Raw genomic sequence first — 142,190 nt, 5'->3', positions numbered from 1 at the left:
CTGTGGCTTTCTCTGACACACAGCCAAAACGATGTGAAAAACCAGGAGGAAAAGCAGTTCTTGATTTACATTCCACATCATAGATTGACCTGCACCTAGACTTGAACCATTTTGAACTCTATAGGCCATCTTCCAGGGGTTCCCCTCCCACACCCCACATTTAGCTCCATGTCCTGCCAAAGTCCAGCTGGGATTAACCTTCTCCCCAGGAGCCTTCCAAAAGCCCACACTCCAAATTCACCTTCCCTCCCCAGGTCTTGGTAGCCCTTTGAACCTCTCTCAGATACCTTATCACTACTCTCCAGATAAATGGTTATTCACGTATCGATTTCTTTCCACTTGACTAGAGATCAAGGACTTTGGCTTCTTTAATTACATACACAGGATAGGTGTCAGGGCCACTACTCAAAATATGTAGCCATCCACAGGAATGTCCTGGCTAAAGAGAAGCCTTGGCCACTGAATTAATCATTCTTCCCTGTCATGTAGCAGAAATACAATAGGCCCTTGATCAATTTTAAGAAATAATTTATGTACAACTCAATAGCAAAAAATTCAAACAATCCCCCTAAAAAAATGGGAAGAGGATCTGAATAGATACTTTTCCAAAAACATACAGATGACCAACAAGTCCATGGAAAGATGCTCCACATCACTAATCATCAGGGAAATGCAAATCAAATCTATAGTGAGATATTGCCTCACACCTGTCAGAATGGGGATGTGAGGATGGAGATATTAGACTTATCAAAAAGACAGGAAATAACAAGTGTTGGCAAGGATGCGGAGAAAAGGGACCCTTGTGCCCTGGTGGTGGGAGAGAAAACTGGTGTAGCCACGATGAAAAATAGGATGGAGTTTCCTCAAAAATTAAAAATAGAACTGTCGTGTGATCCAGCAATTCCACTTCTGGGTATTTATGGTAAGGAAACAAAAAACACAGAATTGGAAAGATATCTACACTCCCATGTTCATTGCAGACTATTTACTGTCACCAAGACATGGACATGACCTAAATGTCCATCAGTGAATGAATGGATGAAGAGAATGTGGTCTCGATACACAACGGAATATTATTCAGGCATCGGAAAGAAATACTGCCTTGTGACGACATGGGTGGAACTTGAGAGCGTTACTCTAAGTGAAATAAGACAGAGAAAGACAAATATTATGTAATCTCACTTAGATGTGCAATCTGAAAAAAAGACCCCAACACTCATAGATACAGAGAGCAGATTGGTGGTTGCCAGAGGTGAGGTGGGGGTGGGGGGTGGGTGAAATGGGTAGAGGTGGTCAAACGGTACAAAGTTAGGAGGAAAAAGAGAATTTGTGAATTGGATTAAATTCTTGACTTTGTCCAGGGTTGTCTTAAATGTATATATCTATTTAGCCTACTTTATTTCCCCTTTTAGCAAGTTCTCTTCGGTTCCCTCCCTTCTAGGAAAAGCAGATCTTCCGTGCATGATTCCTTCATTTGTTCAAGAAATATCTATGGGCAGGGGTGCCTGGGTGGCTCAGTCCATTGAGCTTCTGACTCTTGATTTCAGCTCAGGTCATGATCTAGGGTGGTGGGATCAAGCCTGCATCAGGCTCTGTGCTCAGTGGGGAGTCTGCTTGGAATTTTCTCTCCCTCTGCTCCTACCCCCTCAAATAAATAAATAAATCTTAAAATATATATATATATATATATATATATATTTATTTATATATGGGCATCTACTGGGGCTCTAGCACTTTCTAGAGGATGGGGATATACTGGCGAGCAAAAACATGCAACATCTTTGCTTTCAAGGAACTTGGAGCCAGACTACACTAGTAAAAACAACAAGAGATGGAAAGCAGTCACAAAATTCACAGTGACCCGAAGGACGAGCAGGGCTCTGCTGAGGGCAGTGGTGGAGATCTAGATGAAGGCTGCCTGGCTGGTACCGCAGCTGAAATCTAAGGGGGACAAGGATTTGTCGCTGGAAAGTCAGAGGGCAGCATTTCCGGCAGGGGGAGGATGATAACTGAAGATCTTCAGGTCAGAAGGAGCTGATCTGCTTGGAGGAAGTTAAGAGAAGGCCCTGGAGTCAGGGTCCAGGAATCAGGGAGAAGCATAAGAGGAGCAGCAGAGGCAGCGATCCCTGGAGGCTGCGAGATTGTCAGCAAGTCTCGGAAGCTCCTGGAAATCAAGCTTTCTTTAAATGCTTATGAATAGGCACTTGCCACCATGTTTATGACCTTCCTCATTCCTTGGCTTCCATAGAAGCAACTGACAACTGTCATTTCTCCTGATCTGAGCCCAGATCTCATTCAGAAGCTGCCCTAGGCTCTTGAAAATCTGCCCAGGAATTCCAAGGAAGCATGCAAGTCCCCGCTGGAAACCGGCCTGAGGTTTACTGTGGTGACACCAGGCCCCCAGCACTCACCTGGCTCTGGGTACAACACCCCCAGGGGAACGGGAAGTCAGGGGCTGGCAAACCTCCCAGTTCCTTCTTTCTCCATATGAGGAGGGAAGTCCAATGTCTTTCCATCCTGCAGGGTCTGCCTCCCAGGCTGTGGTGTTCTGGGCTCTTCTTTTTTTTCTTTTTTTTTTTCTTTTTATTTATTCATTTGACAGAGAGAGAGCACAAGCAGGGGGAGTGGCAAGCAGAAGGAGAAGCAGGTTTCCCGCTGAGCAGGGAGCCTGATACGGTGCTGGATCCAGGACCCTGGGATCATGACCTGAGCCAAAGGCAGATGCTTAACCAACTAAGCCACCCAGGCATTCCATCCCGGGCTCTTCTCAGAGTAAGGTCGGAATCCAGTGAGGCCCTAAGAGCCCAGGGCTCCTCCACACAGAGCCTATTCCCAGAGAGCATCTCTCCCCGCTCCTGCTTTGTTCTGGATGTCCTGCCTCTCTGCCCCATGGTCTCCACCCACAGCTTCCTCTGGTCTAACCCTGAATCTCCTCCCAGGCTCTCAGAGCCCCATCTCTCTGGTGGGTGATCGTCTGTTGGGCCCACAGTTTTTCCTCTAGACTCCACAGGACTTCACAGGATGGGAAGAGACACCCTGATGGCCAACAGCACCCCAGGAACTGCTATGTTCTTACACGTAGAGCCTTATTGAAACTTGCAGTCTCCTTAGCCCCAATTTTCGGAGAGGGAAACTGAGGCTAGGAGAGGCGGAGTGAGCTGTTCAGGGCTGGGTGGACAGTATACACTGACTCCGTGAGTTGGCCCTGAATAATAAGGCTTCTCCTTGCTGCCTGAGTATCGACCTTCTTCAGTATTTCTGGTGATGGTGGTTCAATGTGTCATATGTACTAAGCCAGGCCCTGTCCCAATCCCTCAGGACACAGGGATGAATAAGGCATGATCACAGCCTCTATGGAGAGGCCATGGAGCAGACTGGGTCAGAGTTTATGCTTTGGAGTCACGGAGATGCAGGTTCCAGCCCTCGTCATAGGACACTGCGGCTATGTGTGATTGAGCAAGTAATGAACCTCTCTGTTCCTCAATTTCAAGTCCACAGCTGGGGCGGGAACTGCACCCACCTCCCCTCTCCTACAGGGTCTTAGCAGGACTAACCGACAAACCATTAACAAGGAGCTCCTGGGTGTCCCTGCCTGGAGGCCAAAGAGTGAACCTGAACTTCGCCCTCCATCTGGCAGTACAGGTACCCCCCCATCCCTCACTGCAGTGGTATCAGAAAAAGCCAAGCAAAACACATGGTGTAAACGAGATCCAGAGCCTCCATCACATAATACAAAAATGCCCAGGGTTTAACCCAAAGTCCCTCACGCCAAGAACCAGGAAGAACCAAGAAGCTCTCAAACCGATTGAGAGAAGGTTATCCGTCGATTCCAATGCCATGGACACAGAGGTTTTAAAATTATCTGAAAAATCTTAGGGCTGAAATCTTAAATACACTTCAGTGAGCAACTACGAACACACTTGAAACAAATGAAAAAAAAAAATAGAAAGCCTCATCAAAGAAACAGAAAAATCTCAGCCAAAAGAAAAAAAAGAGGGAAGATAGAAAAGGAGAAGCCAATGAAACTTTTAGAACTGAAAACACAATATCAATGGAATAAAAAGCCCAGTAAATGGGCTCAGTAGAACTGAATATAATCCTATTTCCAGGGGCAGTCCTCCCTGCCCCTGCATGCACCAAGGGCTCATGGAAGTCTGGGCGCTGGGATGGCCATCTCTGTACCCCGAGGGCTCAGCGGAGGGGCTTGCTTAAGTGGTGGTGGGCTCTGATTTTGGCTGAGACTCTTGAGGGGCAGAGGAAGTCCTCAAGGGAATGAGAAATCTCCCCCTGGGTCTACCCTATCTTTCTCATACTCAAGGGCAGCACAGCCCCATCTCCCTGGGATGGCACCATGGTTTCCAGTTCAATCCAGCTGCCCAGGGATGCCATTGGGAAGCAGATATATCTCATTTTCCCTTAGTGGTCTCTCTTCCAGGAGATCGAGCCCTCAGGGTTGGTAGAGCCATTGGAGAACAAGTCCAGCCCCACATTTTCCTTCTAGGAAAACTAAGACACAAGGAAGAAGAACTCAGCCAAGGACCCATTCAAGGGAGTGGCTGAGTTAGAATGTAATCTAGACCTTCCAGTAAATCTCGCCACCAACTCACAAAGGGCTTTGCATTCTAAGTCAGGATTTCTAGTGTGCTTAGGAGAGCAAGCAAGGGAAGGAAAGCAGCTGCTTTGCTGTCCCGCCTTCATTCAACAAATAGTTACCAAGCACCATATTGTCATTGGAATTTATACTGCTGATGCCCTATAACAAACTGCCCCCAAACCAGGGGCTCAAAACAGCGAGCATTCATGATCACTCGTTAGCTGATGGGTCCCTGGGTAGTGGCAATCATCTGGTCAGGCGTCCGCTGAACTCGACTGGGCTTTCTGGCAGATTGGCTGGAGGCTGGCTGGTATTCCAAGGCCCCCCTCCTATGTCCGCTCATTGGCTTGCTGGTGTGATTGGGCCACAAGACTTTTTGCAGCAGGCTGGCCCAGGTTCTGAGAGAACAGGTGGAAGGGGTCGAGGCCTCTGAGCCCCGGTGGCAAACGCCACAGCATCACTTCTTCCACATTCCATTTGCCATAGCGCGTCATCAGGCGGCCCAGAGGCCAGGAGGGAGAAATGGACTCCAGGTCTTGATGGCAGAGCTGCAAAATCCCAGCGTAAGGGGCTTGGATACAGAACGTCTGGACAACTTGGACCATTATTGCTGTTTCCCTTGGGGCTGTTCTGAAATATTCTGCTTCTCTTTCCTCCTCGTTCTTCAGGGCTGTGTGAGCCGCTTGGGTCAATGACAGGAAGTGAGGTGTGTCCCTTCTGGGTGAACATTTTAAACTCCGATGTGTGGTTGCCCACATTCCCTTCTTTCTGCTGTGGAAAGCAGAAAGTCAAGGTCGGCACTCCTACCAGCCTGAACTCTGGGGATGGTTGTCACAGCAGCAGAACATAATTTATACTGACTGACACAGGCCTCTGCTACGTACCACAGACTACTCACTGGGTATAGATTGGTGCCCTTGGTGAACTTCGTCTTGTGAGGGCAAAACACAACATGCAAGTGAACTCACAGACAAGTGTATACAGAGGCTCACGTGCTCAGGACGCGCACTGTGAAGGAAAACACTAGGACTGAAGAGAGAATGGAAAATGATGAGGTTGGGAAGAGGGCAGTCACTGTAGACCACGTGGTTAAAGGAAAGCCTCTCTGGAAAGGAAACATTTCAGCCAAGACATGGAGTGCGAACCAAAGGCAGCATGGGAGTGAACAAGCAGGGCGTTTCAGGGGAGGGTCACAGGTGAGAGGGCAGAGGAGGGAAGGGGTTTGGCTGGAGGGAGTGGAAAGAGGCCCAGGTGGCAGGAGGGAAGTAGCCTGGGGAGCGTGGCGGGGGGGGGGGGCTGAAGATGAAGAGGGGTGGAAGACCAGCCTGCGAGGCCCCCAGAGCTGGTGGGGAGGAGCAGAGCATTGGTTTGAGGCATCTGTGAGCCCCCAGTGTGTGTGTGGGACTGGGGGACTGAGCGCTTTGAGAAGCTCCCTATTTCCCCCTAAGGGCTGGTCACAGCCCTTATCTCTTGGGTGTAAGCTCTGAGACCCCAGAGCTCAGGTCAGGCCTTTCAGCTGCCACCACAAAAGGGAAGTGTGACTTCCCTGCAGTATTTTTAACAACATAACCAACAGTCCTCTCCTCCTACATGGTAAGGCCCTGGGTCAGGTCGGGGCAGTCATCAGGCACCTCCCTGAGCCCCTGGCCCAGCCCTAGCACTGGGGGACTGGGGGCAAGGAGTGGCCAGGACTTTGGAGCAACTGCTCCACTCACCCACTGCCAGGTTGGCTGGAGGGACACAGATGTCCTTGGAAGAGACCTCAGGCCAGCCCAGGCCAGACCTCCTAGAACCATGGTGGCATCCTCCCCAAAAGACTGTGAGCGAGGTGGTGTGGTGCCCATGAAGACATAGGCCAGCAAGGCTCAGGCCTACGATGGGGCTGTGGAGACTCATGTTCCCTCCACCCACCCCAGCCTCCATTTCTGCCCTTGTGACAACTACTGATTGGTGACAAAGGCCTGGCCCTGGGTGTAGGGAGAGTGCTTTGTCTCCTGGATGCTGGGTGCATGGGGGCAGGGAGAGGTGGGAGAAGCACAGAGGGAGCCAAAGTGGGGCCCACCTTCACAGGCCTTTCTTCTCGGTTCTGTGTACACACCACACACATGTCACACACACACGCATACCACACACACACATGCCACACACACCACATACACACACATCACACACACCGCATATCCCACTATCTCTGTCTTTCTCACACACACACACCCCTCCTCTTTGACTTCGGGGTTGCAGCAGGGGAAGTGGGGATTATCGGGGCACCTGCAAGGGGGGCTGCAGGGAGGGAGAGGGAGGTTTCTTACATCTGGTTCCTTTATCCTCCAAGATATTTGATGGTCTGTTTTTAACAACCTTACTGATGAGGGCTCTGCGTTCGTTTCCTAGGGCTGCCGTACCAGGTTTCACAAACCCAGTGGCTTAAAGCAAGTGTGTTCTCTCCTAGCTCTGGAGGCTGGCGTGTAATGCCGAGTATGGGCAGGATCGGTTCCTCCTGGAGGCTCCTTGGGAGAATCTGTGCACGCCTCTCACTAGCCTCCTGGGACTGCTGGCACCCCCCCACCCACGCATTCCTTGGCTTGTGGACACACCAGTGTGTGGCCCTGTCTTCATGCGCCTCTTCCCATATCTCTCTGTGTTTCAAACCTCCCTCTTCTAAGAACATCCAACATTAGATTTAGCGCTCCATTTGTCATCTAGAAATCCTTAATTACACCTACGAAGACCCACCTCTAAACAAGGTCCCATTCCCAGGTTCTGGGTGGATTGATCTCTTCTTGGTGTAGGCAACACCATTGAACCCACCACAGGGTCTCTGGCCGTCCCTGACCCCTCGAGGGAGTCTTTGAACATGGCCCAGACTTCAGCTCGCGTCTCTGACTGACCACCTCCCTTCTGACAGGAGCAGAACAATCCAGTCTCCCTTCACAGGTTCCCAGGAGACACCAAGCAGAAGGGACAGAGGGCCCTCTGCAAACTTGTCAGGGATGATGGTGTTCTCTTATGCCTCCTCCCCTTGGGTGATGGGGTCCTCCAACTGGAGGATAGAGGGGTCTTAGTTGCAGCTGCCCCCTGGGAACAGAAGAAGAAACTGAGGCCCAAGCACAGTTAGCTCAAGTCATGTGGGGAGCCATTGACCAAGCTGGAAGCCTGGCCAGGGGCTTGGATTCTAGATTTTTGCCTCACCAAGGAGAGGACCCAGAAGTGAGAAAGGAGTTGCCTGGTTTAAGAAACTGAGAGGAGGTCAGTGTGGCTCGCGTACCACGGGCACTGAGGGAGTTTGCAGGCATGCAGGGGAAGGGCCTCAATAGGGAAACATGTCTGTACCCAGTGGGAAAGGAGGAGCCCCTGTTCCAAGACAGGCTTCCTGCCCTGGGATCTGCCCCGGTGCTGACCCTGCCCACCTTCCTGGATCAGAGCCTGCTTTGGGTGGAGATGCCAGGACTCATGCTAAGGCTCAAAGAGTGATGGGGAGGGTCGAGGCTGACCTCTTCAGAGAACAGCCTTCTTTACGGGAGGACTCAGACGGTGCCACCTGTAGGGTACCCATGAAACCCCTTCTGTCCCTTTCCTCCAACAGCCAAGGCAGCCGGATTCAGAAAAGGGACCCTGCTTGCCTGAAGTCACACCGCCTGGAGTGGCCTCCAGGTGCCCTGGGCTTCTTGAGCACGTGTTCAGCCTCCCCCTGGAATCCTCCCAGCCCCAAAGTTCTCCTTTTACAGATGCGCAAGGTGGCGCTGCCCACGGAATGTTTCTTTGTCCGATTGGGAACAAAACAATAAAACAACATGTTATGTAAACTCTTGTTTTGCTCACAAGCTGAGGTCTCCCGGGTCAGAGTTTGCTGGGTCCCTCGGAGCTGCTGATTCTGGGCATGAAGTTCCTGTTTGGACCTTGAGGTCAGCGAAAGCTGAAGAAGAGGAGAAACGTGTTCCTTCTCTGGGTCCGGGTTGGAATGAGGGCGTTTTCCTCCAGCCCCTGGGGAGGAGTCCTTGGCTCGTGATCCTTGATTCCAAAGCTACTTCTGTTCCAAGAGTCCCTTCAGCGGGCAGGTCATAGGTGCTCTGCAGTCCGGCAGGATTTGTACCAGAGTACGCTCTTCCCTGCTGTGTGACCTCAGGCAGGTTGCTTGACCTCTCCCCGCTCTGGGTCTACAGCATGCTCGGCCCAGGGAGGTGCGGGAATGAAGTCCCATCCTGCCTTCCAAGAGAGCTCGCTCCTCCTTCCACTCTGACCACAAGGCAGTCCTTTCCCAGAGCTACAAACAGGAACTGAGCCGGCCAGAGGAGCTGTTGAAAAGAACTCTCAGGCCGAGAGGGTGTGTCTGTTCAATTTGGTTCTCTGTCCCCAGGGCTCTGGGAAAAGTTCCAGGCCTGAGCAAGTTTATCAGATCCCTTTCTTTACCCACCCAACCTTGAATTTCATGGAAAACAAAATAGAGAAGGAAAAAAAAAAAAAAACCAAAGTCGCCTACCGCTAGATTCAATTATTGCATGGAATTTCGAGTCTGCTGAAGCTGGGTTTCTGCGCTTGACCACCTACTAAGTGGGTGTTCTTGGGCGAGATATTTTAACCTCTCTGAGCCTCAGTTCCCTTGCTTCCTGTGTGTAAAATGGGTACGGTAACGAGGCCTCTCTGGTATGGTTAAGGAGGGGCGGTCAATCCTGGAGAACGGTCCTTGGCAGGGGCCCCATGGTCACAATGTGACAGGGATAGTGGCCCTTTCTTACGCTCAACTTCACACCCTGGCAAAGACGTCCACATTCCTCATCCTGGAAACTGGCCATGTGAGATTTTCAATGGCCAAAGGGACTTTGCAGCTGTGATGAAGTTAAGAATCTCGAAATGGACCAATATAATCACAGGAGTCTTTAAGAGAAGGACACAGGGGATCCGTCAGGTGGAAGGAGGTGACATGACCAGGGAAGCAGAGGGAAATAAGGCAGCAAGTCATGGGGCCATGAGCCAAGGAATGTGGGCGGCCCCTGGAAGCTGGAAGAGGCAGAGATCAGATTTTTCCCCTGGAAACTCCAGAAGAAACATAGCTGTGCCGACACCTGGGTTTTCGACTTCTGACCTGCAGAGCTCTAGGACAACGAACGTGAATTGCCTCAAGACACCGAGTTTGAGGCAAGCTGCGATAGCCGCCACAGGACATTGGCACAAGCCTTGAGGAGAGGTCCATACTGAGCCCCTGGAGCTCCCTGGCTTCGGACCTTGTCCTGACTCTGCTCCTCCAGGCTCCTTGTCTATTCTGTGAGCTTCCTGAGAGTCCGTACTGCCCATGCTCTCGGCAACCTGCCTGACTCGCCAGTGGAACGTGCTCTCTGCCACGTGTGGAGCTGTTTACTTCACTGTGGCTGTTCCTTTGGCTGTTTATTCCCCACTTTGGTTGGCAGTTCTGATTCATAATAGCTGATAAAACATGTGCAGATGATGGCCTGTTCGGACTTGTCACAAATGCTCTGCTAGACGTAGCACAAGCGAGGTTTCAGGTGACTTGAGTTGCCTTTCAGAAAATGTTAAGGAAAATCACAGAGAACGACGAGCAGGCATGGTGGGTCTGGAATCTCCGCGCCGCCTGGGAGGGTTGACTTCCAGTTGGACGAGTTCTGAGAGCGGGTGGATCTCAGGGCCCACCCCAATGTAGGACATGTGTGTTGAAGGGAGCAAAGCAGCGACTGTGTGTGGGGGACACACGGAGCCCACGCAAAGGCCACTCCCTCCAGCTCTGATGTCATTTTTGCTGCCGTGCTCTGATGGAACTTTGGATGCTCAAGGACCAAGCCTCTCAAAGCATCTCCGTTACCTATTTAATTCCGTACCTTTCCCATTAGACGGTGAGCTCCTGGAGGTCACGGGCAGGTCCACCCTCCTCTGTAGTCCTCAGCTCCTGGCGCGAGCCACGGGCCCGGCACACAGTCGGTACCCCCAACGACATCTGCCAAATGCAGCTTTTCCTTCTCTGGCTTCCTCTCCCGAAGTCGGCAGGGCCAATCCTCTGCATCTCCAGCGCTTCCCATATACCTCAAATGATTAGGAAGGCCCAGAGGAAAAAAGCACTGTCTGAGGTCAAGTTCCAGTGCAACCCATGGCTCGACCTTCAGGACACCTCTCCAGCTGGCTTGTCGCAGCTGTGGGGTGGGGTGATACCACCTTCGCGGGCTGGACGGGCCTGTCTCCTCCAGGAGCAGCTCTCCATGGAAGGATCTCTTGGTGTTGATCGTACCCACAGCACCCAACACTGGGACCTGCACGGAGTCACTGTCGTGAGTGTCTGTTGCTTGAACTTGGCAGGGTATCTGTTTGTTCTCTTTCCCCACTATCTTTATTCCCTACCCACACCCTTCTCCCTTGGTCTTCGTTGTCCCCCTCTTGAGAAGCAGGAGAGATCTGTCAGAAAAGCAGGGCTGAGCATTGATCCACTCCTGCTGTATACCCTTGAAGAAGGATTTTGGTTGACTTCAGCCTAAAGACCCAGCTCTTAAGCATGGCTGGCAGGGCCCTTCCTGCTCGGGCCCTGCCCCTTACCCCCGTGGGCCCCTATGTTCGCCTTGCTCCTGCCACCTGGAATGCCACCTTGGGACATTTAGGTGTCTGTGCCTTTCCTTCCACCGTCCCCCACTCCCCTGCCTGCCATGCCAGCCCGTGCAGGTGCGGAGAGCAGTGGTTATGGTGTGAGCTCTGACAGAGTCGTAATCCCAGTTCTCCCACCTCCTAATCGTGTGACCATGGGCACATGGCCCAACCTCTCTGGGCCTCTGTTTTCTTCATTGGTCTGGTGGGAAAATCATATGTCTCCTTCTGAAGCACAGTGGGTGATTTAATGAATTGTTGCAGGTAGAGCTTAGAACAGTGCTCAGTAGAGACGTGACATGATATGAGTACTATCGCAGGGGTGGCCTGGCTGGCTCAGTCGGCAGAGCACATGATCTTGATCTCAGAGTCAGGAGTTTGAGTCCCTCATTGGGCTTCGGGCTTAATAAAAAACACATGAAAAAATGTTTAATATCACTTGGCATCAGGGAAATGCAAATCAAACCACAATGAGATACCATGTCACATCAGTCAGAATGGCTAAAATTAACAACTCAGGACAACAGATGTTGGTGAGGATGCTGAGAAAGGGGAACCCTCTTACACTGTGGGTGGGAATGCAAACTGGTGCAGCCACTCTGGAAAATGGTATGGGGGTTCCTTAAAAAGTTAAAAATAGAGATACCCTACGACCCAGCAACTGCACTATGGGTATTCAGCCAAAGGATAAAACATAATGATCCAAAGGGGCACCTGCACCCCAATGTTTATAGCAACAATGTCCACAATAGCCAAACTATGGGAAGAGCCTAGATGTCCATCGACAGATGAATGGATAAAGAAGATGTGATCTATATATATACAGTGGAATATTACTCAGCCATCAAAAAAGAATGAAATCTTGCCATTTGCAATAATGTGGACGGAACTAGAGGGTATTGTGCTAAGTGAAATAAGTCAGTCAGAGAAAGACAAATGCTGTATGATTTCACTCATATGTGGAATTTAAGAAACAAAACAGATGAACATAGGGGAAAGGAAGGAAAAATAAAATAAGCTAAAAACAGAGAGGGAGGCAAATGTAGGAGACTCTTAGCTCTAGGAAACAAACTGAGGGTTGCTGGAGGGTGGGGGATGGGCTAGATGGGGGATGGGCATGAAGGAGGGCACGTGATGTACTGAGCACTGGGTGTTATATACGACTGATGAGTCACTGACCTCTACCTCTGAGACTAATGAATAAAAAACTAATAATAAAATAAAATTTTTAAAAATACACCAAAAAAATCAACTCATAGCCTCAAAAAAAATAGTACCATCTCATTTCTTTAGCTCAGAGGATCTTTTCTGGTATTTCAAATCTCACTCCAATGTTAATCCTCCCACAGATCCGTCTTTGAAATCTCCTACTCCTTTTGTGTGGCTCTTTCTTCTTCAATTCTGTCCGTGTTTGCTTCAAATATTTAGGGACTCTGGTGTTGGCTGCATCAACATTTACAACTGTTATCTCTTCCTGGTGAATTAATCCACTTGTCATCAGTTTTGACTTAAAGTCTCTTTTGTCTGATACTAGTGTGGCCAATCCAGCTCCCCCTTGGTTTCCCATTTGCACAGAATTATCTTTTTCCTTCCTTTCGTTATCAGGCTACTATGCGTCCTCGCATCAAAAGTGAGTCTCTGGGGCCCCTGGGTGGCTCAGTCGGTTCAGTGTCTGCCTTGGGCTCAGTTCATGATCCCAGGGTCCTGGAATTGATCCCCTGTTGGGCTCCCTACTTCTCCCTCTCCGTCTGCCTTCCCCCGCCCCCTCTTGTGCTCTCTGGCTCTCTCTCCCTGTCAAATAAATAAATAAAATCTGAAAAAATAAAGTAAGTCTTGTAGGCAGCATGTCCTTGGAAACTGTTTGTTTCCTCGCTTGTTTATATATTCAGCAAATCTGTGTCTTTTAATGTTGGAGTTCAGTCCATCCTAGGCCCGATTTGACTAGTCCCCTCCGCAGGAAGTGTTGGTGCCTCCTCTTTGGTCCTGGGAGCCTGGACCTCCCCAGCATGGCATTCGACTGCTCACATTCACTTGGACCTCAATATTTCACTGATGTCTACAGGCTCTCAGAGAACAGGGATTTTGCTCTTCCCTGTCACCTGCACAATGTCTTTAGCGAGCATTACATACATCTTGTTGAGTGAATAATATGGCTGAGAAGAGTAATAGCTAACATCTATGGAACACTTAAACTGAACCAGGTGCTGTGTTAAGCTCTTTACTCATGTTCTTTTAAATAAACCATGAGGTAGGGACTATGCTTATCAGCATTTTGCAGATGGGAGAACCCAGAGGAGTAAAGAGAAATTTCAGACTCCCCCACATGGAAATAGCAGACCAGGCTTCAAGCCCTGGTTGGCCAGTTCCAAGCTGGGGTAATTACCCACTGTACTCCTGCATCAGTTAGCCTTAGGTCTTGCTGCATGTCCTAGAAAGCCCCAAGTGACAGCGGCCTAAATAGGAGGGAAGTTATCTCTCTCTCATAAAAGAACCCCTGAGGCCAGCAGCCCGGGCCAGCAGGGCAGTAAAGAAGTCTCTCCAGAAACCCAGGGCTCTGATTTCTCTGCTTCATCCTCCTCACACAGCTTCAATCTCAAGGTCTCATGGCCCAAAAGGGCTGCTGCAGATGCAGCCATAGCACCACCCAAATTCTAAGTCACCAGCAGAAGGAGGTGGGTCAGAAGAAGGAAATTTTAGGTGGGTCAGAAGAAGACAATTCTCTCTTTAAGGCAATTTTCTGGAAGTGTCACGCATGTTTTTCATTGCTGTATAATATATTACTACAAAGTTAGCGGCTTGAAACACTGTGCCTCTGTCACATCACAGTTTCTGTGGGTGAGGAGGCTAGGCATGGCTTAGCTGGGTTCTCTACTTCAGGGTCTCATGACCCCTCCATCCAGGTATTGGCTACCTTTTCATCACAGGCCCAACTGGGGAACAACCCACTTCCAAGCTAAGGGGACTTTGTTGAGAGAATTCCAATCCTTTGGCTGTAGGATTGAGGGCATCTGTTTCTTTCTGGCTTCCCTCAGCTCCTAGAAGCCACCTGCAGTCTCTTGTCTCATGGGCTTCCTTAACTGTCCTATTTACTTCATCAAACAAGCAAGGAAAAGACTCCCTCATAAGACAGACATTAGCATCTTCCGTATGTAAATACATGCATGTGTACATGTGATCCCACACACGTGATCAAGGACATCCTATGACCTTTGCTGCATTCTCCATGTCTAGAAGCAAGTCAGAGTTTTGCCTTCCTCCAGGGGAAGGGATCACACACAGATGTGAATGTCAGGATGCAAGGGCTGTGGATGCCACCATGACACTGTGTCAACGACATCCCATATGACACTCATACTAGCCTCCCACGGGCTAAAACCTGGTCCCATAGTCACCACAGTGCAAAGGAACCCAGGAATGTAGTTTCTTAACTGCTTAGCAATGTGTCCATTTACAGACGGGGGTTCTAGACCCAAAAGGATGGATATTAGCAGCAAGAAGTCATTTCTAGCCTCTTCCCATTATTCATAAGAGAACGTGTGAAAGAAATTGTCAATAGTGCATCGTTTCCTTTCCCTCAGCATGCTTTGTCCCTAATATCATTAATTTAAATTTTTTGAAAGATTTTATTTATTTGAGAGAGAGAGAGAGAGAGCATGAGTGGGGGGAGAGGCAGTGGCAGAGGGAGCAGCAGGCTCTCCGCTGAGCAGGGAGCCCAATGCAGGGCTTGATCCCGGGACCCTGGGATCATGACCTGAGCTGAAGGCAGACGCTTAACCGACGGAGCCACCCAGGCGTCCCTTTAATAATATTGATTAAAAAAAAAAAAAAACCTAAAACGGATCAGTGTGATGTCCCTTGCTCCAGGTAAGTTTTCAGGGGGACGTGGCCATGCATTTCTCGCTTTTCTCCCACTCTGCTTTGTTTCAGTTCTATCCATCATGATGCTCTTCTTTCTTGAGAGTCCATGGGAGGGGTGGAACCCTAAGGAAATAGTCTGCAACAATAGCTCCCGGTACAAGGAGAGGCAGCAGAGAGTTCGCTAGAATGCAAATATTTGATACAACCCTGATGGCCTGCTATTACGAGCTGAGCGGACAAGATAACAATAAACCACATGTCGGGCTGATAGGCAGCCATAAAAGTCATGTTTGCAAATGTTTATTTAACTAGGAAAAAAAAAAGCTCAGGATATGTTAGGTTTCAGAAAAGCAGGATGGATAACTATATACATAAAACGATGACTTCCATCATTTAAAAATTACGGGTCCTAAAAACAATCTGAACGGTAACTACAAAAATGTTGACGATATTTGTCCTCAGGTGATGGGATTTCAGGTGTCATTCATTTCCTTCTCTCCACATTTTTGTATTTTCCAGACATTATTTGATGGGAAAGTGTTGCTTCTAGAGTCATGAAAAGGGAAGAGAAGTGCATATATCTGTCGCATTGGCAGGAGACACCACTTTACCCAGGTTGAATTGCCTGGATGGGGTGTGGTTGGGGGGCGGCCGGTCTTCTGGTTTCCCTGCTCGAGTTGAAAAGGAACATCCTTCCCTGAAAACCTCCAGTAGTGGAGGGGGTGGGACTCTGAGCCCCTTAGACCAGAGTTCATCTCCCACAGCCCCCGTGACAATCAGGAGTAGAAGAGGTGGCCGGGGGGTTGGCGCAGGGCCCTATGCATCCTGCAGAGCCAATGTGGTTTCACCCACTGGCAGCCATGTCCCGAATCCGACTGCACCCCTGTCACGGGTGGGTGCTGTCTGTGCTCACCCACTGTCTCTCTGTGACCAATGGCTTCTTTTCCTGGGACCCGTGGCCGCCCCCCCAACCCCCAAGTGGGAGCAGGCTCAACCTGTGTGTGGAGCAGGCCGGGGAGGACCCCGGGAGTTCCAGAAGCTTCCCCTCTAACCGTGGCAGCTGCTGGGTGATGTCCCACTCTCTGCCTCCCCCCCCCCCCCCCGTGAGACGGTGCTGGTCACTCTCTGCAGTCTCTCAGGGAACCCCCTTTGGAGCGAGCCCCACGTGCCCATCATGGCAGACTGCTCACGGATGTACCTGATATCCACCCCCTTCTCTGCCCCATTCCCTGGGGCTTCCTGAGATCCCTTCCCCAATAAAGTACCTGCACTAGATGAGTTACAGTCTGATTCTGGAAAACTCAACGGCTCTGCTCTGGCAATTTGAACATCCTCTGCTCCTCTTCCGTCCTACCCCAGGGGCCCAGCACAGGCAACCATCTCGTCCCACTCCCTATTGTCCCACGTCTCTGGCCTGCCCTCGTGTCTCTGGCTCCCAACACGAGCACCCACATTTCCCCCATGGCCCTAATTTTTGCGCAAAGACGCACCTGCATTGTCTTCTCCAGTTTTGCAAAATTGGCGGCCATTATACCGGCTTCTCTGCTCCAGCCGTTTCCCCGAGGTCAGACATTCTCACTTTGCGTCAGAGGCTCTGAGATGCTGCCCTCCACCCCTTACCTGCCCCCCACCCCTCACCTGCCCCCATGCACTCCCTCTTCCTTTGAGCCAGGTCATGAGGACGGGTGCTTGCAAGGAGTTTGCTAGAAACATTCAAGGACATAACAGATGGACGAGCCAAGCGCAGGGCTTGGCTAGTTGCCCACTAGTTGGACTGAGTCCTGCTGCTTACTTAGGACCTGGGACCAGGAGGGGCGTCCAGGGAGGCAGCCCATCCCCCCTTCTGTGTGGAGGATTACGACCCACGATACATTCACAGAAATCATACCATTGGATGGATTCTCAATGGCCCCCAAATGGGGTCATGTTTAACTCAACAGACAGCCAACAATCAACTTGGGGTGCTCCATGATACAGTAACCATTTTGCTGACAATAACAATAAAGACAACAGTAAACATAACAGTTCTTTCTTGACCTTCTCATGGCTTTCCATCTCCCTCAAAGGAAAAGCCAGAAGCCAGTGGCTACAAAGTGATGTGTGCTGGCGGCGTTCTTTTCTTTCTGGTCCTATCTTCTCCCCTCTTTCCTGGCTCTAGCAGTGAAACATAAGGTCACATAGGGGAGAGAGAAAGGAGGAAGACAAACAGAAGACAGCCAGCATACTGTAATTAGGATTTCTGAGAAAGAAAACAGAAAAATGGGAGAAAAATTATTCACATATGTATTAGAGAAACTTTCCTACAATAAATATGCAGATTTAATGGGCAAAGTCCCCCCACCCCACCCCCTGCCCTGCCCAGCCAACATACACAAAGCCTGCAAAATAATCCATGCCAAGATATAGTTCCTGAACTTTCTTGATAAGGAAAGGACCTTGGAGACATTCAGGTAGAAAAAGCAATTAAGCATAACAGGGACAAAGACTAGGCTGACTCTCGATTTTTCTCCAGCACTTTTAATTGCTAGAAACAATGGCAATGAAATTTTGAAGGAAGGAAGGGAGGCCCAAACATGTGAATTCCAGCCAAGCCGACTTTCAGATAGGAAGGCAACAGACAGACATTTGCAGCCAAGCAAGAAATCAGGAACCACCGTGTCCATGAGCGCGCCGTGGGGAAAGAAAATGAGAACGAGAGAAAACCCAGCTGGTAGGAGTTCCTGTCATCCGAGAGGTACGCTGGGAGATGGACAAGCTGGTATGAACAGGCCGATGGTGAACATTGAGTCCCTTTCAATGTTAGAGTAATTCAAAACAAACGCGAGAGTCACGGTTCTGAAATAGAATGTAAGTTGCAGGAAACTCACTGTTGAAAACTAGTAAGTGTGATCGCCGGCTGGTGACAATGGAGGGATGCTGGAAACATACATATGGGCACAAACATCCTTTTCATCATTACTCACTCATCGTTCCTTTATTCAACAAATATTAGTCGTGCACACTTACTATGTGTCAGACCCTGTTCTAGTTTCTGGAGATAAAACACGGAACAAGGCAAAATTGAGGCCCTTGTGCACCTCACGTTTTGCTGGGCATTGGGACAATAATTCTGCTACTCGCTGAGTTTGGGGTCCTGTTCTGGATCCCTTGGGGAGCTGCAGAACCCGCCGGGCTTGTTCCTGCTTTTAAGTGTCCTCTCTGCCTGGAATGCTTGTCCTGCCCTTCTATTTTGCTTTGTTGACGCCTACTCCATTTTAAATACTCAGTGTAAGCATTGCCTCTTCCAGGAAGTCCTCCAGGATCTCACACTCTGGTTGGATTTGGTTGGATTAGGTTTCCGTCTAATGTACCCCCTTCAGCCACCTCTCCTTCCCCCTGCGAACTTTTGCAATCTTGATACTTATCACATTTATTGTAGTTGGCTTTTATTCAACCGCCGATTCTTCTAGAAGCTGAGCTATTCAAGGCGCGGGTAATGTTTTTTATGTCTTTGCATTCCGAACACAGGACTGGGCAGAAAAATAGGTACTAAATACATTTAATGGATGAGTGGATACATTGTTGGCTGGCTGGCTGGATGGAAGGATGGTGGTTGGTAAGCTGGTCCCCCTTGTGCAGTTATCACCCTCCACAGCCCACACTATACCTTATGATTGTAAACTACAAGCCTAACCATGTCACATGTTCTAGATCTTTCACCTTCTTTCCATGGTCTGCTCAGTAAAGTCCAAGCTCTTCACTGTGACGTGTATGCCCTCTATGATCTAGTGTCTTCCTTCTTTAGGCTCAAGGCACCTCTCCAGCCACTTCAGCCCCTGACTCAACACAGATTAGATGGAAGCACCTACAGGCTCTGAGCTAGAATTATAGCAAAGCCCTTGACATGGCCTCTTCTCAGTTTTATGCATTTGCTGACCCTGCTCCCTCTGCGTGGGATTTATTTCTCCCCAGATCTTTTCTCCTCCCATGGCCCTCCCTTCCCTGTATAACGTTACATCTTTACAACTCACACTCTTTAATTTGGTTATGTGTTTACCTACGGGTCCCCTGCACCAGCCTGTGAGTTCCTGGAGAAAATTGTCCTAAATCTTATTCAGAGCAGAGTTAGATCCTATGCCTGACAAAGAATAGGTAGGTTCTCAATAAATATGTCTGAAAGTAAAATCGTGGGATAGGCAGAATAATGCCCTCTCAAGAGGTCCATACCCTAATCCCCACAGCCTGTGACTATGTGACTTCGCCTGGCAAAAGAGACTTCACAGATGCAATTAAGTTAAGGATTTTGAGATAAAGAGATTATCGTGGGTTATCTGGGTAGGACCAAGGTAATCACAAGGGTCCTGAATAGCTCGGAGAGGGAGGCACCCCGACCAGACGACACGTGAGGATGGGAACAGCGGTCAGAGGGCTGAGGTTGGGGGCTCTGAAGACGGAGGAAGGGCCACCAGCCAGGGAAAGCAGGCGGCAGCCTCCAGAAGGAACCCAGCCCTGCTGTTAGCCCATTGAGTCCCACTTAGGACTTTGGACCCCCAGGACTGGAAGACCCTAAGTTTCTTGTTTTTTAAAGATTTTATTTATTGGAGAGAAAGGGAAAGCCCAGAGGGAGAGCGAGAGGGAGAAACAGACTCCCTGACGTGGAACTCGATCCCAGGACCCTGTGATCATGACCTGAGCCGAAGGCAGCCGCTTCACCGACTGAGCCACCCAGGCGCCCTGTAAGATCCTGAGTTTTAAGGCACCGACTTCCCGGTCATTTGTTACACTAACTTCCCTGCCAGTAGGACCCCAGTGTAAAAGTAGAGAGTAGAGGCTAGCACCTCTGAGGGAGGGTTCCCTGTCTGTCTCCTCTGTGCTCAGCCTGCCACGTCTGCTGTCTCATGGAGCGCCCGCGGGCTGAGAGAGCGAGAAGTGACTGTCGCGTGAGCAGCGAGTGGCAGTCTGGCTCGGAGCCCCAGGCTGTCGCTGCTCTGCTTGGATAACAGGGTGCAAGGGACCTTCATCTCTGTGATCCAGAGATGCTCTGGTTAACTGGTTCAGAGTCAGTTCTGAGGGAGAATCTAAAATGATTCTAGGTCCTTCCTAATCTAGACCCTAGAGGCAGGAACTTCTCCTCGCCCCTCGCCTTCTCCACTTCGTATTTTCTTCCCTCGGAGGAAGCCAGCAGCCTGGAGCCGTGGCCACCTGTCCTTGCTGGGAGCCAAGTGACCCTGCAGACAGGTTGGGTCAGGCCGCACCCTCATCCCTGCCTTGCCCCCCCTTCCCCCCCACAGTCCTGGCCTCCCACGGAGGAGGGGAGGCTTTAGGGTGCCAAGGTAGCCTCGGGCACTGGCCAGGTGGGCTGTGGCTTTTCCCAGAAATCTTCACACTGTGCCAACCTTCTCCTGGAATTCGGGCTGCCCACTGTGCCAGACAAAGCTGTGGTTCTGCTGCTCTGATCGGCCTCCGCGAGAGCAACAGCCCCTGGGCCTCGGGGTGGGAGTGGGCTGGCGGGGAGCACCTGCCAACACCCTCTCCAGAGCCGGTGCTGGAGACCTGTGTCCTCAGCGCCCGGGAGCACAGTGGGCCAAGAGAAAGTGCGAAGGGCTCACGAACACATGGGAAGTGGGCTCTCCCAGCCCCAGCAATCAAAGAAACACACTTTGGTTACCCACTGAATTCGCAATGTTCAAAATGCTATTACCCACGGCTCTTGAATGTCCTGGAACACATTTCCTAGAAAGCAATTTAGTATGGATTTATTATATATTATTTTTCAAATGTATTTATTATGTAACACTTGCGTATTATTTTGAAAGCTTCTTACTCTCTGACCTACTAACTCCACATCTGGGGAATCATAATAAAAAGGGAAGCAAAACCAAAATAAGCATCTGGATAATGATTTATGTAGAAGAATCATCATCGCCGTGTGATTTATAAGAATAAAGAAAGGAACAAAAGAAATGCCAAAAATTAGGGGATCTGCTCCCTAAATCTTGGTAATCTCGGTATGCTGAATAATGAAGATTTTTATAGGACTTTATTTTTATTTATTTATTTTTAGAGAAAAAGACCTCATGAGCGGGGGGTGGGGCAGGCAGAAGGAGAGGGGGAGAGAGAGAATCTTAAGCAGGCTCCACCCCCAGCACGAGCCCGATGCGGGACTTGATCTCACCACCCCAAGATCGCGACCTGAGCTGGAATCAAGAGTCAGACATTTACCTAACTGAGCCACCGAGGCCCCCTGTTTTTTATAGGACTTTAATAAGCATGAGAAATTTTTCTGATAGGCTTACACGAAAATAAAAAACAAATGTGTACATACGGTGTAATTCAGTATGGATACACGTGTAGCTATGCACACACGCACACACACGCACACATTTTTACACGACTGCACTGGAATGATAAGCTTGGTTATCTCTGTGCTTGGGTTATGGCTTTTATTTTCTTTCTTTCTTACAATTATCTGTGATTTCCAAAATAACATTATATAAAGTTTCTGCTACTTTTTTTTTAATTAATATTATTTTTTTATATAAACTCCACACCCAGTGTGGAGCCCAACACAGGGCTTGAACTCACGATCCTGAGATCAAGACCTGAGCTGAGACCAAGAGTCAGATGTCTAACCGACTGAGCCACGCAGTGAGCCCAAGTTAATGCTACTTTTGTTAGTAAGTTAACCCGTCTCATTCGTTCCCGACATCCACCAAACACCTGCTGTGCGGCGAGCACGAATGGAGTCAGCAGCTAGGCAGAGGGGAAGCCCTAGCGTGAACCCGTTCGAGAAGCTCTCGGGTCTTTGGAGGAGGCGGCAGCTGCAGCGGGCCTAGTGACCCGGAACCTTTAATGAACATCTTTTCTGATAAAAAGAAACAGTCTGCCCGTGAGCTCTGCCAACAGCGGCCCATTAAGCAACTGGGCCTGGGGTGGGCCAGCTGACCTCACCTTGGAATAGGCCTCAAAGGTGCCTTCCCAGGAAGGACTCCAGGCCTCTCGGGTGGGCCTTCATATTTTTGGAAACAAAACCAATCAACAACAGGCAGAAGCATTTTCTGCCTCCACTGTTCAAGGGTCTGGTCCTGACTTTCAGAAACCCAGATCTGATCTCACAAGGCTCCGTCACAGACCCCTCCCTCGCCTACCTGGGCAGCTCTGGGTGTCCCAGCACCCGGCCCTCCTCCAGTCCCCCTTCCTGCAGTGTAGACGGCTCCCTTTTCCTGGAAGGCCTGGCCCTGCCTATGGGACGTTGAGAGCAGGGTGTAGGAGCCAGAGACCTGAGTATGAATCCAGCTTCACCACTTGCAAGCTGTTCGACCTTTGAGCAAATTGCTGACCCCTTTAAAGCTCAGTTTCCTTGTCTGAAAAGTGGGCATAATCCAGTGCTTCTTTCAAGGAGAGGCATCTGTGAGCACTCATCGATTTGAGTAAGTATTTCCCAAGTGCTTACCGTGTGGGGGCCAGCAAGACACAGAAGAGGCCGTGCCCATAAACCACACGCGACAAAAGAAGAAATAAGGCCCTGATTCGTGGCCCTTGCCAGTGTCCGTGGTGTCAATAATCCCACCGTCATCGATTCCAAGCTATCAACAGTTGAGCGGCTTGGCAAGACTCCTGCATATTTAACCAGCGGCTCTCAGGATCTTACAACCTTCTTCCCACCATTCGTCCCCAGAGGACAAACTTGGTCCCAGTCTTCATGGGCTCCTGGTTTCATGGGAAGAAACCAAGAGCACTTTGTGTAATTACTGAATAGCTATCCGTCCTACCTCCGGACTAGTGGCTTTGTGGTGGCGGGAGCAACTGTTTACTTTGGAGAAAATTCTTCCTCACCGTGTTATCCTCAGTCCAGGCAGATAGTAGGTAACTAATAACATGTGTTAGATGAATGAATAAATGTCTTGAATAAAGAACAAAATGTGTGAAATTGAACTAAATGCAGAGATAGAGAGGAATGGGGAACGAGTCTTTCCATAGGCAGCCTCTCTGGGGAAGAGATACCTAGAAATTAAAAGAAACAATACATTTAAAGGGTGTAGCACAGTGCCCACTGTACAGAAAGTACTCAATACATGGTACCCAATGTGCCCTTTCTTTGTTCTTTGCGACCAAGTATCATGAATACCCCAGCTCAAATGGCGCCACTTCCTGTCACAGTCACCTCTGACTTCCTGCCCTCTACTTCTGCCCTCTGTGGAGCCCGCCTCAGTGGACCTGCCACAGCTTTCTGGAGGAGTCTTTCTCTCACCCTCGGCCCTGGAGGCTGAGCTGAGACCATTGCACATTTCCTTATCCATGCTCTGGAATGTTTCAGCATGGAGCATTGGGTCTTCTCTCCATCAGAGGTGGCCCCGGGAGCCTGCGGACACTGTGGAAGCCTGCGGACACTGTGTGGAAGCCTACAGGGTTAGAATTGGCTCGTGGGAGGTCACAGGCCTGTTCTGGGCACAGCCCTGTTTATGAAGACTTGGCTAGATTCCTGGCCATCACCTTGGGGAAATCTCCACCAGCCTTGGGGATTCAGTTTTCTAATAGGTAGGAGAATTTAGGCCCAAGAGCATCTGTGCCTCCTTCCAGCCCTAACATGTTATGATGGTATCAGTACACACTCTCCTAAATGTCTTTGAAGTCTTCACGCTCTCTGGACCTCAAGACCAAGCTGTACCTCGCTCGTGGCCACAAAAAGAGCCTCCAGCAAGAACACACAGTCTAGACCCCTTTGTCCTAGTAGAAGACAGGCTTGAGGAAGAGGGATGTCCTCCTGACCCTATCACCTCTCTTGCTTTTCTCCCTGTCGCTCTCCATCTCCCCGATGGTCAGCCCCCCTAGAGCACTGCCCGCTCCAAGTGTCTCCCAGCACATCTCAAGCCGATGAGCATGCCCAGATATGCCAATCTTTTTTTTTTTTTTTTTAGATTTATTTCTTTATTTTAGAGAATGAGCACGAGCAGGAAGGGCAGAGGGAGAGGGAGAGAGAATCCAAAGCAGACTCCATGTTGAGTGTGGAGCCGAGGTGGGGCTTGATCCCAGGACCCTGAGGTCATGACCTGGACCGAAGTCAGATGCTTCAGGGACTGAGCCCCCCAGGCGCTCCTGACGTCAATCTTTTCTCACTACCCCTTGTGTAGAAGTCCTATCTCTGTTGGAACACGGCTAGCCATGGGGAGCTCCCTACCTTGCAGAATGAGGCTTCCTGTGGTCGGGGAGCATTGAGAGCATGGGGTGAGGCCACGGAGCTGGAGAGCAGAGCGGGGAGCCAATCTCTACCGAACACTTTCTCTGTGCCAGCCACACGGTCACAGCTTTCTAGAAAAATCATCTCCTGACTTGGGGCGGCATGGCTAATTATTCTCCTCTTAGGCACAAGGAAACTGATGCTCTGGGACACTGAGCCACTTGGATGAGGACACGCAGGTGGTTGGTGAACCAGCCACCACCGAGGTGACAGTCCCTGGGCCATGTCCACCTTGAATGTGCCCCTCTCCCACCCTGCACACCTGTCTTAGAGGCTCTGGGCCTCTGGGAACCCTGAGGGCAAACTCATGCCACTTTTGTTGTCCCGAGACTCCCATTTATGAGGTACTTCTTAGGCACCCCGAGTTCTCTCGACTGCTCTCCTTCCTTTGTATCATAGACCCCTCACTCATCCCAGGCTGCAGAGTTAATGGTTAAGAAGCATTTGTTGAATGGACAAAGGCACGTCCCCTGCAGATGCAGACCGAGAGGCTCCAAGAGGCTGGGTGTCCCACAGTGGGTAAGGAGAGCTGGTCCCTGAAACCCAGGCCAGCTGGCTCAGGGCTCAAGCCTGTCTCCACAGGAGGCGACCTGTTCTCAACCGTGTGGGATTTGCCCCCAGCCCGAGGTCCCTGGGGAGACTGGGCCAATCAGCTGTGTTTGGAAAAGGCAGGTGTGGAGGCCTCGGGACCCCGGTTACTCATTACCTTTTATTAAACGCTGATATCACCAACCCTGTAAACAGGCCAAGGGGTGCTAAGTCACCAAAAGGCCAAGCCAGACAAACAAGCACCTTACTGATTAACCAGCCCTGCTGTCCCCGCCTACCAGCTGCTCTGCCATCCAGGGGAGGCCGAAACCACCACCGCGGCCAAAGGGGCCGAGGCTCAAGGGCTGGACTTGTTTTCAGGCCCAGCGGTGAGGAATCTTGAGAACCAGCAGGCCAAGGGCCCCTTGACTTTGGTGCCAGCTCCTAGGGCTTCCAAAAGTCCCCGCTGTGGGTGTTTTCCCGGGAAGGCACCCCTTGAGTTCTGCTTCCTCTGACCCCAGGAGACCCCCCTGTGGGGAAACTGGCTTTCCTCCTGCCCTGCCCCTGAGCGCTTGGGGGCTTGGCTGTCTCCCCTCCCACTGGACCCAGGGCCTCAGCCACCACCTCTTCCCTGGCATTTGAGCTGGATCCGAGACAGGGACACGACTGGGCAACGTCCTCTGGTGTGCCTACGATAAGCCCACAAGTCTTCCTGGCTTCACAGTTTTCATGCATCCTATGTGCAGAGAACAGAAAAAGGGGAGGAATCTGACCATTGAAAGGAGCCAACAACCACTGAATAGTTCTGGAATCCCTGAGAGCCCCCACGGCTCTGTCTTAGCTGACGCGTGTATGCATTCCCTGCGGCTGCCCTAACCAACGGCCACACTTGGGGGCTTAACACAACATGAATGTGTTGTCTTATCGTTTGGGGGGTCAGGAGTCTGAAATGGGTCTCTGGGCTAAAATCAAGGTGTCAGCAGGACTCCCTTCCTTCCGGGGGGCTCCAGGGGAGAATGCATTTGCCTGCTGTCCCCAGCTTCCAGAGGCTGCCCGCTACGGCTTGGCTCAGGGCCCCGCATCACTGTGGTGTCACATCTGTGTCTGGGACTCCGCCTCTCCTCCATTCCTCCTATACGTGCCCTCGTGACTTCATTGGGCCCACCCAGGTCATGCAAGATGATCTTCCCATCTCAAGATTATGAACTTCGTCATATCTGCAAAATCCCCTTTCCACGTAAGCTAACATGGTCCCGGTTTCCGTTAGGACATGGGCATCTCCGGGGAGGAGGCCATTCTTCCACTGAGCATGGTGGGTTTGGGCCTTCTTTGCAATGATCGCTGACAGACACTATGTCCTAAGGTCCCCAAGCTTCCTTGCCACGGACTCACAGGCACAGGCATTCTGACCTTGTCCTTCCGTAGGGCTGTCCGTGAGAGCGACAAGGAGCACCTGTGGCTGCCTCCTCAGCCTTGGATCCTGACTGAGCTTTGGCTTCTACGGCCCACCATGACTCCTCTCTCGGCCTTGGGTTTGGAACTAGACTTGGCTATGCCAAGGTCACGAGGGACCTTGGAAAAACTAGTGCTGCCTTTGACCCTCCATTTCCCCTTGCACAAAAGGGTCAATGCCATCTCCTCCCCAAAGCTATCATGAGGACGGGTTGAAGTGGTAAACTGTAACTCAGATAACTCAAACACCCATAAAGGCTTCCTTGCCCTTTGGAATGAGGGTAAGATCTCTGGAAAATGCAGCCCAGTCCGGCACGCCCCGGCTTATGTCCACCAGGGGCTTCGGCAGTACGTCCCGCTGAGAGCGGGTGCCTTCCCAATGCCTGCGGACACTGCACGGTCCAGCCCTGGCCACCTGTCACCCTCGCCCCAGGGTGTCCACACCGGCCGCTCCAGTTCCCTGAACACACCAACCAGACCCGCCTTCTGGAACATGCCCTTGCTTTCCTTTCTGTGCAGAGGACACGTCCCCAGCAGTGTGGACCCAGCAGTGTGGACCCTCTTGCCCTTTAGATCTTAGTTCAGGTCCCATCTCTTCAGACAGGCCTGACCCACCCACACAGTATGATCGGTTCCCCACTTACTCCCTGTCACCGTCACTGTATGGCACGTCTTTCCTTCATCCCATTTGGCTGGGCACCCAGCCGACCGCACCTGCCCGCTTCCTTGCCCTGGGGTGTGGCCATGGGACTGTGCCCTTGATTATGGCATGGGCAGGGGTGATGTGCTCTGTTTGCAGGGCTGGCTTATAAGAATCTCCCCCATGGTCCTCTCTGCTCCCCCATCCCTGTCTGTAAGGCCGGTGGGTCCTGGTCAATGGGGAGGCCCGTCGCATTATAGTAGAGGTTATGCCGCGAATCAGGGAAGACGTGATAAATACCCAAGCTGGATTTCTCTGCAAGTAAGAAATGTACTTCTAGTGTGTGAGGTGCTGAGATTTGGGGGTTGTCGGCCAAGGCTGACATTTGTATTTGTGTTTACTGTCCATCTCGCTAAAATGCCAACTCCGCGAGGCAGAGCCCCGGGCTGTCTGGGTCCCTGTTGTTGTCACCTCGGCTCCTGGCGCCATCTCTGGCACAAGGTAGGTGGACGACCAAAGCCTGTCGAACGAAGGACTAGATGAGTGAATAAATAAAATTGGCCTGACTCCCCTTCCTACACTCAGAAAAATCCAAAGCCCACCCCGAGTTTTTGCAAATTCCCAGGCCCTTGGACTCCAGGGCTCAAGAGTCGTGGCATTTTGCCACCCTTTCTGCTGGGTTCCTTATGTCTAGGTGTCTTCATTCCATCTTACTCGCATTAGGACGGGTCGCACGTGGAACCCCATCCCCTTCTGTGTGCCCGTGGGAGACAGCACGCACACAGGTGTGCACGCACGCGCCGGCCCGAGGCCTTGACTGAGGTCTGCGGAGGGCAGAGGAGGGCATTCACCCCACAGCCGTGCACACAGCTTCATAGGAAGTCAACAACTCGGTTTCAATCTCTAGTTCCCCCCAACACACACACACACATGTCCATCCAGGCATTTCCACTGCCATTTCAGCCCCACGTCGTTCCAGCCGCCTGTGAGTTCCCTGGTTTCTGTTTCCTCTTCCTCCTTTTCTCTGTCTGCTTGCAGCACACTGTCCTTTTTTCCACGGTTGCGACAATATCTCCCATTGCACACTCTTCTACTCTGCGACCTCGCCACCCTCCCAGAGAAGAACTGGGTCCCCACCTCCTGACTCTGGGCAGTCCCCTAACTGCGTCCCCCAGAGAGAAACGAGGGAGTAGTACTCATTTCAGAGCCCAGGGCATCAAAGGCAAAGTGGCTTCTGCCTCTCCCAGGGGGACCCTTGGCTTCTGGAAGCCTGGGCTGACGTGTGAGAAGTCCGGCTCTCTAGAGACCACCATCCCATGCAGAAACCCAGACCATATAGTGAAGCCATGTTCGAGACTCTGGTGGCCGAGCCCCAGCTGAGGCTGTCTCGGCCACCAAGCTGGCCAGTGCAGATGTCTTTGGATGTTTCTAGCTCCCTGATGTTGTGACATTCTGCTGGGTGTTCCCAGCTGAGGCCCAGGCATCGTGGATCACACCCAAGCCACCCTGGCTGGGCACCGACCCCATGTCCAAATTCCCGACTCATTGAATCTCTGAGCATAAAATTGGGGGTTTCCACCACCAGGTTTGGGGGTGCTTTGCTATCCAGTAACGTAGAAACTGGAACAGCTCTTTCCTGCTGTCTCAGAGGCAAAAAAAAAAAAAAAAAAATTCCCCTGATTTTCTTAAGCCTGGCAAGCCAACCATCTCTTTTGTTGCTTGTTTCTGCCCTCGGGGTCTCAGATTCCACCCCAAGTGGCTTGTTAAGGTATTTTTTCTAAACAAAACTTCTCTCTGAGAGGTGTTCAGATGCCAGCAATTAAGATAGCAAAGCGTTTTATCTCTGCCAAGTGTCTGAGCGCTTGGCCCATACACAGGCTCAATTAATGTTGGTTTGAAATTCTGTATTCTTTTTTGAACTCCCGGGGAGCTGGAAGGTGAATAAAAGGCTGGGGTAAGGGAGTAACTTTTGGATTCCAGAAATAGGCGTTTGGCTCAGGCTGGCCCCGGCATTTGTGTGAAGCAGGCTCCAGCAACAAAGAGCCCTTATCGGGAAGTTTAAGAGAGACGATTAAGGCAGAGAAGCAGGTACAATGGTGTCTGAAGCGTTGAGAAGACTTATATGTAGGGTTGCCAGATAAAAGACAGGAAGGCTAGCTAAATTTGCATTTCAGATAAGCAATGAATTTTTTTTTCCTGTTAAATATGTCCCATGCATATTTGGGAATACTTATTCTTAAAGAAAGGATACGTCGTTTATCTGAAATAAAAATTGAACTGGACATTCTGCATTTTTATGGACTCGTCCTGGGGCTCTTTGAGGCATACTGGAGCTTAGCAACAGAGAAAGCAGCCATTTCTAGGGTGGGGAACAAGGGAGGAGGGGCTGATACCAGGGTCAGGGGGCTGAGGCTGCCCCCTGGAGCTGGCACCCTGTCAGAGACTGCCAGGCTGCGGCCGGGACCCAGGAGGGGCAGAGGGAGAAACGACCTCGCTCCCTCCTTTCTCCTGCTCTCTCTCCCCGGCCAGGGCCTCCCATGGCTGGACCCAGCCCACAGCATGGGCCAAGGAGCCTGGGCAATGTAGTTTGCAGGCTCAGCCCTCAGGGACAGAGTAGACAAGGGTCCTGTGTCCGCACTACCCATTTCATCATGCTTATCAAAAATATATCAGACTTCTTCAACCATTTCTTGAGCCCTCACAGTGTTAGTGCGTCATATTAAGCAATTCATAGGCATTTTGTCATTCAATCCCTAACCAAACTATGAGGAAAGCATGATTCTTTTCTACATTTTACCAGTGAGGACATTGAGCCTCAGAGAGATTGAGAAACGTGCCGCATGCAGCGCAGGAAGTATGTGTCAGGCTCAGGACTTTCCTACAGCAGCAGAGGGTGCTTCCGCCCTCTGGGCAGGTAGAGAGAAGGGTGGGAGTCAGAGAACGGGGTGGGGGGGACAGCATCCATTCATCCAGACTGTTGGGTCTGGAAGGGGCGCCACCTTGATCCACGTCCACATGCTTTGGCGAAGGCCTGAAATGTCTTCTCATTCCCGCTCTTCCTGAAGGCATCAAATCCATTTGCTCTTTCCTTCCAACACCCCACATATACATGTTGGCAGCCACGCCGGGGAGTAAACAGCGGAATATAATCATTAAGAGCCTGAGCCCTGTGACCAGGTGGCCAGTTCCAATCCTGGCTCTGGCATTGATTAGCTGTGTAACTTTGGACAAGTTACTGAATCTCTGTGCCTGTTATTCTTCATTTATACAAGGGGGCTGATGAAGATGATGATCTCCGTGCTGATGATGGTGATGGCAGTGATGGCAGTGATCGTGATGGCGGTGATCGTGATGGCGGTGATGGTGATGGCGGTGTCTACAGAACAGTCATGCAGACTGTCCACTGGTCTAGCCTGCTTCTATGTGTAACGGGCCAGCAGCGTCCCTGCCCATGAATGTGAAGGTCCAGTGAATTCATCCATGGGAAACACTGGTACAGTGCCTGGCCCATTGTCTGCACCTGATAAATGTAGGCTGTTATTATATGTGTTCCAGAATCAGCTAAGCACAGGACCGTGTGCTAAGCTCTGAGGGTACAAAGTTGAAAGTCTCTGTGTACCAAGCGACAGGGAGGTGAAAGGGATAGGGAAGCACGGCATTTTAGGAGGAGTTGGTCTTATAGAGAACACAGGAAGGGCATCAGAGGTGGGGTGAGCCAGGACAAAGGCATGGGGGAGAGCAGACCCACGTGTGGGGGCCATGGTGAGATGTGGGGGACAGGAGAGCATATGCGGAGGGAAAGAGGGAAGAAGGGGTAACTCAAGACACAAAAGGCAGGAGAGGTTGGCCCGAGCCCGATACCGTGGGTCTAACTAGCAACTCTGGCTGTCGGGGTTGGCAGAGAAAACTTCAAAGTCAGGGGTCGTTTGTGCAGAGCAGACGTGCAGAGCTCTCGCAGTGGCCAGGACAGGCGGGCGGGAGCTCGCTCGAGAGAATCGCCCTCCTCAAAGAGAAGCCTGTCTTAGCCCAGGATCACCAACCCCGTCCTGCCTCCGCCACCCCCGCCACCCAGCCATCACTTTGTGGCGCCCCGGCTGGCACACCTGGTAACAAGGCTTCCCACGCACCCCCACCTACAGAACTCCTTGCCCCAGGTCAGTTTTGTATTTGAACAGAGACCGTCCAAGCCTCATGAAAGACAGCTGTGCTCTTTGTTGTGGGGCCTTGGATAAGTCACTGCACCTTCCTAGAGGGAAGCTGGCAGCCTCGGCTCTCCGCTCTGTGCGGGAGCCGTAAGCAGCACATAGCATGGGGGGCGCAGCTGCAGGAGGGGAAAGCAGATTGGGCACAGTGCACACAATTTCCGGGCAGGCCTGAACTCTAGTGCAGAGTGTCCGCCGTTCCAGGCTGGTCCTCCTTCCCCCTCCACGTGGGGCCCTGGTCCCAAACTCTGCTGACCTGAGTCCTTGGCCTTGGGAGGGTCTGCGCCCTCCATCCCACCTGAGGCCACACGCTCCAAGCCTCGTAGAGGATTGGAGCAGGAAAGGCTTTGGGGATCAGGTCACCTAGACTCCTTATTTTATTTCATTTATTTATTTATTTTTTAAAAGATTTTATTTATTTATTTGACAGAGAGAGACAGCGAGAGAGGGAACACAAGCAGGGGGAGTGGGAGAGGGAGAAGCAGGCTTCCCGCCGAGCAGGGAGCCCAATGCGGGGCTCGATCCCAGGACTCCAGGATCATGACCTGAGCCGAAGGCAGACGCTCAACGACTGAGCCACCCAGGCGCCCCAAGACTTCTTATTTTAAAGATGAAAAATTGGAGGTCAGAGAAGGGACAGGGCGGTCCTAGGGCTTTCTAGGGGGTTGGGAATGAGGCGGGGGGGGGGTCTCTGATCTGACCTGGGCCCCTGCCCTCCACATTCTGCATCAACACTTCCCTTCACCCTGCTGCCCATCCAGCCAGCATTTTTTAAAGCGATGCCTTTTTCCACTCAGCCCATGTGATCAAGCACCTGCTCGCTGCAGGGACCTCACTGGATACGGAAAACACAAGAACTCACCCACGTCTGATCAAGAGCTCCCCATGGAAAGAGGTAGACAGAAAGGCGAAGGAATCATTCTGATAGAGTAAGTGTGCCAGCTGTCCTGGGGGCTCTGGAAGCCTGATGAGCCATGGGATGCGGGGTGCAAGGGGGAAAGGGGTGATTCATCCTCCAGCCAAGGCTGAGAAGGAAGCAGATGGCCTTCCAGTGGTCCAGAGGGGTGCTCCGTCCCAGTCCGGCCAGCGAGCATAACAGCAAGAGAGGAGACAATCCATGTGTGGTCAGAGCCGGAGGTTGGAGGTAGAGACGGGAGCAGGGACTCGGTTTTCCAGGGAGTCAGGCCCAGGGAGGAGTGTGACCAGAGGCATCACCTGCCCAGCCCTGCTGTTTCTGACACTCCCACTCAGCCATGCGTACGTGCCGTGGACCAGGACACAGCCAATGCCTCACAGCACTGAGCCGGAGAGGCCGTGCACGCATTTGCCATCTTTAATAGGAAAGTTTAGCTGGTAAAGGGAAGCCATGTTTATGCAACAGGAAGCCTGATTTCCAGGACGTGCAGTGCAATCACAGCCCTATTTCTGGAACAATTCTACAGGTTCCAATTTCTTTAGAAAGCTCCAGTGAAAGCCCGCAGGCCAGCAGACAATGGAAGGGTTCAGCTTTTCTCTCTCATTGTTCTTGGTCCTTCTATCCCAAAGGGGGTGCGGGGAATGTGTAACCCGCACCCTTGAGTTCAGGACTTCCAGAAGAATCCCCACCCATCGGACACAGGGTTGGACAGCTGCCCAGGGCCCAGGCTCACAGGGGGCTCATGCCTCTTTGACCTCTGGCCATGGGCCCAAAGATACAGACACCGGCCCCTAGATCTTGCCAAAGCAGGACAGTCTGATCTTTCCACTGCTGCTAAGACCCCCAGAGACTTTGAGCGAGTCATCTATTCACCCTGAGCCCTGGTTTCCACATCCATAAAAGGGGATTATTATTAATACATATTCTGCCACCTCGTAGGGCTCATCTTATCAAATGAGAAGATACAAGGGGAAAAATTTATGTATTAGTATTTTAATTTTTTAAAAAATTCAGGTGAAATCCATTAAGAAATAATCAGCATTTTAAGATGTACTACCCAGTGGCATTCAGTACTTTTACTGTTCCACAACCACCACTTCTCTGTCATTCCAGAACCTTTGTATCAACCCACATTCTAACCCGGTGCCCATGAAGCAGTCACTCCCAGGGCCCCCACGGCGCCCGCCTGCCCTGGCCACCACTGCTCTGCTTTCTGTCTCTATGGATTCACAAATTCTGACTGTGTCACATAAATAGAATCCCATAATTTGTGGCCTGTTGTGGCTTTGTTTACTTCACACGATGTTTAAATATGAGGTGCACCCAGATTGCGACAAGTATCAGCACCTCATTCCTTCTCATGGCTGAAGAATATTCCATCGTATGGATACACCATCTATCCACTCTTCCGTCGAGAGACACCGAGGTGGCTTGGACCTTTCGGCCCTTGTGAATAGTGCGGCTAAGAACATTCACGTCCATGTGTCTGAACGCCTGTTTTTGATTATTTTGGATATATACCCAAGAGTAGGATTCCTGGGCCATGTGGCAATTCCGTGGAATTTTCTGAGGCGCCACCAAGGTTTACTGCATGGCACTCCCGTTTCCACCTGAAGGGAGCAAGCATTCCAGTTCCTCCACATCTTCGGCCGCGTTTGTCATTTTATATCTTTTTGATCACAGCCACCGAGTGGGTGTGAAGTCAAAGCCCGTCAAAGTCATGACGCAATGTTGAGCGTTCTTTCATGAGCGTGTTGTCCGTTCATATAACTTCTTTGGAGAAATATCTGTTCAAATCCTTTGATCCTTTTTAAATGGATAATCGGGTTGTTTACCTTTTTGTTGTTGAGTGGTAGGAGTTCTTTATATATTCTGGAAATGATCAGGTAGATGATTTGGAAATAATTTCTTCCATTAGTATTAGTTAAAAAAAAGAAATACTTTAAAGGAAAAATGTTATGCATTGGTAGGTTTAACATTGCCTCATCTGCCTTTCTCCTTGCCTCCCCCTTTTTTCCTCCTTATGTTTATTCTTCCTCCCCTTCCCCTTTCCCTCCTCTTCCTTCCCCTCCCCTCCTAATTCTTCTCCCTCCACTTCCCCTCCTCCTCTTCCTCCTCCTCTTCCTCCTTCTCTTCCTCCTCCTCCTTCTCTTCCTCCTTCTCCTTCTTCTCTCTCTCTCTCTCTCTCTCCCCCTCTCTCTTTCTCTCCCTCTTCCCCCACCTCTCTCCACAGAGAAAGAGAAATGACTTTACACTCCAGCAAGAGATTCCAGTCATAACTTTCAGAAGTTTTCAACTCCTTCGGGATGCCTGGATGGTTTGCAGAGGGAGCACTGCACACTCTTCATTTGTGGAATCCTGGAGCTGGTCATCCTCAAGTGATCCTTGCCTCCCACCCACTTGGAGGACCCTGAGCCTGGGAGTGCAGCGAAGCCCTGACCGAGTCTCAGCCAGGAGCGAGCCCCAGTAGTGGAAACCCGGGCCTTACCATCACAGAGCCCTTTCATTCAAACCACTCAGTTTCTCACACATGCACTGTGGGGATGCAGGGTGGTCCCCGTCACGAGGGGCTCCCTGTCCGGCTGGGAGACAGTGGTGGGCCTGTGGGCAGAGCTGGGGAGTTCAGAGGGACACTGGGCTGGGCCCCGTGGCCCCAGTCCCGCCCCGTCTGTGTCTGACTCACTGGGTGTTGTGTCTGAGCCAGATATTTCACTTGTCAGCTCGAGTTTGCTCGCCTGTTCCTGGCTGGGTGCTGCTCAAGGCGAGCAAGCTTGGGAAGTACCTTATACAATACACATTTTATGTCAACCGCCACACCGAGTGTTCCTTTGGTGACGGCACTTTAGATTTCCCTACTCACCCTGGTCTGCACCCTTCAGTGCTCTGCACTTTCCCCAGGATAAAGCCCGATGCCCCCCAGATTCCCAAGAGAACAGGATCCTACCTCCCTGCCTCAGTGTCACGAGCACCTTCTGCTTTGGGATTGTGCCATGCCCTCTCTCACCTCAGGGCCTTTGCACATGCTTTTCCCTCTGCCCGGTACCCCCTCTCACCCCTTCCTTCCTTGGGTCACTATCCATACCCCTCACATCTCAGCCGAGTGGCCTCTTCCTCTGGGAAGTCTCCCTTGACCTCCCTAGATAAGCTCAGGCCCTGTGCTCCGCGGAACTCTGGGCTTCTGTAGCCACATGTTCCACTGTCTTCTGATGGCTGGTTTGACCATCTCCACCAGAAAAACAAGACGCTTACATCAGGGAAGCAAAGGAACGTCCTTCCACCGCTGTCACAGTGCTCTATACTCAACAGACGTGGATGGATGAGTAAGTATCGTCCCTACCCCCAGGCTGTCCTGGGACATCTGTACCCCCAGGCAGGGGTCAGACCGAGCTGTAATGCACATGGGGCCAGTTGGTATGTGCAGAGTCTGGCCCTCTTCTCATCTGATGACCCTAGAGCCCTCCCGCCCATCCTCGGTGCTCCCGCTGGCATGCCCTGGCCTGCTCAGTCTGTCACATGGGGCCAGGGTCAGGAATCCCCCGGACGCTGCCTGCCCCTCCCCTGGCCAGGCCAGGCCACAAAGGAAGCACGTAGCCCATCTCCTCTGCCCACTCTGTTATGTGGATTCAGTGTGTGCTAACCTCAATGGCCATCCCTCGGTCCTGGATTTCCAGGTCCCATTGTACGTGGGACTCATACACACACATGCCCATTTTACAGGTTAAGAAGCATTGGTTCCCAGAAATCAGGTTTTCCCCCAGCTCACAAAGCTAATGAGTCACGGAGAAGGGCCACAGCGGGAAGCCAGCAAAATTCCAAGATCCTGGAGGTCCGACGGCGCTGCAGGCCAGCAACGTCGTGTGCAGCGAGCGTACAGAAAACGTTCAGCCACTCCACGCTCGCTTGGGGGTTTCGACCTTTTCCAGCCGGGCCGAGGCTCTTCCTCCTGACCCAGTTCTCTTGGCTGAGTGAAGAGATATCCGTCTCCTTATCTGGAGGGTGGTGGAATGGATACTTAATGCCAAGTGTTTTTTTAAGTTCTGACCTTAGACATGGGTGTGTGTGTTTTCTCCTGTGGTTTTCATCTGCTTTCTGGGGCTCAACCAAACCCTGCGGGGAAAGAGCTCGGGCGGCAGGTGGGTCCGTTGCGCCCTCTGGTGGCCACCATCGCTAGGCAGCCTGGTCCGCGCTCTTGGTGGAGGTCAGAATATGAACCTTTTTGACAGCTTGGGCTTCCGAGGGCAGGACCTGTTCTACCACCTGGAACCAGCTCACGGGGGCTCATCTCCAAAGCTCTTCAGTCTGCAGCAAAGCTGACCGTCCCCTGGCCCCATGCTCTTGTGGGAAACGGAGGTTTCTCACTCTCAGCCAGGACTCAGGAACTCAGTACCTTGCTTTTTAAAGTCCTAGGTACACCCTCCCTCGATGGCACGTCACTCCACCTCCTAGAGGTTCAGCTTCCTCATTAAATTCTCCTCTAGTTGGGGACTGTGCGTCTTGGCAGGATCGTTGCAGGATTAAATGAGATTAATGCAGGCAAAGCACTTGGCCCACGTGCGAAAGGAAACCATGGTCATTTTTAACAATCTCCCACTGTTCCTGGTGCTGCCACTGTCCGGTGACATGCCTGTCCCCCTTGGACTGTGTGTGGTCTTCTAAGGGCAGAGACCTTGTCTTGCCCAGCCCCAGCCGCCCGGGGTCCTTGGTGAGTATTTATCAAATGAAATGTATCTAAACATAGGTATATTCGTTGTCCCCACTATCCCATCAGGCAGACAGACTAGGGATCAATCCCACCCGCTTCACAGACAAGCCCCATGTCGGGATCCAGCTCTTGGACTCTCGGGGTGCGTGGGGGCCGTGATGCAACCAAGCCCTCTTCATGGGGGCCTCGACGGGGAAGAAAGCTTCCAGCAATCTACAGATTACACCCACCAGAGCTCCCTGTTTTGGAGAAAGGTTCGGGAAAGCCAGCCTAAAGGTTATACAACGTGGAGGGGGAGGAATTCTCAGAAGTCAGGAGCGGCCCCAAGAAGGTGAAGCCCGACGCCTCCGGCTCCGCAGACACCCTCAGGGCACCCAGCTTTCGCAGCAACAGTTCATACAATCGGTAAGCACTCCTGGAAGGCTTGAGTAAAGATGCTCTCAGTTGATAGCCATCACAGCCCTTGGCTCCGGTCTTCTGTGCTCCAGGAAGTGTACCAGGCACACGCAGGGAGCTCCCCGGCCCTGCCAAGAGGCAGGCTCGCTGCCCGGACCTGTGAGGCATGCCTGGGGGTCCTGAGGCCCCACCTGCCATCCCAGCCTCTGGCTGCTTTTGTCCTGCTCCCAGCAGCAGCAGCCGGGGTGAGGACCACGTCCCTAGGGGCCCACACTGATGTTTGTGGACTTTACTCCTCCACCGTTCTCCCCAAACCTTTCTCTTGTTGCACCTGCCATCTGGTTACACCGATGTCCCTTTGTCTGTGCCCTGGGAGCCACCATCTTGCTGCCTACGTTCCCTCATTCCTGGCGGTCTTGGCAAATTTGTCAAGGGTGTTTCTATCCAGTTTGTGCGTTTATCCCAGTGACTTTCATGTCCCTGTGGAGCTCATGCATAGAACCTGCCCTTCTGGGCCCGGACATCTACTCTCCCCCCACTTCCTCCCTTCACCTTCTGGCTCGCCATCACCTGCAACTGTTCCATCCTGAAGGCCACTCAGACACCTCATGCCTCATTTCTCCCCAAAGTCATCTAGGCCTTGGCCGTGGGGCACCACATAGCCCCGTGGCCCTGTGGCCTCTCTGCTCTCTCCTCTGAGCCTCCTTGTCCTGTTCCTCCCCCTGAGACTGTCCCTATTCCCCTCCAGCAGTTTCCCATCCAGACCCACAGCCTCCACGGTCTATCACCTGGCAAGGTCCCAGTCTCTGTGTCCAGCTGGTGGGGGTCTCAGGGCCACAATCCCGCCTTTCTGCGATGAGCTCTGAATTAACAAAGAGACTGAATCAGGAGCCTCTTGCTACCTGTACTTCGGGTCAGGCTGAATTGGAGGACGCGGCTTAGAATTGCAGCAAAAGACCCAATTTGCCCTTGCTTATCTCATTCAGTTGAACTGACTTGTCTCTCCCTGGATGTGGCCTCCCGTCTGCAACAGGCAGGTCAGCCTGGAGTGGGCCCCTTGGAGACCCAGAGACGGGAGACGCTGGGGAGCACTGCGCTTCCCGGAGCCAATAGGGCGGCAGCTTCCTGACCTGCCTTGTCGCCGTGTTTACAGGGCGCTGGAGGAGGGGGTGGTGGTGGATGGGGGCAGTTTCTGTTGTCTCTTCTTACAAGGGCACTAAGCTCATCCTGGGGCCCTACCTTCACGACCTGCTCTAGACCTGACCACCCCTCAAAGGCTCCCCTCCAAGTAGCATCAACACATGAATTAGGGTTAGGGCTTCAACATATGAAGCTAGGGGACATGATTCAGTCCATAGCAGTGAGCTGGAGTCAAACACAGCTGGTCTCTGACTCATTCCATGGGCTCAAACAATGTTAGGTGTGGCCAGCATTTCTGAGAAGCAGGTTACCTGGGATTCACCCATCCTGTGAGGACCCAGTATTTCAGCTGAAGATGACCAAGAGGGCTTGACCTTGTTCTACGGGGCTCCAGGGCATGGGCAGGTCCAGGGAGCAGAGCGACAGGGGCACATAAAGACATCAGCATATCCTACAGATGGATATTGTGAAGTAGGGGGTGTCAGACCCTGAGCCCCGCAGGTGCCTCTACTTGGTAGGTGTTGAGTCCATGAACGAAGGAGAAGCAGAAACAGAGGCAGGTCCTTCCCCAGCAGGTGCAGAGGGACCCTTGAATCAGTCGGGGGCATTCCCTTGCCAGACCCCTAGAGCACAGGTGTCCTGGACCTCGCACAACCTCTCCGCTTAGGAGGAGACGGGACTCTGAATATAGAGAACGTTTCATTTTGCGACATGACCTGTAGGGAATCCTGGTGTGAATAAATCACCTGCCTAAGGCATGCCTGGGGACAGTGGGGAGGTCCTGGGACACCCTCCCCCTTGCTGGGTGACACTGTGGTCTCACAGGACAGGCATGCAGTCACGGACACAGGGGCAAAGTGACTTTTGAGGCAGACCTCTAAATACTGCGGGTGATGAACAATAATGATCATAAAGGAAGGAAAAGGAAAAAAAAAAGAAGTAGCACATGTGGAAAACATTCACGATCGTCGAATCTGGAGAAGAGCCCGTGGGGTTCATCACTCTCAATCCGTGCACATATTAAAAAACCCTCATGTTTTAAAACAAGAAGCAATTAGAACACTTCTTCCCAGGAACTTCTTTTTGATTCCATTAGCTCTTTGCTGAACACTCAGGTGTGTGTTCGGAGCAGCCTGAAGGGTGCACCTGGGACGACCTTCCTAGGGTTCCCACAACCAAATCCTGGAGGACCTGCATTTGTGGGAGGCGTGGAGGGTGGTGCTCAGCAAGGGGGGCTCCAGCTTTTGGCCCCTGCATCTGGGCAGGTGCCAGAGGGTCCTAAAGAAATATCTTTGGGCCCTCGGGTCTCTCTGCGGAGGGCCCTGGCTAATTCCTTTTCCTTCGCAGGCTCCTTCCTGCCTGAGACAGGGTGGATCCCCGCCCACCCGCCTGAGCATTCCCAGTGGGGTCTGCTTGCATGTGTCGCCACCTAGTGGCCACTTTCACACATTGCAGCTGTAATGCCCGCTCCCCCTAGAGGGAACTTAGGAAAGCGGGGTCTCTAATGGAGGGGGGATGGGGGGGCTGTGTGAACAATATCTGAGAGCAGGGTACTGATAGGGTGAGGATAACGAAGCGATGGGGAAAAAAGGAAAGGGAATGCTAAGAGTAGAGGAAACCACTTGGAAAGCAATCCGAAGTGACTCGAGGTTCCCCCAGCAGTGGGGGCAGGCACTGGGGAAGAGATGCAAGAAAGAAGGGGAGGGGGCAAAAGAAATCAGCCTGGGTGCCGCGGCGGGCCTCACAGTTTTGCTGGCATGTCCTTCTCCACGCACGAGTTGGATTTAATAAGAGCTAACATCCACTGGAGCCTTCCTGGGCACCAGGAGCTTGTCTTAGCCTGTGGTGTGCGTTAACTCATTTAATCCTCAAGCATGTCTCTAAGGGAGGTACCCCATCACCCTGACTATCCGCAAAGAGCTCAGGCACAGAGAGGTTAAGGAACTTGCTTAAACTCACACAGCTAATAAGGAGGAATGTAGGTGGCCTGACTCCTGGTACCTGTGTTCCTCTCTGCACCCCTCTGCTCTGCGGGCTGCCTTCAGAGTGTCACCGCAGACCAACTTCCCCGATGAACCTGGCTAGATGTCCTCTTGGGAGGCAGCAGAGTGACAGGGAGCCCCAGATCTGCAGAGGGAAGGCATGCTTTGAACTCCCCCTCTGCCCTGAGCTGGCTTTAATTCTGCGCCCGTTTGCACACACGGAAGCCTGGCCGGCCCCGCAGGGCTGCTTTGAGAACTCAAGATCATGTCTAGGGAGGCGTCGTGCAAAGTGTGACCCACCACACAGATCAGGAGATACACATTTTACATCACAGAACCCCAATCCTGGATTTCTGGATCTATTCCCAAGGGATTTGTGCCAACTTTGCAGCAAACGTGGATCATCCACAGGTGTACCCATTTATCGGGGAAAAGATGAACCCTAACTCAGCCCACGTGGGGTCCTGGCCAAGGCTGCTTCATTCAGCAAATGCTTGGAGCCGCTGGCACAGATCTTCTCCGGCGGGTCTCTTGAGTTGCTTTTATTCTTTTTTTTTTTTTTTTTTTTAGAGATTATTTTATTTGAGATAGAGTGAGTATGAGCCTGGGGGGGGGGGGTAAAGGGAGAGGGAGAAGCAGACGTTCCGCTGAGCAGGGAGCCCGACACAGGGCTCGATCCCAGGACCCCAGGATCATGACCTAAGCCAAAGGCAGACGTTTCACCGACTAAGCCCCCCAGGCGCCCACGTTGCTTTTATCCTTGATCTCACACCCCCTCTGACAGCCGGTACCCGCACGTCCCATTTGGCAGAGGGGACAGCCGAGATTCAGAGAGGTTAGGGGACTCCTTGCAGTCACACAGCAGCGAGAAGCACTGTGGCATTTGTGAGGCTCACGCTCTGACCCTCTGGGCACTTGGTCGGGGAGGGGGGGGGACACTAACCCGGGAGCCCCCCAGCACGTGAGCCCCTGAGGCTTGTCTTAGGCCTGGGACTAACCCCTAACTAGAAGCCGTGAGGGGCAGCAGGAAGGCACGGTCCTCGCAGAGAGACGACACCCATCCCCAAACGGTAAAATAGCTTTGTTTTAATTTGCTTTGATTGGATCATTGGAAATCTTCCACAATAAATAAAACCGAGCAGAGGCTGAGGAAGGCAGACTCTTGCTAACTTCATTCAAAATGCATCCAGAGGAGCGCTCAGCCACTGCACAAACACGGGAGCAAGGCAAGAGGGACAAGAAAGCAAAATTTAAAACACCAACAACGAACCAAACATGATTGCAAAGAACAAAAAGTGCTCGGGAAACTTTGGCTTTGACGGGAATCGGGTGAGGTGAGGGTGCGTCCCTCCCCCGGGGTGGGCCCTCCTGGGCCCTCCTGACACGGTTGCAGGCTAAAGCCGGGGTCCGGCTCAGGGCCGTCGGCAGGTGGGCACCCATGGCAGTCCTGTCCTTTGCGAGAAGCCGAGCAGTGGGGTCAAGTTCAACACCAGGGCTGAGAGGAAAGCGGACTCTCTCTCAAAACCCGTCAGCCCAGACCACAGGGGAGGATGACCAGCCAGTGGCCTGTGGGCACGTTTCCTTCCAACCAGATGTCCCTGATGGACACGATGATGACCCTGAGCTCTCTGGAGGGGCAAGGGCAGTGGCTCGTCCCCAGTGGCATGTGGCCCGCGGCCTGCCATCTTTGGGCTTGCGCTCCCCTGCAGAAAGCGTTTTTGGTCATACCCAGGCCAGGGATGGTGAGTTCTTTTCTGCTTTCCATTCTTCTTTGTGTTCAGGCTGCCTTGAAGAGAATTGTTAGAGCAAACATCACAGTTCTAAATATTCCCTGTGACTCCACTCCACCCAGGACCCAGAGGCCCAGTCCTCTGGCCCCCAGCACTTGCAAGAATCGCCCTCCCCACCTTCTTGTCTGGCTTCCCCATTTTCAGTCCTGTTTTCTTGAATCTGAATTCTCCCACTAAGCCCAGGCCCTTAAAAGCATCGCTTTCTTTTCTGCCCGATGGTTCTGGAAGGCAGACACTACAAACCCGTCCTGCTCTCTGCCGTACCAGGTGGGTGACGCAGGGGCGGGGCGGGGCGGGGGGTGGGGGGCATGTGGAACCAGGTGTTGATTTTGCCGAGGTAACTCCAGCTCCAGAAAAATCAGTCTCCTGGCTCCATGGGGTTCGGGAGGGTGCTGAGATCTCTCTCCCTCCCTGGCTCCAGTCTTTCTGGCTTCAGGCTCAGCACTGATGGCAGGCGGGGACACCTCTGATCCCCCCGCCCGGGGCCAGGACTGGTCCAAGGAGCTCTGTGCCTGAGGGGCAGGCAGAAGCCTGGGCTGGGAGCCCAGCGATGGGGCGGACACTCGAGAGCCTCCTCTGGGGGTGTGGGGGGGGGATTCTCGTTATCCTGTCCACAACAGGCCAAATGCTCTGTGGACAATGCTCTTGTCTGAGTCTCAGGCACCCTTACCCCAGGTAAGCCCATCAGTGCACTCAGTCCCAGCCACCATGATCGGCGCTCTTTGGTGAGGACTCCTTGGCTAAGCCAATGAGCACAAAGAGATGTTTGCTGGGGCGGTGGGAAGAGCAAGGTTGTCTCCCCCACAGGAGGGGTGGCGGGAAAAGGCAGACACCAGAGCTTGCCGGGGCCACCACAGGCAGCCTGAGGAGCCCAGTGGTGAGAGGCGGAGCTGCCAGAAGCTTCCACCAGGTCTCGGAGATGTGGGATGGAACCCAGCTGGGAAAGGCCACCCCAGGATGTCTTAAACACGGAGCCAAGGATGTTCTATTTTTGCTCAGAATGTGTGACTTGTGCTCTCTGTCACAATTGGTTCACTTCTGCAAGTCACATTCCTTCTCTGGGCCTTGCTTTTCTCGTCTGTGAAACGGGAAGGCAGGCGGGAAGGCCTCTCCACAGCTTGGATGGCCTAGTGGGAGGGAGGGAGGGACGGCCAGGACCCCGCAGCCGAGCCAGGCAGCCCGCACACGGCGCAGAGCCCTCCTCGCTCTGCTCGCTCTGGGGACCTGCTCTGACTCCACCAAGCCCCGACGCAGACTGCGTGCTCTGACCTCTTAGCTCTGAACGGACTCAGCTCCCAGCACTCGAGGACGCGCTCAGAAGTCCACTCTGCTCCCTGTCTCAGGGGGCACTCTTCTCAAGGGATGAATTCGCCAACCCACAGTCTTTGGGGACTTATGATCAGAACGATGACCTCATAGTGACGTAGGAGCCTTTATCGGTCAAAAGAGTCTTACATTTTGGAGGATTTTAAAGCTGGAACAGGCTTTTGTTTGTTGGCTTATGGTGATCTTGTTTTTTGTAAGCCACTGTCTGGATTCTGAATCATTGAGAATCTAGGAAAAGCTACAGAACTTCTCCCCAGGAAAATGCTCCTATGCACAGGCTTGGGGGAAAAACACTAACGTGGCACGCTATTTCTGGGGACACCTGTGAACTGCCTGAGACCACCTGTGGCCCCTGAGCTCCCCAAACGCCTCCCTCCCTGTTTGCAGAGGGAGAGACTGAAGCCGGGAGAACAGAGCTCGCCAGCGTGCGGCCAGGAGCTCAGGAGAGAGGCCCCCTGGCTCCCGAGACTGGCCTGCTTCCCACTCTGCCAGGACACTGTCACGTGTCCACAGAGTCGCAGTGGCCTGTGAAGAAATGCTCTCGACAGGAAAAGTGATTTCTCCGCATCAATGTCAGGAACTGGAACCACCCATCACCGTCCCGCGTGGGCCTCCACTCCCCACCAGGCCCGCTGCCTTTTGGAGATTCTTAGCCTGAGACGGAACCCAGTCCATGAGGACCGAGAAAGAAGGTGGAGCTGAAGGGAAGGAGGTACGGAGCACTTCACCAACCTACCAACCCGAAACCCCAGGATCTGTCCAGCAGCGAACCCCCAAGCCCTAGAGTCCCCCACCCCAAGTCTGAGGAGTCCCACAAACCTTGATTTAAGCTCCCCATGCCCTGGCTGCCAGGTGAAGCAAGAGCAAGCTTCATGAAAACATCAGGACCAGCCACGGAGCCACAAAGTGCACGCAATGTCAGCTGAATTACCAAAAAAAAAAAAAAAAAAATCAATCAATAAATAATCAGGTAGGCTGATGAGGACGAATCGGGACAGCCTGGGAGTGAGAGGATGAGGTATGTCTTCTCCCGCCCTGAAGGTCATGCTCCTGGGACGGCCCTACAACCCCCAGGACACCATGCACGTGGCCAGTAGGGACTTGGCCCAGAGCGTGGGCTCCTGGAGAAAGTGCTGGCTGGTGGAGGTCGTGTGTGGCCTTGGAAGGTCACGGGCGCCAAATCCAACAGTCCGTGAACATCGGAGTGACGGCCCCGGCCGATGCCTCAGGACAGCGCTGAGTATCATCCTAGCTTTGTCCCGCTCAGGCGCCGCCTCGGGAAACTAGAAAAGATGTCCCCAGCTCTAGAGCGAGGGCTATGATGCCGGGGGGGCCCACTGTTCCCCAGTCAAGGCTTTTGCCTTATTTCAGCCAATGCACACATTTCTCCCCCAAACGCAAAGGCACATGGAAGTAGTCAGATCTGCTCTCAGCCGTGATGACCGCCACCGAGATGGCTTTCTCAAGGAAACATCAGCTTGGGAAGAAGACATCCGCTGGAGTCCAAAACACTTTGCCAAGTGTCTGTGAAGACCTTTGGGCTGGGGAGCCTCTCCTGGCCACCAGAAAGGAGCTTTGGGAAGACAGCAGAGTGGGGGTTGTCATGCCAAGTGAGGGACGGGCCAAGTAGTGTGCAAAGAAAGGCACCATCTCGCCCCCAGTGTCCATGTGGTCCGATGGGGCTCTGTCCTGAGGTCAGCCTCACTCAGAAAGATCCCAGAAAGAATCAGAGTGTGGGAGTCAGTCCCGGACCCCCGGACAGAAGAAAGTTTCTGCCTGCCCTCCCTGGGAAACTGTCCTTCACTTGGGAACACAGAATCTTCTGTAGCTGCCCCTCCCCAGAAGCCAAAATGACTTGAGCGCTTGGAGGCCGGACCTCTCCCGCATGTCCCCACTTGCCCCCAGCTCCAGGACAGCACTGAGGGGGTCTCCCCATTCAAGACCAGTTCTGGGACTCGCTCTGCAGAGCCGGCAGGGCTCGGGGGCCCTGTGGAGTAGATGCTGCCAAATGCTGGGGTGCAAGAGGCTGCGAGGGGCACCTCAACACAGCCCCGAGGCCGGCCCTCAGAGCTCCCGGGTCAGAATGGCTCCAGTGCGAGGCGGGAGCTGGCCACGGAGAGGCGGGCTCCGGGGCTCCTTGGCAGCGTCATCTCCCCTTAAATATCCGGATTTTATTGATGGATGCCAAGGTGGCCGTCACGTTGGACTCAAAGTCTCCGTCGTGCACCCCGGTCTTGCGAAAAGCCCCCGCCGATGGGTTGTTCTCCCAGTAGTGATGCCAGTTCCCCTTACTGTCTGCCCCGAAGCCATACAAGTCCACCTGCAGGGGCAAAGCACAGGTCAGATCCAGAGGGCGGGGTGACAACTAGAACCTCTAAGAAAGGGGCGTCTTCAGGTAACCCCCAAATCCGCAAACACCATGACCGAAGATTCATATAAACCCTGCTCCCTATGACCCCTTCCAGTTCCTTACTGGACCTCTCAGGGGCTTCACGAACCAAAAGCAAGTTCTGTGAAAGTCAAGTCTAACACCGGAAGGCACAGCGGGAGAATGGGAGGCCCTGAGGGAGCTGGGGCAGGCAGGACGACCTCTCCAAGGCTCCAGGGCCTGGGGAAGGAGAGTGGGGTTGAGAGCAGGGACTCCCAGTCTGCCACCTGCTGGTAGAGCCTGGGACTGCCAAACCCCTGCTCTGAGCCTCACTTCTCATCTGGAAAATGGGGCCAAGGGGAATGACCACAAGGAGGCAGGTGGTGGATGCTGATCTTTTTCTTCCCTGAGGCTAATTTCCATGTGGCCCAGGAGCCCTCACTGGCCAGTGCAGGTGGGGGGGGCTTTCCTACACGTGACAAGCATTCACTGAGCACTTCCTCTGTGCGGAGCGCTGAGCTGTAAATACATCAGAGTTCAGGCAGACCTTCATCGGGCCGCCTGGGTGGGTGCTGGGGAAGTTAGGGATGCGGGAGGCAGGTGTCAGACCACGGAGCTTGTGACTGGCTGTGAGGACTAGTGAGGGACCGGGGCGAACCTCAGGGCTCCCACAGCACAGAGGAAGGCGGGGCCGAGGACTCAAGGCATCTGGGAGAGCAGGTGCCATTTGAATCGGGTCTCGGGAGATGAGCTGAAGATATCTGGGAAGGAATATTCGAGGGCCCCCCAAGGAGAGGAGCTGCTGTGTGGGCTGCAGCGTGGAGGGCAGATTTGGGGGTGGGGTTCCACGGGGAGGGGGGGTGGCAGGCAGAAGACAGCTCTGTGGCGAGCACAGCTTTCTCCTGAACACCAACAAGGCCGCAGCCCCCCACAGTGGGAGGGAAGAGAAGGGAATAGCATTTCTGAGGGAGCTAGCTGGAGAGAAGAGGGAGATGCGGCTTCTGGGAGAGACACCCTGGTTCAGTGGCCCTGCAGGATGGGGGTGCGGGATGGGGACAAAACAACCTCTCCCCCTCCCTGGGATTTTACCCTGGAGCCAGGTGGGGTAGGGGCAGGGAGGGCTACGTGTGACCCTGACCTGACCGGAAGGCATATCTGAGGTCCTGCCTGATGGGGGCCTGAGAGGAAGTAGGGGGTGAGTTCTGTGGCCGCAACCCCACCCCCCACCGCTCCTCCGCCCAGGGCTGCAGCAAGATCCCCGTGTCATCGATGGAGATGCGGGCACAGCCTTGCGGACGGTCAGGCAGGTCCATGGAAGGAAAACACGAAGCACGCTTAGCAAGATCACTGGTTCTCCACCTCGGGGAGCAGTGGGACCCCTGGGTGCCTGGTTCCCACTTTCCGGTGAACGTGGGCCTGGGTGTGGGCTGGGTGCTGGGATTTAGCTCCGTGGACGATCCTAATGAGAGACCAAAATTGAAAGCACAGCTGCCCCCATTACGATCTGCTCCTTGATTTTGTGCCCATGTCTGAGTTCTACCCGCTGGTTCTGACTCTGCCTCGGGGGCCCGCATGGAGGGAGCCGGGACTCTTGCTCCTGAGAACGTGCTCAGGGAACACCGCTACTCCCTGCTGCCCACTCTGCGAGCTGTGCTGGAGAGTCATGGAGAGCTCCAGGGTAGAGGTCAGGAATCAGAGCTTCCAGAACAAGAGCTCTGCCGGGGCCCTGGGGCAAGGATGGAGGTCAGCCCGATGGCAGACGCTCTCACTGACGCTCTCGGAAACGTGGCAGGAGGAGGCCTCGTGGCCCGGGAGGCCCGGCGGGCATGGGGACGAGGGTGGCATACCTCATCACAGATGTGCAGTGAGAAGATGACGGAGAGGATGCCCGTGGACGGGTACCGCCCGTGGCCCTGCAGCCAGCTGTCGAAGACGTACTTGATGAAGGCCGGGTGGTAGATCAGGATCTGCGGGAGGAGGACGCAGCCCTCCGTGAGCCGCTGCAAAGGACCCCGAGCACCTGCGAGGTGCCCCCCGCTGTCGTGGCCTTGGGGGACGGAGCAGTGCACAGGACCGGCGCCCCTGCGCTCATGGGCCTGACATTTAGTGGGAAGGACGGGTAGGAGCCTAACCGCGGGCCAGAGGATACTAAACCACAACAATTACGGAAACATGGAGAGAAATTGAGCAGAGAAACAGTAAAGCACCAGAGGGGAGAAGGCTCGCTGAGACAGAGACATCCGGGTAACATTCCAATTGGGCCAGGGAGGTTCCAGGGAACAGCATGAGGTAGGAACAGGGCCACCCCTGTCACACTGCAGGAAATGCATGCACAGGGACACCCGTTCTGCCAGCGACGGGCCATCACATGACCCTATGAGCTAGCCTCCCCCCTCCTCATGTTACAGATGAGGACACTGAGCTCAGAGGTGCTGAGTGTCACACAGCCAGGCTGGCCAAGCCGGGAGGTATCTGGTATCAGACCTGCCCTTGACTCCACGCTCACCGCTGCCATGAGGACAGCGAAGGGGACTTCTCAGGTGTTAGAGGGTATGCGTGTATGTCCAGGAAGCCTAAAGCCAGCCCCCAGGGATAAACCGAAGCACAGGACCATGCAGGTCTCTGCTGAACTGTTCATCTCTCAGCCTGGCTTCAAGCTACCGGTGTCTGGGAGGCTCTCTGCTCCACCCACTCAGCCCTCCAGGGATTCCCACATGGCTTCTCCACCGGGCGGTACACCCCAGTGCAAAGGGCAGGTGCTGGCGGCCCAGGCAGTGCTCCCACTCCAGCCACACTGTGAATGAGCTGTGTGTCCCCAGGCAAGTGACTTGGCCTCTCTGACCCTGATCTCAACATCGAAAAACCACAGTGTGTGCAAAGGACCAATGTGGTAGACACTTCACTTCTTTTATCCCTTCTGCCCTTTGCCCAGGGCTTGGCCAACCCCATTCCGGGGTACCACTGGGGAAGACGGAGACAGGGAGGCAGGAGGTGAGGTCTGGCTTTGAGAAGCTCACACCGTACAGCACCGGGTCTCAAACTGCAGCCAGCATCGGCATCCCTGGGGGGTCGGTAAAAGCCCAGCTTGCTGGGCCGTCCCCTCCCTCCAGAGTTTCTGATGCCTTCGGTCTGGGGTAGGCTTGAGTATCTGCATCTAGGACCATATCCCAGTGATGCTGCTGGGCTGGGGTTCCCATTTGGAGAAACTTTTCCAGGGTCTGTCTGTCGAGCCGGGAAGCCAGGTAGGGGCTCTGGCCTCCGCCAGCCCAGGGGCCCGAGGGCTCTCTGCAGCCACATGCTGGCAGAGGGGAGATGGGGCTCTCTCATCAAGCTGAGCCTGAGCTCGGAGGACAGGGGGTCTAAGCCTCGACTTACCTTATTCTTTTTCACTTTGATCTTTGCGGGGACAGGAACGTAGGTGCTGCAGGAGGAGAAAAAGCAGGCGGTTAATGTGGCGAGGGGGCTGGGCTGCCTGCATGCTGCTCTTGGAATGGACCCTGGAGAGAGAGGTAGGGACCCCACCTCCCTGCCACAGCCCCATCCTCCTGCAGCCCACTACGGACACCAGAGGGCGCTGTTGGCTAATTCAGGAATATTTCTTTCTTTTTTTTTTTTTTTTTATTAATAATGATTTTTTATTATATTATGTTAGTCACCATACAGTACATCCCCGGTTTTCGATGTAAGGCTCGATGATTCATTAGTTGTGTATAACACCCAGTGCACCATGCAATATGTGCCCTCCTTACTACCCATCACCGGTCTATCCCATTCCCCCACCCCCCTCCCCTCTGTAGCCCTCAGTTTGTTTCTCATAGTTCTTAATTGCTGCTTTCCCTGGCAAAGGTTAACACCCGGGGACTTGCTCCAAAGCAAGCCTGAAGGAGCACAGCTCACTGCTCGGCACTGCATGATGAGCCCCGCAAAGGCCCGCTTTCCACCTGCAAGGTTATGTGTGCCCCCGAGATGAAGGTGCAAATGCCCGGCCACCTGGCCTTACATTGGATCTAATGGGGGCAATTCACACTCCTGATTCTAGGGGATGGGGTGGGAGAAGAGGGCCTCTGAGGGCAGTCCTGGCCCGCTCCTCCCCTGCCCGCTCCTCCCTCACTGCCCTCCTGAGAGGGTGGTCCCCGGCTTCCTGTACCCCAATCCATCAGGCTTGCTGGCCGGGCCTCACACCAGGAGGCTTCCGGCCATCTGGACGGCGAAGCCACTCTTTTCAGGAAGAGTACGGGACTAGGACTCAGACCCAGAGGCCAGCCTGGCTCCTAGGCTAGGGCAGCGTACTGGGGCAGGCCTCTTCGTCCTGCCCGGGAGGAGGGAGGCGAGGGGAAGGAGCAGCGTGGGAATTCGACGAGACAAGCAGCGCCCAGTGCCCAGGGTGGTGCCTGCGAGCCCCCCACTCTAGAGGCAGCTCACGGGGACTCAGGCCACAGCTGACGTGCCGGCATGCTGCCTCCCTGCCTGCCCCCAGTGCTACCCAAGGCTATTTTTATAGCCTCAGAAGAGTTGGGGGCCTGTCATCCTCGGGGTGCACAGCAGAGATAAGGAAGGGGTCAGAACAGAATTGTCACGTGTGGAGTCCTTTCCAGTGGGCCCCTCCTCCCAAGGCATTTCCAGTAAGCCTTGGAGGCCTGTCCCGGGGTCATGAGAAGGGGGAAGGTCGAAGCTCACGGGGTGTTAGCAGCACAGGGAGGGAAGGGACCAGGAGCTACAGGCTAGGTGGGGACCTGGGGCCTGTGGAGCTGGTGCATTCCAGAAGGAAGTCTGGCGGAGGAAGCATTCTGGTGCAGGAATAGCATGCTAGGGGGCACGGAGGATCAGTGAGGGGGTGGGGCAATGGCCTCTCCATCCCAAACTCCCTCCCCATCCCCTCACTCCTGCCGGGGACTCACTGAGAGATGGTGCCCGTGGTGGTGGCACTGACCACCCACTCCAGGTCGGTGGTCTTGAAGGGAACCAGGACCATGCTGACATTCTCCGCCAGCTCCCTGAAGCTCTCGGGGTACACCAGATGGTGCGTGGTCTTGCTCCCAACGTCCATCTCAAAGCCCGCCGTGGGGGCCTTGTTCATCCTGGGGGAGAGGGGACAGAGGGACACGCATCGCATCACATGGCTGCTGCTTCTGGGCCCCAGCTCCCTCAGCTGTGAAATGGAGACGATTAAGGCAGAGCTCAAAAGCTTTTGCTACTTTCTGTCTGTTTTTCGATCTCGAGTGAGCCTGACCACTGCCACTATTGCTGACCTACTGTGTACAAGGCACCGTCCTGGCCGAGTAATGCACCGCAATGCCCCTTAATGACAACTGTGCCCAGGAGGGATTCTGTGGTCCTATTTCATGATGGAAGAAATCTGAAGGCAAAGAACTTGTCCCAGGACGCAGAGCTAGCAGGTGGCAGCCTTGAACTCAAGTCTGTCTGAACCAGAACCTGATGCCTTCCCCCTCACCACCGACATTCCTGCAGCACGCCAGGGACACTGAGGCTCCGAGAAGCCGGGCAAATGGTCTGAGGACATAAACACAGACATCACAGAAACAGGAGACTATTCTAGAAGGCGCCTGGGGAACAGCACCCCCACTGCCAAGTGAATAGTGGGGTGGAGATTATAAGAAACCCAGGACACACATCTTCCCAGAGGATCTGTTTTATCTGGTGACAGGGAAATGTATTTACGTTAAAAGCATATAGTTTTATTATGGCCTAGATTGCAAAATGGGGCCGACTTTTAAAGATGAAACCAGTCTTCAAAGAAATCTTGCCCTCTCTCCAGGTCTCTCTGTGCCAAGCTCCTGGCCTGCTGGCTTCCTCCCACATAGGATTTCCCATCTGGGTCCAGAGAGGCACCGCTGGTCCACCTCCTTCCTACAACGCACAGTTGGGGACACTGAGGCCCACGGCAGGGAGCAGGGGACCGGGGGCCCATGGGGGAAGTCTGGTCATGCTAGCACTACGGTCTTGTCCTCCTGGCCCCGAGCTGAGGCGCCTCTCGGAATCCAAGGGGCCGGGCGCTCACCTCAGCACGAAGTCGTGGCTGTCGATCTGTGGCCCGTACCAGGACTCCCTCAGGTTACCGGAGTTCCCCACCACGGCACAGCGCCGGCAGCCCACCGACCTCTTCTCCAGCAGGGGGTCCACGTTCCCGGGCACCACCTGGAACAGCTCCCTGATGGTATCGTTCAAGTTATTGGGTTGCTTCTCCCGCTGGAGCCTCTGTGGGCCGAGGACAGAAGGAGAAAGGTCAGCCCGGCTGCGCTGCCAGTGGCCGGGGCCACTTAGCCGTCCCCGTGCTGGGCCCCGAGCTCCCCACGTGTGCTCATGGGGCCCCTCCCTGGTACCTTCCTTTCTGCTGGGCACCTGGAGACTGAGGAGGCTCAGACAGCCACCTCCTCCGGGAAGCCCAGGGGCTGCTCAAGGGGATGGGAAAGAGATCACTCCCTCGTTCTGCAAATGCTTTTTGAGCACCTACTACGTGCACTTAGGAAGTGACACCGGGTGACAGGAGAAGAGTAAGGTGACCCTCCAAGGCCTCGTCCCTGGCCCCTGCTCCCTTCATCCTCCTGCCCGCTCCCTGGGGACCCCTGGGCTCCAGCAAGATCAAAAAAACCAGCCCTTTGCCGGACGCATCAAAGCTTCCAATGTCTGCCTGGCAAACTGTTTTCATCCTCTAAGACCGAGCTCCAGACTTCCGACGTCCTCACTCACGGTAAAACCTGGAGACAATTCCTAAGCAGTGTCACCTCTGAGACCTGTCACCAGCTGTAGTGCACACCACACCACCTTTGAACCGTAGACGAGAAGGACGCCATGGGTCCCAGACTGATTGAACCACGTGTCCCCCATCCAAACCAGGCTTTCAGAAACCCAGCATAAAGTCTCTCCCACAATTCTGTCCCTGTGTCTCAGACCCTTGGAACCTTGACCTTCAGAAAGCCCAGTCCCTGGGGCTGCAGCGGCTGGATTGTGGGGGGAGAGGTGGCTGTGGGTTGAGTCTCACCAGCTTCTCCCAGCCCCAGGCCCAGGGAAGTGGCTGGGAAAGAAAGAAGAGGTTGGAGCTTGCTGTGGCCATGGTCCAGGAGACTGGTGATGGGGTGTATGGGGAGATCCAGGGCCAGGCAGCACCCCCCGCACCCTGCCCTGAGACAGAAGGAATCAGATCTCCAAAGGAGAGGCCCACCAGCAGCATGGCTCCTTTAGTTAAGACCTTCAGCATCTCCTCCGACACCATGGGAGAGCCGTGGGCAACAAGATCCGGACCACTCACCACACCCCCTGGGAGGGTTATACTAAATAAAAAGGGGAGAGAGAGAGATAACAAGTGTCGGAGAGGTTATGGAGAAAGTGGCACCCTAGTGCATTGCTGGTGGGCACGGAAGATGGTGTGGACACCGTGGCGAACACACACCGAACGACCACGGAAGCGCGCGCTTCCATTCCCAGGTATACACTCAGAAGGACTGGAACAGGGTCACGCAGAGTTTTGCACACCCATGTTCACGGCAGCACGTAGCCGAAAGGTGCAAGCGACCCAAGGGCCCACTGGCAGGTGAGTGGATGAAACAGGGTGGAGTATCGTGCAGTCGTGAAAAAGGAAGGAATTCGGGGGCACCTGGGCGGCACCAAAGGGTGCTAGCAAGATAACCCTAGGGGCGCCTGGGTGGCTCAGTTCATTAAGCGCCTGCCTTCAGCTCAGGTCGTGAGGTCAGGGTCCCGGGATCGAGTCCTGCATGGGGCTCCCTGCTGAGGGGAGTCTGCTTCTCCCTCTGCCTCTGCCCCCTCCACTCATGATTTCTGTCTCTCTCAGATAAATAAATAATATCTTTAAAAAAAAAAACAAAAAGAAGAAGGGATGGGCCTTGGAAGCACGCTGAGTGACCTAAGCTCGACCAGGAGGACAAATATTGCAGGATTCCACTATACGAGGTCCCCTAGGGGAGTCAAATTCATCGAGACAGAAGCTAGAAAGGCAGCTAGCTGCCAGGGCCCGAGGCGGGGGTAAAGGGAGTTCACGCTGAACAGGGGCAGGGTTTGGGGGCACAAGGAAAAAACACTGGCTCTAGAGCGTGGTGTTGGTTATACGACAGAGTGACTCTCCTTCATGCCACTGAATTGTACACTTATAAATGGTTACGATGGTAAATTATATGTTATGTACATTTCAACACGATAAAACAGAACAATCCCCAGATTAAACACCTGCGTGAGATGAGATGTGCTGGGGCAGCTCCAAGCTCCCGGATGGGCGGGCACCCAGGAACTTGCTAACTCAAAGAGCCTGACTACTGCACTACGGCCAGGCTGAACCCCAGATCCCGCCCTTCCTACAGGCTCCCAGGCCCTGCTGCTGCTGGTGCGGGTAGAGGGCCTCGGCCACAAGCTCCTGCAGGAACCTCCAGGATATCCCCGTGGTCTGAAGTCTTGAGGCCCCAGGAGACGCGACTTGGGAGCACAGCACAGCAGTGTCTTAACCCAGCTACGACTGACTGACTCACCTTTAATGGCTCGTTTCAGGAATAAAAAAAAAAAGTAAGTTCATTTTAAAAGGAAATCTCACATCCCCACCTCAAGTGGAAAGCAAGGATTCCTTGGCAGAAGTTAAAAAAGGAATTGCACCAAACAATGAAAACAAAACAACGCTATTTGATTCCCACTCATACTGTTGCCGCCCGGGCACGCTGCCCACGCTTTGCTGGAAGGAAGACGGGCGAGTATTAGAGAAGTGCATAACCGAAGATCGGGGCAGATTAATGTTCCTGCAACTGCAAACAGAGCAGGAGAATTACCGTCGACTCCGGTCCTCGCACTGGGACGGGAGGTTCCTGACGGCCCAGCCCCGGCATCACCTAGAATCTCGCGGCCGGCCACACCCAGGCGGCATGCGGTTCTACCTCGGCGATTTCCAACCTGTTGTAGTGATTCGCTGGCAGGAGTGGAGACCGAGGCCCAGAGAGCAGAAGGGCGAAGCCATCGGGCGCGCGCATCCCCACATCCGCTGCAGAGCCAGCAAGAGCTTGCGTGGGAAAGCAGAGCTGTGTTTCTGCAGCTTAGAATCCTAACTCCTGCACCTGCCTGCTGGGTCAGACGGGGCAGGGCCCTCAGGGCTGATCTGTGTCCCTGTGCCTGTCTTCCTGGGGAAGGGATACTCTGATTTCCCTGACTCTTGTAAGTGACAGCAAAAGGACCACCAGGCTGCTAACTTGCACGTGGGAGGGAACGCTGAGAAGTTCAAAGACATCCTCCGCCTCTCACTCTTCCGGGGCAGCTTCCAAGTATCCTTCTTGGTCAGCGCTCCACAGGTGCCTGCCCACTGGGGGTCAGGGCTCCTTGAGGCGGCCCTGTGACCTCGGGCAGGGCCAGGAAGCAGAGGCTGGAATCAGGGATGCAGGGGCGTGGGGTGGGCACTGTTTGCAGCAAGGGAGGGCGGGGGACACGGTCTCCAAGGTGGCATCCACTTCAGCAGGCAGGGGCCAGGGAGGCACACTCACACTCAGGGCACAGATGGGGAGAGCCTCACTCACTCCTCCTGCACTTCTGCCTGATGGCATGGGGAGCTTGGGGGTGCGAACTGAGCCACAGACTGTCCAGCCTGGAGGCATGACGTCTGGTCTTCTGTACCCCCCATCTCAACCCCATGTTGGAAAGAGGTACCCACCCCTCCCACCCTTCCTTTCTGCCCTGCCCAGTGAACCTTGCTCCTCCTCCAGGTTCAGCTCACCATGCGGCACCTCCCACAATCCCCCCAAAATACTGGTCTTTGCCTTATGCATGTGCTTGGCACGCAGGTCCCTGGCCACGGGCGTAGCGTAATCCGCAGCTGCCGTGGGCTTGCCCGTCCAGCCCCCTGAGCATCCGAGCAGCAAGCACGGACTGACAGACAACACTTGCTCCATGTGCTGAGTGAGCAAATGACCTCTGCCAGGGCTGACACGCATTCACACACCCACCGGACCCACGGCTGCGGAACCCCCATCGTGTGCGGGATGCCGCGTGGGGCAGGCAAGTTAGGGCAGGCGCGCGTGCCAGCCGTGCTCGTCATCGGCGGGAGCCTGCGCTCCGTGGTTCTTCTATGCCAGGCCCGCACGAAGAACTTCACAGGCATTTCCTCACTGATTCCCCATAACTGTCCTTTGAGCAAGGTGGCATGTGGTACCCATTTTACAGCTGAGCAAACTGAGGTTCGGCAAGGGGAAGTGGATTGCCCAGAGACCCCAAGACATCCTGAATACCCCGGCCTGACTCCAGAGCTTGTCCTCAAACTAGAATGTGATCCGACTATGCCCCTCACCAGGGAGGGGAGCCTGACAAGTGAAAAATGGAGGTAAGGTGTCCTCACAGGGTGTGGTGAAGGCCGGGGGCGGGACGGCAGTGCCTGGAAAGCTTTGCCTGGGGCCCGGCCAGAGTGGCACTTGGCGTCAGACGGGGGGGTATTATTGTCTTTTGTGCCCTGAGCACGATGCTTGGGGCAGGAAGATGTCTCCTGTGGTTGGGGCAGAAGCCAGGGGCAAATGGAGCAGGCGGGTCCAACGGTGTGCAGAAATGTAGCCAGGGCAGAGGGGACCCTTGTCCTGGTGACTGGGACAAAGCCGGGAGGAGAGGGCCACAGGGCTGGCAGGCTGACTGAGGGCGGGGGGAGAGGGGGTGGCCCCATGTGATTGCTCCTGTCTTCCTGCTGCTGCCAGAGCTTACACCTGCCCCGTGTCCTTCACCTGCTGGGACTGCGATGCCCATTGATGGTGACCTTGAAGCTTAGAGGTGGGGTGGGAGCTCGGGACCCCACTGTTCTGCCCTCAGACGCCTCCTGGCTCAGTCGGCCAGCCTGTCACCCTGCTATTGCATCCACCCATTTCCCCCCAAAACATCCCTCCTTCCTCAGGATGAAGGGTCTGTGGGCCTGGCTCTGCCACAGGCTTCTGGCCAGGATCAGAAGGGTATGGGTGGGGCCTGTGGCCCAAGGGGACAACAGCAGCAGCACCCTAATCCTGCGGTCACCAGGTGCTTTGCCATTCCCACAGCACCTCAGTCCCTTAGCCCCCAGCTTCCCCCAGCTCCTTCTCTGATCCGCCCACTCCTGGCCTCCCTTCCATGGAGCAGAGAAGCAGCCATGGGCAAGGGGAAGGGAAGGCAGGGGTGCTAGGACAGGCAGCTGAGTCCCAGGCCAGGCTCCTCACCGATGGCCGAGTCATCTCAGTCTTCACTAGGCTCCCTCACACAGGCTAAATGGGAGAACAGGGACTCTAGTCGCCTGCTCTACCCCAGCCTCCGAGGGGTCTGGGACAGAGTGAGTCTAGGGAGAGTTTGGACCTGCCTCCTGGGTCCCCTGGCACCAGCCACCTGCCGCTGGCTCTCTGCCAGTTGAACACCCTGCAGTGGGGATCCCATTGGGTCCCCACCAGGCTCTGAACGTTTAAAAGGCAGAGGCTCTGTGGTTGGGGTCCTGGGTCGGGATCTGTCCACGAGATTGTCCTGGCAGCCTGGGGAGCCTGCCTGCAGAGCTATGATGAGTCTTAGAATTCCCAGGGTGGCTCTGATTTCAAATATTCTTTGCCTCCATCTGGTGAACAGGAGATCTTGTCCGATGTGGTGTCCTGATTCGTTACTCAAGCCATGTGGCCTCTCTGTTAACCCAGAAACTCTATGGCCCTGCGCCTTTCTATTGATTTCTATTCCGGAGGGCTCTCTACCCCCACCACCCATGGCTTCCAAGTGGCCACCAGGGGCCGAGCTCCAGAGAAGAAGGGCTGCAGATCAGGGCTGGGCTCGAGACGTGGGAGACAACTTGATAAAATACCATCAGCCACTTGTAAAAATGTTCAGCCTTGATAAGCGCTTGGGGGGAAAAGAGCAAATTTGTTATTACTCACCCATTCTGCCAGCAAAAGAAATACAAGTGTTAAAACCTAATGTTTGCAGTATAGAGAAGCTGGTGAGGTGGCTGTTAGAGCCTCAATCTGAGGACTCAGCCAGACGAGAAAGTTCCTCAAAACCACTCTTGGTAAGACCTAGAAAGTCGGAAGCAGAACCCAGGGACCGATGCCAGGTCCTAATTCCTAAGTCTAGATGGCACGGAGCGGGCTCTGAGAAGATACACAGGTTACAGCAAGAAACCGAGTTTTTGTTTTTGTTTTTTTCTTATACCTTTTTATCCATCCTGGACTAAGCCAGCCTGAGAGTTTTAGAAAGTGCCCTCCCCAAGGAGCTTCGGGAAAGAAGTAGATGAAGTCAGCCTGGCTACCCACTCTAGAAATTTCTCATCAGTACTTCCAGATACTGAGGGCTGGATGGGACATGCTGTTTAGAGCAAGTCACTTTTCAGAGTTTTCCCTTCCCTCCCCCCGTGGTTATGGGGGCAATTCTGCACTCCCCTGTCCCCTGCCAGGGTCAGCTGGCAATATCTGGAAACACTCTGGTTCTCACAGCTGGGGGGTGGGTGACGCCGGCATCCCGTGGGTAGAGGCCAGGAATGCTTAACATATTACGATGTGCAGGACAGGCCCAGAAACAAAGATGCATCCAGCCCAAGAGTCACAAGTGCGAGGTTGAAGCCCTGCCCTAATCCTTGCCAAGAGTGGTCCGCTACCTCCTTTAGCAGACACTGGAATCTTTGAGCGAGTGAAGACCCTGCCGGTTCTGTTCTCTGTCTGTCACCTCCCCAGGACCCACCCCAGGACCTGCACACTGAGGTGCTCAACACAGCTTAGTGAACCAAGACTGAGCCCAGGCACTCCGACTCACTTCTTCTGAGTCACTGCAGACTCTTCTAAGCTGTTCAAAGAGACTGTAAGCTCCCAGAGGGCAAGAGTTGCTTCAAGAGTTGCTGACTGGGAAAGCCCGCCTCTTGCAGGAAGTCCCCCCTGATTTTCTCAGCCTACACGCAACTCTAACTTCTTAACATGATATATGAAGAACTCCATGAGCTACGTCAACGGCCTCATCGCTCACACCCCACCCCTCACTCATTCGGATTTTAGCCACGATGCTCTGACAGCAACCGCACAGGCCCTTCTCACACCTCCAGGCTGATACACGAATTGGCCCCTCTGCCTGGAGAGCCCTTCCACCTGGACAACGGCTCTGAGTCCTTCATGAGGAGCTGGGCCACTGTCTCCTCTGGGAAGCCTTCTCTGACAGCCCCCGCCCCAGCCCCAACGTAGGGTGTGGTGCCCCTCCTCTGGGCCTCTGCATCTTCTGTGCCACTTCCAGAACAACACCTATCCCCCCAGCGTGGGGCTGGCTGTCTCCTCCTCTCTCACCTCCCCTGCAACCCAAGAAAGGGAAGACTGTCTTTTCCATCTCAATATATCGGTGCTTAGCATATAGTAAGTGTTCAATAAATCTGCAAGGAGTAAATTCTTTCTTACTCCCCTTCACTCCATTTTGGGGTTCAACAACCAGAATAACCATTCAAACCACTAGACCAGAGCACGGGACTCCCCTCAGATTCCCAGCAGCTTCCTGCTGCACAGAGAACAAACCAGAAGCCCCACCATGGGGGTTGCCCACTGCTGGGGCCCCCACTCTCCCAGCAGACCCAGCGGATGCCTCCCCAGGGCTCCTATGCTCGCTGCTGCTGTGACCTAGCACATTCTCCGGATCCTTCCACGCCCAGTGCCTTCTCTACCTCCGGGTCTTAGCTCAAGTCCTGCCTCCGCAGTGACCTTCCCCGATGACCCCGTTTAGAGGCCCCGGACCCCCAGCCTCTCTCAACCACAAACCTCATTTGACCTCTCTCAGGGCATTTCCACCTGAGCCTGTCTTCTCGTTTTCTTATCTGTCTCTCTCAGCCGGGACACAGCTCCGGGAGAGTAAGGACCTTGTCTCTCTTGCATCTCACTATCTGTAGCTCGTGGAACCAGTGGCCTGCACACAGGTGTGTCCCAGTCCCAACTCCCAGAACGTGTGAACGGCACCTGGTGGGAAAGGGTCTTTACAGTGGTTATTAAGTTAAAGATCTCGAGACGGGACCATCCCGGATTTAGGGGGCCCTGAACTGAGTAACGGGTGACCTTGCAGAGAAAGGCAGAGACGGGAGATGCAGAGAGACCCAGAGGAGAGGGTCAGGCAGAGATGGAGGCAGAGACTGGTGTGGCGTGTCTGTTGTTTCCAGGCACCTAGTTTGTGGCCGTCCGCTACGGCAGGCACGGGAAACGAATACAGAACGTTCTGCTCTGATGTACACGTAGCAGACCCTTCATAAATAGTTGCTGCACGAACGAATGAATGCCACCATCCCGAATCCTGCTAAGCACCCAGCGGGGCCCAGAGGCACCTGCAGCCGCGCCCCGTTCAGCCCCAGCCCCTGCCCCAGCCCCAGCCCCAGCCCCAGCCCCGGCCCCGGCCCCAGCTCTCACCAGCCACCAGCTGTAGGTGTCCTCCTCCAAGAGCGCATTCCGGGCGGTCAGCAGCGGCTGCATGGACCGGTTGAACCGCTCGTCGAACCAGGCCGACACCTTCTGCTGGCCGACGCAGCGCGCGCAGGTGCAAGACCTGTGCGTGTATTTCATGAACTTCTTGAAGTTCTCCGAGATCTCGACGACCATCTGCTTGGGAAACCAGGTGGTGGTCAGCATGGTGTGGGAGTAGTTCAGGAAGAAGGAGGTGAGGAAGATGAAGAGCACGAGGACGGTGAGAACTTTCAGAGTCCTCTTTCTCATGGTCACCATTTCTGCTGTCCGGATGGGCGCGTCCTGGGGCTGGCTGCGTGGCAGGAAATCGCGCCTGGTCGAGGGGGAATTTGGAAGAAAAAAATCCTGGAGACGGAGGCTCGGTCACAAGGCAAGGCAGGGATTCCCAGAGGGGCCCCCAGGCCTGCTAGCGCCAACTTCACTCCCAACAGGCAACGGCCACACCGGCGTGTGGGACATCACCCCGTGATGGTTGGAGGCTGAGAGCCCCCCTCTGGGGGGTTGGCACTTCTTGCATATAATTGGTCTTTTCAGGAAATAAGTAGGCTGCTTTGTCAGCAGTCCTGAAACAGCCGATGATGTCTCTCGAAGCTTTAATCAAACTTAGTAAAATGACTTCCTTTCCCATCCAAAGGGGTTGAGGGGTAATTAATCTTGGTGACAGTGCAGGGACTCTCCGGGGTGAGGACCTCGGAGGAAGGGTCACAGTGTGGGACAGAGGGACGCCATCTTGGCCACTGTCCTCCGGAAAGGGTGATGGGTGATGATGCTTAATTAGAAGCGGGTCTTTCCCACGCTGTCATAGACATGTGGTCGGTAAGCAGCGTGCCTGATGGAGGCACTGAGGCTTGTCAGTCATCTGCACAGAAAAGGAGGAAGAAAACAGGATGAAATTCTATTACCTTGTTATCAAACAATCTTTCTCTCTCCCCACCTCCTCCAGGATGAACTCCGTGATCTTCTGCTTTGGTGTCAAGCCAATGTGATGGGTGGCTCTGGACCATTGATTTATGCTCTTGAGCCGTGGTGTGTGCACGTGTATGATGGGATGTCTGCAAGGTTTGCTAAGGGGACACAGCAGTCGCCCGCCATCTTTCCTGCAACCAGAGCTGGGTCCCTTTAAGCATTCCACCAAAGTCTGTGAAATGAGTCAACGATGCACGTCCAGCGGGAACGCACACAGATGGCAAGTACCTGCCAAGTACTCGCTACTTTCTCCTTCCCTCTCCCTTGGCTTCTGAATTTCAACAAGAATCATAGGCTTCTGCCATTCAAGCTCTGCCGACTAGCCTCAGTTCTACAGAGCAGGCTTTTACTGGCCAGGTTCAAGCTCCGCTTTACGAGCTCCGTGGTCTTGGGAAGTTAATCGGTCGGCCTGGCCCTCAGCCTCCTCTTCTGTAAAATGGGAACACAACACTTCCGCTTACCAATGGTTACAAAGATAAGATAAAATGCTACAGGCGGAGCTGCCCGGACCTATTAGGCAATTGCAAAACTTCTCCTTTTGCAAGGCATGAATGAATGAGTATTCTTGGATGAGCCACTCCAAGCCCGACAAGATGGGCCATGTGTGTATATGTACTTCCCCCAGCAGTCCTCAAAGTATGCTGCCAGCCAGATGGGGGGGGGCCCATGTTGTCCTCAGAATAAACAGAGACTCAAAGAGATTAGATGACTTGCCCAAGGTCACAGGGAAAGGAGGAAGTAGGACCTGAATCCAAATCCCCAGGCCTCTGACCCCATGCACGCGGGTGGGTGGGGGCACCAGGCACAGGGGCGGAGGGTCTGCTCTGGGAGCGACACCCTGTCTCTCCACTGGTCTTCAGTAGAAACGGTACGGAGAAAGGGGAGTATATGTCCATGAAAGAGAGCAAACGGGGCCTCCTCAGATGTCCAGAACACGAGCCCCCAGACTGCATTGCCTCTGTGCTGGTTGCATCCCTTCGCTTGAGCGTGATGACTTTGGCCTTTGCTTGGAATGTGTCCCCTGTCCCCGACCCAATCTCTGTCTGGTCAGATCGTCCCCATCCTCAATATGTAGATGTCAACGAGCATGATGCCTTTCTTTTTTCTAGGAACGTGACAGTTGAAGGGTTATTGATTACCTTTTGGTAGAAAAGGGGGGTGGTGCTCAAAAATCAGGTTAAATCCATGGTGTCTTCCTGGGCACATCCGAGGTTCAAATGTGCTACAACCCCCTCCACTCTTCAGCTCAGTTGGCAAGGGCATTTTGATCTGCCTACTTCTCCATTTGTCACCGTTCAAGACAACCTGACTCATATTTATAAGCTAATGGTGTCCAGAGTCATTCCCTCCAGCCACCCCATGCTCCTCCAGCACGAAGCAGCTCTGTTATTGGAGTGGGATTACCTGCTTATCTTCAAGGGTGGGCTCTTATTTCACTTGGCTGGCAGAGATCCCCAGACCTCTTGGTCCTGGGATGGGTATGTGTGCTAATTCATCCAATCACACTGAAACTCCTGACTTGCAGAAACTTTATTTTGCTCTGGCTATTTGATTTTTGCATATAAAAGGGTCAGTCAGGGCCATATTTTTTTTTATTATTTTATTTTTTATATGTAATTTTTTTTTAATTTAAATTCAATTAGCCAACATATAGTATGTGCTGGCCATTTTCATAGCTCATGTGGAAGAGGTGACCACTGAACAGGGCTGAGATAAGTGGTGCTGACTCCCTGATCAAGCCATACCTGCAGCCCACCCTACACCTCCACTTTTTGATGACATGAGATAATAAATCCCCTTTATTGCATAAAGCAGATTACTTATCTAAAACTTGAAGCCTGTGACCAACGCACAGGTCACAGCTGCTCCTGCCCAGGCTGACCCCACTATGCAGAAAGTCCATCCCACCCTGCTAGGCTCTTACTCATTCTTCAGGGATCAGCTGGTGCTGACTGCTGGAGGAAGGCTTGCCCTCTCCTGGCAGGAGCAGAGTCCTCTCCTGGCTTCCACAGTGTCATGGCTCCACTCCACCTGAACTGTTTACTTATCTGCCTCCTCCCTGGGCTGGGAGCCCCATGAGGATAAGAACACAGTCTCACTCATTGTTGGGCCCCTGTCACCTGGCACCCAGATGGCATGAAGGAATGCAGAAGCAAATGAAGGGAAAGGCAATGGCCAGGAAGTCAGGGCAGAGATGTGTGCAGAAAAGCACAGACCAAGAGTTAGAAGACTCCGATTCTCAGGCTGTACCACCCCTTTGCTGTGTGACTATGAACAAATTACCTGCCCTCTCGGAACCATTTCTTCCACTGGAAAATGAGGATAACACAGATTCTGTCCACTTTTCTGAGCTGTCACCCAGCAAAGTCTGCCCAGTCATCCGATTCACTCACTACCTATTTTCTAGGGCCCTGTGATGGGCCAGGCTCTGGGATAGGTGGTTGGGACACAGCATGAAAGATTCTAGCTTGGGAGCTTCCTAGACATCTGCAAGGTCCTGGTGTTTTCGGGAGAAAGAAGGCCGGTACCCCCGGATCAATGGGAAGGAGAGGAGCAGGCTTGTGTGGGGTGGGGTGGAGAGCATGGGGCTGTGGAAGCCATTAAGCAAGACTAAGTTTGCTCTGAGTGACATGGGGACCCACTGAAGGGTCTGAGCAGAGGAATGACAGGGTCTCACTGCTTTTGTCTTGCTAATGAGCAGGGCCCAAGAAGCTCTGGCTGACTCTGTATCCTGATGCCAAGGGCAGAGACAAGGTCACTCAAATAGAGGACTGTTGAACCACATGGACCAAAGAAAATTCTGAATGAGAGGTCAGGTTCCCGACAACGTCCTGGTTCCGCGAGGGAGGTATTCCTGATCTAAGCGGATGCTGGGGTGGGGTGAGAGTGGGGACAGAGGGTGAGGCTGGGCTGCAGAAGCAGGGGAACCGCGACACCGCCTTCCCATGCACTCAGCACGTGCTGGTAGCTGCATCTCCAAGGCCAGAGTGCACACTCGGATCCCACTGACCAGCAGAGGCTTCTGAGCTCGTATCCCTTAGTGATTTCCAAAGCCTTGCAAAAAGCTGCAGTAGAAAGAAGCAAGAACACCCTTCCACCCCCTTCCCCGGCCCCAGGGAAGAAAGAAGGAATGTGTGACTTCCCTGCACTCCAGAAAGTGAGGCAGCCAGCAACACCTGGGGCGATGCCAGCCCTGGCTCCCTGAACCGAGACCAAGATGCCCCGCGCGCGGCGAGGGAGGCCGGCCACACCTGCCCAAAACAAAGACGGGGGAGGACACGGCTCCCTGTCCCGCCCGCAGCATGGCTGACACCTCGCAGCCACATGCTGGAGGACAAGCACATCCTGTCTGTCCTGCTCTGCAGATACTGCGCTTTTTACAGACTGGAAGGTTTGTGGCAAGCCCGCCTGTGTCATGCAAATCGACCGGCGGCATTTTTCCAACAGCATCTGCCCACTTCGTGTCTCTGTGTGACATTTTGGTAATTCTCGCACCATTTCCAACTTTTTCATTACTGTATTTGGTAAGATGATCTGTGATCGATGATTACGACAGGCTGAAAGCTCAGATCATGGTTAGCGCTTTGCAGCAACACAGTATTTTCAAATGCAGGTATCTATCTTGATTTTTAAAGATATAATGCAATTGCACATGTAATAGACTCCGATAGTATAAATGCAACTTTTGTATGCACTGGGACACCAGAACATGCCTTTGGCTCACTTCGTTACAATATCCACTGTATCGTGGTGGTCTGGAACGGAACCCGCATTATCTCCAAGGTCCACCTGTCCTGGACGAGGCACGGAGATTGCGGATGGGACAGTCTAATGGGGTCACCGGCACAATGTTGAACACACAGTAGAACCCTGTCAAGGATCCAGGAAGTCAAGATTTCTCCAAAGAGAGTCCCTAGCAGAGATAAGCCCACCTAGCAACAGGGAGATGCCGGCAATGACCAGCTACTGACAGATGAGCTGTTTCAAATGCTTGGAAAACCAGACGGATGAAAGGCATGGGTTTCTGAATGCTTAGTTCACACCTGCGGAAGTGTACAATTCTCCCCAGGCTGGGATGCCCCCCTAGCCCTCCGCACAGTCCCCAGCACGAGGGCTGCGGGTAACATCCGCATGTCTAATAAAGAGAAGCTGCAACTGTCTTCCGTGTGATCCTCCCATCGACTGCACAAAACAGATAAACATGCTTATTTCCCTGACATAGGAAACTGAAACCCCGAGAAGGCAAGTGACTTGTCTAAGGTCACACAGCGAGACGGTGGAAGAGCCAGCACTCTGACCCAGGCTCCTGCCTCCTCTTGGATCTTTCTATGTAGCCATATTTAACCCTGTAATTCCTTAATACCTGCTCTCGTCTTCATTATCTCCTTTCTTGTCATTCCTTAGGGCTTACAATCTGTCGTCTCTCCAATTTCTTGTTTGCACCCTCTTCTGCTGTGTGAACTAGGGTATTATGTTCATTTCGGCTATTGTCTTTCTCAGGTCTAGAATTTCCATGTGAGCAAAATTTTTATAAGCTCTAGCTCTTTTCAGGGGAAATTCCCCACCCAGCCCATCTTCTGCAATTAATCCTCACAGTTCTTTTCAAGACCGTGTCTGTATCTTGTGACATTTGGATAACATGTGGGTCTATTTCTATTGTCTCTTTTCTCTCTTTATCTCTCTTTGGTCATTTGGTTCTGTCCCTGGCATGCCTGGTCACGGTGCATTCTGTGTGTGCCGAAAGCCTAGAGGCTCTGGAGCAGGCTGTCCTTATTCAGAGAGGAAAGGTGCTTTCTCCTGGTCGGCAGGTGGAGCTGGGACAAGTCACTTTGCTCCAGGTGGTGACCGGGGTGACTGGGGCCAAGCTTCAGTTTTCACAGTGACCGGTTATTTCTGGTTTGCCCCCACTTACAGGCTACAGCCCTTCTCAAAGGATAGCTAGGATGCCTACCGAGGGGCTTCCTCCTTACACGCTCTCACCTCTGGTCTCCCCTGCACTGCGAGGTTATCAAAAGCTGGGTCTCGCCTTTTAGTCTCTCGGCTGCTGTCTGCAGCTTGGATTCTCAGGCTCTGGTCCCAAGAAACACTGGCAGATGCCTTGGGAAGGAAGACGAGGTGTGCAGTGCTCCGTCTTTCCTGTGTGGTTCCCTTTGCTCGAGGTGCTTGGTTGCACAGGTTTGGGCTGACCTGGAGGTCCTGAGTTCTAGCTTTAGTTTAATTTCATTTGTTTTACTCCTAGCCTTGTGAGACGGCCCTACACTGAGCTGCTGCCCTCCACCTGCTTCTGGAGCCTCCCACGAGCCAGCACCCCCCTCGTGCAGGAGGGGAGCTGGAGGAACGGGCTCACCCCATTCATCTCCCTTCTCTCACGGATCCCCACCTCTCAAGTCCTGGCCGCCTTGGGCGTTCCCTTAATGCCTCCAAACAGCTGGATTTCTAGCTCATTCAGCTTTTACAGGCCTTGCTGGGAGAAACGGTCTACAAGCCTCTGCCACTGCGGGACGAGGAGGCCAGTGTCTTTCCTCTGCCTCTCGGGATGCCCGGTGCCCGGCATGGAGCTCCCTGCGTGGGGAGCTTGGAAAATCCGGAGAAGGGGGTGGGGCCCGGAGAAGCCCCAGAGGTGCCTCGCGAATCAAACGGCCTCACACCAGCCAAGCGAGCAGATGGTGGGAGGGAAGGTAGCAAATCAACAGGCAGAGGGCGGCAGCTGCAGCCTCTCATCCGCCACCGCCTCCCCGCCGCCCGCCCCATCTGCTTTCACTTTGCCTCCACACACGCCAGCTTCAGGACACACAGCGAGGATGACTTCCCAGCTCAACCCATCCTGAGAACACGAGGAGTAGTTACGGGGATTTAGCCTCCAGGAACCTTCCAGTCATTGGAAACGGGATCCCACTGTGTCCTGGCTTTCGGGGTCCTGGCTGCTTCGCACGGTGGCCCAGGGTGGTGTGGAATAAGAACCGACCGGGGAAGGGCCTCAAGCCTTCTATCACAGAAGATCCATTCTTTCCTGAACAGTTATCCAGCCCCGGCCTGTTCACGGGACACGTGCAACCCACCTCGTCTGGTTCTGTGAGGCACCTGCTAGTGGGTCACGGTCAACAGCTGTCGCAAGAGAAAATGGTGCAGACAGACCAGGGTTCAAATCTCAATTCCTCGCACTCCTAGCTGTGGGCTCAAGGGAAAGGCACTCCACCGCTCCGATCTCAGTTTCTGAATCCAAGAAGTGGGACTAATAGCACCCACCCAGAGGGTCGTGGGAGATTAAAAGGACGTGCACAGAAGTGCACAGAGTTGGTTATAAATGTCAATTCTCTGCTCTCCCCCAAGTCCAGGCCGTCATTTGTAAAAAAAAAAAAAAAAAAAAAACAAACCAACAGAACCTCCAGCTCGTCTTCCCAGCAGGGTTATTTAAAAGAACAAATGAAACCAGGCACGACAGCACCAAAGGGCATTACGACAACGATGATCCCACCTTGCTCCCTGAGTTGCTTCCATCCCTTGAGGGACTGCTTCCTGTTCTACTGGCCATGACCCCTGAGAACCTGCAGGGAAGGGCTCCCAAAGCAACAAAGGGACTAGAGGTTAGGACAGTACCTTCAGTTCATGTGGCCCACGCTCTCTTGTGAAGGTTAATGCTCAGAGTGGAGTGCCGGCCTTGTCTGCACCTGGGGGCATTAGGACATCCTGTTTCTTGCAGCTTTCAAGGCCCCTTAGGCTGGATACGGTCAACTGGAGTGAGGACCCTTCCCTCCCTCCTCTGTGCCCTCTCCCCTACTGCAGGGCCTGAAAATCTGGAAATCACGTTTCCCAGCTTCCCCTGCCCGTAGGGCCCTGGGCACAGTTGCAATTCGGTCAACAGTCGGGACAGGCAACAGGGAGGCAGCACCGTCCTCCCTCCCACGGCGGTGGAGGCTGCTTCGTGGTCTGAGCGCTGGACCCAGAACCGCCTGCCTCCCTCACCTTCGGGCTGGCTTCCTGTAGTATTCTGGCCTCTGGACCTCGGCCTGGAGACGTAGGACAAGGACTCCTCTCCTGTCACCTTTCCAACAACTTTGCAAGCACCAGATCCCCTGAATCCAATGCTTCTGCTTAAAGTTTCTGCCTCAGTTTCTTTGTCTGCACCGTGGGGATAAAAATGGTACCTACCTCCCAGGGCTGGATGGAGAAAAACGGGAGTCAGTGTAGGTCCGCTGCATAGAGCGGGGCCTGGCCCATCCCATCCGGAGTGCTCCCTGAGTGCAGGCTGTTATTACCACCCTGGGTTCTGTTTCCCAGCAGGGAGCTCCAACACCCCACCCCTACATTTCAGCCCCATTTCTTCTGACGGATGTGGAGGCTGAGCTCAGAGAGGGGAAATGACTTGTCCAATGACCCAGAGATAAGGCGCCAGAGCTGAGAGGGGAACAGGCCCCGGATTCCAAGACACACCTGGCCTCAGAGATGGAACAGCTATGTTCACACGGCTGCCCCTGGCGGGGCTCTTTCTACACTTCCCTGGGAAGGAGCTCGGAAGGCGTCTCGAGCTGAGCCTAAACAGAGTAAGAGCTAGCAGTCTGGGAGCTGGTCCCACTGCGGCAGCCAGGGGCGAGGCCCTGCAGGGGAATCCGGAGGCCCTGAGCCCCTGGCAGTGTGACCCCAGGGACGGGATCTGGGCTGCCTGAGCTTCAGGCTATAAATGGGGGGTCTGGGGTGGCTGCAGGGCAACAGTTAAGCTGGGAACAGTAAGGAGGGGTCCCTCTGGCAGATCCTATTCTAAGCAGGACAGGATATCAAGTTGCGGGAGCCCACAACAGTCGTGGTGCTGGAACCGGTGATTACCTCCATCTTTCGCAGGTGGGAAAGGAGGCCCACGGCAGTCAAGCTCCCTGCCCGAGACCCCCCACTGGTAAGCGGTGAAAAGGGGTTGCAGGCGAGGCAGAGCCTAGTGGGGGGTGTCCAGGGGTCTGCCCTGCCCTGAGCCAGGCATCTGAGCCGCAGAAGAGGTGAGGGGCTCCACTGGGCTGTCCCGATGGGGAATGCATGGGGCCCAGCTCAGTACCTGGCTCGGGGCAAGCGTGAGTCCTCCCTGCTTGTTTGCTTCTCTTCCTGGTGGGCTCGCTCCAGCTCAGCTCCACCCACTCTGAGTCTAGCCCCAAAGCTGGCAGCTGGAGCCCCACAGCCCAGCCCAGACCTGGGCGCCCTCAATGCCTCACTCCTCCCCTAGGTCAGGAAGGACTGGCCGCATTGCCACTGGACCCTGTTCCTGGCACAAAACATCACCCGAGAGGATCCTGGCCACAGTGAGGTGAGGTCTGACAGGTGGCCCCAGGCATGGAGGTGAATAGGGGTGACAGGCTCCCCGACACTGCAGAGTGGGAATGGCTGCTTCTCTCCTGCCAGGGTAAAAACCAGGTCTCTAATTAACCCAGCCAGCAACTGCACTGACCCTGGGGCCTCTCTCTTCCCTGTGCCTCCCAGGGGACAGGGGACGAAGGAGACAGCCCCCACCCTGGGGCAACAACCCTGTGGTCCAGCAGTGACACAGAGCCATCTCAGGACTTCAGGCCAGTCCACACCTCTGGGCCTCCATGCCTCTCTGTACGATGGGACAACGATGCCAGCCCCTGCTCACCCCAGACTCCGTTAAGAGAAAAAAAATTAACGCATACGACGTCGTTCGCACTGGCGGTCGCTTTCCAAACAGACTAACGTGTAGCCCCCACACTTTAAAAATGTTACCTAGAATACAGAGTATATACTACACATCAGAATCAATGCTAAGGGTTCACGGATATAGAAAAGTGTCTAGAATGATCCTGACCCTCAGTAAACGACAGTCGTCATCAGCACGCATATTGGGGAACTTCACCTTGCTCTGGTGTCAGCATCCATCTGAGCAACTAAAAAGCACGGTGTGCACTGGGGGGGAGGAGGTGCAGGTCAGGATGAAGACACGGCCTGTGCGAAGTGGAATGCTTACCACGCGTGGTCACTCTGCACCAGACAGACACCTGACTCTGATCCGCACCCTGCCACTCCCTCGCAGATTTTCTCTCCCTTTGACTGTCTCACACAACCATGGCTGGACACCTGCTATGCCGCAGCTGTTCTGTCCAGCGCTGGGCAAAACCATCGCTAGAGAAAGTAGATGACCTTCACCCTTGCCCTCCTGAAACCTAACCTTACAGAGTAGGGCAGAGGCGAGATTAAGGGATCACACGAAGAACGGAGATAGGCTGTGATGGATTAATTCTATGCGTCGACTTAGCTGGGCCATGGCACCCAGCCCTTTGGTCAAACACTAGTCTAGGCGTGGCTGTGAAGGCATTTAATAGATGTGGTTGCCATCTATAATCAGCTGACTTTAAGTAAAGGAGATGATCGGCCAAATGTGGGTGGGCCTTGTCTAATCAGTTGAAGGCCTCAAGGGCAAAAACCGAGGCTTTGCAGGGAAGGAATTTAGTCTCAAAACTATAACAGAGAAAGCAAATCCTGCCTCAGTCTACAGCCTGCTGGCCTGCCCTACGGATGTTGAAGCTGCCCATTCTACAATACATAAGCCAATTCCTGAAAATAAGTCTCTTAACATGTATACATCTATATTCTACGGGGTCTGTTTCCCTAGAGAATCCTGACTGATACAACCATCTTCAGTACTACAACAAGTGGGCACGGGGTGGAGCTGGCAGGTGTCTCAAGGACGTGGTAATGGCCTGAGGCCTGCACGGTGGATGGGTAACTAGGCAGAGAAGACAAGAGCCTCTGGGCTGTGGAAGCTTTGGGCTGGGGAAGTTGCAGGTGCAAAAGGTCTGTGAGTGAGTTCGAAGGAACTGAAAGAGAGAAGGCCAAGCCAAGCAGAACTCCAGAGAGAAAGATGCAAGATGGAGCTGGCAGGCAGGCTGGGGTTACATCCTGGGAGCCACGGGAAGCCCCAGCAGGGTTTGACCCAGTGAAGTTTCCAGATCAGGCTCACGGAGGTCAAGGCTTGCCTAAGGCACGCTGCTAGAACACAAAGTCAGGGCTGAGAAAATCGCATCTTCCCCAGCGCCATCCCCTCTTGGCCTTGCCTGCTGGGAAGTGCTGAATGTGTGCACCCAAGCCTTCTGGGGGTTCAGGCTGGGAGCTGGGCATCGGGCATTCCCTCCACCTTTCTCACCTTGCTCTGTGCCCAGGGGCAGGCCTTAGGGCCTCCATCAACAGGCTCCCACTCTGGCTGGCTTCCTGTGGGTCTGGCCCATGGGAATGCAGGTGACAGAGACTGGGGGCTCTGGCCCCTCCCTGCATACACTGGCTCTGTCTCAGGGTCTCAGCAACGTCTCTGATCTCATCTTCTCGCCTCCTTAGCTCTAGGGCTGCATGCATCCCATGGTTTCCATCCCCAGGGATGGCCCCGTCCCCGTGGTTTCTCTGCCCCAGACCAAGTCCTCGTAAACACCCCTGTCACAAGCTGCCCCCAGTGGCCCACGCGGAGGGCACCATCTGCGTCCTGCTGAGCGGCGCGGGTGGCCCCGGGGTCCTCCCTGTTGCAGGCGGCAGCCCTGAAGGTGAGCCCCACAGGCAGCCCTGAACCTCTAGGAACAGCCCTGACAGCCCCAGGGGATTCGCACGAAGAGCTGGTTTGGGCCAGCTGGACGCCCAGAGCCCTGGCTCTCCTCCTGCTTTGGGTAGCTGATCTTTCTGGAATCTTCCCAACCCTGCTGCCCAGGAACTCACCCATCAGGAGGTTTTCCACTAAGATGGCCAATGGCAGCCACAGAGCCAGAGGCTCCGCCTGGGCTCCTCTCAGGTTCCAGGCTCACCACATTCCAGGTCCCACTAGGGGGCACTCTAAGAGGGGGCCCCAGGCTCCCTGGTGACAATCACCGCGCCTCCAGGGCACCGCCTCCCACAGGAACCTGCAGCTGGTGCAGACAAGACACAGGGCCAGGCCCCTACAGCCCATGGCCGCTGCAGGTACTGACCGCAGCCTGACCCCCAGCCACTGCGCAGCCCTGCTCTGCCACCGAGTCACCTGCCTCTCCCATTCTCCCTGCTAGATTTCAATATCAAGCTGTCAGAGAGAATCCTCACGGTTTTGCCGGCGGACAAAGGCCCACAGAACATATCTAACCAGCTTGGTGGCCCCTGGCGGGGTCCCCTCCTTATCTCGATAATGGTTTGGCGGCCTCCACCGCCTCCCCATCCACCCGATGCAGTCTGCCCATCCAGCAATGTCACAGTTTTGTGCTGGATTCCTGGCAAGGTGCCCAGAGGATCTTTGGGACAGGTACCCAGGTACCAGAGTACCAGGACAGGTACTCTGCTTTGCAGGGGAGGAGGTAGCTGGGCTCTGAGAGGCTAAGCTTTCCCAAGGCTACACAGGTCCTTCGGGACTAGCCAGGGTATGAGAGAGGCGGTTCCAGGTCCTATGGTGGAAGAGAACACTATGAGTCCCATTTTATAGATGGGAAAGCTGAGGCCCATGGCCTTAGGATATGTTCTCAAGGTCACACGGCTAGGAAGGGCTGGGCTGATTCCCGAGGCTGCTCTTCAATGCTGCTCTGGCTGACCCCTCACCAGGGCGCCTCTCATCTGGCCTCTTATGTCTCACGTGTGAGGACACCTGTACCAAGGCATGAACGCCAAGGACCCCGGCGACTTGGAAGTGGCAGGCTGATGACGACTGGAGGAAGAGGGAAGGCTCCCTGGAGGAGGCGGTCATGGAGGGCAAGGGGGGGGTCAGAGGGTGCAGTAGAGCAGGCAACTTCCCAAAAGTGCATGGTGGCGGCGGCGGCGGTGACAGGGGGCGCCTGGCACAGTTACGGAAATCAGGGTGCCCTGAGTGGGTGGGGGCCGACTGCTGAAGTCTTTAGGAATGCGGACTTTGGACTAAAGGCATAGGGAGCCACTGATGGTTTGTGAGCCACACACAGGAGTGATGCAACCGCATCAGGAAGCTAGACTAGATGGGGTGCACACGGCACCCCCTGGAGTCTGAGACCAGCTCTGTCTCCATCTGGGTGCCTTGGGAAGCCCATCTCCTTCGGGACCTGTTTCCCCACTTCTTCCTGTGCTGACTTGACCATCTGTCTGCCCAGGTCCCCCACATCCAGGCGGTGCTGACAGGTTGAGAGAGCCCCCTTCTTGGGCTCGACAAGCCTCCTCTCCTTACCCTGGTAGCTCTTGCTTGCTGGAGGGGAACACAGATTCCCCGCAGCACAAATAGTGAGCGGTTCAGAGCGGGCGGTTTGGAGAAGCGCGTCTGAGAAACGTGATTAAGCAGGATTAGGGTCATATGAGAAGCAGTGGATAGATTTTCATATTTTGAGCTGCACAAAAGGAATTTAAATCCGCAAATCTTCTTATGTGTGTAGATTGAGCGGTGCTAAATTCAGAGTCTGAAGACATCCATACAACATGCAAGGCGTGCAATGTGGTCAGGACCGCATCTGAACATCCAGGCTGACACCTGACCCCACCTCTGCCCCCCGGAGGGGGGAGAAAAAAAAGGGATTTCCCTGATTTGGGTGGTGCCGAAGTCATGGCAAAGGAAAGACTATTCAGAACTCTGAGACCCAGACCCCCACCCCAGCTCTGCCTCGGGGGTCTGTCGCTGGCTCTAAAGGGCTCCCGGGTAAGTGACAGGCTGGAGTCCTGGCTGGTATGGAGGGAAGGTTTAGATAGTTGAGGTAAGGTCCCTTCCAGGCCCCTAACTTCCAAGGAGAGATTTTTTTAACCATTTACAGTGGCATCCAGTAGGCTCCTGAAGGGGTTGAGGGGACGATCTCTGGTGACGTCGAGAATGGGGATTCAGACTGCAGGATAAACTCAGCAGCCCCCGGGGTTTGGAGATGGGCAGGAGCCCCAGACAACAAGCACGAGTCTAGCACGAACCATCCCAGAAACGAAGGTTTGAAGGGCTGTCCTGATGTCCAGTGGAGTCACTGGGATACAGCTGTCCTGGGCTAGCCCCCCAGAGTCCCACTCGGGAGTAGGAGGGCAGCGATCATCAGAAACAGCAGCCTGTTCAACTCCCAGCACTCTGCGCCCAAGCCATCTGTGCGGGGCCCCCTGAGCCCGTGCTGGGGAAAGGATGGACATCTTGCCTCGTTGACAAGGGGCTTTGAAGCAGTCCACTGGGGGGACTGGGAACGTGGGTGCCTGAAGTAGATGGGCAAGGCTGGCATCAGGGAGCTTTCAGAGCAGTTGAAACCAGGCGGCCCTGTAAGGCTCGGGCATTAAATACAACAGCACAGGGCAAGCCGGGTCAGCGAGGGCCCAGCGAGGAGGGAGTGAGGCCTGTGGTGACCTGGCATGAGGGGCGAGACTATGGGAGGTGACGCCAGAGGTGGGAGCAGCCAAGGGCTCAGGGGGGCTGAGAGCCAGGGCAGAGAAGGAGATACTCGTCTTGGTGTCCCAGAGCTGATGAGTCCTGGAGAAATCCACACACAAGCATGTCAGGGAAGGAGGCACGTGCACCTGTCCCTAATGTCCACAGCGGGGTGCCAGCACCTGGCTGGATGCTTTTCTGAGAGCTCATTCAATCATCACAACAGCTTTGCAAAGGGATGATGCTTTGTCTTTCATAGCAAAGTCCTAAGGGATGCGCTCTAGGGCACACAGCAAGGGATGGGCTCCAGATTCAACCTGGAGTCAAAGCCTGCGCTATGCGCGCGCACACAGCACCAGTGGTGACGCCGATCCCTTGCTGTGTTTGTATTTTAAAGCACATAGGGAGATGCTGGGGCCTGGGGAATGTCCAGCCAGCTCTCTCCCCTCACCATCACTTCCCGCTTCGTGTCGTTAGCCATCATGAAGGTGCGTCATCGTCTAGCACCTATTGGCCACATGGGCTCAGACAGGTTAGAGGACCCGCTGAGGGTCACCCACCTGGGAAACAGTGGACGGAGACAGAGCCATCAGGTCTAGATGCCACGTGGGAAAGTGGAGAGCCGATGGGGGTTGCAGCTCCAAAGGCTGATTAGTTCTGTGACCTTGGACAAGCCACTTGACCACACTGAGCCATGCCCTGCCCTGTGTGCAAAACCAAACCAGTAACAGCACATGCCCTAGGAGTTCTGGGAAAGAACATGAGCCAGTGAAGAGCTCTTGCCTCCGTGGGGGGCGTCGGCCCATCCGATCCCTCCTCTGTATTGATCCTCTCGAGAGCAGGCATTTCCAGCTCACTGACTTTTGCCCAGGGCAGATCTAAAAGCTGGTCTAAGAGCTCTATTCCTGTTAACTCCTGAATCCCTTAATCTGTCCATTTTACGGATGAGAAAATGGAGGCCCAGGAGGTTAAGCCAGGATCATACACTGTGTAAGAGTGAGGCTCAAATGTGATCCAAGCCAAGGGAAGCCACAAAACGGGAGCTTTTCAAGCTAAGTATTACTGCCTTTCAGGTGATGGAGCCTATCGCTTCACTGAGGGTATGCCCACACTGGCAGGGGGACTGTCCCCACTCAGCCCTGCCTCCCTGACCCCTGCAAGGTGCGCCCAACTGTTACTCATCCATTTTCAATGGAGGACGCAGGTAGAGCGGGAGAGAGGGAATGAGCAAGCCTCGCTGACCCCCAGGACAGTGAATGCCCTTGAGGCTGGGGTGCCCCTGCCCCAACGGAGATGGCCGCCGAGCGGGCATTCAACACTGGGAGTCTTCCGCCCACCCCCACCTGCGTCTCTGCTGAGTGCTGGGGATGGGAGGCTGCACAGCTTGTCCCCGGCTCCCCATCAAAGGGCCCCCGCTCGGGGAACACAGCACCTTTATGGCACTTTCTTGCTCTGCCCAATTTGCTTTAAATCAGGTGTCCTTTGATCTCCTACAGTGCAGTGGGGAGAGGTGAGCTCGGGAAAGGCTGCCTGCTATCCTGGGGTCGCAGAGAGACCGAGGCTAGACAGGGTGGCCTTGGCACAATTCCAGATATAGCGGAGCACACACAGCGCGCCGCAGGAATCACGACCCGAGGATCAGCGCTTCTATTTTGCCTGCTGGGGGGCCTCACGAAGCCTTGGTTGTCTTTGAGCATCCTGGGCTGACGCAGGGAGCACACGAGCTTGTGTGAGGGACGCCGAGATAAGCCCCTGCTCCCCCGAGATGTACAGCACACGGTGGGACGAGGGACCGGGTCTGGAGAGACGGTGTCCCACGTGCTTCCTTTTGTTCTTTTCTTTGGCCTTCTGGGGTCCTGACCCTTTACACCTTGTCCTTCCCTGCCCCAGTGAGCAACCAACAGCATCTTTTGCCAGGGAAACACTGTCGGGTGGGGTGTGTGTGTGCGTGTCTGTGTGTCTCCCTGTGTGTGATTGTGTGTGCATGTGTGTGTCTCTCTGTGTGTGATTGTGTGTCTGTGGGTATAACTGTGTGTGTCTGTGTGTGTCTCTGTGTGTGTGTCTGTGTGTGTGATTGTGTGTGTCTGTGTGTGTGATTGTGTGTCTGTGTGTCTCTCTGTGATTGTGTGTCTGTGCGTGTGTCTCTCTCTGTCTCTGTTGTGTGTCTGTGTGTGTCTGTGTGTGTGATTGTGTGTCTGTGTCTCTCTGTGTGTGATTGTGTGTGTGTTTGTGTGTCTGTGGGTGTGATTGTGTGTGTCTGTGTGTGATTGTGTGTCTGTGCGTGTGTGTGTCTCTCTGTGTGTCTGTGTGTGTGATTGTGTGTGTGTCTGTGTGTGATTGTGTGTCTGTGTGTGTGACTGTGTGTGTGACTGTGTGTGTCTGTGTCTCTGGGGGTGACTGTGTGTGTCTGTGGGTGTGATTGTGTGTGTGTGTGTCTGTGTGTCTCTCTGTGTGTGATTGTGTGTCTGTGCGTGTGTGTGTCTCTCTCTGTGTGTCTGTGTGTGTGATTGTGTGTGTCTGTGTGTGTGAGTGTGTGTCTGTGTGTGATTGTGTGTCTGTGTGTGTGACTGTGTGTGTCTGTGTCTCTGTGTGTGATTGTGTATGTCTGTGTGTGTGTCTGTGTGTGTGTCTGTGTGTCTCTCTGTGTGTGGCTGTGTGTGGGTGTGATTGTGTGTCTGTGGGTGTGATTGTGTGTGTCTCTGTGTGTGTCTGTGGGTGTGTGTTGTGTACCAGAGCTACCTATCAAACGCTGCTATGCTCTGCAAAGAAAAGGAACAATCGAAAACCTAGAACAATGAACCGAACCATCAGGCCGAGCTCGCTTCCTCTTTACTGTGTTTTGCTCTGCTAGGATTGCAGCTCTACTTCAGGACTTCAGTGCCGTTGTTTTGATCTTGGGGTGAGCTGCTCCCCCTGAGGCTGTGTCAGGATATCGCCATGGCCATCTGTTTCCGTAAGCACACGGGAGCCCGGGGGCTGGTGACCACGTTGCTGGTGACGTGGCGATAAGGACGTGTGGAGCAGCGGCTGTGACATGATGGACCTTTGAACTTTAGATACCAAGAACTGTGAGGACTCGCTGTGTGTTCGGTCCGGGCAAGGCTCCTCCTTGCTGACCCGAATCACTCCCCGGAGACCTTGGGACACTCGGTTCCTGCCTTGCCCAGGCCACTGCCGGTTGGCGGTGGCGTTAAACCACTCGGCGGTCTCTGGGGACAAAGGGCATCAGTTCCTGCCTTGATGAGCCCCCCCCCCCCGGGGGCAGGGGTGCCGGCCACGTAACAGGCCTCGCCTGTCAACGCTGGTGCTGTCGCCTGCTAGCCGCGTGCCCTAGCATCGAGGGACCCCAGCTGGCAGCTTCTACTTGGAAAGACTGACTCCACAGACACCCAGCTCACAGAAAGGTACACCTCAACTAAATTTGGACTTTACTCTGCCTGGAACAACAGTGTCATCGATCATTGGTTTGGAGCATGTTATTTCTTTAATGGCTTATTAAGAGACATTATCCTACAGACTCCTGGCTTGTGAAATATTACTATTATAAATCATCATTCCCGCAGCGAACCTGTGTTAAATTATTGCCAAAGACCATCTCAGTCCCTGAGCATAATTTGCCTCGAGTAAAATATTCTGGCTAATGCAGATAATGAGCATACGGCCTTCAGATTCAACCTGTATTTACGAGGCTCACCCGGTATGCCTGGCTGCTAATTTTCTCCCTATCTGACTGGTAGATGTAGACAGATGAGGGCCTTCTGATAAGCCATGATCTGGACCCAGCCCCGAGAACCTTCACTCCGTCCTGTTTCCGGAGCTCAGAATCTGCAAGTGTTGACTGAGCTGTCATCTTCCCCCAAATTTAGAAGAGGTCACTCTGAGCCCTGGCTCTGGGCGTGAAAGGCATGAGATCTCCCCCCCTCGCCCACACCACCTTCACAACAGCCCTTGTCCACACCCAGGAGCCTCATGGCACCTGCCAGGATCCGTGACACATGAACAGGCTAGCTTCTCAATCAGCAAGAGGGGGGTAGGATAAACTCAAAGCCGGGACCGTAGCTTTCCAGCCCCTCCACGCCCCTCTCTGCGCATCCCTCCCACTACCTAAAAGTCTCCAACAGTTCCCTCCGCGCCAAGAATAAAATCCAAGGCTCTTGCCACAGCCTGCAAGGTCCTACTAGAGCTGGTCTTTGCCTACTTTCTGACTCCACTCTCCATGACTTTTCTTTGCTCACTCTATTTACCAGCTCCATGCCCTCCACAAGATGACAAGGGCAGGACCTGGGGACAGGCTCTGTGTGCTGCCCAGATGCTCTTCCCACAGATAGGAGCCTAGCCATCACTTAACGCAGGATGCTGGGTCCCATGTCAACTCAGAGAGACTATCCCTGCACCTTCTGCATCCCTGAATCATGATGTCTATCACACTCTGCTTTTCAGCCACCTGCTTTCCAACATTACGTACTTACGAACAGCTGAAAAGATTCTCCATACATCTAGGTTCTTTAAACTCAGACTCTGTTTTTTTTTTTTTTTAAAGATTTTATTTATTTATTCGACAGAGATAGAGACAGCCAGCGAGAGAGGGAACACAGCAGGGGGAGTGGGAGAGGAAGAAGCAGGCCCATAGCGGAGGAGCCTGATGTGGGGCTTGATCCCAGAACGCTGGGATCACGCCCTGAGCCGAAGGCAGACGCTCAACCGCTGTGCCACCCAGGCGCCCCTCAGACTCTGTTTTTGTTCCCACCCTGTTCCTAGAACAGCAATCTTATGTAATCGTGAATAATCACGTGGAAGGCAGGTATTATCCCATTTTACAGATAATAAAATTGAGGCTAAAAGACATTAAGCAATTGCAAATCTACCTAATCTCACGACTGGTAGGTGATAGACCCAGGATTCAAATCCAGGCATTTTCAGTGCCACCCTATTGTCAAGAGACGCTAATCCATGGCATTCCCACCTGTCTTACTGGGCAGGCTAAGAATGCAAGGCCCCACCGGTCTTTTATCTGGATCATTCTTCAGCATTGCATCTGCGGCAATGGACTGCAAAACATGAGGTAATGTCTTTCTCTGGGACCAAAAGATGGCTCGCTTACTGCTTGCTGCAAAACACTGAATTTTATAATCAAGAAAATTCTCCTGCTGATGGAGCGACTTTTCTGGCTCGCCCGTCCCCCAGCTGGTGAACTCCGTGTCTCAAGTGTCACCTGTCCAGGAACACTTCCCTGGTTCCCTCCCCTTCCCTTCCCCCCAGATTCATGTGAGACGAGGATGTGTTGGAAGGAAGGGAGCAAAAGAAAATTTGATTTGATCGAAAAAGACTAAGCCAATGAATTTGGGGCAGACACCGTGGAAGACAGACTAACACAGAGAGGAGAAAGTTTCTGAATGTTGACATTTGTGTGACCTTCAGAGTCAGCTCAGCCATGAACTCTCTGGAGTTGGACCAAACGAAGAAAGTGGTCAGGCTGAGCCTGACCTGCCACTGAGAGTACAGACCGTGTCTCATTGAGTTCAAGGTCTCTGGTACTGTACCCACACGGGGGCCTGCTTAATGGGTAGATGGACGGAGGGATGAGCCAATGATATGCTGACTGACGATGGGCTTGCTGGTCGACCCCCACGCTGCCTGCTTCTTGGGGAGGAAGCAGGAAGGGCTGGGCTGTCTTCTGTATAGGAGGTTTTTTGAGCATTGCTTTTGGGAAACTTTCAAGGGGTTCACAGGCCAGTAACCAGGCAGAACTGCATTCTGATTATTCTTTTTCCAGCTGAATGAGATTCAGTTAATGGAACACTTAATAAGTCCTTCTGGGCCCCAAGGAAAGAGAGACATTCCTCTGCTCCTGGAAATGTCTGGTTCTACAGCCACAGAGCCCAGATCAGGGAGAGGTGAGGACAGCTTGAAGCTTTTAACTGAATGCCTGAGGCAGGATGGCCAAGGTCATGCCCCCAGCATTGGGCATCGGTCCGCTGAGAGTCCAGGCCTATGTAATCAAAGAGGAGCTTCTGGAAGGCTCTGTCTCAGTGCCTGGTTGCTACCTGCCTCAGAGGCAAAGGCTTGTGGCATTTCAGGATCACAGAGGAACGTAGAGAGGACCATGCCTCTCTGCTTCCTTTTCTAGGTGGGGAAACAAAGGCTCGGGGAGGGGACGTGACTTGCCCAAGGATGTACACGAGTCTGTGTTGGCCCCAAGACTAGAACCAGGTCCCTAACTCTCCAAATATGTCCCTTCCAGCACGCCTGGGCCATGAGCTGCTCCAGCAGGTGCCAGACAGGTGTCAGTATTCACACAGATAGCAGAAGTGGTGACCCCCCAGGAGGGACGAGTCTGCCTGAGATCACAGCCTGCTAATGGCCCCAAGGAGACAGAGATGTGTCTGCCTCTGCCCCTCCCCCAGCTCCACCCCCACGCCAGGCTCTGCTTGCCGGACCTCTCTCTCTGAGGTCAGTTCGAGGTCAGTGGTACAGCCCCAGCACAATTTCTTGTTCTATTTCTGTAGTTCTGGATCCAGGCTCCCGCCCGGCTTGGAAAGCCAAGCCTGAAGCAGTGGATCAGAGTCTGGCTCAAACATACAGTTTGAGAAAAAATACGAAGCAAGGAACTATTGGAACTATGGAACTATTTCAAACATCACCCAAGAGTGGACGGTACAAAGAGAATTAAGAAATAAGACAAGTAGTTTCCTATTAGATATACACCTTCTTTCTGCCCCGTTCAGTTCTGTGCAATTTTTCTCACTACACAGCCATGACCCCTTGCCCCACCCCTGCAGACATGTGGAGGGTGACAGATGGAGGAGACAATAGAGAATGGTAGCTGTGTTGGCCCCAGGGCTTTTGCACATGCTGTCCCCCCCCCCCCAGGATGTTCTTACCCTAGAATCCACATCGTTTGCTCCCTGGCTATATTCACGGTTCTCCCCATATGCCCTCTTTGGAGGGGCCTTCCCTGATCACCCTAAAATAGCGTCACTGTCACTGTCCCCTTGCTCAGCTACATTTCCCATCCCAGACTTAATCACAAAATGACACTTCATTGTATACAGAATTCCTTCTTTGTGTGTCTGTCTCCCTGTACCAGGAGGGCAGGAACGTCACCTGTGTCCCTGTCTGCCGTGTCCCCCATGCTGAGGACAATAGTGGGCTCTCCAGTGTGCAGGCCGGAGGCAGGATGAAAAGTGCTCAGAGCTCAGAAAGCAGAGGTTTCTTTGGGTTTGTGCGTAGTGAGAGGTGGAGGGGACGGTCCTTGGTCATTTCTGGTCTCAGTGTCCTCTTACGGGAAATGGGATGGTGACAGTGACAACCTCAAATCAGCCCTGCCCACGGACAGCCCAGGGCAGTGTCCAGCTGAAGGCAGGTGCCCTCTCAACCTGGGACCTTGTCTTGGGGACCTCTTTGTCCCTGACCGAGCAGATCAGCCACCCTCAGGAAGGGAAGGCAGGGCTCGGCCTACAGACTTCCTTTGGCTTTTGCAAAAACAACAAAACCAAAAATACTACAAAACCACACCGTGCATCTGTGGACTGCCAAGAGCTGCGGCACGCAAGGGTGGGTCCTGCCTCCTGGGGTCGGTCCCCTGTGGCTGAGGCAGGATGTGGGGCACAGAGCATGTGACGGGGACACCTGGCTCTGCTGGGGGGGCCCGCGGGCCTGGTTCCAGGAGAGCCTGGAGCCTCGTGGTGACTTCTAGGGAAGGGTGGAATGTCAGCCATGGGGGTGGGGGGCTCAATCCCCCCCAGGTGTATGTGTGGCTCTGGGTCTCTCCCAACCAGGGTACCCATGGAGGATGGGGTTGTCATTATCAAATACCACCCTCTTCTCAGTTCTCTGCCCAGATGACTTTTCTTTGTCAACTCAGAACAAGGAGCATCTGCACGAGGACTTTCAAAATCTCATTGTCACTCTGGCTGGAAAACCACGGCCGAGGATCCCACTGTACAGATGGAAAAACTGAGGCCCAGCAAAGGGAAAGCACTTAGCAAACATAAAATAAAATAAAATAAAATAAAATAAAATAAAATAAAATAAAATAAAATAAAATAAAATAAATAAAAATTAAAAAAAAAATTCACACAGTGTGCTGTGGCAGAGCCAGGCCTAGAACCAGCTTTTCAGACTTCAGGACAAGGACATTTGTTAGCTAGTGGTTTTCAAATTTTCTTTAAACTGGAATTTTCCCCAAGTAGAAACTAGCTACTTAAACAGCTTTTCCGGCTGAGGTGGGGGTGGGAACCCCCTGCCCAGCTGCCGGGTCTCAGCACCCCGGAAGTTGGTTTGCAAATCAAAGTCACACCCCCTTCACCCCCACTCCGCAGAGTTTTCTGAGGGCTCAGGAGACCAAATCAGGCAGTTAATCTGCGGTCATGTTACTAAATGGGGCTTGTTCATTCTCAAAGATTTTTCAGAAACAGGTTCTAGGAAAACTTCTGAAAACAAAAGAGAGCGTTTCAAGGATGAGGAAGTGGAGGTGGGCACCCTCAGGGACGGGAGGGAGGGAACGTGAGAAGCAGCAGGACCAGGAGAAGACAGAGATGGTCGGAGCCACGGTAAGGGTGCAGGAAAGGCTGAGGGAGAGGGTTAGCCCCTGGCAGGCACCTAACGGGATGTGGAGGAGGGCGCTGGGGCCCGAGCTGGTATCAGCCTCATGCTGGACCCCACCTCCGCCACCCGCCCTGCCCTCCTTCCCACCACGGACTCAAGTGTCCTACTTTCTGAATCACCAAGCCACATCCACTGTGGAAATAATCTTTCAGTACGGTCTGCACGTGGAACGTTAGACTTGCTTTACAATCAAACGCAGAATGCATTTCTCATGCCCTATGTGTTGGTGACCTGCTGATGCATTTGCATGTAGCAAAAAGGGAACACACTCGGTTCACCAGAACTTTCCAATGATGAGAGGACCATCCCATGCCCTGAACACTGCCCAACTGCCTGGGATTAGAAAAGACTGCCTTTGAAACATCCTGTATGTCTGGAGAGCCGACTGTGTTCTGGGTACCACAGCAGGCACGGCGAGAGATACAAAAACCGGGTCACAGGTCTCCCCCACTTGTGTGGCAGGGGGACAACCATTTCAACACAGTTTAAGGCAGAGTGAGCAAGCAATTAAGAACATAGGTTCTAAAGTCACAGGGAGCGGGGTTTAAATCCCAGCTCTGCCACTTACCAGCTGTGTGACCTCAGAGGAATTCCTTAACCTCTCTGAGACTCCATGTCTTCATCTGAAAAATAGGAAAAAAAATACTCAGACTTACCACAGGGAGAAGGCATGACGATCTCATGCCGGCAATGAGCTCAGCTCACACACACACACAGTACACACCAAGTGCTCTGTGGATGGCAGAGCCGGCCCCTGGCGACGGGAGAGAACGACAGTCACCTTCAGAGCGTGGGGTCAGTGCCAGGCAAGCGACCGGCAAGGCTCTGTGCTCCAAACTGTGAAGTGAGAGCCCTGTACTGCACGATCTCTGAGACCACTTCCTGCCCTAGATCGAGGACCGGGGGTTGGTGTGCGCTCATTCGGTGATCTGTCATGCGCCCGGCAGGGTTAGCCGCTCCACCCCCGCCGTTCACGGCAGTCCCTGAGGCAGTTCCAGCCTCCCGTCGGACCGGGGAGGAAACTGAGGCTCATGCAGAGGGGCCTGGTGGGGCCACAGGTGCGGTGAGCAGCAGAGGGGGCTGGAAGCCATTCTGCCCCGACGACAGAGGACAGAGGACTTTTCAGATGCACCTGCAACCAGGCTAGTGGCGAGTCCCAGATTACACGGAGGTAGGGGAAGAGTCTGATTCTAGAATATTCTAATTGGCAGGAATCAGACAGCTGGGCGTTTTGTGAAGGGAGAGGTTACTTGAATCTGAGAATTAGGGAAGTGTGATTATTGTTTTAGCTTTTTTCCCTGGATGCTGAGTGGGGGGAGAGCCCTTCCTAAACAGTAATAAGGACGGATGAAAATACCCCCACTCTGCCCGTGGGATAATACTAAGCCCAGCCCGCAGCAGCTTCAGCCACATGCTGTCTTGGCTCTTGTCACCTGTGAGGCATGCAAAATGCTTTCCCTCTGGGAGTGGGGATGAAGAGAACTTTCGGTAGTGTTCCAATTTTAGTACGTGCACTGCCAAGGCAAGCAAGAAAAGAACTTTCTGAATAGTCAAGACCACCTGGGCTTCTTTCTCTCCCTCTCACCTGAACGCACCTGCGCCCGTGGACCTGAGCTTGCTGACCTCTGCACGTCAATAATGGATGACCCAGAGGCCCATGGACGTTAATATTACATAGCGGCCGTCCCGGCCAGCAGGAGGGAGTCGGTGCCCAGGATGGGCTGGCCTGCCTCTGACTCACCATGCAAACAACATGAAAGGAGAAATTTTTAGGAAGTATGAAACAGTTTAATTAAAAGCAATTACTTTCCAGAATAAGCAACATGGGTTGCGGGCACCCTCTCTCCCGCTGCATGCAGGGGAGCTTGGAGTGGGACACAGTCCTGCATAAGTAACACTGGGTGAGCCTCAAGGCCATCGAGGCAGTGGCTGGGGGACCACCAGCCTGTCACTCCTGACTGCATCCTTCAGCAAGCCACTTACTCCACCATGCCTCAGTTTCCTCATCTGTAAAGTCGGGAGAATGATAGTGCCTAGCTTCCCGGGTTGCTGAGAAGATTAAGAAGGTCAACACATATGAAATGTTTAAGGCATGCCTGGCAGGTAGTAAGTGCTCTCTAAGGGCTAAGCTGCCATCATCAACATCACTACCACCACCACCGTCAGTATCATCACCATCATCTCCATCACCATCATCACTCTCATCATCATCACCATCCTCACCATCATCATCATCATCTCCATCAACATCATCATCCTTCGTCATCATCATCTCCATCATCTCTATCACCATCATCACTCTCGTCATCATCATCACCATCCTCACCATCATCATCATCATCTCCATCAACATCATCATCATTCGTCATCATCATCTCCATCATCTCTATCACCATCATCACTATCATCATCATCATCACCATCATCCCATGACCATCATCATCACTGTCTCTATTATCATCATATCATCACCATAAGCATCACACCACCATCACTATCATCATCTCCATCAACATCATCATCATTCATCATCATCATCTCCATCACCTCTATCACCATCATCACTATCGTCATCATCATCACCATCCTCCCCATGACCATCATCATCACTGTCTCTATTATCATCATCATATCATCACCATAAGCATCTCACCACCATCGCTATCATCATATCATCAACATCATATCATCATCACCATCACCATCCCCATCATCATCACCATCCCCATCATCATCATCTACTCTGGGCCAGATGCAACACATCTTATGGCAAGTGTCATTTTGCTCCCATTTCCCGGATGAGGAAATTGAGCCTGTGAGAGTCAAAATGCACTGAATTATTTATCATGCCGACAATTAATTAGCAGTGAGCTGGGAGGAGGCCCAGAACTTGCACACGGTGCCATCCACCCTGACACTGCGGAGCTGAGCTGAGTTGACCCACATCAGGTGGAGGACTTCGAAAGGCGGGCTGTCCCTGCGTCCTTGATCTTTCTGTCCCTAGCTGGTGGATCCCTGTGCCAAACAAACACCCTCAGACACAGCCCTTCCTAAGCAAAGGCAGATGGGAATTAGGAAGAAGAAACAAACATAGAGTTTGAAGTGTCACCACTGAATCCTAATCGGTGCCTCCAAGCCTGGTTGTTCTCTCTTGAGTAGCTACTCGAGATGTCTACCCAGACTCGTGAGCAAGACCCAGAAATGTTCCTGGACACAAGGCAGTACGAGCGAGTTCTCTTGATGCCCCTCCACACCCAGCCCTGTCATGCAGGGCCATTATGGCGCTTTATTGGTGGGAGACAGGACCTGTGGGAGGGGGGTTGGAGAATTACTGCCACTCTGGAGTTTACAACAGCATCTCTGTAAAGAGAATATCTCAGAGTCAATTTTGGTTCTGAACACTGCCCAATTACCTTGGTGTAGACATAAAAGGCCCTGAGAAAATGAAACCTGCCGAGATTTTGCTGGCACAACCTTTGGCCTTTTTCTTTAAAAAAAAAAAAAAAATCCGATCTAGTTAACATACAGTGTTACATTAGTTTCAGGTGTACAATATAGAGACTCAACAATTCTATACATTACTCCATGCAGCATAATTTACAATAGCCAAATTATGGAAGCAGCCCAAGTGTCCATCAATAGAAGAATGGAGAAAGAAGATGTGGTCTTCATGCACAATGGAATACTCTTCGGCCATAAAATCTTGAACGAAGATTTGGAAGAAGAGTGAAATCTCGCCAGTTGCAAAACACTAGTCTTGATGTGGTGGACCCTGGTTAGCACAAGACAGGGGCGTGCCCAACATCACAACAGGTTAGCAAAGCCCAGGGTTCTCCAAACCTGGGTGGCCCCCAGTAACTGCCTCCCGCTTCACTACGGGATCCCAAAAATGTATTTTCTGAGCACCTAGTCTGTACCAAGGGATCGGTGCCAAGGACCTAAAGATAAATGGAATGAGGCTTCACCGCTGCAGGGAAACACTCAATCAGTATAATGAGGGACAAGCGACAACCAAGCACTAATAGCGACCTAACTGCTGTTCAGTGTGTCCTTGTGAATCTCTACGCCCCAATGGGACTGTATTTGGAGACAGGGCCCCTGGGGAGGTAACTGAGGTTAAATGAGGTCATAAGGGTGGGGCCCTAAGCCCACAGACTGGAGACACCGATGAGCACTCACCGTGCACCCACACAAGAAAGGCCAGTGAGGACACAGCGGGAAGGTAGCTGTCTGCAAGCCAGGAAGAGAAGTCGCAGGAGGCACGAACTTGGACAGCACCTTGATCTTGGACTGCCAGCCTCCAAAACTGGGAGAAAATAAGCTTCCATTGTTTAAGTCACCCAGTTGTAGAACTTCGGGATGGCACCTCCCGGAGACTCATGCAGGGCTGTAATTACCATCCCCATTTTACAGATGAAAAAGCTGGGCATTAGGAGGAGACGTACCTTCCTGAAGGCTACGCAACTACCAAGTGGTGGAGCCAGGTGGTCAGACCTATGCCTCTGGCTACAGAGCCCAGCAGTTTATGGCCAATTGTATTATGCAAATATTAATGTTCCCCCTCCTTGCCCCCTCCCTGTCACCGCAAGAGGGCTATACCACCCCACTCCATTGATGTTGGGTTGGGCCAGTGGGATGGGAACAGGTACGGTGCGTACCATCTCTAAGCAGAAGATTTAAATTTGATTATGTGGGGGGTTTTTGTGGATTTTTCAGCTCTGGCACGAGCATGGTGTGCCCTAGATAATGACTACATTTAGCCCGCACCTTTGAGATAACTCAAGGAACATGTTGGCCTACAGCTGACCCACAGTCTACTTGCAATACACACAAGAAATACACATTTGTTGTAAGTCACCGAGATTTGGGGATTGTTTCTTGCACAGCAGAGCGGACACATGTAGGGCTCATTTTGTATTATCCTATCTCCAACCACCCAACATTCCATTGTAAGAACAGAGTAGGCGCTCGGGAGATGTGACTTCCAGAACAGGCTCTGCCCTTCACCAGCTCCATGGCTTTCACTGCTCTGGGCCTCAGTTTCCTCCTCTGCAAAATAGGGGTAATAATAGCACCTGCATCCTGGGGTTCTTGCAAGGATTCTGCGAGAGATGATATGAAGTTCTCAGCATAGGGCCCAACACAGTCAAGGCCCGCAATGACTGTGGCTGCCACGTAGGATGATGGCATGATGTGTTAAAGTTGAAGAAACATGAGCGGGTTCAAATCAACTGCTCCTTTTTCAGCCCATCTTATAGCGAGTGCTTCCTTGGCCAGCCAGTGTGGAGGGCCATATTCCACAGGAGGAGGGCCAGAGGCTGGTCCTGCTCAGGGAGGCTGCAGGAAGTAGGATGAGGGGGGAGGAGGGAAGCACTTGATTCTTGTGAAGGGGAAGATGGACTCTCTAAGGCCCAGAGTTGTGGAAGCACGGATTGGAAAGAAGGATGGGAAGACGGTATCTTGAGGGGCAGGTTTCTCTTCTCCCATTCCTGCCCCACTTCGGAGATGAGAAACTGAGGCCCAGAAAGGGGAGTGTCTTCCCCCAAGGTCACACAGCCGGTTAGCATCAGAACTGGGACTAGAACCTTGGTCTCCTGAGACCAGCGCAGGCATCATTCCACTGCCTCCTGCTCATTTAGGAAGAAATGAGACTCATTCTTCATGCTGGCTCGGAAGGCAAATGTCAAGTTTCTCTATTCTCATGGGTGGATTTACGAAAACGCCACAATTCAATAAGCTTTCCTTTGAGTCATTTCAAAACACCCCCTTCTCTTTCTGGGAAATGCAGTCCTATTCACACACCCTGGCTCCTGGAGTGGGCAGTGGGGTCATCTGCTGTAAATACAGTTCAGAGCATAAAGTAGGAGCTGGTCGTTGCTAGATTTGTTTTTTTGGGGGGGGGGTCCCTGTTTGTTGGTCTGCTTTCCCCCAATCCTTTCAACAGGCACTGTGCAGGGCAAGTCTGCACAGGAAGGTAAGGCTCTGCTCTCCAGAGCTGCCGGTCAAGAGTATGAGACTCAATGCTTTATTTTAGAGAAGAAACAGACCGTGCCGGACCGGAAGGGCTTCAGGGAGGAGGCAATCCTGGCCCTGGCTCTAGAAAGATGGGAAGAACACAACAAGGCAGAAGAGAAAAGGAATTCCAGAGTCTTGCAGGGTATAGTTTTGAAAGGGAGCAAAGAGAACAAAGTTTTTATTTTTGTTTTTATTTTGCAGGGTGCAGGACAGAGCTGAACACAAGTAACAGGTAGAACAGTTTGTAATTTCAACTTTCAGGGAGTGCAACTGACGCGAGCTTCAGTTTATTCATCTCAAAAATGGGGGGACGGAGGCCAACTCCAAGACGTAGAGAGAATGGAAGGCAGAAGAAAGTGGGTCCCTCTGGAGCAGAACTCAGATCTGCTTACCACCCAGTATCATAGCGTCTCCCTCCAGGGGAAAAGCTGGGGAGGCCTGCTTGTGGCCCACTATAAAAGAGGACAGCCCCTCAAATGTGAGGCAAAGCCACAGGACTTGGGGAACAAGTAGCCACAAGGCAAACATGAAGCTCAGGCTGCCTGGCTGTGCTGGGAGTGACCACGTCCTTTGCCTCTGATCCAGGAAGCTCGTGTCTTCCGCCGGCATCGGCCATCAGCCTAATGTCTCAGCTAGCAAGTAGAGTAACACCTTCAGATCGTCACAGTTCTGCACAGCCTCTGGCCCCATGGGGCGACTTTTAATTAAAATTAAATGCAATGCAAAATACAGTTCCTCAGTTGTATTAACCAAATTTCTAGCACTTAACGGCCTTAGGTGGTTGGTGGGCTGGACAGTACAGATATGGACCATTCCCATCACTGGAAAAGTTCTCTTGGTGAAACCTGGTCTAGTAGATAAGAACTCAGGGTGTGGGGCGCAAACCTTCCTCCTACTCTTTACTGGCTATGAGAATGTGAGCAAAGCTACGTCACCTCTGAGTTCCTCTTCTTCATCTCTAAGACCAGAAAAACATGGCCGACCTTATGGGCTCTTGGATCTCACAAAATAATCCATACAAAGTATACCTAGCCTGGGCCTGTGGGGAGGGCTCCCCAAACAAGAGCCAACATTTTTAGGCATTGAGTAAATGTCAGTTGCCCCTTCACACCACAGGGGGGTGGCAGCAGGCAACATGAGGGATGGGACAGAATGGGAAGGAAGGTGACAAAACACAGAGGGGGGTAGAAAGCCAGGCCCAGAGATTTGGCCTTACCCCAAAGGCAAGTGGGAGCCTTTGAAGACTGTAGGCAGAGGGATGCCTCTTCTTGTCCTACCCAAGATCACAGAGGCAGAGCAGAGAGAAGGAAGATCACAGGCTTTGGCCCAGAGGACAGGGGTGAGATTCTCCCATTGCCACTGTTGAGCCGTGAGGTCCTGGGCAAGGCGTCAGACCTTGAGAACCAGGGCTTAGGCCTTGCAGACCCCGGCATCGTAAGACCCACCTCGCAGGGTTACTGAGAGGGTTAAGGGAGGTGACACGTGCAAAGCTCCCAGAACAGTTTCTGGCACACAGTAGGGACACCAAGGAAAGAAACTCCATTCCTTTGTTCCTTCTAGAAAGGAAGGCTGGCCTGGAGGACGAGAAGGAAACCTGAGTGGCACAGAGGGGCAGGCGTTGGTAACCAAGAGCTGCCGGGCTTTCCTTAGGTAGCAGATTACTCCCAGTGACCTCCGGACTCCCTTCACCTGGAAAGGCAGGTTTCAGGTTTTCATTTTCTCAGCTGGGGTCAGGCTACTTGCAAGGCTCCAGGTGCCTGCAGAGCAGAGACGCGGCTGGCGCCCAGCCTCAATGCATTCCCCCTTAGCCGGGCTGTTGGCTCCAGAGGACTGCCCCAGCTAGGCAGGAGCTGCCTTGCCTGGGAGGTGCCCACAGCCTGGCCCCCTTCACGCCGGGCAGCCCCCAGAATGACTGAGGTGCCTGGGATTACACGATGCTGGCATTCTTTGCCTCCATGTGGAGCCAACCCTGTCGTGGGCATGCTTTGTGCTCAGGGTTCCCGTGGCGTCAGCTGAGGGCTGACTACAGCTGGAGGCATGTCCCTGCTCGGCTTCTCTCCTCACCCTGCCCTCCCCTGTCTCCCTCACCCCCTCCTTCTCCTGGAGCACCTCCTTAGTAATCCACGCACGTCCGAATGCCTGCCTCAGGCTCTGCTAGCAGGGAACTGAGATCCCTGCATGAGGCTGGTCCGAGCAGCAACTGCCAGCAAGAGGAAGCCTCGGGAGTGAAATGCTCTCAAGTTCAGAGCAAGGAATCTCTTCCACAACCACCTGGTCCAAACCCTTGGCTTTATATAATGAGCAACCAGAAGCCATCGGTCATTTAGCAAGGCCTCCCTGGGGCTCAGAATGTGCCAGGCCTGTTTTGGGTGCAGGTGATACAATGGCGAACACGGCAAAGCTGCTCTCCTCTTGAAGCTTGTGCATCAAATCAAACAGCAGAGCACGACGAATACTCCTGCCGAAAACAAAAGCGGACAGCGAGACCGTGGGCGACAGGGAGGTGGCACTGAGTGAACGTTCAGCCGAGCCTCCGAAGGAGTCGGCCACGCAAAGACAGGGATGAGGGAAGCAGAGTTCAGGCAGAGGGGAGAGGCAGAGCGAGATCACAGGGCAGAAACAAGGGGTCGTCCTCAGCGCGGCGGCCAGTGCGGTGCGAGCGTGCCCCGTGGGAGGGGTGATTTTACAGGACGAGGTCAGACAGGGAAGCAGGACCGATCATGTCAGCCCAGGAGCGCAGGGACCTGTCAGCCAACAAATGGGCAAAGGTGACTCCTCTGGATTCCCTTTGCCAGTCACTTCCTCTGGGTTGGCTCCGGCCTTGGGAAACCAGGCCACACACCTGTTCCCACCGGAGCTCCCAGGCCAAGACCACCTCTCACGTCGGGTTTTCAATACCAGAGATGAAGCCTCGTGAATAAACCAGTGAGTGGCCTTTGGAGCACCAGCTCCCCTCTCCAAACTGCTTCTCTGGGCTTTCCTGGGAAGGTGCCCATCAGACATGAGGCTGATAAATATTTCATCATCTTTCGTTTCCTCCCACATCAAATGAGACCCGGCTGCAAGAGGCGTGGGGAAGACCAGCTGGAGGTCATCAGAGACGAGCTGAAGTGGAGGGTGGACTTTTGGAGGGGACCGAGGCTCTCAGAAGGCAGCTAGCTGTACCTTCTGCCACTTGCTTGCCAGGCAACCTGAAACCAGTGCTGAGAGCGTCAGAAGCCTCAGTCTCCTCCTCTGGAAAATGGGCACACCAGTAGCTGTGACAGAGTGGAGTGAAGGCGGCTTGCGGACTCGGCACAGGTGTCTGGTCTCATCACCACTGACGGTGTCGCGTGCCTGGGCCCGGGGTGGGGGGGTCCTCCTCCACGCAGGAGCGGCCACCATGGCTGGGAGCAGCTTGGGGACGCAGGGTGAAATCCCTCATGAGGGAAGACTGGGAATAGAGGAGGAGTCTGAGGAGGCCAGCCTCCGGTTCTTTCTCCCTAAGTCCTTACGCTGTGCAATTCTCCATAATAACCGGTGACCTTTTCAAATAGGATTTTAAGTGATCAACAGAGGTGCTTGTGGCCACAGCAGATAGAGGGCAAAGGAAGGAAACCCTTGCCATTCTCCCTCCTTCGGTCTCCAGCATTATTATCCCGTGCCCGAATTAAATCCTTCTTATATACTTGCCCATTTTGGCAGTAAATACTCATCTCAGGGGTTTTAAAAGATGAGCAAACACAGTTTGGAAATTCTCATCAAGCCAAAGCCTGCCAAGGACAGAGAAGCAAGGTTATCCGGGTGTATGCGGATGTAGACAGGCAGGGGATCTGAAATCCTTGGGGAGGTAGCGAAGATGAATAGGATGGAGACGTTCCAGGACATCGGATAACACAGAAGGGCGACTGTCTTTAGTGAACAGCTACTATGTGCCCAGCACGTCACATACAGCGGCTGCCGTTTACTAACTGCTCCCATGTGCACTGGTACAAACACTTGCTGTGGATTAAAGCCATGTCGCCTTTCAGACAACCTAGCATTAGGAGCCAAGTAGCACTCCACATTTAGGCAAGCACGGGGCGGGGGGGGGGGGGGGGAGTCACCGGTCCAAGGTCACGCGGCCAGCAGGTGGCAGAGTCAGTGCCCGAATCCAGACTGCCAGGCTCTGGGACAGACTGACACCGAGAGTGACACAGGACATTAGCTAATCTCCCCTCCCCTTGGCTACAGACCTTGAGATTTCCACATGATCACTTAAACTCTTAAGGAGCGCCCACTGAGGTGCAGAGAGGTGAAGGGTCTGTCTGTGAGTGTCCTCGGGTCTGCAGGGGGCCCTGAGGCTAAGCGAGCCAAGGGGTTGGGAGGTAAGCAGGGAGGGAAGGAGGAGAAAAGCCACTGGACCCCACAGATCCAGAGAAGTAAATACGTCTCCCCGTTTGCCCTTTGCAACACCAGGTGGAGTTTATGAGTTTTTAATTAAAAGTTTTGACAGGCAAGCTGTATCCTATATGCAGCCCTGGGTGTAAGAACACCTGATCAGAGGAAGAGGCTAGATGCGTCAGTCTCCTCTGGCCTGGTATAAAATTCGCACGCAATTCTTTACCATCAAGCTGACAGTCGGATCCATAGACAGGTCCAGATCAGGGGGGAGCAGAGGGGGCAAAGGGGACTGGTGGCTTCCATGGAAGTGGGAGGTCCTCACTTGGGGTCCCATTGGGGCTGCCCAGGACTAGCTGGTTGACTGGACAGGTCTCTCAAGTATCCCCTGAGAACACACTTCTCAAGGTCAGTGGTGAGAGCAAAGGTCAGCGAGGAGGGCATGGGGCAGAGAAAACCCATCTGGAGTGCCATCCTCCACTCTGGGCCACCGTGCTCAGAGTCCTGATGCCTCTGGCCTTGACCCAGTCCTGTGCCTCTCCCTACAGCAGTGCCCTCCCTCACTTCTCCTGCAGGGGACTTGGGACCAGCCAAGGTGCGGGGCCGTGTCGGCACGTCCAGGATGCCCTGTCTAGAGCCAGCTGGCGGAATGAATCACTCATGGGACATTTTGCTTACACTATTTTTGAGTACTTTTTTTCTTATTCCAGCTTCCCTCCCCACCCCCACTTAATCTTGGAGTGGGAAAGTCCTCTTTTGAGCATAAAATTCCATATTTACATAAAGGAAAAGACAGAACACATTAGAAATGCAAACTTTCCTAAGGCAGGAGCTGGTAAACTGCAGTCTGGCCCCTTATTTTTGTAAATAGTTTTATTGGAACACAGTCGTGCACATTTACTTCCATAATGCCTGTGGTGGCTTTTGTGCTACGATGACAGGCGAAGAGCCATGAAAGAAAGGCTGTGGCTCTCCAAGCCTAAAATATCTCCTACCTGACCCTCTAAGGGAAAGGTGTCTGGGATCAAATGCCCTGAGCGACAGTGAAAAATAAAGACGAACCAAGAAGAGTATTTGCAGCATTCCAGGTACCTGGTTAATATTCATAATACATAAAGAATGCTTAAAAGATACGGACACACACACACTTAATTTCTAAAAAATGCGGAAAGAACAAAAAACGCAAATCAACTGAGAAGAAACGCAACTGACCAATGTAAAGAGTGGCTCCAGTTCACTAATAATCGAAGTGATACACGCAACAAGGAGACGTCATTTCCTACGTACGGGAATCTCAAGGATTCAAGAATGAACCACGGGACTGACCAACCCCAGTTCATTTTTCTTCTGCCCCTCTCCCGCCGGGTATGGCATGCTCCCAGGCAATGGGGAATGGGTGTGCTTTGCTGTGGTTTCGGGGTCACCAAGCAGCTCAGAGTGCCCCAGCGTCACATATGCCAGCTCTCTATCATGTCACCAGCATGGCTCACAGAGCGGATGAGGCTTCCGTGCTCTGGAAGGGAAGCAAATGGCCTGGGGTCAGGAAAATAGGGTCTGCCTGTGGCTGCCCTTCTTCTTTCTAGCAGGTGCCCAGGCTACTTTTGGTGAGCACCCCCCAATCTCTCCCCTGCATGCCTGCTCTGTGGGATGGTCCCAACGGCAGGAGTGGAGGGGTCCCAGGAGGCTCCTTGGACTTTTGCATTCTCAGGCTGCGAGATACCCTCCTGGGGCTGTGACCTCTGAATAAATGAGTGAGCCTGGAAGGAAGGGGGGTCCTGCATTCTCGGCACATTGGGCATGTGGAGTCCGGACATGACATGGGTGTGCCTGCTAGGACACTCGAGGTCCTCCGAGTTCCTGGTGTTTCCAGTCCAGGGCTCTCCAGGCCTTGTCTTCAATCCTGAGGCTCATGACAGCTTTCCCAGAGAGGGAAGCAAGCCTGCTCATTTCCATACCAGCTCCATGGTTAATCCCAAGACCTACCCGGGAATCTACCTACCTCTCACTGTCCCGCCAAACCCTACTCACCCAGCCAAACCCAGCCCAAATGATCCAGCCCCCCTTCCTCCATGTCTTTTGGGGTGATCTCCCTCCACCACCCTACTGTCTTCTCCATTTTCTGGATCTCTCTTCTCCTGCCCAGTAGGCCTCGGAGAAAGATGTGGCTCAGAGGGCGAGCTCCTCCCCACCATCTTGGGGGGCAGCACCTTCCCACGAGATGCCCCCAGCCAGCTGGCCCTCCCTCCAGAGACTGCACCCTGCTGCTGGCTGTCCACGGGCCACCTCTTTCTGCTTCGCCTCCCAGGTTCTCCCTTGTTCTCTCTGTTCCAGTCCTACTAACTCCATATCTGTTCTTGAATTCTCCAAGTTCATTCCTGCCTCAGGGCCTTTGCACCCGCTGAATGCTCTGACTCCTCCCTACCATACCCACTCCAGTTCAAGAGGAATTTAAGGCCAAAAATAATTTCCATTTCTCTAGCATTTTCTTTGGCAATCTGGATCCCTCTGCCGGACTACACTCTCACAATAAATAGCTCTGTGAGGTCAGCAGGGCAACAATTACTATAATGGCCAGCCAGTGTCACGGCTAGGACATCGTGAACTGGAACTGCTCAGAACTCTCATCATGACAAGCCCAGGTTCATTTTCCTAGGCCATGAGGCTGACCACAAAGGAGAATAAACATCCCCCACTCAGTCTGAGTTGTCACAGGCAGTCTCTTTAAGAAGGCCAGTCCAACGGTAAGGACACATCCTTCAGTCAGACTTGAGGCACTCAGGTGGTGGGACCCTTCAGAAAGAGGCCAAACGTGTTCTCTGCACTGTCGGGCTGGGATTATTAACTCAGCGAGCCTACAGACTGCCCACAAACTGCTCTCCAGGCAGCAGCAGGGCCTTGCCATCATTGCCCACGGGTGGGCCAGCCGCTTCCTGTTGACCGGCCACCTCTCAGAATGTGCCCTGTGCCAAGCTCCTGGCCAGGCTTTTGCTGAAACCATTCCAGGGTTGTTTCTGGCAGCACAGTGGAGGGACAGCCCCATGCAGGAGGGTTCAGAAGCTGCCAGCTTCCTCCAGACTCTGCCATTACAACACTGTGTGACTTAGAGAAAGGCCCTATCCGTCTCTGGGCTTCAGATCCTGCCTTGGGAAAAGGTAGCCTCAGGGTGGTGGACAACAGGCCTACAATGAGCCACAAAGGACTGTGTTTTATGTCCTGCAGGTCACCACTTTGGCAAGTTCCCAAATTCTGAGCCTCAGTTTCCCAATCTGTCAAATCTGGTGTTAAATCAGAGGGTGTTGAAACTGCTGCGTCACGGGCCTGTTTTGTCTGTGCCATACAGCAAATGACGAAACTCTGAATTAGCCAACACTTTTAAAAATCAGAAAACTTCACACAAAAACCTGGACCTCTGGCTTCCTTTGCTAAAGGAAGAGAAGATCCAGGAGCCTGGGGCTTACATTCCCCTGGGGCTAAGCAAGAGCCATCTCCTTTGGTCAGAACCTGGTCAGTCTGCCAGTCTGTCACAGACCCCACTCCTCCCTATTGCTGACCCAGGCCTCTTTATCCACCTGCATTCCTCACACAGCCCCTGCGGACCCAGGAGACTGTGACCCCTGGACTGGACATACTAAAGGCCCCCTCTGCTCTCACTTTTCATGACTTTCCTGATATTCACACGCCACTAGAGGCCGCCCTGCCGCCCCTGGGGTAGGGAGTGGAGGGCTGCCTCTCCTGGCTCTGTGAAGGGAGAGGCCCTGCCTTTGTCAGGATTCCGATTCCCTGGTCAGCAGAAAGATGATAGTTCCTGCAATGTACCGAGCAGCCATCGGGCCCCCCAGAGCTCCCACCGCCGCGGCGGCCTCTATAATGACCTGCAGCATGTAATCAAGCCCCATTGAGAAACCTCAGGAAGGAGGACTTTTTCCCCAGGCAATTTCCTGATCATAGAATTTCAGGGTTGGAAGGGACTTTAAAATGGCATCTAGACCAACCCATCATTACTGTCTTGCTGTTGGGCCAGCACTGCTAGGAGCTGAAAAATAGAAGATGCAGCAAAAAGCGGCCCCACCCTGGAGTCCTCCCAACTTGCGGAGGCCAGGAAAGAAAACAGGTAATGACAATGCAGGATTACAAGGGCTCCGGGACCCCACAGCTAGCAGCAGGCACGCAGCCATATGAGGGGCCAAGCAGTGCGAGTCAATAATCTCCCCTAATGCTCAAGAAAACTCTCCCAGGAGGTGCTGTTTTTCATACTTGGTTTGCAAGTGAGGACTCTGAGGCTCAGAGAGGTTAAGTCCCTTGGTGGAGGTTGCACAGCCTGTAGGGTGCTGGGGCAGACTTTGATCCCAGTGATGTGAGACTCCAGAACTGGATTTGGAAACACAACTTTATCCCGCTCTTCTGGGAAGTGCAGCGTGGGGAGAGAAAGGAGAGGCCTGGGACCAGAGCCTGCTGAAGGGGCAAATGTCTACACTTCTCTTGCAGGACAAGCAGGAGAGAGCGAGCCTGGGGTGGGGGCGTGGCGGGGCTGAGGGCAGGGCAGGCACAGAAGTCCGGGGCCTCCCTAGCAATCCAAGAAATGCGCATGCAAACAGGAGGGGGCATCACTTGACACCGATGAGCCTGGCACAAATTAGAAGGCGCTGTGATTCTAAGTGTGCGGGGTCTGTGTAGCCACAGAACCTCATTCCATGCTAATGGGAAGGCAGATCTGTCAGCCATTCAAGGAACCACCGGCGGTACTGGGGCAAGGGACATATAGGTAGGCTCTATGCCCCAGCAATCCTACTCCAAGGTGAACACCAGAGCCGTCCAAAGTATCAAGGAGAGTATGAAGTGCATTCCAGAATGTTCTTAGATGTGTGAGAGGAAGAAAAATCCTGGTTCATAGAAATTTTTTAAAAAATGAGGGAAATGTTTCTGTTGTAATGTCAAGGTGGCAGGAATCAGCAAACAGGCTGATAACAGAGTCCCCTTGTAGAATGGCCCAGAAGGTGTCCGGGATTGGATGCCAGGCGCACATTCAGAACTCGAGAAAGAAATGCAGGCAAGGATTGTTACTTCCAAAAATCCTGCTTCGGGACCTGCAAGAGGGTCTTTACATTCGCCCCCACTCACCATTCATCCATTCGGTAGGTACGTACTGAATACACCTGCTATTCGCCAGGTCACGCACCAGTGGTAGGCCTGCAGCAGGGAGCCGAGTGGGTGAAGCAGCTTAGATCCAAGGTGCTCCAGAGAATCGACAAAGAAGGAAATGCATTATCGGTCAGAGGTGCAGAGGTCAGTGACGAAGAGTGAAGAGTGGGGCCCAGGAGGAGCCCGCGGCATGGGGGTGCGTGACTTCTCATGCATCTTCTGTCCTGCTGGAGGCAAACCTATGCCAGCATCACGGAACCTTCCGTGTCCTGACACTTCTGCCTTCCAACTGCTGTCCGTTGTCCCAGCTTCAGGCGGGACTTAACCTAGACCATGACTCCCTGAGCTGCTTTGAGAAAAGAAGTTGAGCCTGGCCCACCTACAGCCTTCCCTAGGAGTTGGGAGCTCTTTGAGCCTGGCCCACCTACAGCCTTCCCTAGGAGTTGGGAGCTCTTGGATTCTGACCTCACTTCAGGGGCAACACGAGCCCCTGCAGGGGAGGCCTTGCTTGTGCTGGCTGTGCGGGACCACAGCCTTCTGTGGACATTCATGTGGGGCATCGAAGGCCTCAAGAAGTGCTCTTGCTTCCACTCTGTAATTCCCCTCCAGGAATCCCTGCTCCAGGAAATGGCTTGATGTGCAGTTTTGTGCCCAAAGAGGTTGATTACCATGTTATTTTTAATAGCACAATGCCAGAGAGCTCCAATGTGCCCCCCTTAAGGAGAGTATTAAGAGCAGCGTGGTACGTTCAAGTGCCCGTCCTATGACGGCAAAGTCTCCATCGTCAGTAACGCTCATGAAGAATTTAAAATAACACAGGGAGGGGCGCCTGGGTGGCACAGCGGTTAAGCGCCTGCCTTCGGCTCAGGGCGTGATCCCGGCGTTCTGGGATCGAGCCCCACATCGGGCTCCTCTGCTATGAGCCTGCTTCTTCCTCTCCCACTCCCCCTGCTTGTGTTCCCTCTCTCACTGGCTGTCTCTATCTCTGTCAAATAAATAAATAATAAAAAAAAAATCTTTAAAATAACACAGGGAAACGTCTGCTGTGCTGTGACATTGGAACAACTAAACCAAAGAAACAATACCAGAATCAGAATTATACTCTTAACAATACAGAAACCAAAAATGCAGAGAAAGGAAATCCTCTAAAAGGCTAAAATCAGTACTTTCTGGGACGGTTTGGTTTTGTTTCGTTTTTTTCCTCCGGGCCATTATACTTTCCTCTATTTTGAGGATTTTCTTCAGTGTCATGGCTACTTTCATGGTTGTGAAAGAAGGCTACCAAAAACAAAACAAAACAAAACAAACCCTCAATAAATAATGGTACCTTTAAAACCTTCTTTCGCAGCCCAACGCTGGGCTGGCTTCTCCCCAGAACCTTGACCTAGCGATCTCCCAAGAGCTGTATTTAACGAGAACGCCTCCCAGGATTTGGGATTTCATTTCCAGAGGCTTAGGCCCAAAGCAAAGAAGGAAAAACAGGGAGCAATAAAGACCAACTGGACAGAAGGTAAGGTACGTGTGACCACGTAGACCCAGCAACATTTTTTAAATTAAAACAACAACAACAACAACAACAAAATACAAATGGCTCCCAGGAATGAGGGCTTGGAAAGATTGTCCGGATCCCTATGCTCCCGAGGGCCCCACCCAGCCCCACACTCCCCAGCGGAAAAGTCTGTGGGATGGTGGCCTTGTCACTCGGGAACATAACACAATGTCCTGCATTATATGTCAGAGCTGAAGGTCTGGCTCAGAGACGTCATCCCACTAGCCCGAGGCCACACAGCTGCTCAGGGACAGAGCAGGAAATGGGACACAGGCCTCCTGATCTGACCCTGCAGTGTTCTAACCCACAGCACAACTGCCCAGGAGCCACGCGCTCGCATCCAAAAGACTGGGTTCAAATCCACACCAGAGAGTTAGTTACTCGGCGGCCGCCGGTCTTGCCAGTTAGCCCCTAGGAGACCAGGTTTCATCTGCGAGCTGGGGATCCCCCCCATCCCCCACACACAGACAAGGTGCCGGGCAAACGGGTGTTAGAGCAGAGAGACCAGGATGGAATCTCAGGAGGAGAGTTGGCTCTGCTTAGACATTTGGCAGAATGTTTCCACACTGCTTTCTGGCCTAATAGAGCCGGTTTCTGGCCAACTGTGCTCAATGCCTGTCTAATTCCAAACAGATGGGTCTGTGCCCTGCCCCCACTCCTCCTCCTCCGTGGCCTCCCACCCATCCCCCCCTCCTTGCTCCGGGGGCCTTCTGCCTCTGACCAGACTAGAGGGGGGCTGCGCAGGGCAGGGGGAGGGGCTGCCCTTTCTGAGGGCTTCCTGGCTCCTCCTAACACCACAGGGGCAGAGATGGGGCGTCTAGACCTGCCTCAGCCGAAGGATGAACAGACCCCATCCCCCGGGGCACACCTCTGTCCCAGCACGCGGCAGGTTGGGTGCAAGGCTGTTTCCCCCCAGTACGCCAAGAGGCAGGACAGCCTCGTGGTTAAGCACGTGGACGAGGGCCAAGCTGCCTGAGTCTGATTCTGGCTCCACCAAATCTTTGCTGGAAGCACTGGACAAGTGTCTTCCCATCTCTGTGTCCCTGTCCTCCTCTGGAAAGCAGGTGTGGCCATGCTGAAACAAAGCCGCATTCAGAGAATTCAGGCCGAGCACTTCGAAGAGGCATGCCATGGAGGGTGGAGGTCGGCCCGGCTGGTCACCTCTCCTGCTCTGTGTCGAATGCACAGTCTGCTCTCCCGGGACTCCCAGGACCTCCCTAAGGCTGGCAGCGGGGCCGGCACTCTCCCCACCGCACAGATTGTGGCCCACTCACAAAATATCTGTCTTTAACAAGGGTTGAACAAGTTGTAATTTTTCAGATGAAAACCAGAAACACAAAGAAGTGAAGAACTCGTCCAAGGTCACCCGGCCCGTACGCGGCACGGCCAGGACACAGACCCAGGCGGTCCCCCCAGGACAGAGCTCTTAAACACCAGGCAACCCGACCACCTCCAGCAGACAGCACCATTCTGCAGGTGAGTGGATCCTGCGGCTTCTCCCAAGGGCAGTCGAAGGTTGGCCTGGGCTCCAGGCCAGCTGCAGCTCGGCGAGCCCCTGAGCCGAGGATCCCTTCCTGGCTGCATGCATGACAACTCGCCCCAGCCCTGGAGGCTGCTGGACGCCGGAAACCCTCACCCCTGCTGTTCACTCTTCCATCATCCACTCCCCAGCCAGCACCCAGGGTCTGGGATCCTGTAGATTGTTCTAGATCAGGAGGAAGTCAGAGTCAATGAAGAACTTTAAGGCTCCCCACATCCAGAGCCAGCCAATCCATCTGGAGTTCTCATTAAAGGGTCTAAGCATAGCATTTGCTGCAACCAGCTAATGTCTTCCTTTTTACCCAGACATCTGTCTCCCTAGAAAAAGGCCTCCACGGAGGGGCCAGGAGCCTCACTGCTGTGCGTTCCTGAGATAGGATTACATGTCAGAGAGAAACGAGAGAAGACTGGGACTTTCAGGCAACAGAGAAACCGCCGTAAAACCCTGCCAATTACAGGGCCAAACGAAAAAGCGAAGCTGCTACAGCCTCTGGGGTGGAGAGAGCCCAACGTGGTTTCCTGGACTTGCAAGGCTGCCCAGGATGAGGTCAGAGAGGTGGCCCACAAGGAGTCGCCTAAGGAAGGTCTACAGCCAAGTGCGGTGGGTGGGATGTGGGGCAGTTCCTCGGTGCACTGAGGGGGGGGGGACAGCTTCGGGAGGGATTCAGGAAGTGGGGACAAGAGGCCGCATTCGCTGAGAACCCACAGCGTGGGGATGGCTGGACACTCAGGCAAGGTGGGCCTGGCAGCCCCAGGAACCAGATGAGAAAACAGACAGTCAGAGAGGCAAGCAGACCCACCCAAGCTCACCTGAGTACTGATTCTTGAACCCAGATCGGGCTGATCCCAAGGCACCCTATCCATGGCCACTAAGGTGCATGTTTGTCACCCCCACGAGAAGGGGTGCTTTTTACCAAGGGATGAGGTGAGAGGTTGTTTTACTGTAGGTGGAGGGAGGGACCTTGGCTGTTTGTTTATAGGTCAAAAGTCAAAGAAGGGGTTTGGGCATGTAGATAAAGCCTTGGGTTAGCAATTAAGTGAGATAATGTGTGTGGAGCACATGGGGTTCTGCCTCTCAAACCAGGGCCACCCAAAGCCCAGGACAATCGCGGGAAGTAAACAGCTTGCCTGCTGGAGGGGGGGGTCTCACACCTCAGTGCCTCCTTTCCGGGGGACTAACAGGGACAGAAATATCCACTTGCCCCGACCCACACCCCAGCTCCGTGGACAGGTCCTTCCAGGTGGGCCCTGGTCAAGGCTGGGTGCTTTGAAATCTGTGGGTTTGTCCCCTGGCTTCCAGAAGGGAGGCATTCCTAGGATGTCCGAGTCTAGAGGGCTGAGCCGAATTCTCCCAGGGGAACCTCGAGGGGACTGCGACCATCTCCACCGAGTTCATTAAATTCATTCCAGAAATGGTGCAGCTGGAGGAGGGGATTGAGTCTATTCCCCGGGGGTGGGGGTGGGGGGCCCAGCTTAGGTGCCTAGAGGGAAGGGGCGGGTGTAGCCCAGAAGACAAGGCTCAGTAGCTGTGGAAAGGTCATCCCCGCGCTCACTGACCCATTCCCATATCCCAGCTGCCTGCCCCGCGCCAGGCACCAGGCTAGTCCCCGAGGGCGCAGAGCTGAGCGCAGCACAACCTACCCTACTCCCCCAAGAGCCCCTGTCCCGTGAGGGGCCACAGGAATTAGCAGACAGTGCATACAAGTGCTAACCCACCTCTTTCCCTCTACAGCCTAGAAGAAGTCGAGACCAAGGGTCAGTGAATCACAGCCCACGGTCAAACCTGGCCCACCTCCTGTTTTTGTAAATGCAGTTTTACCGGAACACACCTATACCCATTCACTTTTGCTCTACAACGGCAGAATCGCACAGTCAAACCGGAGACCCATCAGGCCCACAAAACTGAAAATATCCACAATCTGGCCCTTTAGAGATCAAGTTTGCTGGCCCTGCAAACGTGGGGCCACCTGAATCCCTCTGGCACACTCTGCTGTGGTGAGATGAGAACACTCCACCAGGATAGGGACAGGGGCAGGGGCCCACATGAAAGCAGATGGGGCATCAGTGACAGTCGCCCAAGGAGATGGCCCTACTGCTGAGGTGCTAAGGGCTGGGCGGACACACTTGCTGGGTGAAGAAACGGGTGGGCACTCCCGGCAGAGGGACGGCTCGCAGGAGGACACATGGCCCGTGCAAACACTGCGCTGGTAGTGCCCACGGTGCTGGCGGAGGGGGCACGCAGGCGGTGCAGGGGAGCTGATGCTCAGGAACCAGGCACCAAGGCCCCTGGGGCAAACCTGTAGCCGCCGGTCCCCACCCCAACAGCACAGAGCAGCCAGGGAAGGACTTCCTAGCTCTCTAGCCTAGTGCAGGTGACATACACGGAGTTCAGCCCACTGTTTCAGAGGTGCACCCCGTCCTTGGCCCCTAGAATTTAGCATCCAGCAGGGGAATCTGACAGGTAAATGCCAGGCAGGATGAGCTGAGGGCCTGGGAGGGGCACAGAGAGAATGAGAGCACGGTTTTGAGAAAGGAGGAGATGGGTCCATATGGGAACAGGACGAAAAGGGTCCCAGGGGAAAGCCAGCATTTGCGGAGAGCCCTAGGAGCTCAGGTGTTGGGGGTGGTGCTCCCGAACAAAGGTAAGAGGTCATGAAACTCAGGACCGGCGGGCTGTCCCACTTGGTAGGTAGAAAACTGAAAGACCCAGCTAACGGGGAGTAGGCGGGCAGGCAGATTAACTTGCATCTGAAGTTGGGGACAGGACACAAGAAGCCTACGCAGGATGGCATGGGCACCCAGCGGAGGGGTCCAGGCCCAGTGATGGGTGCAGACGTGGTTTCCCAGAGGAGGTGATGTTATGATTCGAGGAGCTTAGGGAATTCACCGAAGGATGTCACTGCAGTCCATTGAGAGGCACAGCGTCACACTTGAGAGATGCCAGTCACCTAGAGGCCAAGAAGGCCACCACGACAGCCCTTCCCCCTTCCTCCCTGACCATCGGCTAGCCCCTCACTTGCTTTGTAGGGGCCCCTGGCTGTCTGCTGCTCAGATGCCCCAGGTACGCTCCTGCCCACATAGGGTTTAGCAATGGCTGTCCCCCAGGAACCACGTGGACAAGGCTCTCACCTCCTCCAAGCCTCCTGAGAGTGGCCAGCCACCCTCCACTGGCAGCTCTGACTCTCAGCACTTCTCACCCTCCTACGAATGCTGGGCACCATTTGCTAACTTTGGAGTTGACTGGAAGTCCCCCCACCCGAATGTACATTTCACAAGGGATTGCTTGTGAGTTACCGAGGCCTTCCCCGCTGTCTGAAGCCTGCCTGGCGCGAAGAGACATTCAGTCCATACTTGTTAATTGAATCAAGGAATAAGCCAGAGTGGGGAGCCACAGTGTGACCGGAGCAGGCAGAAGAGGAGCTGGCATTTCAGCGTGAGATCTCCCAGATTCCTTCAGGCGGGTCCCATGCTACGGTGAATAATCCAAGCCAACCTTTTATCTTTTTAGTTTTTGAACTTCTGTGTATTTTAAAGGCTAAGAGGATGCATGTGCCTTTGTAAAGCTCACACTGCGAGCTTCCAGACAAAAGTATCTCAGGACAAGGCTCCCAGTGTGAGCTGCGCCCCTGACCGAGCACAGAGCTGCCCATCAGGTGCAGTTGGGGTTTCAGGAAATCCCTGGGCCCAGGCGCTGTGGGCTCTGTCTTTGATTTAGGCCCTGCCCAGTGGCCAGATGTTCTCAATCGGGCAGCTAAATGAAGAAAGTCACACCAGCAAACGGGAAGAGAAAATACGGAGCACAGTCAAAAGTTGTCACCAAGCCCTTGATCTGGTTTCTAGGGAAGCGAAGAGGAGGGGAGCAGTCTGGCGGCCCCTGGGGTCTGCACGGCTGACCTCTCATCCGGGTCGGTTCTGCTCCATGAGGCACTCCCTGCACACAACCTTGGCTGTGTCCAAAGGGTCCCCCGCCTGGCAAGGGGACAGAAATGCTGCCCTAAAGAATGGCTGTATTGAAAATTCAGTTTCTTAGAAATGATGTGAAGTGGGTGACTTTTGCTGTAGTAACGTAAAAAGTATTTTATTGGCATCAGTACATGTATAGTGTATGTACAGATAGTTCACAGACACACAAACGTATGCCGATTTGCATAGAGATACACATAGACACACAGCATGCATCTGTATACGTGTGCATAGATAGCACACACGGCATCTCACATGTGCCTGGCACTGTTCTAAGTGCTACACCCCCACTCATTTAATGCCCATAGTAACCCTATGCAGTGGGTCCTATTATCCCATTTTATAGAAGATGGAAGTGAGGCACAGAAAAGTTAAGTGTCTTGTCTAAGGCCACTCAACTGATGGCAGGTGGGCCTGGGATGTGAGCCCCCTTCTACCCTAGGCGGCCTGTTTGAAAAGCCATATTCTCAACCCATCGCACCTACACTTCTGAAATTATGTTCCCGGGACCCCCAGGGTCACTGAAGCCCTTCTGGGGAGTTCACGATTCAAACTATTTTCATACTACTACTAAGACATCATTTCCTTTCCCTCGTCTTACAAATGCACAGGGGAGTTTCCCAGAGGCAAGTGACAAGGGATTCCGGCACAGATCGAATGCCCCAGCAGACAGGAGAACCCAGCGGTTTTCATTTAAGCCAGACACTGGAAAGATCTGTAAAACAATACCAGGCTTCTTGCTAAGGTTCTGTTTTGGCAAGTAGTCATTTTTCACCATCTGCATGTTACCACGTGAGTCATTTCTTATTGTTATTTTTCAAGGAAGGCGAACATCTGAAAAGTACTTCTCAATGCTCATAACGAACACAACACATGTTACGAGAGAGAAGCCACGTAAAGAAAAGCTGTTTGGGGCCGTCCGGAATGTTTCAGTCCTGAACACAAGCAGCTTGAGAACCATTGCAGGACACCAGGCGACACGGGTAGAGGGGGTAGAGCATCCCAGGCCGCTACCTGCAAAATTCCCGAAGATTCCCCCGGTGCGGTGACAGTCAATATGCCTCTCCCCACCGTGTGTGTGTGTGTGTGTGTGTGTGTGTGTGTGTGGCTGAGAAGCACAACTTAGAAAGGATGTCTTCTCTTTGCTCCCTCACTCATCCTCGTATCCATTCATTCAAACCACCAAGGTACTAATTAAGAGCTGGGTAGGAGCCGGCACAAATGCTGTCAATTAATTTGCCGTTCTTAACTATTTTTATTGTGGAGGAATGACTTCCGAACCACAGCTCTCCGGCTTCCCACTGGATGCTGGAATGCTGGGAGCCCCCGAGGTTCCACGGAATGTGGGCATCCTGTGGCCCTCACGGTCCACTGGCACTCTGAGTTCCGAGGAGACCCATGGAACTTTCAAACCCCGGGGTTCTGCAGAATTCCTCAAGTCTATAGTGTCCAGGAACCAGAGCAAAGGGTTGGCAGATGTTGCCAACATCCAGAACGTCAGCATCCCCATTCGTGCTGCAGGAGCACATTTTTCCCTGTGAATTACCAACATCCCAGTTTTACAGAGGAACACCGGGGGCACCTCGGGCTCCAGGCCCACCTGCACTCGGCCAAGAGCACCTTCCTTCTCCCATCATGGCGCACGCTGCTCCCAAGAAAGGAAGGCCCTGAGGACAGGCTCCCTCTCCTAACAGAAACAGGTGTCTCCGTCCCAACTTCCTGTCCCTTCATCGGCGTCTCTATCCCTCCCCCGTTGCTCCCGGACCTGGATGTAGGGCCCAGCTGAAAGCAGACCCCCTTGCCAATGTCAGACCCCACCACTGGTGCCCCCAGGCCTTGGTCCCATCTCTCCCCGAGTCCCAGCGAGGATGGCCTTCCAGTTTGCCTTCCTGTCTTCGCTCTATCGCCAAGTCACAACCGGTCACGGGCAGGAAGAACATTGTCAGGATCTCTCTCCTGGGAACTTATCTCAAGAACAGAGACCAAATGAAGGAAGATGCTAAAAGCATAAAGATGTTCAACGGAGTGCTGTTTATGATGATGATGACATATATATAATATGCCTATATTATAGAGAAATATGCAGTCGCAGAAATGGTTAAGTCATTCGGTACTTCCACCTGATGAAACATCACACAGCCACATAACGTGACAATCATCCACATCGACTCCAGAAGCACTCCCTGAGAGACCCCAGCTCCGTCCAGGTACTGGGGATGCAAATGGGGAAGGACACGGCCCCTGCCCTCAGGGAGGCTCCAGTTAACTGTCCATCTGCGTGTCCCTGAAGTGCGGAGAGTCAATCCCATTCTACTCAACCAAGAGAAAACAAATCCACGGCTCCTGCCCCAAAGCTTTCCCTTCCTACTTGTTTTGTGCTGGCCAATCCCCCCATGTAGAGGGTATTTTTAGCATCTGTGAGGAAGTGTTTACATGAAGGCCATTGAGCAACATGGTGACATGGCCCTGGGACGTCGTAAGCAAGACAGTGCTTACCAAATGCATTTCAGACAGGCTGGCTTTGGTTCCCATCCACGCCCGTCTTCCTCCTCCCCATTCTCCCGATCAGAACGGGCAGCTGGCTCTTCTGGTAGGTGTGCGTGCGTAACTTCACCCGAGGCACGCACGTCATAAACAACAGCTCTTGCAGCGAGCACAGAGGCGGAGTGGAGAGCAGCGCAGGAAGTGGCTAGTCCCAAAGTGAAAGGACCACGAGCTCCCAGACATGGATGGGATCGCCCCGCATTTCCAGTTCTCTAGAAGCTGGAGGCAGAAGTCCCAAGAAGTGTGGAAGGGTGGTTGATGCCCCAGGGAACTGAAGAAGAGAGGAAAAATCCCCAAGGGGGCCCAAGCCTGCGTCTAGCCCAGCGAGCGGTCAGCTAGCTGGATATCGTGTTTATCAGCCCAGCAGCTGCGGCTGGTGCTGTGTGGCCGAGACAGGTGGTCAACTGTCCCTGCCTTCCTACATCCATTCTTGGCTCTGCCCATGCAGCGCTCGCCCACGGCCCGCCAGTGTGGCTCGGCTAGGAATAACAACACGGGTGACGTGTCACACTGACTACAGGCACAGGTGGGTTTTCAGTAAGTCCCCGTGAGGAGTGAATCCCACTCCTGCTCCCCAAGGAGCTGCCAGTCTAACAGGGAAAACACACACAGGTACCTCGTGACGGGCACTGTGGTCAAGACACACACGGGGATGCTCTGGGGGACCGGGGGGCGGGGGAGGCCGGGGGACAAGTTGAGGGGGAAAGGGATTCCCACAAGAAAACTTGAGCTGAGTTTTGAAGAGGGATGATTTCAACAAGAAGGTACAAAGGGAAGGGTGTTGTAGGTGGAGGGACGAGCACAGGCAAACCTCACGTTCCAAATCCTGGAGACGTGGAAGTCACTTCATCTAGAAGGAATGTGATGTACGATAAACACAGATCTATATGGCTACGTCTATAGCCCCAGCCCCAGCCCCAGCCGTATGAAGTATCTGTAGTTAAGTGCCTGACAATTCGCTTTTTTGATTATGACGTAAGTAACTGCCTGACATTAAACTTTCCATTGCCAAAACATCCACTTTGAAGACATCTCTCTCTCTCTGGCTACATGGGTGATGGGGATTAAAGAGGGCACACGTGATGAGCACCGGGTGTTGTAGGTAAGTGACGAGTCACTGAATTCTACTCCAGAAACCAATATCGCCCTGTATGTTAACTAAGTAAAATTTAAATAACAAATAAATAAATAAATAAAAATAAAGACACCCATCTCATCTCAAAGACATCCATTGCCAGCGACACAAGGAGATGAACAGCACACCGCCCCACCCATGGGATTCCCCTTTTAGAAAGCCCGGGGTGACAGTGCGAAGTGACCCCACTTTTCCCTCCCCATGCCCTCATTGCTGCTTACATGTTCTAAATTCACCAATAAAGAGTAAGCCTGCAAAAACCTGGCACCCACCCCTCAACCCCAGTAAAGGCAGGACCCCAGTCCCCTCCCTGGCTCGGATCTGGGGTCCCAGGGGCTCACCACGAGCAGGGCCCAAGGGAGTGCAGTCCGAGGGCTAAGTCCGGCCCAGAACAGTACTGGACACACGGCACCGGCAGTCAGGACTGCTGTTGTGTCCGGAAGGGTCCTAAGCGTCTTTACACACATCAACTCATTTGATCCTCACAAGACCCCTATGAGGACAGAACGACTGTCATCTCTTGGGTCCGTTTTGCCGATGATAAAACACAGATGAAGGCAGGTGCTGTGGCTTGCCCAACACAGTACAGTAGGCCACAGAAGTGTGATCTGAACTCAGGCCTTCTGTCTGAACAGTTTACACTCTTCCTGCTACTCTTAAAATTACTCCGTGGTTCGCACGAGAGCGGCGATCAGGTCGGGGTCCTGGGCGGGGCCCAGGTCACGTTGAGCCTTGTCCGTCCTGCTGTGGAATTTGGACTCTGTTCTGCGGCCAGGAGGGACATGGACACTGAAAAGAGGAAGGACATGACTGGACGCCCTTCGGGAACAAAGGTTATTGGTAAATGTCCAAATGCTTATCATCCAGGCATGATTGGAATAAAAATTAGTCGTTTGAGGCTGACTCAATCTGTGGGCTTGGCCTCCAGAGCAAAGGAAATTTCCATGTCTCTGGTGGTCTGGTGCCCACCCCCTTCTTGTGGCATGCATGTCATCAAGGCCTCTGGGCCTGGCCGCAGTGGTTATTCCAGAACGTCCATCCTCCCATGGAAGAAATGTCTTGGTTGCAGCCAGACACCTGCCCCGAGCCAGCGGGGAGGGGAGCTGCGCGACAGCTTGCCCACGGCCCGCCATGTGGCTCAGCTAGAAATCACAACACAGGTCGTGACGTGTCACACTGACCACGGGGCCTGGCTTTGTACGCAGCCTCTCACCCTGACAGGCCCTTGAGGGTGGGGGCTGGGACCGTCTCCCTTACAGATGAGAATCTGGGTGGCACAGATGGGGGGCCTCCAGGCCCGTCTCACACTGAGACCTATTCTGATGAACCCCCACATCCCTGTGGGGTCCCCCTCCCCTGATGGGTGGGACTGGCCCCATGTTCCCAGGGGAGCGAGGCTCAGCGGGTTAGGGACCCGCGGCTGGTAAGAGGAGTCAGAGCGAGCTTGTTGCTTGTTGTTTCCCCTGCTTCCAGCCCGGTTGTCAACCAGGGCTGGATCTTTGAGCCCCCAGGGAGGGCATGCACCGTTGCCAACTGCCCTGATCTCAGGCATGGGTGCCCGACCTTTCTAGAAGATGCTAATGATGTGGCACATGCCTGCAACGCCTCCTGGGACCATGGTGAGGGTCTGTGCTCTGAAGTCCAGAGGGTCTGTGGGTCCCCCACTCCGCTCTACAAATGAGACAACAGGTGCGGGGAGGCACTGGCTCCGAGGGCACTGGGACTAGTGAGGGACCCAGGAGGGCAGCTGCTGGAAGATACAGCCCTGAAACGGGGTGGGAGAAAGTGTGAGCAGAGGGAGCAGACAGAAGCCTGTGCTGTTAGCGGCATGAGCGCAGAAACCAGGTCTCGGTTCCCCACTGCTGGCTCTCCAGTGTCGGACTCTCAGAAACCGCCTGCGGACGATGTGTGGACACATGAGCCTGGGGAACTGTCCGGGAAGGGGGGCAGGGCTGAGCGGGGGTTCAAGCACTGTGAACACGCAGTTACCATTTCCTCTGGTTTTCCATGTGCCCACCCCCGCACCTGCTAGCAAGCACGCGGTGTGCCAGGAGAGCTCCTGGCAGAACAATCACGCATTCTCCCGTTCTGCGCAAGTACTTTGGCCCTTCTAACCCTGGCCACTGGGGCGGTCTCCGAAGCATTGCTCTGAAAGAATCAGGCAGCAAGGATCATGGACAGGTGGTACAGCGAGGGGCCTGGGCTCCAGAGGCAGACCACATGGCTTGAAAGCCCAGCTCCTCCACTTACTGACAATGGTGCATCGGCGGCTAGTTACGTAACCACTCTGTGCCTCAGTTCCATCACTGGTGAAACAAGAAGGACAGCAGCCGGCTCCCAGGGTGGCTGGGGGGGGTTAAATGTGTCAGTGCTGGGGGCCCTAAGAAGGGCACGTGACCCACAGGCAGAACTCTGTAAGTGTTGGCAAACACTCTGCCAGTGCCTCCGCTCCCAGAGTTCGGGTGATTTCTCAGAACACAGTCCCGGAAGTGGGATCATAGGGTAGATCCCTTGTAGAATGGCCAGGAAAGTGCCTTTGAAAATCCCAACAGCACTAAGAAGAACCAAAGTCTTTAGCTCTAATTGGTTAGCCCAAGAACAAGGGCTCAGAGGACCCAGAAGGTAAGTCCACCCTACTAGAGCCCCCAGAAGTCCCACTGTCAGCCTTCCCACTGAGTCCCCATCCTCAGCCTCCTTCTGTAAAGAAACCCTAGTGCCCAGTCACCTCTGTGGCTCCAGGTACCCCCGGAGAGAAAGCATTCTCCCCCCACCCCACAGGAGGCCTGGCCGGCGCCAGGGAAGCTTAAGCTCCAGCCCCTTGGCCACACCCCACTTCACTAGGGCTTGTGTTTCTTTTTCTTTTTTTTTTTTAAGATTTTATTTATTTGACAGAGAGAGAGCACACAAGCAGACAGAGTGGCAGGCAGGGGGAGAGGGACCCTGGTATCATGACCCAAGCCAAAGGCAGATGCTCAACCGAGTGAGCCACCCAGGTACCCCTAGGGCCTGTCTCATTTTAAATCCATAACTTGGCATCATTATTTCTTAAAGAGAACTCCCAAATTGTATTAGCTTCAGGCCTCCCCAAACTCAGAACTGCATCTGTGCCTCCCACCGATCTGTTCATCTGTTTCTCCCGCAGAATTACTACTACCTCGAGGACAGAGATCTCGTCGCACGCTTGTTTATCCCCGGTCCTCGGCACAGTGCCCGGGACCCGGGAGTGTCTGTCGCCTGAACGACCAGACAAATGAATGAATGAGAAGGTAGGAAGGAAAACCACGGCCTGAACTGAAACCTCTCTGCTCATTCCACTCACTCCGCGTGGATTCCCTCCTTCAAACCACCTGGTACAAGTGCCCCCCTTTTGCACCTGCCAGCCCTTCAGCTCCTCAAAGCTGGCCCCCAGGTCTCCTCTCTTCCAGGGCCACAGGCCCCTGTGCCCGCAACTGTTGGCTCTTCTCTTTAAGGTTATCAGCAACAGAAATCCCACCCGCATCTCGCTGCTGCCCATTTCCGTATCTATGACCACTGAGACCACCTCTTATCTACCCGGAGTGCCTTGGCCTCTGGTTCGCCTCTGGGACAGCTGATAACGTTTAATTTTTTTGGAGGAAACGCTTGAGTTCTGAGGAAGAGTGCCCACGTGTGTGACTCCTCAGGCCTGAAAAAATGCACTGGAGCAGACAGGCCTGGCTTTCTAGGGCAAAGGCCGCAGCCCCTCGGGGAGAGTAGTGAGTCCCCCCATCTGTCCTCTGATCAGCAGCCTGGGCTCCTCGTCTTCCCTGTTGTGCTCCCTCCCCTGGGCAGTGTGACTGGATCCCACCCACGGCTCCTCGAAGTGCCCCTCCTGGACCAGCACGCCCCACTGTGCTCTCCACCCCACCGCACCCAGTCCCCGCCCACCCCCGCACCCTGCCAATGTACACTTAACGTTCCTGTTTACTGGCCATCTCTTATCCTTCCCCCACCCTGGGCCAGCACGTGAGCTCCCTGGGTCTCTGTCTGCCCAGGACAGTGCCTGGCACAGAGAAAGAGCTCAGAACTAGTTGTCGATGCATGAACGGAACTAGCACTGATCAAGTTCACTTCCTACCAAGGCTCTGCTGCGAGCCAGGGAGACAAAAGTGTTTTCAGTTAAAGCCTCTGGGCTGCAAGCGGCTCAGCCGGGGATACCCCACTGCAAGAGAGGAAACGCCCTCCCCCCAGAGAGGCCCACTTCTGCATTCACGCCCTCAACCATCGAGGGCTTCGCAAGCGCAGGGTGGCAGCCAGGCACCGCACCCCTCCCCCAGGAAAATGCTCACACGCACACGCAGTGCCACACGGATGCACGTTCCGGAGCGCTTGCGTCTCTGCACACCCTGTGTGACGTGCTTCGTGACTCCATCAGAGACGCAGACCGTAAACACCTGCGGGGAGTGAAGGACGTGGGCGTCCAGCAACGTGCCGTCGCCTTCCTGCTGCTAGGAGCCTCAGGGGTCTTGGGTCCGTGGGGACAAACGCTTCCCTCACCTTCCGCTCGGGTTTTCTTCTGGGACACCGGTGTCTCCGCAGGCCATCGGATCAGCGCCGGCAGGCGGACAGACTCTCAGCGTGCGCGTGCCACGTCTGCCGGTTGTACGACTTTGCAGAAGTTAATTATCTTTTCGAAGTCTTGTTTCCTGATCTGTACTTGGGCCACTGGGTTGTTCTGAGCAGTAACAGTAAGGGAAGGGTCTGGAACAGGGCCTGACCCATAGTTTGGTAACGGGGGTGGTCTGCGGTATTGGCAGGGGGACCGGGTCAGCGTCATTAAGACAGACGTGGATTGCAAGAATGTTGTGGCTGGCGTCACCAGTGTGCACGCACGGTGGTTTTCATATATACGGAGGTTGATCTGGAAATGATCTCGGTGATGTGCCTAGATATGTATATTCACACGTCCATACGATGGGTATGCATGTATACGCGGGCACGTATACACACGTCTATAAATACAGATGTGTGTCCATGGGCGTGTATATGCATGAGTATATACGCACGCACGTGTGCATGCACACACACCCACACTCCCGACTTCCCAGTTCTGCCTGCTCAGAGGGCCTAGAGGCAACGCTATCTCAGGAGCCACGGGCATACCTCACGACCAGATGGTATTTCTAGATACCACTCGCCACTGAAAGGAGCCGGGGCTCCTTGACAAAGTGCTGTTTCCATCATTAACCAAGAGATAAAGCCAACATCACAGTAACGGGACAGACCCGCACCAGCCTTCCAACTACAACGCACTGAGGACACCCCGTGAATTCTGCGGGACGCCCGGCAAAGGCATGACATCTAAATCTAATCATGACAGAGCATCAGACAAACGCCAACGGAGGGACCGTCTGAAAATAATTGGCTTAAACGTGTCAAAAACACGAATGTCACGAAGTATGAGACTCAGGAAGTTCTCCAAGAAGGCCACGTGCCAAATGGATTTTCTTCTGCTGGGAAGGATTTCACGCGGGGCCCTTGGTGAAATCAGAATAAGGTCCAAGGATGAGTTAACGGTAGCAAACCGATGCTAAGTTTCTAACTTAGTTGTACTGTAGTCATAAGAATCTTCGGATTCAGGAAAAAGTGGAGAGACGAGAGGATAGAGCGAATATAGTAAATGTTAACACTTAAGGAATCCAGGAATTTTTTGGCTCTTCTTGCAACTTATCTGTAAATTTGCCATTATATCAAAATTGGGCAAGTGAGAAAAAAATGTAATTGAAAAGCATACTCTGGGTTCACGTACGGAGAAAAAGTGAATATAGTGCTTAGCACAATAATTTGAAGCTATTACAATAATAATTACTATTACCAGAATGGCGCATGTGGCATATAATAAGCTTGAAATGGATGGACAATATCATCGCGGTTAATATCACCACCATCACCATCACTGTTGTCCCTGATGTGCTCGATACTATGTACTAAAAATCAATACCGTTTCTCATCGTTACTTCTAATTACTTCATATCTGCATTAAGCTCCATTGTTTGAAGGTCCGCTATGGAAACCTCTGTTTCAAGTGCTTCCAGCACTCACCTGCAACTATGAAGAGCTTCAAGACCAACCAAGAGAAGAGAGGCAGGGCCCATTTCAGATCTAGATGTAAAGATACATATCAATTCAATCTTTTTCCACCATCTGAATCTCTGCTTTGTTCTTGCTGGTTCTTGGGCAACCCAAGGTTGAGAAAGCCCAGCTCCTAAAGACACAACCTGGGGCCTTTGCCTATAGGCCCCTAGGCCACCTAGAGTTTCTCCTCTGTTCCTTCTTGGGACCCATCCATAAGTACTGTGCAGCTCCATGACCGGCCTTCTAATTCTGCACTGCACACTGCCTTATTCAACAAGTGGAACCTCCTATTCTGCCCCCAGTCCTGACCCATCCAAGATGGTGGAACTATTGCCAAGTCCAAGCTCCTCACCATGGGTCTGTTATATAGAACTGGCTGTGCTCAGCCTAATTCTGAGATGGGATAAGGTCCCAATCATCATTACTCTGCTTAACGTGTTCTTTGAAAGTAAACCCGTGGTCCCTTCCCTATCATCTTTTGTCTCTATCATTTTCATTCTTGCAAGACTCACAGGCACCAAAACTTTAGCTCACCTTCTTCCTCCTCCTATTTCTTATCTCTCTTGCCCCATCTTCAGCCCATGGGGAACACTACGGGCATTGCTTCGTACCCTTTACAGGAGGCCCTAGATGGTGTCTGACCTTCCTATGACCATGCAAAGGCTCATATTTGTATCAACCTATTTGTATATATAAAACTGATAAATTCCAAGGTCCAAGTGGCTTAGTTTTTACCGGGACTCATAGACATCAGCCATAGGTTGGCTGTCCAGAGACATTTTAGAAGTAATTCCATCTTTATGGATAGGTAGGTAGATAAATAGATAGATGTCCTCACCAATAACCATAGAGAACAGCCACACACACACGCATATGCACCAACTTTCCTTCTTCTACGATGGTTGCCATCATAATCCAAGCTGCGTTAGACACTGGTAGAGCCAAGAGAGACATGCCAGGGTGACCACAGTTTTCCCAAGCCAGCTTTCCTGACTGATGGAAACATTCCCAATGTGCACTGTCCAAAATGGTAGCCACCAGTCACATACGGCTGTGGGGCATCTGTAATGTGGTGAGTGCGACTGAGGGCTAAATTTTTAATTGTGATTAAAGTCAATGAATTAAAATTTACATGGCCACACATGGAGTGGCTACATGTGGACAGCTTAGCTCTAGACCAGGGGCCGGCATGCTCTTTCTATGAAGGACCAGATTGTAAATGTTTTCGGCTTTCAGGCCCCACAGCCTCTATCACCACCGCTGTTGTGCTGTGACAGCACCACAGACATATCTGAACAAAGGAGTGTGGCTGGGTACCAATAAAACTTTATTTATAAAAAATGACCGGGCCAGTTTTGTCTTGTGTGTCAGCGTTGTCTGCTGACACTCACCCCAGTACGATCTCATTCCAGACCTTCTTTGGGATGGCAGACACTGGTCAAATGAGGCTGTTCCTAATCCAGTCCTTCCTTACTTCTTTAATGAGAACACAGAAGGCTTTCCTTTTAAGAAAACGAGGTTGCTTGATATACTGCATTTTTCCCTGAGGTAGAAAGTGTTCCCTCTTAATGGCATATCCCTGGGAGAGCAGGCCAAATTACAAAGAGACCAAGACACAGGGGAACATCTGTCCTCCCCTACTCAAGTTCATCTATGGAAGAAACCAGAAAAGACAACACTTCCCCTCGTGCTGGAGGAGAGGGTAGTCATTTACCTCAGGAGGCTGAGGGACTGTCCATCTCTGGTCCTCAGATGAAACTGTCCTGGCCACAAAGCTTAAAGTGTCTGCTCACCACAGCTCCTGGCGATGATTATTCCTTCTATTGGCATGTCCATGTCAGAAAGGTTGATTCTGCAAATGGTCCCAGCTGGGAGGGATGAGGAGAAAAGTTCAAGTCAGTTATAACATTTAGTTCATCCACTGTCCTTTGAAGATGACTCAAGACAATTCAAAGGCATTCGCCCATCACTCCACTCACTCACCCAATGATTTATACAAGTATTTTTTTAAAAAACAGACACCTATCCTATTCCACACACACAGCCAAGTACCAGAGACAGAAAGGTGAGGAGACCAGAGTTCATACCCTCAGGAAGCTCAGCCTGGTGGAGAAAACAGACAGATAAACAAATAATTCAGGGCAACGTGATACGAGGATGACAGCGATATTGGGGCGAGCTAAGGGAGAAATGACCAATTCAGTATGAGAAGAGCAGATGGGTTTTCAGTTGCTTCTTGCTCAAGTGAAATGCTGTGTGGCAAAAAGAAAAGGTTTGGGGAAAGTGTCTCTGAGGAAGAGGACAGGGAAAAACGTAAGTAGTGAACGTGTGAGATCAGGGTTGGGGATGCACCAGCAGGCTGAGGCCGGGTGGGAGAAGGCTTTGGAAGGCCCCACCCGAGAGTAAGAACAGAGATCCCCGGTTGAGCTCCTACTGTGTCCCAAGCACTGAGAGATGTACAGACCACACGTTTTCTCACGAAATCCCTGAGGTGGTCTCAATGATTATTCTCATCTTATGGATGAGCAGCTGGGGCTTGGAGAGCTCCTGTGAGCAAGCCTGACCAGGATGACAAAGGCAGTAAGTGGTAGAGGACAGCGCCCAATGGGATGCCCCCATTCTGTCCAGTTTCACAGTCCTCATCTTAGCCCCTGGGACAGGTGTGTAGAATAACGGCCCCCATTGGCTCGGGCCACCTTGTACACATCGTCCTTAGCAGTGTGGCTTTTCTCCCCCGCCCCACATGAACTGAGGTCCATTTCCCCACCCTCTGAATCTGACATGGCCATGTAACTCGCTTTGGCCAGTGGGCCAATAACAAAGGACACAAATAAAAGCTTCAACAGTGCTTATGCACAGAATATCCCCCTTTCTCGCTGCCAGGCATCGTTCTGCAGCCCCATTAACCCAGCTGAGCTGGTCTCCCAGAGGCACGGGAGAGGCCCCAGGCATCCCAGCCCTGGCTGAGCCCTCGGGTGCAAGTACCACGCTGCTGAGCCCCAGCCACGCTGCCCAGCCCCAGCCATGCTGCCCAGACACAAGAAATGTCCAACCAACCCACAGAATCAGGAGAATTAACAAATGTTTGTTGTTAAAGGCACTAAGGCTTGGAGCTCTTTGTTACGCAGAGAAAGCTCACTGATACAATCACCAAGTCATCTTTACAAGCCAGCAATGGTGATAAAACACAATAAACCGCAACTTAGAAAGATCAGCCCCAAGCTGGTGATTGTCAAGAGACGTGGAGGGCCAGGACGAAGGCAGGGAGGCCGTGGGGTGGAGGAGAGAGAGAAGATTCAAGAGCTATTTTAGACATAAAGTCAACAGGATTTAGTTACAGACTGACCCAAGATTTGTCTAAGGAGCCTGTATTGACAATGAGTAGATTCTATTTGGAGCTCGCTGAGGGGGCAGGATGTTTGCATGGAAGACACACAATATGGCCTGGGCCAGAGCACTCAGGGCTCAGTGTCACCGGAAAGGCACACTCCCGGAATGAAACTTTCTTTTCAGCCCCTGTTGTTTGAAAGAAGAATTAAGACCGGGTGCCCACTGCCCCAGCCTTGGACCTGCCCCTGCCACCTCCTCTGAGGTCAATTCCTGCTTGCAGCAGCCCCCAGAAAGACCCTTGTAAACTGTAACCCAGACCTTCCTGCCTCCCATCCCCAGCTCACACCACCCCCTTTCCCTGTGGACCATCTACTCACCTGTTAGACTGCAATGTCAATGGCCCTTCCCAGGGACATCTTTGCTGACCGCCCAGACAAGGCCAGGCACTGTCACTGCCCAGAGTCCCTTGCACTCCCAGAGAGCATGTGTCACTAGCCTGATAAGCCCACAGGAGCACAAGTGTGCCTGTCCCACACCCCCCTCTGCCACCACCACCCAGCACACCGCTTGCCACCTGGGAGAAAAGTCAGTTCCTATTTCTTGAATGAGAGAATGAACAAAACAGTTCGTTCACATTATCACACATCCAAGATGTTTTCTTTCACCTACTCTCTTCCAGACGCCAAGCCAAATTAGCCACCTTACTTTCGGCTGCCCATGGCTTCCTGTGTTTATCTTCATTCCTTTGCACTGGATTCCCAACCCTGACTGGCACACTGGCAACTATGGGACTTTAATGAGCTAGAACCGTTTCCCAGGTATCACCTACCTCCCAGACCCTAGGTGTCTCGGCTCCTAACACAGTCCTGGGGTGCTAAATACACAGAAAACGTCATTATCCCACTCAAAATCCTATTGTCCAGGGAGCAGCCTAATGATCTGAGACTCTTCTTGCCTCTTGCTTTTTTTTGTTAAAGATTTTATTTATTGGGGCGCCTGGGTGGCTCAGTCGTTAAGCATCTGCCTTCGGCTCAGGGCCTGATTCCAGGGTCCTGGGATCAAGCCCCGCATCGGGCTCCTCTGCTGGGAGCCTGCTTCTTCCTCTCCCACTCCCCCTGCTTGTGTTCCCTCTCTCGCTGGTTGTCTCTCTCTCTGTCCAATAAATAAATAAAAAATCTTAAAAAAAAAAGATTTTATTTATTTATTTGAGAGAGAAAGAGAGAGCGTGCAAGAGAGAGCACAAACAGGAAGGAGTGGGAGAAGCAGACTCCCCACTGAGCAGGGCACCCGAGCCCAGGACCCTGAGATCATGACTTGAGCCAAAGCCAGATGCTTAAATGACTAAGCCACCCAGGCGCCCATGCCTTTTGCTTTTTAACACACACCCCCAAAACTTCTGGAATGCCACATCGTAGCTCTCTTCCCATGCCCTGCCATCCTGCATCTCCCTAGATCCCACCTGCTTCGCTACCCTTCCTCTCCCCCTGGCCATTCGCCACTTCATTTCTATCTGTACAACCGGCAGCCACCAGGGACCAGCCCAGGCCCTCAGCAGCCAACCGCTGGGCTGAAACCAGGAGACTCGGAAGCAAGAAACATGTCCACCAACTCTATCTGCCATACGGGAGATGAGCACCCATAAATCATTCCTCCTTCGCCCCTCACAGAACATCACCATCGGCAGGCCCCCCGCGTCATCATGCACTAGAACGTGATAAATCTCCCGAGATATTCTGTCCTCCGATTTTGTCTCTTTGGGGAGAGGAGCAGAGGACTAGACGCGAAACTCCACATCACTCCTGGAGGAGCGCAGCCAGATCGCTTGAGAAATCCCAGCCTTTCCCTCCCCCTGAGAGAAGTGACCCTCTGGATAATGGTGAACGCCGGGCCCCGCTGAATAATAGTGCTGCCCTTTCCACGTACAGACAGCTACTCTCAGAGGCCTGTGGTCACGTCCTATCCCAAAACAGCGTGCCCAGCGGCTGGCCGTGCAGACCAGGAGACGCTGGTCAAGCCAGGCTGCATGACTGCAGACAGACGGTCTTTCTCTGAGTCTTAGTTTGCTCCTTGGTAAAACGGACACTGTTCCTGCTTCAACTAGTTTGCAGGACTGGACTGAAAAACACGTGGATAAAAACCAACATGAAATCACTTTAATAATAAAATCAGTAAAGTAAAAGTAGCAGTAGGAATTGCGGCAGATATCACTTTAAAGTGCTGGCGGGCACTTTCCCAAACTGAGCCCCTTGTTCTCAAAAGCTCGGCTAGTCTTCGCAGTGATGTGACGTCAGCTGTTACGTGTATCATTTTGCGGATGGATGAGTAAGTGGAGGCTTGAAGAAGATAGCAACTTGCTCAAGGTCATGGCCAAGATCGGAGCCTGAAGGATACACCAATTCCTACCTGGACCAGCGCAGTGCACTTCGCCCCGGCCCTCACTGAGCGTCTGGTGTACCTTGCAGCCTCCGTGCTGTGCCCTGGCAGGGACAAGAGCATACTCTCGGGGTCAGCCGGTGAGGAGCCCACCGTGTGGGGAGGGGTGCGGGCACACAAACCAGCAGCTGCGCCACCCTGCCCTGGCAGGTGGGGGAGACGGTCAGCACACAGGTGGGTGGTTCTTAATCTGAATTCCTGTCCAGAACACAGTGACCGCGGAGAGGGAGATCAGCCCGGACACTGTCTGGCGGATCTGTCTGCAGAGCGGACAGGTGACCCAGATGTAGGCAGGTGCAGGGGAAGATCAGAAGTCTGTGGTGAGAGGACCCAGAAACACCTGGAGTAGGACCTGGGATGCCCAGAGCAGGGCTGCTGGCCAGGCTCGGTGATGGGAGCGGGGCACAGAGTGGGGGAGCCAGGGGTACGGGGGGCTGAGCGGTCCCTTCCTGATGGGGCTGCTGCACCTCCCGACCCGCCTGGAGGACTGATAGGAAACACACCAAACCGGGCAGGAAGCGCGTGGGCTTGCTGGAGGGAAAGCCATCCTCCCACGCGGACCCACCCCCTCCGAAAGGGCTTCACCTGTGGGCAGTCCTCCGCGTGCCCGGATTTCTGAATTCGGAGGCCAGGTGCTTCTCCAGGGGAGAGGTTATCACTACCAAGGGCGAATGGATGAGTGTAGACAAGGAGGCCAGCACCGTGCCGACTTTGCAGCAGTCCTGGGGGGGGGGGGTGCAGGCTGACCCCCATTTCACAGACGCACAAACCGCTGCTCTAGAAGAGTCAGGTCTTTTGCCCAAGGCAACAGGGCGGGAAAGCGGCTGAAGTGCAGTTCCAAGCCGCCTACAATACACAGGCGCTCTCCTCCCCTTCTAGCCTGGCTGGGCTCTAGAAGGTCATCAGTTCTTCTCCCCCCCACCACCCCCTCGCACGCGCATGTACACACACACACACAGATCGGGGAGCAGGGGGCGGTGCAGTTTACTGGTCTGCTCCTGGGCTCTGGGCTCCCAGCTCTCTCCAAGCAGCTTCAACTTCGGGTTCCCAGCACCGAGCACAGTCCGCCCTCAACGCCCAGAGAGAGGAAGACACAGGTGCTTCTCGCATGGGGGCAGGCACCCCAACACCGCTGGAGAGTACTCCCACGTGCACCAGCCCAGCCCCGGTGCTCGGGCCGCTCCCTCCCGGCCGCCACCAGCCTCCCCCTGCTGGGGTTGCTCCATGTGGGTCTGGCTGAACCCCTCCTACCTGCAGGAAGGGATACGCTGGCCTGGCCGTACCTCATTACTGAAAGAATGCTGGCCGTGCTGGAGTCCCAAACTGCAGTCTTGCTGTGTTCCTCTCTTACACCCCCTTCCTTGGAGCGCATGACGGGGAGGGGCCCCGGATCCGTCTCAGGGTTCCTCCATGGGGTCCCAGCCCTCTCCACCCTCACTGCTGCTGTCACCGGGTCCCACCATCTTCCAGCCGCAAGGCCGTCTGTTCTCCGGGGCTCCCCCCCACCCCCGTCCCCTCCTGTTTTATTTCTCTCGTCTCCCAGCCAGAAGGCTGGGTGGTGCTACCCCAGAGCACAAGCGGGGAGACTGAGGCTCAAACATGGAAGTCACCTGCCCCAGGCCCACAGCTGCCCCAGAGCCCGTGTTCTCCTGGCCCTGGCTGCCCCCTCCGCCCCCAGGCCTCCTGGACAGGAGGTGCCCCTTGGCCTTCCCTGCTGCAGACACTGAACTTGCCTTCAGAGCAGGGAGGCCCTGGAGGCTGCCCCCCCACACCCCCGTCTGGGCCCCACATGCTCCTAGGGGCTGCCCAGAGCCATGCTCAGATCTGGGAGGAACTGGGAACAACAATGTGTGGGTTTGTTTGCCAGGCAAGCAGGGCCTAATTCAGGAGCCCTGACTATGGACTTTTGAACAAGATTTTGTGGATGAGAGGGAAGAAGGGAGCTTGTGCTGATCGGGGAACCTTGAGCCAGAGGACAGGGCTGGCATCACACAAAATCTGTGCTGAATGTGACCGGAGTGCCACCCTGAACCATTCTATTTATAGCCCTTTGAAATATGACTGGGGAAGGGGGGGCTTTGTTCTTTTGGCCTCTTATCTGATTCTCAGGAACAAAGGAAGGGGAGGTGGGAGGGAGGTTGGCGAAGGGCTGTTGGTGTGGGCAGTGAGAGCAGACACACTGGGCCCAGGAACTTCTGGTCCATGGCGCATAACAGCCCCCAACTCGACCCAACCTAGGGGACCTTAGGTCAAACAGCCAACGTCAATGAACTTCGGTTTTCCCAACTGTCAAAACACCGATAACAAGAATGACCACAGAGCCCTGTTTAGAAGGTTAAAGGAGTCCAAAACGTCCAGAACATGGTATTTCCTAGGCAGAAACTCAGGAAGGATAAAAGGGCAGACAGCCGCCAGAATTCACAAAACCCAACACAGACTTGCTCAGAGGGAGGTCTACAGGAGCCCGGGGGTGCGGGGTGGTCTGGGAGACGGGGGGTGTAAGCGCCGTGCCAACAGCCTGGTGCAGGGGGTCACGCGGGAGACCCGGCCCCTGGGGTCCCTGGCTGCTGGCCTGGGTAGGCCGCGGGAGGCTCGCTCTCTAGGACACCCTGAGCTTACCAAGTTGGGAGGAAACCCAGCGGTGAAGGCAGGACTTGGCAGCTCGAAATTGCGGGCTGGCTTCCAGTCCTGGCTCTGCCCGCTGACAGCCTGAGGAACTGCACGGATCGGCCCTCTGTCTAAGCTGCCTGCTTAGCTGTGAGACAGGGGGCAGAGAATACCCAAAATGTCTCCTTAGGTGTGCTCACCTGCCTCTGGGGTCCAGTGACCACACCACAGCCCAGACCACTCTCTTAGCCTTAAATTCAGATAGCGCTGGAGAGTTGCACCCTGCCACCTCCTCCAGGAAGCCCTCCAGGGTTGGAAGCTCTGTGTGAGGAAGAGCTTCCTAATGCACAGAGGTGTCCAGAGGACAGAGGGCCACTGTGTGGGGCACAGATCTCATGATCAAGCAGACACAGAATAACCATCACATGGGAGAGTAGAAGTGAGCAACCAATTCGTGGGAGACTGAGCAAGGGGTTTCTAAACTTGAATGAGGACGGTGATGATCGCAGCCCACACTTAGCAAGCCCCGAGGGTGGGCCCTCTGCAGGGCACTATTCTAAACCCTTTCCAAATACCAACTCTTTTAGTGCTCATTTTAGTACTCAGTGGGAGGTAGGTAGTCTTACCCACATTTTCTAGATAAGGAAATGGGGGCACAGAGAGGTAAAGCAATTCACTCAAGGTCACACAGCTAAGAAGTGGCAGAGCCAGTGTTTTTTATGGGGCGAATCAATGAATGACTCAGTCGATGAATAATTGAAATCTTGGACTAGGGGAAGGTTGCCCAAGGGCACTGCCAAGCCGCTTTGCAAACTCTTGGATTCTACAATTCTTTCTTGTTTCAGGCTCTGCAAATGCACCACCTCTGTCCCTTGTTATCACCCAATCTACCCACATACCCCTTCCTCTCGCCCCCTCCGGTAACGGTCACAGCTTATGACACCACGGCTCCCGCTAAGAGAAACAGGGAAACCTCCTTGACTTCATCCCAGGGGTCGATTCCCAATGAGGCAGACATACTCTGATATCCAAAACTGTCGTTTGGCATGGCACAGGCATCGGCTCAATTTTTCGAATCCTAGAGTTCACAGGTCGGTTTTGCTCCGTTCCATTTGTTCCCGGTCACAGGTAGAGACCGAAAAAATAACAGCAGACCTTCTGTTGGAACCAATTCTTCAAACCACTCCACAAGGCGTGTGTTTCATTGGAAATTTCTATGAGGTGGTGGGGCACGATCTCACAGCCTTCTCAACAACCCTTTGGTTTAATTTCCTTTTTTGCCAAAAGACTGAGGTTTGAAATTTCCAGATTTTGCTTTAGGAACAACCAGGAACACCCCCCTCCCCCCAGGACATTCTTGTTTGTGGTCGCTCCTATGTTTCCCCAGCAACCGTCTTTCTTCATCAGACTCTCCACCAGGTGGTAGGCTTAACAGTGTTTTCAAGGAAGAACAACAAGCAGACCTTTCTCTCCATTGTGAAGATGTTATTGAAAGGGAATTTTCCAATGTTGCAAAAGCAACTTTTACTAATCATTGTACTCGGAGCGGGCCCTGGGAGTTGGGTGGGTTTACATGCCTGGTGACAAACTGACTAAGCCTTTCTGCTCCCAGTCCCTCTCGGAGGCTGGCTCCCAGCCCTTCCTCAATCTCCAGGCACCGTGGGGCTCCCCGAATTCAATGTATGACAACAGCCCAAAGGATGAGTGCCTGTAATCAGCAACACAGAGATTTAAACTCATACCAGACCGCCACGGTTAGCTAAATAAACCCATCCAACCAGCACCAAAGGGGGAATCGGGGAAGAGGCTTGGAGCCCCACCCCGGGGCTGGGCTTGGGGACAGAGAGCCGGTATGGGTTCTCTACCTGCACCTCTTAGAGAGGCTGCCCCACCCTCCCCAGCGCCCCCATGTAGAGATAGGGGATGATCCCGGAATTACACATCATGGTGCCTGAGATCTGAGGCTTTGGGCAGAAAGGAGGCAGTGAAGCATTCTGGCTCTGCCACTTTCTAGCTATGTGACTTGGGGCAAGGGGCTTCACTTCTCTGAGCCTCAGTTTGCACATCTGTAAAATAGGATTAGGGAAAAAGTATGAGCAGTGACTTCATAGGGCTGTTGCGGAGACTAAGAAAGTAATATTTAAGGAAGTGTCAAGTGTGCTGTTGGAAAGCGCGCGTCCTGGCCCAGCCCCACGTGGAGATGCTGACGGTAGACCCCGCCAACAGGCAACCCAAGACAGCCATGACTAGGCTCCGCAGTTCAGCTCTTGGGGTTTTCTAGAAAATCCATCAACTGAGAGGATATTCTTTGAACTCCTTCTCAAGGACAGAATGCACACAACCTCTTTGCTCCCTGACAGTTCATCGGTTCACCATGCAAAAGACATATAAGCAAGACTCCCAGTTCCTAGGCTCTGCCCTTTGGGTTGCTTCTCTCCCTTTCTCTTATAAATCCTGTTTATGCCTTTGTTCCTTGCCTTTGACTCCGTGTACTCGCTGACTTCCTCCCCTTGACAAGATTATTTACATGCAAAACAACTACGTGGTTGGGAAATCACCTAACTAAATGTCCGAGTTATTTGTTGAGAGCTTCTTTCTAGGGCTGCCTCCCTGGACCTCACCAGCAGAACCTTACCTGGGCCCCACCCCCAGGCCTCCCCCCCCCCCCCCCCCCCCCCCCGCTACCTGCCCCGTGATGGAGTGCTCTGACTTCCTAATGCCAAAGCTGGTTCTCCGGCCAAGCCGGCTTCTGGTTCCAGTTCATCCGGACCTACTTTACAGAAACAGTAAGCGTGGTATTGCGCTGTCTTGTGCTGTGTCGTATTATGATAATGATAAAGGTTGGGCTCCTTAAGTTGACTCTAAGATCTAATCAGGATACCAAGACTTAGATTATGTTCCTTTGCCACTATTCTCAGATTCAGCCACGCAGATGGGGGGAACACAGGATGAGGTGGAGACAGCAAGGCCCCGAAGGGCGAAGCTTAAGGGAGGGGGCCATACCAGGGTCAGAGGCCTGGGTCTGCCTTTTCCCAAGCACAGGCCCTGTGTCGACCAGGTCACCCGACTCGTCTGGACAGTTCAAGGTGGGAAGGTGGGGGCTGTGAGGGCTGAGCTGAGGAAGATGTGTGCAGGGCTGTCCAGGCCATTGGAAGCATGGGCTTATTATGCCTTCCCACTCCGCACAGGGGTAATTTCGGGCACATGGAAGGAAGATCTGTGTGCAGAGACCGTGGGACCTTGGGTCAGTCACTTCCTCTGCAACATGGGGAGGAGCCTCACCCCAGGGCAGCACCTAGACCAGCTTCAGCGGAGTCCAAACAGGGTCAGGGCTGCAGATGCCAACGGCTGTGACGGCAGAGGTCGGGGGTTTCAGGAGGGGCTTTCGCTCTCAGACCTCGGGCAGCTCTCTGAGGATATTATACTAAAGACAGGGAGGGGGAACCCAGCCCTTCGTTATTGGGCCAACCGATTCAGGCGGTTTATTTTGGGCTCCAGTCTAGCCTTCCAAGGAAAGAGGTTTTCTTTTCTTCTTTCCTCTTCTTTTCTTTCCGCTGAGCCTTGTATTTCTGAAAAGGTAACTGCCCAATTAGATGGATTTTCATCTTCCATGTGGAGTTGTTCTAGGCGCTTTGAGCATGAAACAATATTTTGGAGTCATTCCACCCTCTCAGTTAGAGAAGAAGCTGGGTTTGCTTTGGTTGTGGTTTTTCTTTCTCTCTCTCTCTCTCTTTTTTTTGGGGGGGGGGTGGGTTTTTCTCAAGAGCCCTCTGCTAAGTAAATATTCATGAAGGAAATTTTTAGCCACTCTGGTCTGTTAGTTCAATGTGGACTCAAATGGATTTTTTTTTTTAATGTAGCAAAATCTATCACAATGATATCTATTTGGGTTGAATTTTTTGAAGGTAGCTGGTGAAATTCAAAGAAAGGATTTTCTTTGCATACCCACATGGGGACCTACCAAAAGTCATTTGAAACCCCCTTTTTCATTCCACCAATGATTTGGAATTAATGTTCTTTGCTCTCAACCTCTCTGAATTACTGAGATTTTTAACTTGTATTTTATATTCTTAAGGACGCCAGAATCAGACCTGGTTAGGTAACTTTTACATATTTTAGAGGAAAAAAAAATGCACACACGCGCACACATATGTACACAAACACACACAGTCAGAAGAAATGGTCCAACATCCCCAGATGTTTTTGGAAGGAAAAGATTTTTAAGACAAAAATATTCAAATGGTATTATCTGAATATGGAATAGGCCAGAAGGACAAGAGCGAACACAACTGCCACCCACACCACATGTCCGAACGGTGGTCCTCTCGGGAACAAAAGCTAACATCTGTTGAGTGACTCGTCCATTTTTCAGATCAACTGTACGGAGTATCATCCCCATGACAAAAGAGGAAACCGAGACCCGGGAAAAGTAAGTGATGAGATCACTGCACAAATAGTGATAAACCTCAGACCCAGAAACCTTGATACTGAAGCTATCCTGCTTCTCAAACACGCTACTGAAAACGTAAAGATCTTTTTTTATTTTTTTAAGATTTTTTTTATTTACTTGAGGAGAGGAGCACTAGCAGGGGGAGGTGCAGAGGGAGGGGGAGAAACAGACGCCCTGCGGCGTAGGGAGCCCAATGGTCCCAGGATCCTGGGATCGTGACCTGAGCCGAAGGCAGATGCTTCACTGACTGAGCCATGCGGATGCCCTGAAAACATTAAGGTCTTAATAATAACGTCTTACTCTGGAGTCTTGTATCTTACAAGGGGAACGGAGCGCAGTGGTGGAAACCTGGGCTCCCACCAGCAGTACGGGTATGGCCGTGAGCAAGGGAGCTCCCCTCCTGCCTCCAGCTCTGTGCTTCGGGGAGCCTCGGGCCACCCACGTCCCTGGCTGCTGTAGACTCAGAGGAACTGACAGGCGACTGCAAGGTCCACCTCCAGACCCGTCCAGTCCCTGAGAGGCTCCGAAACGGAACCCCGTAATCTCCGGCTGCCAGGTGAGCTCAGCTCTCAGGGGCACGAGGACTGTGAACAGCAGGCAGCGAGGTGGCAGCCTTATCCTCCTGGCTGTTCCCCACCAGGCTGAGGAGAGAGGCTTTCTTCAGAGGCTTCGACCCACTCCAATCGTCACACTCCTGGTTCCCCTCACCCATCCCTCCATCTGCCTCTTGGGGGGGTTGGGGAGGAGACGGTGGGCGGTGGTACCTGGACTCAGGTCCTGCTAGATCCCTTGCTGACTTCCCTACAAACTACTCCCAGCTCTGGAGATGTTCCCTTTACTAAACGCTCTGCTCCATCTGTGAGTGTATGTTTCCGACTGGAACCCGGAAGGAGTCAATGTTTAAAATACTAGCCACTGTTCTGGGCACACCCTAAATGCTTAATAAAAATTAGAAGATACTATATTTATTACCAATAAGGCAGGTTCATGGCCTCATCCTGGGGGTTCCTCCCAATTCTCCCAGGCAGGGTAGGAATTACACGGTGCCATCTACCAACTGAGGAAATGGGAGACTCTTAAGAGGTTCAGTGATGCACCCCAGGTCCTCAGCCAGGAGCAGGCGGAATGAGGATCGGGACCAGGAGCTAGGAGTTCTGAGTCCTAGGCCCGTGGTTGCCCCGCCTGGATCCACCTGACTCAGCAGAAAATATCCTGACACCAGTGTCCTGTCTCAAACAACCATCCCAGTGTGAACCGGGATAGACCGAGTCCCCTCTGGGTGCCTTCAATTCTGACACAGTTCACACCTGTTGCTGAGACAGCCAGGCCACACAGGAGGGGCTCAGGGCGTGGAGCACCCTCACCTGTGCACTCCCCTCCGCCCCCAGATATCCCTGTTCCTGGTAATTCCCTGTGTCATGCCCTAGGGATAAAGAAACTTTCAGTTTTACGCAAGCCACGGGAATGAGAAAAGCAAGCTGTTACTCTAACCCGGTCATTCAGCCTTGCTCTTTCCAGTGGGGGTTATTAACAAAGCATTTAACATGAACCCCAGCCTTGTACATCAAGGGTGTTTCCATGAGCTTTCCAGAATGTTCCACCTTCCGTCAACTCTTCTATTTCCCACATGCTCTGTTTGGATACGTGCCTCCAGCATTCAGCACATTGGGTGCTAACCGTCCTGCACAGACTCTTAGCTGGGATATCAGGAGGCCCCTCCTGGGGCACTCTGCAGTTCATGAACTTGAATCCTCACCATGCATCCAGAGATAATCACCCACCTGCACTTCAACCCTGGTTCGGAGGTACAGGGCTTGCCTGAGCTCACACAGTCAGACGCAGTCCTATGCCTGAAACCCTGGGCCCTGTCCCCCCACAGTGCCTGCCATGCCTTTAACCCCATCTCCCAAGGCAGCCATTTAAATCTGAGATCAAGTATAAGGACAAGGATTAAAGATAACGCACCAAATTTTATTTTTCTTAAAGTGAAAGCAAAGCAGCTAGTCTCTATCTTACACACTATCCCTATAACGCCCATAACCCTTGGAAGATCACAGTTCAGGGACCTGCGCTCCGCTGAGCGCAATGATAAATCCCACCAAAGCAAACCAGAGACCGGCACATACTACAGGAACGGGGCCATATCACTGAGCCCCTAAAAGCCCCGTTCCCTCACCCCTGCAGAACCATGCAGAACGGACAGACCTATGTCCAGTCTGTTATTTTATTTTACTTTATTTTTCTCGGACATGCAGGGCACATACCACTTTAATTAGATACCAGTTCAATGCATTCAAGAAAATACCTTCGCTTTCTGGCCGTCTGATTCCTCTACGTATGCAGGCTTTGTCTCCTCAGTGAATCCTTCCAAGGGTCCCACAAGGCAGAGGAATCCATTCCCTTCCCTTTCCCAGCCCTCTCTCAGCACACGCACGGGTCCACCCCGTACAAACCACTGCAACATACTCTTCCTGCCCCTGGAGCCTCCCCACCACACGGTGACCTCTGGGGGCAGCAAGAGGTTGGGGCGAAGGGAGAAGGATCGATCACATGCTCTTCCAATCCTGTATTTTCAGCATCTGGCATGGTGACCAGAACATGATAAGTTCTTAATAAATGTTGGTTCAACTGAAATCAAAACAATGCCACCAAGACCCATGAAACAATAAAACCCCAGGCTTCCCAAGGAATGCTAGTTTCTAATGAAGAAACAGAGACTTGGGGGCGCCTGGGTGGCGCAGTCGTTAAGCGTCTGCCTTCGGCTCAGGGCGTGATCCCGGTGTTCTGGGATCGGGCCCCACGTCGGGCTTCTCCGCTGGGAGCCTGCTTCTTCCTCTCCCACTCCCCCTGCTTGTGTTCCCTCTCTCGCTGGCTGTCTCTCTCTGTCAAATAAATAAATAAAATCTTAAAAAAAAAAAAAAAAGAAACAGAGACTTAAATACACAGAAAAGAATATGGGTGTGGGGAAGGGGAAACAGAGAGGACTCACCTACTGGGGAGTTTAGGAGACCAGTGAGCTTTCCAGGTCAGCTCTGTCACCCAGCGTCCCATCATTTCCCCTCTGGGCCTCAGTATTGTTTTCATTAATATGAAAGACTGAACGAAATGATTTCTATGAACGTTTTCAGCGCTTGGAGAGGGAACAAAATTGGTCCTAGTGAGGGCACCAACATTCCTATTGGCCACACGCATCATCAGGAGTCCCCACAAATGTCACCTCAACTCTGCCAACTTTCAGACCCCAGAGTCTGAAACTTCTGGGCTATGTCTCAATGTCCAGTGCTGAGAATTGCTGGCGAATGACTTCACCAAGTGGGCGTGGGCTCTGCGAGTCTGGAGCACTGTCTGTGAGTAAGGGAAGGGAGGCGTCCCTGCACGGATGGCCCTGTGGTCTGTGATGCCAGGAATGTCTGGAAGGTTCTGAGGATGGAGCTGGAGCAAAAGCAAATAGGGTGCAGGCTGTCTTCATGAAGAAAGGCTTTCATGGCCCCAAGGCCATGTCAGCAGAACTCCAAGCCTCTCATTTTGCAGAGAGTGAAACTGAGACCAGAGCCTGGAACAGTGTGGGTGCCAAGTTACAAAGCAATTGAGCACTGGCCCTGGGACTACAACAGGCTTCCTCTGGGGCCCAAGGTTGGGTTCGTGTGCCCAAATTAGAGAAGAGAGCTCTCAGATCCTTGGGTCTGCAAGGGGGGTATGAAGTTTCCACATATGCTCCACAACTGAACAAAGTGCCTGTGAACCTTATTCTAGAATTCTCTATGACCGGGCCAGCAGCGCTTCCACTGGCCAGTGGCGTTCATCCTTGGTGCATACGGGATTTATGGGGAAGCCAGAGAAGGAGATGAGGAGATGACTGGTGGGGTTTTTTGTTTGTTTTGTTGTTGTTGTTGTTTTTACTTTACTTTGGTTGCTTCCATGGTGTGGGAGGGAGCCTGGGGAGAGGGTTAAGGTTTAGATCCCATAAGGCAAGAAGCCCTGTCCAAATAGAAGTCCTCTGAGTCAGCAGCCTGCCTGCCATAAAGCAAGGGACTCAAGCAAGGGAGATTCAAAGAGGCCCCTTGCTGGGGCGGGGGGAGGGGGCTGCTGAGAGCTTGCCTCCAGGAGATATCATGTCCTGGGGGGCTGCTTGGTGCACAGGGGGCAACAGAGACCCACCTGGCACAAAGCCACACACACCCCTGAGGCTCCAGGACCTGCAGGGATCCTTCACCTCTGGGCTCACAAATGGATCCACCCCACCATGTCTCGGGCTCCAGACAGGCTCCAGACAGCCAACTCTGTAGAAGTCTCCAACTTCAGTGGGGTGCTGGTAAACCAGGGTGGGGGAATGGCCAGTCTGTGCCTCCGAATGGGAACACAGCCCTGAGGTCAGCAAGAAGGCTGCTCTGAAGTCAGCTTCCGCTGCTGAAGCAGAGCCTGGAGGAGCAGAATCCACCCCCGCCCCCCACGAAGGGGGACAACAACTTCCTGTTTCCATTCTCAGGGCAGTGTTCAAGAGCCGCCTGCCCGGTGGCCTGCCAGCCCAGTGAGGTGAGGGGAAGACTGTGCTTCTGCCCAGGCCCTTGCCTTGTCCGAGTAAAAGCCTGGACAGCAAATGTGGGACTAGAACACAGGGCCAGCACATTTCCAGGCTTGGGGGGTTGTCCAAAGGTGGAAGAAGGAGCCCCTACTCATTCTTTTATTTAGTTATTCAGCAAAATAAATTCTCTGTAAGATGAGATTCCTTTTCCCGGATGTGAAGTCAAAGGTCGCAGGAATACGCACATATAGTGTGAATGGGTGAACGTGTCTATCTGTGCGTGCACACACATTCACACAGTTACATGTAAGACTCTAGGCCACACAACCGGAAGGTAATAGTAACGACCCCACTTTACACATACAGAAACTGAGATTCAGAGAGTTCAAGTCTCAGGCCTGAACATCAGAGAGGGAGATGGTGGAAGACCGGGATCTGAGCGAGGGCGGGGGAGGCTGGAATGGTGAACTCCGGTCGGTCTTTTCAGCCAACCACGGGATTTCAGAAGATGGCCGGGCCATGGTGTTTGGGGCAGGAAGGAGAGGTGCAGGAAGGGATCTTGAGGGAGCCCAGGCACCCTGCCTCTGGCGCCCCTTCCCCACCTCGGAGCCCAGCAGCAGTTTCCAAAGCAGCCGGCAGGGGGCAGTGTACCTTGCCTTTTCCGAAAGTCCCGGGCGTCCCTACGCAGCTCCCGGGCAAGAACACCAGGTGGCTCCGCCCTCAGCTTCTAAGAACAGCCCAGCTTTGAACCCCGCACGTAGTAGGTGCTCAAGGCACGTCTAGAAGCCTAAAGGGCTTGATTGGGTGGATGAACGTGAATTCCGTAGTGGAAATAGGGGGGACAAGGAGAGAAGGGGACGTCCGGCCCCTGCCAGCGCATTTCCATCTACAGGCCTTTGCAAACAGCCTTTCCCTACTGTGTGTCAGGCGCGGTGGCGACGACTCCTGGACAACCTCATTCCCTGCGAAGCTCGTTCTCCCCGCACTCCCCCCGCCCCAACACACACACTCAGCCTCAGAGCAGGGGTGGGCGCTCGCTGTCTCCCTGGGGAGCAAATCCACGGGGCGAAGGGGCCCGCAGGAGGGTGAACCCGAAGAGGCGAGGAGTCTCTGGCGGTGGGCACGTGAAAGCCAGGGAGATGCCTGACCCGGCCCCGCGGCAAAGGCGTCACTGCCCTCAGGGACGAGGCTGTCTCTCGCTGCGGGACACGCAGAGCCCTCCAGACGCAGTGACCCGCCCAGCCCCCACCACCCGCGCACTTCTGGGCGCGCACGTGTCCACCCGCCAAGTGCCCCCCACGAAGCCCCGCGAGGGCAGCAGGCTGGAGGGGCTCGGGGCTCCAGGACCTGCGGGCGGCAGGCTGGAGGGGCTCGGGGCTCCAGGCGCCGAGCAGAACCCAGACTCTGCAGACGCCCTTCCCCAGAGACCGGGCCTCGGGGCAAGGAGAAGGCAGACCGGGCGCAGCCTCAACCCCCATCTCAAGTTCAGCCGCGATTACTCCCGCAAGGTCACGCTCAAACACACTCATGCTCGGCAAAAGGAGGAGCTCAAAGTTGCGCCACGGTCCCGATTCCGAATCTAGCCGTAGCCCTATCCCGCGCTTTGCCCCAGTGTCGCGGCTGCCCGCCCCTGCGCTCTCCCAAAGAGCGGCCCCTGCCCCGTGCAGGTCACACACCCGAGAAACGCGGACAAGTTGCTAACTTTTGTCAGATTATTTCGCTGCAGCTGCGGCGCCTAACGGGGCTGGGGCGGACTCCAGAGTTTCGAGTTGCCACCAGCACCACCCCCGCCACGCTCCCCTGCGCCCACCCAATCTCTCCCTGCCCACCACGCCACGTCTAGCTACCGCGCCAACTTCTCCACCGTCTCCGGAGCAACGTGGGCCGGCGGCGTCCCCGGGGGCTATGGCCACCTCCCGGATATGCTCCTGCTCGCAACGGATTTGGAGGCTCGATCGCAACACCGTCCCGCCGCCGCTGGACCGGATCACCGGGAGCCTCCGGGAGCCTCCGCGCGCCCCCGCGCCCCTCGCTCCACTCGGAAGAGCCGTAGCCAGCCGCCCAGAGGGGACTCATCCCACCCGCGGCCCCGCTGGCCGCTTCGCCCTCTGGCGGCCCCGACCCGGGAGATTCCAGCCTGGCGCCGGTGCAATGTCACTGGGGCCACCCGGGGACCGCTGCCCCGGACCTGGCGCAGGCTCCCTGCTGAGGTCCCAGCGGCTCTTCTAATAACGGCTGAAGATCCCGGAGCCCCAGCCTCCTCCAGGACCTCGTCCCTCTCCCAAAGACCCTGGTGACGCCGTAGCTGGGGAAGGGGTCTCCCTACGTGTGTCTTCCTCCGGGCGCCTGGGGTCTTCAGTCCCACTTCCAATGTCACACCCTCCTAGACCCCTCCCGACCATTTCTGTTCCCGGCTCCGGGCAATCACCCCTCCACTAGGAGAACACACTCGAAACTGCCGGAACCCCAACTCCGGCGGACGCAGCCCCCAGCGCACCCCGGCAGCGTTGGGCTCGGCGCGCTCACTCACCGCAGCTGGAGACACGCTGGAGTTTCCGCCGCTTTGGGGATGAGGGGCTCCGAGAAGAATAAAGGGGGGGCGTCCCGAACACTCGCCCCCTTCCCAGCTCACATCGCTCCCTCCTCCTCTCCCTCCTCCTCTTCCTCTTCGTCCACCTCTTCCTCCTCCCTCTGGTCTTTGTCTTTGCAAAGTGTCGAAACTGTCTGGCATAGTGGAGCTCCGCCGGCAGAGGCTGGAGCCGGGGAAGCGGGGAGGCGGGGTAAGGATGGGAGCGGTCTCGGGAACACCTTCCCCCGGGTGTAACGGGAGGGGCGCGCGGGCGGCCGGGGAGGGGCCGCTTCCCTGGCCGGCCGGGGCCGGGAGCGGGGCGCGCCGGAGCTGGGCGGGCGCCTCGGCGGCGCGCGGCCCTCCCCTTCCTCCGCCCAGCGCCCGCCCCCCGGGCCCTTGCTCCCCCACCCCCACCCCCCCGCGCCCCCTCCGCCCGCTCTCGGCTCGGCTTTCCGCTCGCTCAGGGCTTCCTGCGAGCTCCGGAGCCACGTGGACCGCAGCCGGCTAGCGGAGGCCAGTCTGGGGAGACGCCGGAGGCGGCGCGGGGACTGGATCACCGCCCCGAGAGGGCTCTGCAGGGACAACTCCACGACACTCCGCGCAGAGGCCGCCGCCCTCAGGCTGACGAGACTAAGGAGGAACCGCCGGGGGACCCGTGGGGTCAGCCCCGGAGAGGAGGCGATGGACGCCCAGCGAGAGGACGTAGCGGTGCCCCGAAGAGCCTGAGATGGGCGCGCACGTAGCAAGAAGGGGCTGATCCCCTGCTGGCGACTGGGCAAAGCCGCCGACTTCCTCTAAGGGCGCGGGACTCGAGGTGGGATTCAGGCAGGGGGAGGGAAGGAGCGCGGCGGGGCTGGAGCCCTGGTAAGGTGGTAAGGCCGGAGCCGGGGCCCCGGTAAGGCCGGAGCCCGGGCCCAGTTCGGAGCCGCATAGCGGCCACCGCGGCGCGGCCCCCGCCCTGGCTCGCCCGCCCGCCGCGGGTTTTTCCTCCCAGATGCGGAGGCTGCACCGCGGTCCAGAGTGGGGCGAGCACCAGGCAGCGGGACTCCAGGCAGGGGCCGGTCCCAGGAAGGCCTGGGCCTGGGGCTCCTGGGACCAGACCCCCTTTGGGGCTCAGGTTTGGGGGCGAGGGTTTGCCTTTTCTTCTTTAGAGGGAAGTGGGGGCATTGGAGACATCAGTGCTCAATGCCAGAATGCCAGTTTTAGAGACTAAATGCTGGACACGGGGTTTAAGAGACATTAAAACAATGTGACTGTACAGCTTTTATCCCCTCACAGGGATTGTGCCTCTTTTGCAACTTTTTTGAGCAATGCTAAGAGGAAAGAGGCAGTGTGGCCTAGGGGGTATTTATTTCTTCCAGCTTCCATTGCTTTCCTTGGAGAGGTCAGCCTTTTGCGGTGGAAGGGGGGTAGCTCCCTAACACATTATTTATCAGAGGGACACTGTAGTGTGTGCTGCAGACCAGGGCCAGCTGGAGAGGACTTCCTGCTTCTGCGCCTGCCTTGCCCTCATTGGATGTGTGATCTTAAAACGAGTTTAGGTAGCCCTGTGCCTCAGTTTCCTCTTCTATGAAAATGGGCCGAATAATTGTCTATCCTATAAGGTTGTTGTAATAATCAAGTGAATTCCTACATGTTGAACCCTTAAAGCTATGCCGGTCATAGAGTAAGTGCCCAGTGAAAGTTAGCTGTCTTGACGGTGGGCCTCCGGCCTGGGCCCCCACCCCTGGCAGCGAGGTGGCCTGCCCCAGGGAATGAGCTGGTCCAGGAGACTTCTTGGCCTTGGGGGAGGAAAGGGGAGTGATTCAGAGCAGAGAGAAGTAGAAAAGGAGCAGATTGAAAAAAGAGGGGGTGGGGAGAGTGAGAAAATTCACCACTAGAAAATTAACTACTGAGTAATTAGGACTGTACCGTCTTATCCTAGTGGAGTCTGGGGAGAAGACCAGATTGGGCAAGTACGTGGCCCTTGATCATCCAGCTGTTTGTTCCACTTTGCAGCAAAGAACCAGAGTCAGCTCTTGATTTCAGCCCCAGGTTCTTGGCAGTTCCCCTAGGTGACTCCACATTGAGGTGGGAATTCCTAATTAAGTGACTCTGTGGTGAAACATGCCTAAGTCATCACCTTCTCTATAAAGATGTGCATCCCAGGCTCCGATGGGGTAACCTGGCAAGGTTTTTCTGGCCCACATCCTTTCTGTTATAATGTATTTCTTACCAGGTAGGAGAGAGGGCTCCCCTCCTCTCCCATTTATTCTAGCGTTGTGACAGGCCATGGAGACAGCACTTCTGAGGCCCCTGGACTTTCCGGGAGCCCACATCCGGGGCTATGTGTCAGGGCATTCCCCATTGTCACCCTGAGTGTGTCTCCCGACATGCCCTGCCTAAGAATAGCAGCCATAGTCATTGCTGGGAGTGTCTGCACAGTGAGTCCCCCCAGGGAGCCCTGACATTGATTTAATGCTCACACACACACCCTCCCCCACATACTCAGAGCAACTGCAAAGCTCTCAGTAATAATGGTGGAGGAAATTGATTTCGTCTTCCCCCCACCCCCTTTCTTCACACATCAGAATGGAAGGCTCCTAATGGGCCCTGATGCCATCTGTGTGATTGGGCAGAAAAGGGCTGCCTGGCTTGTCAGCGGTGAGTTCAGAGCTCCTGAGCACGTGTCGGTTTGTTTGGGCCAGTGCTTTACTTACCACGGTTTTGGAGGCCCAACTTTCCTTAGAGGAAAGGCAGTAACAGAGGGATGTACTGACGGAAGCTAGAAGGAGAAAGGCAGCCAGTCTTTCTGGCTCTGGCTCCGGCTCTGTGGCTCTCCTTCCCTCCCTCGCCTTTCTTTCCCTCCTCTCGCCCCCGTCTCTGCTCTGTTCTCTCCTGGCCCATAGTCCTCCCCAGCCCGGGGGTCTGCCCTACCATTTTCCCCGTAGTTGCAGCCCCAGCCCCTCTATGTCGTGACAACTGTAGAAACACTCCTTCCAATTTCACTTCCCACTGTTCGTCTATTCTGGGTTTTAGCTTTTCCAGAAGAGGAATCTGATTGGCAGGCCTCACTGGGTCATGGGTCAGTAAGCTAACCGTGAATGGGCTGCCCAGGCAGCGTGCACCCATCTCAAGAGTGAGCATGGGGAAGGAGAGCCATACATTTTGCATTACAGGGAATATAGGATGTAGGACACTTAAGCTACCTTTCAACCCTGGAAATCCTGGGGGCATTTGAGCCAGCAGAACACAGAATCACAGTCTACAGGAACATCTGTTACACCCCGCATCCATGCTAAGGCAGCTGATTAATCTTGTCCATCACGACCACCCTCACCTCTTTGCCAGAATTTGGCTCGGGAAGATGTAGATTTAATCCCTGTTTGGATCAACAAGATAAAAAGAGAAATGTACTGTGTCTTCTAGGAAAGGGGTCCTCAAGAGTCCTGGGAAGCTTCTGTTTATTTCCAACTGTATACAAATGTGAAAGTATTTTTAACTCAGTAACTCAGTTCCTCTGGAAGACATCTTGTGCCCACGAGGGGAGCCAAATTAAAGCTTAGTAGATCCAGAGCCCTGATCACACTGTACCTGAAGCTTACATCTAGACTTTCTGTTGTATTAATACAGTTCTTTTGTTTAATCCTCTTTAGGTTGTGGTCCTGTTACTTGCTGCCAGATGCTTGATCACTGATACATGACTATAGCCAGATGCATTTTTCCAGAAGCTGCAAGGCATTCCCAAGCTCAAAACCCTTAAAACTTCAATGGTTCCCATTGTCTAAGGATGCAAATCCAAACTTCTGACCTAGCAGCGAAGGTCCTCCTTGATCTGGTCCCCGTGTAGGTTTCTCATTCATTTTCTCCCAGTGTTTCTCTTTATGAGCCCTGTGTAGCAGACATGATTCAGCCCAGAAGTTCTGGTTAAATGACATATGTTGTTATGTCCTTGAAATCAACATGGATCTCCATCTTGCTGGGCCAGTGAGGATTTCACTAACAGCCATCATGGGGCTCCCCAAACCCTGCAGTATATAAAGATCTGGAGGTCTCATGCAAGTCCTGGTGTGTGGGAACTCTGCTTCCTAGCAGTCCTCACTGTATCAGCAGAACCTTTGCTGTTCTGGGCTGCAGGACCCATAGAGGTCCACAGCTCCTAAACATTTTTGTCCCTGGGTCCAGTCTTCCTGGGTGTGTTCATTTCCTAGTGCTGCTGTAACAAATTACTACGAACTGGGTGGCCCCAAACAGCAGAAGTGCATTTTCTCACAGTTCAGGAGGGCCAGAAGTCTGAAATCAGGGTGCCACCAGGCTTGGCTCCTTTGGGGAGCTCTGAGAGAGAGAGAGAGAGAGAAATCCCAGAGAGAGAATCCACCATACGCCCCTCTCCCAGCTTCTGGTGGCTCCTGGCAGTCCTCGGCCTTCTTTGGCTTGTAGATGATCCCTCTGATTCTGCCTCCGTCTTCAGGTGGCTGCATGTGTGTATATGTGTGTGTGCCTGTCTGTCTGCTCCTCTGTTAAGGACAGCAGTCATTGGATCCCTAGGGCCCACCCTAATCCACCAGATACCGTGCTAAGTGCTGGGGCCGTGGAGGTGGACACAATACAATCCCCACCCTCCAGGAGCTCACAGTCTGTCAGGGGACTGAAGTTTCAGGGAATTTCCGCACATTGGGGCCATCCCATGAAAACAGGTGGGCACTTAGAGGGTGTCGGTTCACGAGCTCGGGAGCATTTGGGCTGAAATCCGAAACTGGCCCCATGCACAGAAGAGAAGGAGAGATGGAAGAAAGAGATTGGTGGGTGGCAGGTGTAATAAACAAGAGAACTTACAAGTCTTATCTTGGGGGCCTCATGATGAGTAGACCTCTGAACCTACCTTCTAGAATCTTAAAGTGTATAAAGAGGCCTTAATGAGGTTCAGTCATCTACACCGTCCAGGTAGTCTCAGCAACATCTGGCTCTTTTAAGGCTGCAGCCCTGAAAAGAGCTTCCACTGTGGGAACAGGGTGTGGTTGAGGCGGCGTGTACATTGCAAGGACAAGGGAGGGGGTGAAGGTCCTCCACCTGCCCTGGGCCAGCTCTCCTTTCAGCCGGCAGTCACGTCCTCTGGATGACCCCTCCACCCTGGGGTAGCTCCTGGGGACAGGTGCCCTGGGATCTCTGGGTGAACTAGGGTGTGTGCGGGACGCGTGAGCTCGTCTACTTCGCCCACAGCCTTGCAAGCCAGGAGGGGCGGTCTGGGCTTTACTCAGAGAGCCCTTAGAAGCTCGGAGACTTCACAAAATTGAGCAGAGGCAGTGGGGACACAGCAACATTGGCATGCCGGCCAGACCACTCGGGCAGCCTTGTGAGCCACGGAGAGGGGTTGTCCAGACTGGAGGCAATGATCATTCCAGCAATCCAGGGGTCAGGGGTCTGACCTGAGGAAGGCACAGAAGGCTGGGCAGAGGCAGCTGAGTTTCAGAGGAGGGGAAGTAAGCAGAACACGTCTACGATGGGTCAGGGGCCATGAGAGGAGGGGAACGCTCACATCTCTGTGCTGGCAACAAACCCGGCAGAGGCATCGTTAGGTACTCTCCCAGTGTCCGTCTGCTACTTCGTTCTTGCAACGCTGACATAGTTAACACACATACGCACAGGGATGGGCACGAGACGTCAGGAGAGGCAACAGCCATCTTTCACGGCAAGACCAGCATGAGCACGACAGGGTTAAAAGCTAGAAAAATCTCTGATCCCTGAAGGCAACGCTGAGCGATGGCTTCAGTGCTGGCAGCATCTTCCCTCAGATTCCTTGGTTTGTGAGAGTAAACATGCAGCAATCCGCGGCCCTATTTCTTGAAAGTAGCATAGGGAGAGTTGTTTTGCCTGAAACCCAGGTGCAACAGCAATGAACACTGGGTGGACGGTGGCCATCTCCAACATATGGCACCGCAGGATGGAGACGGGAGTACTGTTCTCACGTGTCACATTGCAGTGTTTTGTGGGACATTCCGTGGCAGTTTGTTCTGGTTACCAGTCCTGCATAACAAAACATCCCCCAATCCAGAGTCATGAAATAGTAGCTATTGCACTTGATCCTGGGTTCTGGGATTCAGGAGTTTGGATGGAACTCCATAGGGTGGGCTGATCTCTGCCCCACGTGTCAGGGAAGCTAAGGTTAACTGGAGTGGCCTAGGCTGGAGTCCCATGAGGCAGCTTCACGCATGGGTCTGGGATCAGGGATGGGTTGACTTGACTGAACTCAGCAGGTCCTGTCCACCAGAGCACGCCTGCGTGGCTTGGGCTTCTTGAGGCATAGAGGCTAGATCTGGAGATGGAGCGTTGCAGGAGAACCAGGTAGAAGCCGTATGCCCGTCGTGACCTAGCTTCCGAAGTAACCGTAGTGTCGTTCGTGTGTTCTGCTCCTCGAGCACTCACAAGCCTGTCCAGCACAAGGGAGGGGATGAGCGGCAGAGCTGGCGGTCCACAGGCAGTTGAATGTTTAGGATTGGGCTGCAGGACTAGATTCAGAGGCAACAGGAGGTGGTGGTGGAGACCAGGTATGGATGTGAGATCACTTGGGGATGCAGGGGAAAATGAAGAGGGACAAGGTCGGAGCCCTGGGGACATGGTCATTGTCAGTAAATGGTTATGGAATAAATAATTCATACAAGAACATAACTTTATCGGTAGCCCCCTGGGTCAGTGGCTCTTCATTCTGGCCCCAAGCGGGAGAAGGATCCCCGCTACGGAAGTCTCCAGTACTTCCTGGAGCCAGACAAGGAGACTTCAGAGTCTACTTCTCAAACTTCAGTGTGCACGATGATGACTCCAGGAGGCTTATTCTAAGCACAGAGCCCTGCGTCCCACCCCCAGAGATTTGAAATTCACTAGACCTGCAGCGGGGTCCGGGAATCTGCCTTTTGACACAAGTTCCTTTTGTAAAAGGGCTACGGGGGCTGGGTGTATAGCACGCTACTCAGCCACTCAACCATAAATCCTAACAGGGCTGCAAAGTCT

General features: G+C 53.6%; 1 protein-coding gene across 5 annotated transcripts; it reads right to left on the bottom strand.

Annotated features, from left to right (window-relative positions):
• Positions 1-41,272: 41,272 nt before the first annotated feature.
• On the bottom strand, positions 41,273-135,536 carry ST3GAL1 (ST3 beta-galactoside alpha-2,3-sialyltransferase 1). Of its 5 annotated transcripts, XR_006782366.2 has the most exons (10): positions 135,168-135,536; positions 117,010-117,163; positions 83,528-83,582; positions 60,042-60,954; positions 51,710-51,906; positions 50,589-50,768; positions 49,066-49,111; positions 47,538-47,657; positions 47,050-47,149; positions 45,538-45,642 (listed from the first exon to the last, which is right to left on the bottom strand). XR_006782366.2 is itself a non-coding variant. In XM_045812244.2 (9 exons), exons 4-9 carry the CDS (start codon positions 60,351-60,353, stop codon positions 45,469-45,471), a joined length of 1,029 nt encoding a protein of 342 aa, XP_045668200.2. In that variant the 5' UTR covers positions 60,354-60,954; positions 83,528-83,582; positions 117,010-117,163; positions 135,168-135,535; the 3' UTR covers positions 41,273-45,468. The 5 variants fall into 5 exon arrangements, 4 of the variants coding, with proteins under 4 accessions (XP_045668200.2, XP_045668201.2, XP_087720725.1 ...); XM_045812244.2 differs by lacking the exon at positions 47,050-47,149 and having other exon boundaries at positions 41,273-45,642; positions 135,168-135,535; XM_045812245.2 differs by lacking the exons at positions 47,050-47,149; positions 135,168-135,536 and adding an exon at positions 134,485-135,141 and having other exon boundaries at positions 41,273-45,642.
• Between the last annotated feature and the right edge of the window lie 6,654 nt (positions 135,537-142,190).

Source organism: Ursus americanus, chromosome 9, assembly GCF_024610735.1.
Source record: "Ursus americanus isolate L20-20 chromosome 9, mUrsAme1.1.p, whole genome shotgun sequence".
NCBI lineage: Eukaryota > Metazoa > Chordata > Mammalia > Carnivora > Ursidae > Ursus > Ursus americanus.
The sequence above is the reverse complement of the archived record's forward strand: the minus strand, read 5'-3'. Positions and strand labels throughout refer to the sequence as shown.

Coding starts and splice junctions, on each gene's coding strand:
- ST3GAL1 (XM_045812244.2), bottom strand. CDS start 60,353: ATGGTGACCATGAGAAAGAGGACTCTGAAAGTTCTCACCGTCCTCGTG. Junction 51,907..60,041: donor ACACCTACAGCTGGTGGCTG/GTGAGAGCTGGG, acceptor CTCGGCCCACAG/AGGCTCCAGCGGGAGAAGCA. Junction 49,112..50,588: donor ACCACGGGCACCATCTCTCA/GTGAGTCCCCGG, acceptor CTCCTCCTGCAG/CACCTACGTTCCTGTCCCCG.